This window comes from Helianthus annuus, chromosome 8 (assembly GCF_002127325.2).
Source record: "Helianthus annuus cultivar XRQ/B chromosome 8, HanXRQr2.0-SUNRISE, whole genome shotgun sequence".
In the NCBI taxonomy this organism is placed as follows: domain Eukaryota; kingdom Viridiplantae; phylum Streptophyta; class Magnoliopsida; order Asterales; family Asteraceae; genus Helianthus; species Helianthus annuus.
In genome coordinates this window covers 76356441-76500619 of record NC_035440.2, presented here as the reverse complement: position 1 = coordinate 76500619, position 144179 = coordinate 76356441, and the positions used below count along the sequence as shown (strand labels likewise).

Here is a 144179-nt window from a genome sequence, read left to right as displayed (position 1 = left end):
CATGTTCTTGGTCCAATGGTTCCTATGTCACCTTGATATCCAACATAAACCAATTTAATATTCAACTTTGTACTCTCCTAGTTACAAGGAGATGGAACCGGCCCAAGGGGGGGGGGGTCCTATGGTTCGATTTCAATGGTGTAGTTAGAGTTCAGTTACATCTAATAAGTTAACTTTAGGGGTTAACTCCGTTAGTTGTATGATACGTTATAATACGGGTGTTAGGGTAATCAGGGACCCTAACTGGCTCAGAAAAAGGCCAATAATACTTCTGGCAATATTTTCATGTTCCGGGTATAGTCCGGTTGTTCGGTTGGATAGTAATCCGTTAAAGTGCTTAAGTAATCTTTTAAGCGTCGTAAGTAATATTTTTAGCGACACAATTTATTCTGCAAAGTGTCAGGAATATTTCCTCATGTTTTGGCACTTTATTAGTTAGCTAGAAGCTAGTGTGTTGATAAAAGTGCTGTGTTTCGTGCTTAGAGTACGTTTTAGGCACATCCTATCATTACATCTTATTCCTAGAGACGCAGTTATACAACCCTTGTATCCCTACACACACTATGGGTGTAGTAAAATATTTCTGGCTCATAAAGGCCTTTAGAGGCAGTGTCTGCCTGATGCTGGCTATATCAGCATGTTCAATAGGTTATCCGTTCAAATGCTACTGTGCTTTTGTGCATCATGTTTGTCACTAGAGTTCAGTAAATAAATAATGTAGTGACGGAAATCAAAGTATGATGCAGATATGTACAAGTATCAACAGTTAAGTAGCAGTTTATCAGCAATCTCAGTTAAGCACAGTAATTAAGCAACAATTAATAGTTAATTAAATCGTACGGATACCTGGTTTAGTGAGGGTTGTCACATTCTCCCCCCGTTAGAAAAATTTCGTCCCGAAATTTTAAGTTCTGCTTGTAGAAGCAGGGTTCTCAGGAAATAAGTGGGGGTATTTCTCTTTCATTCGGTCCTCACGCTCCCAGGTGAATTCAGGACCATGTCTAGCATTCCAACGAACTTTAACGAGTTTGACACTGCTCTGGCGGGTCTTGTTAACTTTCCAATCCGTGACCTCAACAGGTTCTTCAACGAAGTGGAGCGTGTCATCAACATGAATTTCGTCGGTAGGAATGGCAACGTTATCTTGAGTTGGACTTCTTTTCAGATTGGATACATGAAATGTATCGTGAACACCATTTAGTTCGGCAGGTAGGTCCAACTTGTAAGCTACTAACCCGATTCTCTCCAAGATCTTGAACGGTCCAATATACCTCGGGTTCAACTTTCCACGTTTCCCAAATTGTGCCACACCCTTCCAGGGTGATACCTTCAACAAAACCATCTCACCAACTTCAAACTCTAGAGGTTTCCTGCTTCGATCCGCGTAGGCTTTCTGCTTGTCACGAGCCGCACTGATGCGGTCCCGTATCTGTGCGATCTTATCTGTGGTTTCCTGTACCATTTCAGGACCAACCAATTGTCTATCACCTGCGTCAGCCCAACAAAGCGGCGATCTGCACTTGCGCCCATATAAAGCTTCAAACGGCACGGCACCAATACTGGTGTGGTAGCTGTTGTTGTATGAAAACTCAACCAGGGGTAAATGCTTATCCCAGCTACCGCCCAAATCCATCACACATGCTCTCAGCATGTCTTCTAACGTCTGAATCGTCCGCTCGCTTTGACCGTCGGTCTGCGGGTGAAAAGCTGTGCTCAGATTCAACTTGGAGCCAAAAGCTTCCTGGAAAGATTGCCATATCCTTGACACGAACCTTCCGTCTCTATCAGAGATAATCGAGAGAGGTACTCCATGGCGTGTAACAATCTCTCTCATGTAAATTTCAGCCAATTTGCTCGTATTATCCTTCTCTCGGATAGGTAGGAAGTGTGCTGACTTCGTTAAACGGTCCACTATTACCCAAATAGTGTCATGGCCTCTGGGCGTTCTTGGCAACTTTGTAATAAAATCCATAGAGATTTGTTCCCACTTCCACTTGGGAATCTCTGGTTGTTGCAGAAGTCCTGAAGGCTTCTGGTATTCTGCCTTAACCTTGGCGCATGTTAAACATTTGCTCACATAAACAGCAACATCACCTTTCATCCTAGGCCACCAATAGTAATCTTTAAGATCCTGGTACATCTTATCCGCTCCAGGGTGGATAGAGTACCGCGATTTGTGAGCTTCATCGCAAATAACCTTCCTTAACCCCCCAAACAGAGGAACCCAAATCCTGTTCTCAAAACACAACGTTCCTTCCCTGTTTGGTACCAATAACTTCTCCATCCCACGGAGATACTCTTCTTCCAGGTTTCTTTCCTTGAGAGCTTCTTTCTGCGCGGCACGAATGCGCAAAGAAAGATTGGTCTGAATAATCATTTCCAAAGCTCTAACCCTTATGGGTTTGATCCTCTCCTTACGACTTAGGGCATCGACGACCACATTTGCCTTCCCTGGGTGATACTTTATCTCGCAGTCGTAGTCATTCAACAGCTCGACCCATCGTCTTTGCCTCATGTTCAACTCTTTCTGGTTGAATATGTGCTGGAGGCTCTTGTGATCTGTGAAGATTGTGCACTTCGTACCATAAAGGTAGTGTCTCCAGATCTTCAAAGCGAAAACCACTGCGCCAAGCTCCAAATCGTGCGTGGTATAGTTCTTTTCATGCACTTTCAGTTGGCATGACGCGTAAGCAATAACCTTCTGGCGTTGCATCAACACGCAACCCAATCCTTGACGTGAAGCGTCGCAGTATACCACGAAATCATCTGTACCTTCTGGCAGAGCTAAGATTGGCGCGTTACAAAGCTTATCCTTCAATATTTGGAATGCTTCATCCTGTTTGATTCCCCAATCAAACTTCTTATCCTTCTGCGTGAGGAGTGTCAATGGTTGAGCGATCTTTGAAAAGTTCTCGATGAACCTTCGATAATAGCTAGCCAAACCCAAGAATTGCCGAATCTCGGTTGGCGTCTTTGGCGTTTCCCAATCTTTGATCGCCTCGATCTTGGTTGGGTCCATGTGGATTCCATCTCCGTTCACCACGTGCCCAAGGAATTGCACTTCCCTTAGCCAAAACTCGCACTTAGAGAATTTGGCGTATAGCTGTTCCTTCTTCAGCAAGTCCAGAATGGCTCTAAGATGATGTTCGTGCTCAGCCTTCGTCTTTGAATAAATCAAAATATCATCGATGAATACAATCACGAACTTATCCAAGTACGGCTTGCAAACCCGATTCATCAAATCCATGAACACTGCAGGTGCGTTTGTCAAACCAAACGGCATAACGAGAAACTCGTAGTGTCCATATCGAGTTCTGAAGGCTGTCTTCGGGATACTTTCCTCCTGTATCCGTAGCTGATGGTATCCAGATCGAAGATCGATCTTTGAATAGAAGCTTGAACCTTGAAGTTGGTCAAACAGATCATCGATTCTTGGCAGGGGATACCTATTCTTGATCGTCAGCTTGTTCAACTCCCTGTAGTCAATACACATACGGAAACTACCGTCCTTCTTCTTCACAAACAAAACTGGAGCTCCCCAAGGCGAGAAGCTTGGTCGGATAAATCCCTTATCTAACAACTCTTGAAGTTGTGTCGACAGTTCCTGCATCTCAGACGGAGCAAGTCTATAAGGTGCCTTAGCCACAGGCGCGGCGCCTGGAACTAAGTCTATGCGAAACTCCACTTGCCTCTGAGGTGGCAATCCAGGCAAGTCTTCAGGAAAGACTTCTGGGTATTCCCTCACGACAGGGATGTCTTCAATCCTCGGCTCAGCAGCCTTTTTATCTACAATGTGTGCCAGAAAAGCAACACATCCTTTCTGCAAACACTTTCTCGCTTTCAGGCAGCTAATCATCCTTAACGGCGTCTCACGCTTCTCCCCATGAACAACAATGGTCTCACCATCATTGGTCGGGATACGAATAATCTTCTCATGACAAACTATCTCGGCCTTGTTACTCGATAACCAATCCATCCCTACTACCACGTCGAAGCTTCCCAACTGGACTGGTAGTAGATCCAGAGCGAACTCACGCTCTCCCAATTCAATTGCGCAACCTCGAATCACCTCGTTAGCCTCTACTAACTTCCCATTTGCTAATTCGATCGAGTATGGAATATCTAATTTACTAGCGGCTACACCAAGCATATTCTTAAATTCTAACGATACGAAGCTGTAATCGGCACCAGTATCAAACAAAACGGATGCATAGCGTTGGTTTACAGGGAACGTACCAGTGACAACATTGGGATCCTGGCGCGCTTCCCTTGCTTCTATGTTGAAAACTCTTCCGCGTGCTTGGTTTAATTCTGGGCAATTCCTTTTGTAATGCCCAACATCACCGCAGTTAAAACATCCGGGCCTCTGCCCGTTCCCACCATTGTTTCCCGCTTGGTTGTTTCCCTGATTTCGATTCATGGCGCCCGCTTGGTTAGCATGATTGGTACGGTTTCCATCACCTCCCTGGTTTCCTTGTGGGCGGTTCCCAGCACCACCACGGTTGTTCCTATTCCCATATCCTCCTTGGCCTCCCCGGCTAGCAGTGGCCCAACAAGTCTCCTTTAGGTGGCTAGCCTTCCCACATGCTTCACAAACCTTTATCCCACAACGACCAGAGTGATGTCATTGGCATGAGTTGCACTTGGTTTGTGCACCCATATATCCCTTACTTTTCTTTCTCCCACCAGCTGTATCTTGAGCTGGCGCATTCGATTCCCCTTTCTTAACCACCATCCCGGTGCCCTGCTTGAAATTTGAAAACATTCGTTTATTCCCACCTGACGACTCCACATGAGTCTCCTTTTTCTTGGGCTCAGTTTCATCAAACTTGTTCAACCGAATTGCCTCTTCGGTGAGAGCCACACTCAAATCAATGGCTTCTGTGATAGTTGCAGGTTTGGAGGAGGTCACCATGCTGATTATTTGAGGAGCCAATCCCCAAATGAAGCGTTCAATTCTCTTGAAATCAGGTGTAACCATGTAGGGTACCACATGCGACAAGTCGTGGAACCTCTGAACATACTCAGCTATCTTAGGACCTTCCATTTTTAGATGCCAGAACTCGGTCTCCAATCTCTGAATTTCAGCGCGAGAACAGTACTTCTTGCGCATGAGTTCTTTCAACTCGGTCCAAGCCAGTGCGTAAGCAGCAGCTTCGCCAAGTGTTTGGACTTGTAGATTCCACCATGATAGGGCTCCATCTAAAAATAGCCCTAAGATGTAAGTGACTTGTTGATCCAGCGCGCATTTGCTCATGCGAAGTACGGACTCGATTTTCTCAGCCCAGCGGACGAAAGCAACATCACCACCTGTGCCATCGAAGTTTACGGGCTTGCAGTCCAAGAATTGTTTGTAAGTGCACCCATGCGGTGGATTGTTGTTGTTGCCCGTGTTGCCGGAGTTGCTTCCACTCATTCCTCCTTGCGAGGCAGCATATTGAGCAATAGCGGCAGCAATGACTTGCTGTAGTTCGTCCTGAGTCGTAGGCATTGGCTGAGGTTGACGTCTTGGCGGCATCTTCTAAAGATGTATACGTCGGTCAGGCCATAATAAGCATACGTATATAGTAATAGTAATAGCACATAACATCTCATGTTATCAATATATCACACACAACATCCCATGTTTCGATCATTATACACACAACATCCCATGTCCCAACATCCCATGTCACAAAAATATAAATAAGCAATCAAGTGAATCAGATATGGTGAGAATACTGCGATTGCCATATATATCGAGACCACAATGTAGTAAGTGTATCAGTACATCACTGTGTCATACAATCATCAATCAATTAGGGGCTACATCACCCCTATCCAAAAACTATATCATGTCAGTGTCAAATACATCAAATACATCAAACAAGTATCAACAAAAGTCAGTATCATCAGCTGGTCTCCAAAATGCTGTGCAGTCACAATCGCTGTCGTCTCACCAACGTCTACCTATATAGCACTGATGAGCTCTAAGCGGATGGCGGGGGAGGAGGGGGAAAGTGAGGGTAAAGCAAGCGGCGTAACAGAAGCCAATCCTCCTCCATAGCCTGCTGAGTGCGAATAACAGAAGCAACCTGCTGCTCTAGGGTAAAGAGACGAGTAGCAAAATCTGGGGGTAAAGATCGACCTGGCTGAAGAGGGGAGTGTATCTGACCATGGCATGAACATGGTGGCAGCTGAGCTCTCTCGAGCTCCTGGAGACGCTGCGTGTGCGACTCATGCTGATGAACGAAGGACATCAAAACGTCCTCTATAGTGGGTCCAACATGAAACGAATGATATGGATCAGTAGGTGGCATGGCTGATGGCGTCGGCCAAGGCAAGGGCTCACTGGTGGGGTCAAATGGTGCCACATGAAATGGTGAAGTAGAGGGTGGAACAGATGACATCTGGGGCACGAAGGGAATAGACATCGGTACGTGCCCAAAAGGATGGGCTGAGGAACCCTCTCCAGGCCTCGCTGGAGGTACAAACTGAGGAACCTGAAGAGTGAAATCAACAGATCGTGTAACAGGGATCTGAGGGGGCAAAGGTGGGACGTCCTCGTCAGCAGGTATCCAACCGTGCTGAGCATCCTCATCGGGTGGATCCATGTGCTCTGCAAACAGTGCGTGCTCTGGCTCGAGTGGAATGGGATCAAATGGAGGAGCAACGACAGGGTCAACTGGTGCAATAGGATGGTCGACCGGTATATCAGCAACTAAAGGTGGATCAACAACAGGATCGATAGCAACAACATGATCACCAACTAACAAAGGAACACCATCAACAGGAAGATCGCCAACAGGTGGGTCAGCTATAATGGGCTCAACAGGAACACCAGCATGTACCAGGTCATGCTCATGCATAGGATCTAGAGCAGCTGCCTGCTCAGGAGCCAAGGCAGGCTCATGGTCATCAAAAGCCATATCAAAGTCGAACTCAGGATCAATAGGGTCAACTGGATCAGCGGGGTCCTCCACGAGCTGGTCCATCGGGATAAACTCAATGTCGTGATTCGGGTCGAATCCCGGAGGAAAAATGGGATCAGAATCCTCTATGTCGTCATGCTCAAATGCAAAGCTCGGGATAGGTGCTGCTGAGGAAGCCTGGTCAGGATCCGAGTCGTGTGCAAAGTGCTGTGCGCTCACCTCGTGAGAAGGTGCGGATGCCACAGACTCAAAGGAGTCTGGGATCGGTGAATGTGCGGGTGAGTCCTCAGCAGGGGCGTCAGCGATCATCAGAAGATCGCCAGCGGGAAGAAGGGCTGCATCCGGAATCTCATCCTCAAAAGGCTCGTCCTCAAACAAATCGATATCGCCGTCAGCCTCGGCGTCGAGTAGCAAGTCATATGCGGGATAGACAGCTAAAGGAATAGGAGCTGGTATCACAACTAAGGGTAAGTACTCAGCAGGAGGGTCATCAATAGGCTCATCAGCGCCGTCGGGCAGAGCGAAGGGCTGGAAGTCATCGTCATCAGTGCTCGTGTAATCGGAGGTATGCACCTCGTGCTCTGAGGATATAATGTCATCAGATACTATGGGTAAAGGTCCGGTGGTATCCGAATCACCCGTGCCTGGTGAATCCATGTGTCTGTAACAAACACAAATATGCACAAATAATCAGTAAATCAGGTAATCACATAAGCTACCAAATAATAATCACATAATCCTCCTAGTCCCACTAGCCTCCCAGCCTCCCAGACTGTCTTTCCTAGTCCCACTACCCAATTTTTCCCAGCCTCCCAGACTGACTCCCTAGTCCCACTAGCAAATTCTCCCAGCCTCCCAGACTGACTCCCTAGTCCCACTAGTCAATTCTCCCAGCCTCCCAGACTGACTCCCTAGTCCCACTAGTTAATTCTCCCAGCCTCCCAGACTGACTCCCTAGTCCCACTAGACAACTACCTCAATCCATTAGATCGAGCCTCGGCCTCCCAGACCGAGCCTCAGCCTCCCAGACTGAGCCTAAAAATAATAAATAAAATGCGCTCAACATTTGTTTATAAAAAGGTTTTGGATCTGGACTTAAGTGGTATGCAGTAAAAATGTTTTCGTGAGAGCCCTAGTGATCATAGTCTAGACTCAAGAAGGGATCCTAGTTCGCTATGATCAGAGCTCTGATACCAAGCTGTCACACCCTGGCTTTGCGGAAGCGTGGTTAATTTGGTGTGACTTCTTAATACCATAGCTTAATCATAACAAAGCTATATGAATTAAAAATATGCAAGATCATCCATTTAAAATAAAAATATCAAAACATTGTCTTAACGGGTTAACACCCTATCCACCACAAACTTGTCCCACAAATATTACAACTCTAAACATAACATAACATAACATGATTTGAGGACTGTGACTTGTCCAGGAAAGAGTCACATTCCCCAAACCCTGGATGACCTCGGTGACTAATGCAGCGGAAAACATGCCATACCGTGCCAGATCTTTAATTCCCTGAAATACATGTAAGTTGAAAAATCAACAATAATGTTGAGCGAGTTCATGTGAAAGTGAGTAAATAAACCTTTGTATTTATCAAAAACCCTGGTATGTAGCAAATAAGGAAAAAGAGATCACCAATGGTTTGCAAGGCCATTGATATGTGTGAAATGCAAGTAGGAAGGCTCAAACCTAGCAAATTTATGCGTCGGGAACAAAGTCATCCCAAGGTCCGTTATGCTGGACCTGGGACTGGGCTCGCTACACCCAAATAGATCTACCGCTCCTGCCCCTCGGTCCTACCCTGAGGATTAATGACCTCAAGTTTCCGCCTACCCATTCACATGATCTAAAAGTAACCCTCCTTACGCTAACCATACCATGTATAAAGTAATCATAATCAAAGTAACATGTATTTCTCCCCCGCAGTTTAGAAAACTGAAAATAGTTAAGAGAAAAGGGGGACATGAACTCACAGTCAGTGGGTCGCTATACCAAGTACTCCAAATATCAGGCAGCTGTGCAACGACCTACATGTGCTAATACTATTAGACGGATGGCCGTGCCTTAGCTTTATAGTTTAAGTTTTGGGAAACAGTTAGACAACCGTTCCTTTTATATACTTGGTAATTAATTTCCTTCCCAAGGATGGGGGATTTAATACATGTGTATTTGTATCATCTCATTAAGTCCCACTTAATATATTTTTACTTCTCATTCCAAAATATAAATATTTTTCTCAAAAATATTATATTTTCTCTTCACTTAATACTTTCCGAAATAATACGTTGACAAAATACGTGTTTATGAATATTTCCGTATAAAGCGTAAGTTACGTTTTAACGATTAAGTGGTAATAGTAATTACCGTTGTAACTTATACGTTTGTCGTGTAAGCGTTTGTATTATTTTGGGTTCGTCAACGTTTGTAAATATTATTTTTACTCTAAAAATAATATTTATATATTTTCACAAAATAATCATAAACAGTGTGGTGAAAAATATATTTATCGAATAAGTATTTATCATGTTTAGCTTTTGTGAAAATCCCACCTCCGATTATTTAATCAATAAAGTCATGGCGAAATATATTTTGAAATCTTATCAAAAATAGTTCTAACACTTGTAAATAATTCTAAGTGTTAGGTTTTAGAAAAATTTCGCCAGAGTTTCCCCTGTAACTGGAAGTGGCCACGCTTTCAAGTGTATCATTTTCTTTTACAAAATCACTTCAACAATTTCTTGATTCAATCAAACAATTTCCGACACATTAAACTAGTTTCAACACATCAAACTAGTTGATTGGTATGTAAACCGCATTATTACATGAACTTGTAGTTTTTCCGAAAACTAAAGTGTAGATCTCCTTATATTTGGTGGATCTATGTGTGAAATAGTTTAATCTTGTAAAAACCCCGTTTTTAGAATAAATCATTCTTTACAACTTCCCGACAACTTTTATAAAAATTGTTACCTTGTCGGATCTTTTGTTTCACAAGTGTTTACACACTTGTAGTTTGTAAAAATCATATTTGTTAGTGTGTCATCCGACTTTTATAAAACATGATTTTCTCGACACTTGGTTCTACGAATATACCACTTGTACATGCGTAGATCCGCTAGTTTTAAATACTATTTTACAAGTCAAAATACTTTTACACAAGTTCATGTCTTTCGTGTGGTAGAGTTTCACCTTTTAACCCTTGTACCGATAGAAACAAGCTTATGTCAAGATCTATGATCTTAACAAAGTCGGGTTAAACGATGATCAGAGCCACCACAACGTAGATCGGGCCTCAATAATCAACATATTCAAACACTACAACTTTTACACAAGTTATGAACTTTTATCCAACAAAAATCAAGTTTTAGTAAACTTTATAGATTCAAAAGATGGGTTTCCGCATTTTAACCGTTGTAAATCATATTAACCACTTTAGATACGTTCGAGAGTGAGTTTTAAACATTATACCTCTAGCTCGGGGCTAGGGAAGAATCTAGGCGAAAAGGTGGTGGATAAAAGCTAAGTAACGAGGTCCTTCCACTTCCGCTTGCTTCAAAGCTCCTAATATGTGACCCGTAAGGCTTGTAGATACTTGGAATGGAGAGACCAAGAGCCGACAATGGATGTGTGGGGGTGGGGATTCTCGGCCGAGAGTTGGGAGACAAGAGAGAGGAGAGTGTGTTGGGTTGTGAAGTGTGAGAAACTCTAATGTGAAGTGATGGTATTTATCGGAAAATTCATGTTCTTGGTCCAATGGTTCCTATGTCACCTTGATATCCAACATAAACCAATTTAATATTCAACTTTGTACTCTCCTAGTGACAAGGAGATGGAACCGGCCCAAGGGGGGGGGTCCTATGGTTCGATTTCAATGGTGTAGTTAGAGTTCAGTTACATCTAATAAGTTAACTTTAGGGGTTAACTCCGTTAGTTGTATGATACGTTATAAAACGGGTGTTAGGGTAATCAGGGACCCTAACTGGCTCAGAAAAAGGCCAATAATACTTCTGGCAATATTTTCATGTTCCGGGTATAGTCCGGTTGTTCGGTTGGATAGTAATCCGTTAAAGTGCTTAAGTAATCTTTTAAGCGTCGTAAGTAATATTTTTAGCGACACAATTTATTCTGCAAAGTGTCAGGAATATTTCCTCATGTTTTGGCACTTTATTAGTTAGCTAGAAGCTAGTGTGTTGATAAAAGTGATGTGTTTCGTGCTTAGAGTACGTTTTAGGCACATCCTATCATTACATCTTATTCCTAGAGACGCAGTTATACAACCCTTGTATCCCTACACACACTATGGGTGTAGTAAAATATTTCTGGCTCATAAAGGCCTTTAGAGGCAGTGTCTGCCTGATGCTGGCTATATCAGCATGTTCAATAGGTTATCCGTTCAAATGCTACTGTGCTTTTGTGCATCATGTTTGTCACTAGAGTTCAGTAAATAAATAATGTAGTGACGGAAATCAAAGTATGATGCAGATATGTACAAGTATCAACAGTTAAGTAGCAGTTTATCAGCAATCTCAGTTAAGCACAGTAATTAAGCAACAATTAATAGTTAATTAAATCGTACGGATACCTGGTTTAGTGAGGGTTGTCACAATATAAATAAAGAGTGTGATTTAAGTGAAGATCTAGCAGTTTCTACGTTGGTTACTTGTTTTCCACACCTGTAACTGATCGAAACTCCCCTGATAGACTCGTTCGGGTTAGAATACGATCCTACATAAATAAAGGAATCTCTCATGACTTTTCTGCTCCCAGAACCCCTCAACAAAATGGGGTTGTTGAAAGAAAAAATAGAACCTTAGTAGAAGCTGCCAGAACAATGCTTGCATATGCCAAAATGCCCTCTCACTTTTGGGCAGAAGCAATTGCAAATGCATGTTTTACTCAAAACAGAACTCTCATCAACAAAAGGCTAAACAAAACACCCTACAACATTATAAATAATAGAATTCCAAGTGTAAAATTTTTACACACATTTGGTTGTGGATGTTTTGTTTTCAATGATTTTGAAAGCTTTGAAAAATTTGACAGAAAAGCAGAGAAAGGTATTTTTCTTGGATATTCATGGTCCTCAAAAGCTTATAGAATTTTTATTCTTAATACAAGGACAATCAGAGAAAGTTTATATGTCTCATTTGATGACTCATCAGAGACTGAAGTTTCTGATGAATACATGAAAGAAATAAACTTTTCTGACAAACAAGAAAATTATGAGCATCTCTTTGAAATGATATCAGAAGATCTTTTAGAACATGATAAAGCTAGTACATTTAAATCATCAGAAATATCATGTACTAACCCTGAAGAACAAGTAAATAGCACAACAGAAAATCAAAATTCTGGTGCTTTACATGAAACAGAGATAACTGAACAGGGGGAAACTTCAAATCCCTCAGAACCAACAATTATTCAAAACAGGTTAAGATGGATCAAAGGGCATGTTCATTCTGATATCATTGGCAATCTAGCTGATGGTGTGAGAAAAGATCTGCAACTTCACATGAATGTGCATATGCTGGGTTCTTAAGTACAATAGAACCCAAATCTGCCAAAGAAGCTCTGAATGATCCAGATTGGATACAAGCTATGCAAGAAGAGCTGGATCAATTCGAAAAGAGCAAGGTATGGGATCTGGTACCCAAGCCCAAAGACAAATCTGTCATAAGCTCAAAATGGGTATACATGAATAAATCTGATGAAAATGGCATAATCACAAGGAACAAAGCAAGGTTAGTAGTCAAAGGTTACTGTCAACAAGAAGGTATTGATTATGATGAAACCTTTGCACCAGTGGCTAGATTAGAAGCTGTAAGAAATTTTCTTGCTTATGCTGCATCCAAGGATTTCAAAGTTTATCAAATGGATGTAAAATCAGCTTTCCTAAATGGTAAAATTGAAGAAGAAGTTTATGTGCAACAACCTGAAGGCTTTGTTGATCCAAAATTTCAAAATCATGTTTATAGATTAACCAAAGCCTTGTATGGATTGAAGCAAGCTCCAAGAGCCTGGTATGAAACATTATCAAACTTCTTACTCAATTCTGGATTTACCAAAGGTACTATTGACACCACACTGTTTCTCAAAACACACAAAAACTATACCTTGTTGGTTCAGATATATGTTGATGACATTATATTTGGATCAACAAATGAAAAATTTTGCAAAAAGTTTCAAAAATTAATGACCAGCCATTTTGAAATGAGCATGATGGGTGAATTAACCTTTTTCTTAGGGTTACAAGTCAAACAAAGAATTGATGGAATATTTTTGAGTCAATCAAAATATGTCAAAACAATTCTACAAAAATATTCACTTGAAAACTGCTCAGTTTCAAAAACTCCCATGGCAACAGGGAACAAATTGGATTCTGATAAAGATGGAATAAGTGTAGATATTAAAACCTATAGGGGGATGATAGGGTCGCTGTTATACTTAACTGCAAGTAGACCAGACATCATGTTTGCTACATGTTTTCTGGCCAGATATCAATGTGACCCTAAGGAATCTCATTTAAAAGCTGTAAAAAGGGTTTTCAAATATCTAAAAGGCACTTCAGAACTTGGTCTCTTGTATCCAAAGGATACAAACCTTGAATTAATTGCATACACAGATGCAGATTATGCAGGGTGTAAGATTGACAGAAAAAGCACATCTGGTGCTTGTCAAATCTTGGGGGAAAAATTGGTATGTTGGGCAAGCAAGAAGCAAAACTATGTTGCCACATCAACAGCAGAGTCAGAATATGTTGCAGCAGTAAGCTGTTGTTCACAAGTGCTGTGGATGCAAACTCAACTGAAGGACTATGGAGTAAATCTGACAAAAATACCAATTTTGTGTGATTCAAAGAGTGCAATTGCAATAACAGAAAATCCAGTTCATCACTCAAGAACCAAACACATAGATGTCAGATATCACTTCATAAAAGATCATGTGGAGAAAGGTAACATTGAAATGTATTTTGTTCCAACTGAAAACCAAATTGCTGATATATTTACAAAACCTCTTGATGAAAAGAGACATAATTTTTTGATCAGCAAACTTGGCATGGTCAACATAAGAGATGAAAATGTTTCAGAAATAAAAACAAAACAAAATGAAAACCAAGTTGATAATCATCAAGTTACTGCGAATGAAAGGACAATTAAATAAAATTCTGATGCAGAAATTCATCTATCTGATGAAAAATCAGAAGATTTAATAAATCATCAATAAAATGTGATGATTTACCAGAAATTCTGATTTACATCAGGAACTTTTGTTTAATTGTGCATAATAATCAGTAATCATCAAAAGTCCATATCTTCATACATATTCCATTTGTATAAATTTTTTTTGTTGTTTAAAAAAGAGGGGGGGGGGGAACATGACATGCATGAAGATAAAATTAAATCCAAAGAATTCAATCGTCACAAATATTTTTTTTTTAAAAAAAAGGATTTTTTTGAACATGCAACGTCATTCGGTTATAAGGAGTTTAACAGAAACACGTAAGCACCAATATCATTAGGAGCTATGAAAGTAGCCGCCCACCTATTGAATGCTTACTCACATAAAATGCTCAGTAGACTGTCATATTCACTGCAATAGATATCGTCTTAAATGAAGAGAAGAAATTTTTTTTGTTAATATGAAACTATCACTTTCACCTATAAATATTAACAATCTGAAAAAGACATTCTTCACAACAAAATCTTCTCTTCAAAAGCCTACCATCAGAAAAACTTCTTATTTCAAAATGAACCACCCAAAATCAATGGAATCCAACCAATTCCCTATCAAACTTTACGAACATCATAATCTCAGATTAAGATCCAACTTAGAAGGACCTGCATGGGAGGAATGCAGGTTTGTATACAATATGATCATGAGAAGTCCTTTGGGCTTTGCCATGTCTACACATGTCACCATATATCCAGAACTTCTTCGGGAGTTCTAGTGGAATGCTCAAGTTGTTATGAGTGGCACTTCTATGTGGATAAGAAGTGAGGTTATGGGGGTAGAGATCACCCTAAAAGAGGAAACACTCAGAGATGTCCTCAAATTGGGTGACTATCGAAGGATCAGTATATTGGAAAAGGCAGAAGTGCAAAGGACCTTGACTGAAATGGGCTACAATTCAAGCAATGTGTCAAGGCAAATTTGCAAATCTGGGTTCATACCACCTTTTCAATATTTGGTAACACAGCTGAGTGTCTGCTTTTCGAAAAAGACAGGACACTTTAATGAGCTGTCTTACAGGGTGATCGAAGTGGCACATGCTATTGTACAGGAAAAACCTTACAATTATGCTAAGTTTCTCATGAGAGACTTAGAAGGAAACGTCCATGACCGTAATCCTTTTCTGATCTACCCTCGTTTCGTAACCAAAGTAATCACAAGTCAACTTGACTTTGGTGGTGTGAGAAGTTGTTATACAAGAGCTGAACTAGCACTTCAAGAAAACTTAAGAGTTGCTTCCCTGGTTCCATCAACCTTTCATACAGGAAGAATAACCAGTCTCTGGTTATATGTGAAGTGCATGTATAACGTGTTGGATGAAGATGATGAGTAGTTAGGTCTATCTGTGTTTGTTTTAGCTTGTTAAATTTTTTTTGTGTGTGTTCTAACCCACTTTTGGTCAGTAATATATTCAGTTTTTCTTAATTGAATGTTAATTAAATATGTCAATAGGTCCAGGGGGAACTAAGAAATCTTGTCTGATGATAACAAGGAAAATCTGGTAAGAATCAAATGAAATCTGATAGGATATGATAAATCATCAGACTCTGATAAAATTTATCAGAAATTTCATTAAAACATCACAAATCAGATGCAAAGAAACAAAAAAAATCTAGATTATTTTTAGATATGTTTCTTTCAATTTTTTTCTGAGGACTGGAACAAGCTATATGAAAGAGACTTCCTGATACATCAGAACAAAATTGTGGAGTTCACAAGATCAAGGTAAGAAATTTTATTAGACTCCACTCATTCCCTCTCATCTTAAAAAAAAAATTGATTCAGACTCCTATAAATGAATCAAATATCTTCTGATGATATATATATGGGAAAATTCAACTCTTTATGAAACATATAGAGATCTTTCAATATATATATCATTAAAAGAACAACATGGGAAAGCACTCAATTGACGAAAAGGCTTTTGATTGGACCAATTCTGAAATCAAAAAGGGTCCCACATAAAAATGTGCAAGTTGGATACTAGTGTTTATCTTTTAAACATCGTTGGAATCTCTAAGTTGTCTTGAATGAGATATACATTAAATTAGAGATAAACCAAGGGTTTTTCAAAAAACGGTTGCGTCTTTAAAAGATTAAAACATCATTAAGGTGTCATAAAACACCTTGATTACAAACAACCCACGAAAAACACTCAAAAATCTCTGTCTCAGCTCACTATAAATATCCCCTCCAACAACAGAGACGTCCATCTTCAATCTCAATTCTCAAAACCCTAAAAACCCTTTTCAAAAGCAAAAACCCAAATCCTAAATGGCTGCCTCAAACAACAGTCCACCTCCAGCTGAACACTCTGTTCCCCTAACCACTGAAGCTGAATATCTTCCTTTGAAGAACAACAATGAAGCAATGAACACCAATATCGAACAATATGATGTGAAGTGTCAAATTCTCATTGAGTTTCTGATCAGAAGCCCAATAGCTCATGCTCTTACAAAGACCAGAGAGGTACCAGAAAGATTGCTACAACAGGTTGTAAACACTCTCAAAGCTCATAGTACAAATATGGAGCTAACAACACATGTATGGGAAGATATCTTCATCAAAATCACACCAGAGAAAATAAGGGAATGTTTGGAACTACCCTTAAATCAAGAGTATGAAGATGCACCACCAAAAGAAGACATGTTTGAATAACTTGATGCTGTAATGGGATGCAAGGCGAAGATTTCAAAAATCAACGAGTTCAAGAGGAACAAGCTACCTGCCTTTTGGCAAGTATTGATGGAAATATTGAATAAATGTTTATCATCCAAGATCGGAGGTACGGATCAGATAAATATGAATATTCTAACAATCATGTTCAGCCTTATAACTGGGTTGAATATTGATTTTGGAACAGAAATATTTAATCTGGTCAAAAGATCAATTCTGACCAAAACTAGAAAGATAGATTCACATCTACCATTTCCCAGATTTTTATCCATCATAATTTCTGATGTTTTTTTCTGAAAGAAATCTGCAAACTCCAAAATCAAAATATATGTGGAGATCAGAAATTATGAGACCTTGGAGTGCTGCAGGGTCATGGAAGTCAGACTTTGATGTACCTGTTCTACCAGAAAATATGATGGATCTTGTACCAAAAAATTCATCATACAGAGCAGAATACATGAGAATGTTAAGTAGGCAAGCAGAAACAAAAGAAGGATTTGAAAAGGTGTCACCCATGGAGCATGATGCAGAAGAATCAAGCACACCAAGAATAGAGCAGCAGGATGAATCTGATCCACATCTGGCTGATAAAGATGTGCATCTGACTCATGCAACAGAAGAACATCATGCTGAAGGCTCACATATTGGAGAAACATGTGCAACACAATCTAAACTCAATATATTTTATACTTCTGAAAGTGATTCTGATGAATCAATTCAACCAAGATATGAAATATTACAAAGAAGCACTGTTTTTACAAAACAAAATGTGAGTGAAACAAAAGACCCATTTTCTGAGTCAGACACTGAGGAGGAAAATGTGGTAACAACAGGTGGAGATCAGTTCACTGATCAAGGAAACCTGGATGAGAAAAATAAAAGTTTCTCAACAACTCATGGAGAATCTGAAAAGGTTCAAGGATGTGAGGAAAACCAGGACTTGAATTTGTTTCAAATTTCTGGTGAGGAAACAGAGAATTTGGATACTTCCACCTCTTAACCTCAGAACATCAGAAAATGTGTTTTCTGGTGGTGTTAGAAGAGAAACATCTGTTGTTTCTCCTATTTCCCAAGAACAACTATCTATGTCTCCAAAACAACTTCATAAAGAACTTGAAGATGAAGCTGCTGCTGAGAAAACAGTCATGAACGAAAAACTTGATCTGATACTGGAAGAAATCAGAAATCAATAATCAGAAGTCAAAGCTCTATCAGAGACTGTCAAAGCTGTGCAGAAACAAACTGAAGAAAATAGTGCGGCTCTCAAAGAAATACAAAAGTCATCAGCAAACAAAGGAACTTCTTCAGAAATGGAAAAGGCTCTTAAAGAACTGCATGATATCAAGAAAAAGATGACAGAGATTGCAACTGCAGGAGAAAGTTCAAGTTCAGGAAGGCTTCTTGAAGAAATACAACTTCTCAGAGCCAACAACAGCAGTCTTACTGAGGCTTTTGAAAAGTTGGTACTGGAATTAAGTGAACAAAGAAATAAAGAAAATCAGGAGTTTCAGAAGATAAAGAAGCAAGAAGAAACAAACAGTCAATCTCTTACTAACATTCACTTGCTAATAAAAAGATTGCAATACAATGTTGCCACACTGGAAAAAGTTGATCTTCATAAACTAAAGACTCCAATTCCACAAGAAAGACAAGCAAAAGAATCAGAAAGTCCCCAACATCAACCAGAAACCATCCAACAAGAACAAATGAAGCAAACAGAAGCTATAACAGTTCAAAAAGAAAAGCAGACCATGGGTCCACCACCAGATAAACAAAAGTTACCCATGGGTCCTCCACCAAGCATATCAAAGCCAGACACTTCAAGTTTCCAACATAAAGAATACACTTCAGCTCAACCATCAACTACAACCATCACTGGAGAAACAGATTTTCGCATAAGGATGGACACAAAAGAGAAGCGAAGAATGGAACATGAAGTGACCTCTTCAAAAAGGCCAAGAAAAATAATGAGAGAAGACTAAGAAGGAAACATCAAAGAATCAGAAGTGCTGGAAGGTGATCTACACACCATGTATCCAGAAGAACATCTAAAGCACTACTATTGGAAAGGTCCAGAAGACAACCCAACAAGGCCACTCTCACCAATGAGTAAAGGTATTTATGAACAAAGAAAAAATGGCAGCTGGGTGATATTGCACAACAAATTGATCAATCCAATAGTATCAATTGAAAGAGTTGATACTTTGACTACTGGAGGAGGCTTACTAGGGAATGAAAGTCAAAACAAGTACACCCTAGTCAGAAAAGAGAAAGATGTTCAAAAAGTTACTGATGTAGACCTGGCTGATGAAATTCATCCAATGGACATAGTCAAGATGAAGAACATCATTGATGAATGGAAAGGTGGTTCAGTAGTGATCAGGAGAGCCCTTGACAGTGTTAAAAATGCAGGAGCGAAATTATACAAAAGAGCAGCATTAGCAGACTTTGATCTGTGTATCAATTTCGAGTATAGCACTAAGGTGTTAATACCTCCACCCAACACAATTATTCCAGCTGAAATCCCTTCAAAATTAGCTAGAACTGGTGCAATCTTTGACACACCAGAAATCTGTGCAGTCTTCAAAGATGCTCATAATGAGAAAGCTCTATTCAGAATCAGTGAAATTTGCAGGTACTCAAACCAAACTTTAAAGTATATAAGAAACTGCATAAATGAGAAATAAGAGAAGCTCAAGATGAAAGGAAAGAACAATGAGCAGCTGAGAAAGAAAATTGAAGATTGCATTGAAGATTGGATGGAAGCAAGAGAATGGTACAAATCGATGTACAAGGCAACTCAAAAGATAATTGATCACAAGAAGAAGCTGAAACCAGGAGACAAACACAGAGGTGGAGTGAAGATCAATTGAATGAATTGATGAGATAGAAATTTTTTTTGAACAATGTTTAGAATTTGTTTTTTTGTTTCTTTTACAATGGTTGGATGGTCTATGCTTTAACTTTTATGTTTTATGCTTTATGTCTGTGGGACATAGTCACTTGATCTTTCTTTTTCAAGAATTAGTTAAAAGTTGTTTACATTTGGACATAGAGATAGTTCATTTTCTTACAATACTTAGGGGGAAACTGTTAGGAAACTTTATTTGTAAGTATTGAAGAAAATCTCAATCAACTGGATCTCTGAAGAAGATAACAGTCCTGAAGAACACAGCAAGATGAAGAAAAATAGTTGGGACAACTAAAAAGCAAAGTATCTATTACAAAGAATCTCATGTTGATAAAGAGTTGATTTGGATTATCAAAGAAGGTCGTTTCTGATGGATCTGATGATATTTCTGATGAAATATCATCAGTTTCTGACAAATTCTGATCATCAAACTTTCTGATGATTTGTTCACCAGAATTTCTGATGAAGTGGCTTATCAGAAATTCTGATAACAGACCCACTTGTCTAAAATCACAACTCTATCCTGCCACCCATGACCGAAGCATGACATTATTGGTTTTCATGATTACAAATGCAACTTGAACGATGGATTCAATGAATATGTCAAATTGCTACTTTATGCAGGACTTATTGCATGAATAAACAATTGTTTATTCATGTCCACAGCCGTCTATAAATAGAAGGCTCGAGAGGCAGAAGATACTTGAGTTTGAAGCTTAGCATTCACATACAAACACTCAAACTCCAACTGCTCTTCTCACCCACAGAAATCAAGATTCATTTGTATTAGATAATAATCTTACAATCACCTTGTTAAACTAATTTGTTTCAAAGTGATATAAACTTGATAATTCTGTAGGTCTTGTTTCTTGAAAGTCTGATTTCCATTTCCGCACATCTTTTTCACATATACTGAAATCACTTGCCATATTACGTAAAAAGAAGTTGTTAAGGCCATACTGGGTCCAACAAGTTCAAAACCCAAAACGTAAGTTTAAAAGTCCATAAGCTTAACATGGAACTCAACAGTCCATGTCCCACAACGATCTCGTCCTTCAGTGCAAGCTCCATCTAAGCACCTAACGACCTGCAAGGCATATAGTAACGAATCAACAACAAAGTTGAGCGAGTTCACAGATGGGTGTTCGTTTTAAGTTGTTTCAAAACATAAGTTTCTTTTAGCTGGCTTACTTGTCGTGGGGGTTACCCCATAGTTTAAAAACATAGTCATCCCTTTCCTTTTTCTCTGGCTCCCAGCCGTGGGGGCTACCCCATGAATATCCCACTAGACCTGTTACTATATCGACTACTGACTGAAGTAAGTTGGGCGCCCTAAGTCAATGTCTATCATCGTTGACGTGCCCAGATCCATTAGTTCACTCCCGTCCTCTGCGGCACGGTGTGAGGCTTGTCAAACCTAATAGCGCTATTTAACTAATGACCCGTTCACCATTGGCCCGGCGATTAAGTCGATATAAAAATGAGGGACTTAATGATAGAGTTTTTGTCTAGTGTCAATGTTGTCACCGTTCAGTTAAGAGGGTGGAGGTACGTGTCCCGTACAAGGAGATCACGCAGGTTCCAATGTTGTCACCCTTCAATTAAGAGGGTGGAGGTACGTATTCTACCCAAGAAGAATACGCAGGTTTCCTTTCAATCAATTACCCATTCCCAACCACCGGGAATCCCATGCCTTGTAGAAAGTGTGAACTCACCTTAGGTTAGCTCGGAAGATAGGCAAAAATGTCAATCGAGCTATTTGTGTTCAACCACGTCCTAACATGGTTACCATACAAGTCAGGTCTAGGTTCAAGTAGTGCACGTAAGTTTACACATAAACTAACAAGTTACGAACACATAACAATCATGGCATACACGTAGAACACGTTAACAATAACAGTCAAGTACACATAAGGCTCAAACTTGTGCGATTCAGATGATTGGGCGGGTGAGCTTGTGCGAGCCCAATAATCTTGTGCGATTCGGTAATTAAAGCCCAATCAATAACCGGCCCAACCTGTTGTGCGATCAGCACAAACTTGTGCGATCCGCAACGGGTTGTGCGATCCAAAGCTTGCCCCGACCTATTAACGTGCAACCCAACATCTTGTGCGGCCCAAAAGACATTAACAGTTTTATATTTGTGTGGCCCAACATGTTGTGTGATCAGCACAACCTTGTGCGACTCACAACATGTTGTGCGATCCTGCAATAATGAGTTGTACAGTGTGCTATAACAGTTGTACCCTAAAATATCCTAGCTTGTGCGACTGGCCTTGTGCGACTGGCCTTGTGCGATCGGTTACATGATTTCCTTGATTCATGCAATCAGTTCCAAATCATTCAAACAGTTTCCTACTTTGATTTAATCGATTAAGTCAAGCATTTTCCAATTAATTTTCATGAACCCTTATACATCCAAATCATGAACAAACGTCATTCAATCGAATCATCAACTAATGGGTTCATGTGTTAACATGAAACCTATCATGTCAAACAATTAAACATCCAAATACAATCACATAACAACCGATTTACATGTATTCGATTCTTGATCAATATCAACATCTTACAATCAAGAATCCCCATATACCACACATGTGAGCCGATTTATATGAACACCAAATCCCATCAATTTACATTATAATTGATCATCTATTTTAATCTTGCCAACCCATATCATCAACGACTCTATTAACAGGAACCTTAAGTCATTATGCGAGATCAAAACTATCACAACATCAATTAGCATACAATCAAGCAATAACCAAAATACTAACCGGATTGAATACTTGAAACGAAGAGGGCTTCGGGTGATTGGGGGGGGGGGCTGCCGTCGGGTTCTAAAGAGAGGGAGAGAGCTTTAGGGTTTTTTGTGTGTTAAGTGTTTGCAAATAATCGGAAACAAACCCCACACATGGGTGTTTGTATGCGTATAAAAGGAGTGGGCCGAACCCTTCCTTGGGCTGCCTTTGGTTTCGAGTTCAAGGAGAGTTGGCCGAGAGTGGTGTGCCCAAAAGGGCTTATGCGATTGGACTAGTGTTGTGCGATCGAGATTTATTATACACTTATACTTATAACACAATCACACATAACATGTAACATTCAACTCACAATCATTCCATTAAAATCAACATATCAATTAGTCACATAATGTTCATACAAATTACATCAAGCACCAAGATAGGTTCTGAAATACGAGTTGTCACATCATCCCCAAGTTGAAAGAAATTTCGTCCCGAAATTTAGCACGTAGTCACTTAGGAAGCTAGTTGAGTGGCGTGGTTTCCTGGTTTTCCTGGGGTGTCACATCATCCCCCCTTTGGTTTGGAATTTCGTCCCGAAATTCCGCAGTAGCTTCAGCCTCAGTAGTGGTTTCACTTTTCTCGAACAACTGGGAATACTTGTGTTTCATTTGGTCTTCTCGTTCCCAGGTAAACTCTAGGCCACGACAGGAGTTCCAACGAACTCGAACAATGGGTATCCTGGTACGTTTGAGAACCTTAACTTCTCGGTCCGTAATTTCTACTGGTTCCTCGACAACTCGCAATTGATCGTCGATCGTGAGTTCCTTGAAAGGAACTATGAGGGTCTCATCTGATAGGAACTTCTTCAGATTTGACACATGGAATACATTGTGAACTCCACTGAGTTCTTTAGGTAGATTCAATCTATATGCCACTTTGCCAATTTTCTCAGTGATTTCAAAAGGTCCGACATAACATGGATTTAGCTTGCCTCGTTTACCAAAACGAACCACACCTTTCCAAGGTGAGACTTTAAGTAGCACTCGATCCCCAACCTGGAACTCGAGCGGTTTCCTGCGCTGATCAACGTAGCCTTTCTGACAGTCACGAGCTGCCGCTATTCGTTGTCGTATCTGGGCAATCTTTTCCGTCGTGTCGATGACGAGTTCTGGGCCAGTGATTTGGCTGTCACCAACTTCTACCCAGCATAAGGGTGATTGGCATTTTCGTCCATACAGAGCCTCGAACGGAGCAGCCTGGATGATAGAGTGGTAAATATTGTTATAAGAAAACTCCACCAAAGGTAGATGCTTTTCCCAACCGTTACCAAAGTCGATTACACATGCTCGAAGCATGTCTTCAAGAGTTTGGATGGTGCGTTCAGTCTGCCCCTCCGTCTGTGGATGATATGCTGTGCTCATGTCTAGACGCGAGCCAAAGGATTTGTGCATCGCCTGCCACAAATCAGATGTAAAATGTGGATCACGATCAGAAATGATGGAAGTTGGCACCCCGTGCCTCGAGACTACTTCCTTCAAGTAGATGTCTGCTAGAGTAGAAAATTTATCTGTTTCCTTGATAGCCAGGAAATGTGCAGATTTGGTTAGCCGATCCACTATCACCCAAATGGTATCGTTTCCTCGTTGAGATCTGGGTAAGCCAGTAACAAAGTCCATGAAAATTTGCTCCCATTTCCATGTCGGGATTTCTGGTTACTGAAGTAGGCCTGATGGCTTCTGGTATTCAACCTTGACCCTAGCACAGGTCAGACATTTACTAACATTGGTCGCTATGTTAGCCTTCATGTGGGGCCACCACTACGTAGTTTTGAGATCGTGGTACATCTTATCAGAGCCAGGGTGTACCGAGTAACGAGACTTGTGTGCTTTATCCATCACAAGCTCACGCAGATTACCATAAAATGGGACCCAGATACGCCCCGCTAAGTAGTAAGCACCATCTTCTTTTAGTTCCAACCGTTTCTCCAATCCCCACAGGGACTCAGCCTTGATGTTCTCTTCTTTCAATGCTGCAATCTGAACATCACGAATTTGGGTGGGAAGACGAGAGTGAATAGTAAGCTGCAACGCACGTACACGCTTAGGTTTGGTTTCTTTACGGTTGAGGGCGTCAGCCACCACACTGGCTTTACCTGGATGGTACTTGATTGCGCATTCGTAGTCGCTAAGGAGTTCGACCCATCGACGCTGTCGCATGTTCAGCTCCTTCTGATCGAAGATATGCTGGAGACTCTTGTGATCGGTGTAAAGAGCAAACACCACTGCTCCCAAATCCAAGTCGTTAGTAGTGTAATTCTTTTCATGAACTTTAAGTTGGCGTGATGCGTAAGCAATGACTTTCTCATGTTGCATCAACACACAACCAAGTACTTGGATTGACGCGTCACAATAGACCACAAAATCGCATGTGCCTTCAGGTAACGAGAGAATAGGTGCGCTACAAAGCTTCAACTTCAGCTGCTGAAATGCGGATTCCTGAGCATCACCCCAACAGTAGGTGATATCCTTCTGAGTTAGAACAGTAAGAGGTTGCGTAATCTTCGAGAAATCCTTGATAAACCTTCTGTAGTAACCCGCCAAACCCAAGAATTGGCGGATTTCAGTTGGAGTTCGAGGTGCAGGCCAGTTCTTGATTGAGTCAACCTTGGATGGATCAACATGAATCCCATCCTCATTAACCATGTGGCCTAAGAAATGGACTTCACGAAGCCAGAAGTCACATTTTGAAAACATAGCGTAAAGCTGTTCTGCTCGAAGAAGTTCTAGAATGAGTCGTAGATGACGCTCGTGCTCCTCCTGACTCTTAGAATAGATCAGGATGTCGTCGATGAAACCAATAACGAACTTGTCCAAGTAAGGTTTGCACACTCGGTTCATAAGATCCATGAAGACCGCAGGTGCGTTTTTCAACCCGAAGGGCATAACCAGAAACTCGTAATGTCCGTAACGAGTCGTGAATGCTGTCTTGGAGATGTCCTCGTCTCGGACTCTCAGCTGATGATAGCCCGATCTCAGATCAATCTTTGAGTAGAAGCTCGACCCTTGCAACTGGTCGAACAGGTCATCTATACGAGGAAGAGGATAAAGATCCTTCACTGTCACCTTGTTGAGTTCGCGATAGTCTATACACATTCGGAAGGTACCGTCTTTCTTCTTCACAAACAGAACTGGGGCTCCCCAGGGCGAAGAGCTAGGATGAATGAATCCCTTGTCCAAAAGCTCTTGTAGTTGTGCTGACAATTCTCCTAGTTCAGCTGGGGCTAAGCGATAGGGTGCATGAGCTATAGGCTCTGCTCCAGGAGCTAGCTCGATTTGAAACTCGACCTGACGATGAGGCGGAAGACCAGGTAATTCCTCAGGGAATACCTCAGGAAAGTCACGTACGATCGGAATGTCTTCTATCTTCTTACTCTTTCATTGAGGTGTCAGTAACGAGAGCTAGAATAGAAGTGTGGCCCTTTCGCAAGCACTTCTGGGCCTTAAGGAAGGAGATGATGCCCACAACAACACCACTCTTATCACCACGAATCACGAGGGGTTCCTTACCTGATCGAGGGATGCAGATAATTTTCTCCTTGCAAAGAATCTCCGCTCGATGTTGAGATAACCAATCCATCCCAATAACAACGTCGAAGCTACCAAGTACGATAGGGATAAGATCGATAGAGAAGATCTGACCAGCTAAAGCGAGATTACAACCCTTAACTATGTGTGTGGCTTCAAGATGTTTACCGTTCGCTAGTTCTACCACATGCTTGGTGTTTAAGGGAATTGGGGTACGCTTAAGCATCTGACTAACCTTTAAGGACACATGACTAGTATCGGCACCCGAATCAAATAAAACAGAAACAAAGAAATCATCCAGTAGGAACTTACCCGTCACGACGTTGGGATCGTTCCTCGCATCACCCTGACCAATCACAAAAGCACGTCCCCTGGCACCATTGCCATCATTGTTATCCCTGTTGTTTCTATTCCCCTGGTTGTTGTTGTTGTTGTTGTTCTGATTCTGGTTCAGCTGTGTCACACCCCGAAATTATCAGAGCATTGGCGTCACTGGACCGGTATCTTCATTGCACAGCGGAAGCAAATAAGCTAAGTCTTTTAGAAAATGAATGCTGCTAAGTACTCGACTCTTCATGGTTCTCCTATTCCAACCGTGCCTTGTCTTATAAATGCAACCTGAGAAAGAAACATGCGAAAAAGTCAACATAAAGTCGAGCGAGTTCATAGTTTGTTTGTAAAAGATTTGAAATAAATCTTTTTGAATAACCGGTTTTTGAAGTATGGTTAAGAAAACGAATTTAAAATCATTTTCTTGTCAAGTTATATGGAAACCTGTATAAATCAAGTATTCTTGTATGTATCATGTTTTCTTGTTTGTATCATGTTTTCTTGTCTAGATTATGTATTCTTGTATGTATCAAGTTGTTAATGGGTTGCAAGGCCATTAACATGTGACACGACATAGGAAGTCACCATACCATAGGCATTTTTCTGTAGTCGATTCACGACTGAGACACAAAAACACTACTCGGTTCTAGTTATCACCAAGAGTGGGGCTGCCCTGACACCCGTTAGATCTAACCTTTTCTTCTGCGGTCTTAGTATGTACACGATTAATGGTGCTTATGGTACCCTAATCGTGACACGATTTCTCGTATCATTCCTCAATTTCTGTATCATTTCTCAATTCTTGTATCATTTCTCAATTCTTGTATCTCTTTGCACTTGTATTTTCCCGTAGTTTAGAAAACTAGAATTCATGTGTATGCATATTTCGAAAAATACGCTTGTTTGAAAAACCGGTATAAAACATAAGCTTTTCGTAAACCATTTGTGTCAGTTAAAACTTGCTTGTAAAATGGTTTAGTAATATGTAATTCTTGTATGCTTTGCAAAAAGTGCATGTCTTTCCGCCCCGAAAACATTTAGAAAAATGTAAAACCGTAAAAGGTGGGGTTATGAACTCACCTGAATTGCCTTGTGCGAAGCTAGCTAATTATGACTTCGTGATGTCGTTTCCAAGATGAGACTCGCTAGCGTGCATTCTACAATATTCCTAACATGGAATATCTTATAAGTTTCTAATTTATGTGGTAACAAATCTACGTGTTACCGAGCTCTACCGAATCGTTAACTGAACGATTCAAAGGTTTGTTGATAACTTAATAGTAATGACTAAGTTATACTCGTTAAGTCTCGTATACTATATGTCGAATGTATATGCCGCTTAGGCGTTTGAAATAAATATAAAAAGTTATATTTATATTATAGAATTATAAAAGAATCGTCGTTGGAAGTTTGAAATAAATATATAACCTATATTTATTTTATAAACGAATACTAGTCGTTTGATGTTTACAATATTTTGCAAAAGAATCGTTGTGAAACAAATACGTAAACTGTATTTATTTTTATAAAAGCATCCGTATTGTTTAATACTTGAAATAAATATACAAACTATATTTATTTTGTAAAAACGAATTCATGTTGTTTGACAGTCGAAATAAATATATAAAACTATATTTATTTTATAAAACGAATCCGAGTCGTTTGGTATTTGAAATAAGCATGCAATTTTATTTATCTTATAAAAAAAGACGTTGTGTAGTTTGATATTCGAAATAAATATATATATATACTATATTTATTTTGATGAAACGAATTCGTGTTACGCGATGTTTGAAATAAATATATATATACTATATTTATTTATAAAAGGATTCGAGTTTTACGTTTGAAATAAATATAATAATAGCTATATTTATTTTGTATAGTAGTTTGCGTTGTCACACCCCAACCGATGGCGGAATCATGGGGGCATGGCACTGAGCGAAACAGATTGTCCAGGAGTGTCCATAACAATTATCATCACTATTCAGTTTTAATAACACGTCCCATACCGTGTCCCAAATAACAAACAAATTATTACAGATAACAACCAGTAAAATATTCTGTTTCGACAACTCAGATTTAAATAAGACAAATAAATATTGTTCGAATGCTCCTAAAGACCCAGCCTGACAAGATCTACAGACAACTATGCTCTAGTTGCTTTTTCCTGACAGACAACTATTTGTTGGGGGCCTCTAGAGCTTTATTCTAGCCTCGCTTTCCTAGCAAGCAAACATCTTAAACACCTGTCACATACGTTAAAATAAAGTCAATACATATAATGTAAAGGTAAGCATACAAGTTTGATAATAGCATATAGAGTTCGAATAGTTTACGCATAACCAGCACGTACACAAAGGAAAACGAAGCATGTTAATTATCGACATGGACCTATCGATACCAATGACTGCGGGTTGACCGTCCGAGACGGTTCGCAATACATGATTACCACCGTAATCCATGCAAGTAATTGTCCTTAACAACCCCCGTGTGAACGGGTGCTGAGTCCAAACTATAGTACTACGTCGTTAAGGCAGGTAGACAGCATTCCACGTGTAAACACAATCAACAAGCATTCATTTAGTCACGTAATACATGCATATTGGTTAGCGTTCAAATAATTGAGTAGTGTGTTCGATAATGATTTTGATAAGTAACGTATGTAACACCCAAAAGTGCTAAAAGCAAAAAGGGATCGATTATACTCACAGCAATTGATTGATGGATTGAAGGGAGCGCTTGAGAGTAGGGTTAGCTTGAACAGTTCGATAGCGTAACGATGAATAACACGTAGAATGGAAATGAGTGGAAGTGGTTCGAACAGCCTAGTCGATCGAACAGTTGGTTCGATCGAACGGGTTGTTCGCTCGGCTAGACAATCCGTTCAGACAGTCCGTTCGATCGGCCGGTAGGCTCGATCGGCTGGACTGTTCGAGTGGATTGTTTCTTCCTTTGAGTGAGATGTGTTTGTGTGTGAGGATTTGAACTTTTGAAGTTTTCATTGTAGTATTTGAGAACACTGAAGTATTCTTACCTTTCAGGTCGATCGATCGAACGGTCTGTTCGATCGGCCGGCTTAACCGATCGGTTAGGAACTTCAGTAGTAGTCCTCAGCAGGATGTCACTCAATCGAACAGCATACTCAATCGAACAGCATGCTCGATCGGGTGGCATTCCTATACGTCCAACGAATTGAAAATCGACTAAGTGTTGAAGCATAGTATCTCATGATCCGGTGAGTAATGTTGACAAACGGCTGTTCGATCGAACATCATCTCGTTCAATACTATACTTTATGAAGTTGTCAAAGTGTGGCGCCACATGCTAGCCGATCGGCTGGCCTGGTCGATCGGTTGGCATGTCCGATCGGTTGGGCTGTTCGTTCGAACAGCCTAACCGTTCGGCCAGCATCCTGACCTGGTCGGCCTGTTCGTCTAACACTTGGTTGTTCTGATTATTTGACGTTATGTTGAGGTAGCTTGATAACGAGCTGAGACATGGGACCTTCGTTCTTACTTGTTTCTCCGGCTCGGACAGGAATCACCCAAATCCGGCCAGTGAACGGTTCGGAACGGCGGTTTAGCGTTTAACCCGAAGTCGGTGAACCTCGTGGATAGAATCCGAATCTTGAACCACTCAACCATTGGAATGATTACTGAGTCGGTTCAGGCTCCGTTTCTACCGGTTTGAAGGCATTGAGTGTAAAAGAGTTGAAGGAAAGTCGGAATTCCTTCTTCCAATCCTTCACATCATGTAAATGTTTAGATCTTTGATAGATCTTAGCTTGTTTATGTGGAAATCGGTTAGATCCGAGCTATTCATGGTGGATTGAAGTCAAAACATGGTGTTCTTGAAGAACACCATGATGACATCACCCAAGAATGCCTAGATCTTGGTGATTTCACGGTTAGAAATCAAAAATTGAAAGATAGAAAGGTGTAGGAGCATGTTTTGATCAAGAAAGTACAAGATTTAGGATGAAAACTTACCGGAATCGGAAGAAATCTGAGAAAAGGTGAGGAGCACGAGCTGGTCGGTCAGAGAGTTTCCAAAAGGAAAGAATGACAATGACAACCCTATTTAAAGGCCCCAAAAGAGGAGAGGGCTGGTCGATCGGCCAGGCATCCCGATCGGACAGCCTACTCGATTGGACAGTCTGTCCGATCGGGTGGGCTATTCGATCGGCTGGCAGCCTGATCGATCAACAGCCTGGTTCGAGTGTTCGGCGCGACGATTTTCGATATTTCGATTTCGATTGAAGACGATACGAGTACGATAGAGTTCCCTATTCAAATTACTTTCAGTCCCAACTACTATATCTAACATACAATCATCTATATTTCGCCCTATCCTTTCGTTACCATTCGTCGTAATTCGATTTTGTTTGCATTCGATTTGAGATTCGAGTTTCGATTAGAGTTTCGATTGAATACCACACAAACATAAAATAAGCATGCACAGGCAACACATAGGGCACACACACACAAGTAATATAACACTGAATTCACATAGTTCGAGTCTCGAGTTCGATTGATGATTTGATCAGCTTGATTACGATTACTGATTGATTAACTTTATCGCATTGTTACTTCCTACTATTCACAGTCGTAAGTTGGTTCACGTCGATCAAACATTCGATTACTTCGATTCTTTCTTGATTACAACACTTACCCCACATAATACAAATAAAACATAAAATAGACTAACTATAGTCAAAGAAAGTCAAAGTTGACTTGGACTTTGACTTTGACTTTGACATTTGAAAACACGGATGTTACAGCCTCCCCTTGTTTAGAGAATTTCGTCTCGAAATTAGGCTCGAAGCTGCACAGCACCGTGAATTATCAATTTGACGCTTTAGATTTTTATTTGAACAACTGCGGGTACTTCGCCTTCATATCGCTTTTGAGTTCCCAAGTGAACTCCGCGCCCCGTTTGCCCTCCCATCGGACTTTCACGATAGGGATGCGCGAGCGTCTGAGTTGCTTGGTTTGGCGATCCATGATTTCGACAGGCTTTTCCACGAAGTGTAGCATTTCGTTGACCTGAAGATCGTCGAGTGGTACAATCAGATCATGGTCAGCTAGGCATTTTCGGAGGTTCGACACATGGAAAGTCGGGTGGACGTTACTGAGTTCCTCCAGTAGTTCGAGTCTGTAGTCGACTTTTCCGATCCTTTCCAGAATCTCAATAGGTCCAACATATCGAGGCGCTAGTTTCCCTTTCTTGCCGAATCTGACTACACCCTTCCAAGGTGATACCTTTAGGAGTACGTAGTCGCCAACGTCAAATTCAAGGGGCTTGCATCTTCTATCGGTGTAACTTTTCTGTCTATCCCTGGCCTTTGCCAAGTTGTCTCGAATCTGGAGGATTTTGTCAGTCGTTTCTTGTAGTAACTCGGGACCGGTTAATTGCGAATGACCGATCTCGTGCCATACAATAGGCGAACGACATCTTCTTCCATATAAAGCCTCGAATGGTGCCATTTGTATGCTGGCATGATAGCTGTTGTTGTACAAGAATTCGACTAACGGTAGGAATTTGTTCCAACTACCACCGAAGTCTATGACACACGCGCGGAGCATGTCTTCAAGAGTACGGATCATTCTTTCAGTCTGTCCGTCAGTTTGAGGATGGAATGCGGTACTTAGGTTAAGCGACGTACCAAGGGCCGCTTGAAACGTTTCCCACAATCGTGAAGTAAACCGAGCGTCACAGTCTGAAATAATGTCACGAGGCGTACCATGATTACAAATGATCTCGTCGGTGTAGATTCGGGCTAGTCGTTCTACCTTGTAGTCTTCCCATATTGGCAAAATGTGGGCTGATTTGGTCAGACGATCAACTATAACCCAAATGTTGTCGTGACCTGATGGCGTGGGCGGAAGTTTGGTTATGAAATCCATAGCTATACTCTCCCACTTCCATATGGGAATTGGAGGTTGTTCGAGTAAGCCAGAAGGTCGTTGATGTTCAGCCTTAACTCTCGCACAAGTCAGGCAACTTCCAACATAGAGAGCGATATCCCGTTTCATACCCGGCCACCAGTACTTGTAACGAAGATCCTGGTACATTTTATCGGCACCGGGATGAATAGAGTATCGGGACTTGTGGGCTTCGTTCATTATAATCTTTCGCAAATCAGTCCGCTTAGGGATCCAAACTCGGTCCAGATAATAGAAAATCCCATCTGACTTGCTTACAAGCTGAGCTCCGTCGTGATAGATTCTCTCCTTCTTCAAGGTGCGTTCATTAAAACAAGCATGCTGGGCTTCGCGGATGAGAGCTTCGAGATTGTGCTGGGCTTGGGTATTACGAATACTGAGCAAATAACTCCATCTGGTGAGTGCGTCGGCTACAACATTTGCCTTGCCTGGGTGATAACGAATCTCACAGTCGTAATTGTTAAGAAGTTCTACCCATCGGCGTTGACGCATGTTAAGTTCTTTCTGATTAAAGATGTGTTGTAAACTCCTGTGATCGGTGAAGATCGTACTCTTGGTACCATACAGGTAGTGTCGCCAAATCTTCAATGCAAAAACAACTGCGCCTAGCTCGAGATCGTGGGTTGTATAGTTCTTCTCATGGATTTTGAGCTGACGAGATGCGTAAGCTATAACCTTGTCTCGTTGCATGAGAACACAGCCAAGACCAAGGTTGGAAGCATCACAGTAGACAATGAAATCGTCGTTTCCGTCTGGCAACGTGAGAACAGGAGCATTGCAGAGCTTGCGCTTAAGGGTTTGAAAAGCAGACTCTTTTTCAGTTCCCCAAACAAAAGACCTGTCTTTATGGGTAAGAGCGGTAAGCGGCACAACGATCTTAGAGAATCCTTCGATGAATCGTCGATAATAGCCCGCTAGTCCGAGAAAAGAACGAACTTCAGACGGGTTCTTTGGCGTAATCCAGCTTTTGACTGCTTCAATCTTCGCGGGATCGACATGAATACCCTGACTATTCACGATGTGACCCAGAAATTGAACCTCCTCCAGCCAGAATTCACACTTGGAGAACTTGGCATAGAGTTGATTCCCCTGGAGTAGCTCGAGAACCAAACGTAGATGTTGCGCGTGTTCGGCTTTCGATTTGGAATAAATCAAGACATCGTCGATGAACACGATGACGAAACGGTCAAGATAAGGCTTACACACGCGATTCATCAGATCCATAAAAACCGCGGGTTCGTTGGTTAGACCAAAAGGAATAACAACGAACTCATCGTGGTCGTATCGAGTGCGAAAGGCTGTTTTGGGTATATCTTCCTCTTGTATGCGCAACTGATGATATCCTGAACGTAGATCGATCTTCGAGAAACACTTGGCACCTTGCAGCTGATCAAATAAGTCATCTATTCGAGGCAAAGGGTAACGGTTCTTGATGATCAGCTTATTCAATTCCCGATAGTCGATGCACATCCTGAACGACCCATCCTTCTTTTTGACGAAAAGGACTGGCGCGCCCCAAGGAGAGGTGCTCGGGCGAATAAAGCCTTTTTCAAGTAACTCCTGGAGTTGGTTTGAGAGTTCCCTCATTTCGGATGGCGCGAGTCGATAAGGGGCTTTAGCAACAGGGTTTGCTCCAGGAATAAGGTCAATACGAAAGTCGATATCACGACTTGGCGGTAGTCCGGGAAGATCATCAGGGAACACCTGAGGAAATTCACGAACCACTGGGACGTCTTTAACCTCAACCTTCTTTTTCTTTTCATTCTCCGCTACTACAATGTTGGCCAAGAAAGCGCTGTATTCCTTGCGGAGATACTTGCTAGCTTGGACGCACGACATGAGTTTGAGACCTTTCGAAGCCGTTTCACCATACACACATAATAGATCACCATTCGCGAGCGAGAATCGAATCATCTTTTCGAAGCACACAACTTCAGCATGGTTTTCGCGAAGAAAGTCCATGCCTACTATGATGTCAAAACTTCTGAGTTGCATCAGAATAAGGTCGATTGGGAAGATGTGATTGTTGAGCTCGAGGGTACAACCACGAAGAACAGAGTTAACAGCGACGGTTCTTCCAGTAGCAACTTCGACTTCGAAGGACGAGGGGAGATAAGAACGCTTACGACTAAGGAGCTTCTCGAATTCGAATGACACAAAGCAGTTATCGGCTCCAGTATCAAACAAACATGATGCATAAATACCATTCACAAGGAATGTACCATTAACCACGTTGTTGTCAGCCTGGGCTTGACGGGCATTGATGTTAAAGGTTCTGGCACGGGCTGCTTGCTGTTGCTGCTGAGGCTGCTGCTGTTGCTGCTGCTGCTGGGGTTCTTGTTTCACAACCCAGTTCGGGCACATGTTTGCAAAGTGGTTAGGATCACCACATGCAAAGCAGACTCAAGCATTGACCGCGGGTGCTTGAGCTGCAGGTTGGCCTTGGGGGGCTGGAAGTAGAGCTTGATGAGCGGCGGCTTGAACTGGGGCTTGACGGGGTCTGTAGCGACAGTTCGCAGTGAAATGCCCGTAGAGGTTGCAGTGGGCGCAGAAACGACAGGCGATTCCCACCGGGTGATGGTATGAGCATGTTGGGCAGAGCGGGTGGGGACCTGTGTAAGCGCGTTTAGCTGGCGGCGCATTGATCACTGGAGCTTGTCGGTGGTGAGACTGCTGTTGAGCCGGTACGGCTTGCAGAGGAGCAGCAATCGTTGTCACAGCACAGTTCTTGTTGCTGGAGCTGTTGTTGTTGTTGTGCTTCTTCTTTCTTCTCGATGACTTGGAGGGTTGAGCAATGGTGGTGTCGACGGTTGATGTGGCGGTGGCTTGGTGCAGAGACTTGGTGTGCTTATCCCAAAAACCAGACTTTACCCGCTTGTCATTGATCTCAGCGGCAAGCAGGTAGGTTTCTTCAATCGATGATGGCTTGGCAGCATGAACGAAATCGGCAACACAATCGGGTAGAGCTCGAATGTACTTCTTGATGGCCATGTCTGACGTCTTGACCTGATCGGGACAGATGATGCTGAGCTGTTTAAAGCGTGCAGTTAAAGCAGCATTGTCTCCATCCTTCTACTTTATGTTCCAAAACTCGTCCTCTAGCTTTTGGCGTTCATGGGGAGGGCAAAATTCGTCCATCATAATAGCCTTTAACTCCTCCCAAGTCAGCTCATAAGCTGCATCATTTCCGCGCTTGTTTCGTTCGGCCGTCCACCAGTCTAGAGCTCGGGACTGGAAGACGCCTGTAGCATTAAGGGTGCGGAGATTTTCAAGACAGCCGCTTTGGCGCAGAGTGACTTCAACCGAATCGAACCATTGAAACATGGCGGTAGGGCCATCTTCTCCGGTGAATTCCTTGGGTCCGCATGCTTTAAACTGTTTGAAGCTGAAACCAGTCTTGTTGGCATCCTTAGGAGCATCGATTCGCGACTCCTCAGATGACTTGCTGGCGTTTTCAAAGACATCGCTCACAGCTTTTGCCACACTCTTGGCAATGATAGTAGCGAGACGCCTGTCTCTTTTCTCTTGGCGAGTAAGTGGGGTTCGGTGTTCAGATGACGACATGGTCTGCAACAGACATCGTCGTATGTCTCAGACACAACAAATCGAATCTCGCCTCACACGTCTACTACTTACTAAAGCTTAGAAACACATCGAAACATGCATCACGTAATTTTTTAAACACAAATTCACAGATTCACATAATCACAGAAGCACATAAGCACGTAGGCACGTAGAGCACAGAGACACCTAAGCATAGAAGCACACACACATTTAAACACAGAAGCAGTCAGAATACAGAAACCTATTGTTCAAAGCTCGCGCGTCGTTCGTATATAGCATATCGAGTAGTATCGCATAATCGTATAGCATGTCGAGTACAGTATAGCGTATATCGTATCATAGTATTGTCTAGAATTTCAACGACTTGTTAGCGTTTTGAGATAGGATAGCAATACGAGTCGTGTGTGTTGATCGAAGTAATAGCAAAAATCGGGCGAACATCAAAATTAAACACATAAACAGGTAAATACACATAAAACACATAAAAATCGACGAATTATCAGAGTCGGCAGTTGCGGGCTCAGAATCGAAACACATAAAATCGGGGAAATGGACTATCTACGGCTACTAGACATTGACTACCCAAAGCGATTCGACTATTCACAATAGACTTGTCGTCACCTTTCGACCTTCGGGGTCGCGTTTCTGCCTCGATTCTTGGGCATTCAACACGTATTCCCTAGGTCATACTCGTGAGTTCAGGTCGTTGGAGTCCGTCGAGGCTTTGGTGAGATGGGTAAAAGTTGGAATAAGTTGCCAAGGTTCGGGTTTCACCCCTGACTTAGCAATTTCTTCCTTGTTTTAGTAAAGTTTGAGGAGATTGAGCAGATAATTCTGTCGAGAGTTTGCGGTTTTCACACCTATTCTCGATGAATAATCTCCTCCCACTTGTGAACAAATTGCAGACTGAACAAATAATTTAGTCGAGAGTTTGAGGCTTTCACACCTAATCTCGACCAAATTACTTGTTCGGTGTCAGATGATTAGGCGATAGCAGTGTAGTGCAAAGCAAAAATAATGAGGCATATAAGCTTGGTCTGTTGGTTCCTGACTATAGTCTAGGTCTCTAAGACAGCGACCCGGACTAGGTCGTGTCTAGCCTAATTCCCTATAGTTATGGCTCTGATACCAATCTGTCACACCCCAACCGATAGCGGAATCATCGGGGTATGGCACTGAGCGAAACAGATTGTCCAGGAGTGTCCATAACAATTATCATCACTATTCAGTTTTAATAACACGTCCCATACCGTGTCCCAAATAACAAACAAATTATTACAGATAACAACCAGTCAAGTATTCTGTTCTGACAACTCAGATTTAAATAAGACAAATAAATATTGTTCGAATGCTCCTAAAGACCCAGCCTGACAAGATCTACAGACAACTATGCTCTAGTTGCTTTTTTCCTGACAGACAACTATTTGTTGGGGGCCTCTAGAGCTTTATTCTAGCCTCGCTTTCCTAGCAAGCAAACATCTTAAACACCTGTCACATACGTTAAAATAAAGTCAATACATATAATGTAAAGGTGAGCATACAAGTTTGATAATAGCATATAGAGTTCGAATAGTTTACGCATAACCAGCACGTACACAAAGGAAAACGAAGCATGTTAATTGTCGACATGGACCTATCGATACCAATGACTGCGGGTTGACCGTCCGAGACGGTTCGCAATACATGATTACCACCGTAATCCATGCAAGTAATTGTCCATAACAACCCCCGTGTGAACGGGTGCTGAGTCCAGACTATAGTACTACGTCGTTAAGGCAGGTAGACAGCATTCCACGTGTAAACATAATCAACAAGCATTCATTTAGTCACGTAATACATGCATATTGGTTAGCGTTCAAATAATTGAGTAGTGTGTTCGATAGTGATTTTGATAAGTAACGTATGTAACACCCAAAAGTGCTAAAAGCAAAAAGGAATTGAGTATACTCACAGCGGTTGATTGATGGATTGAAGGGAGCGCTTGAGAATAGGGTTAGCCTGAACAGTTCGATAGCATAACGATGAATAACACGTAGAATGGAAATGAGTGGAAGTGGTTCGAACAGCCTGGTCGGTCGAACAGTTGGTTCGATTGAACGGGTTGTTCGCTCGGCTAGACAATCCGTTCAGACAGTCCGTTCGATCGGCCGGTAGGCTCGATCGGCTGGACTGTTCGAGTGGATTGTTTCTTCCTTTGAGTGAGATGTGTTTGTGTGTGAGGATTTGAACTTTTGAAGTTTTCGTTGTAGTATTTGAGAACACTGAAGTATTCTTACCTTTCAGGTCGATCGATCGAACGGTCTGTTCGATCGGCCGGCTTAACCGATCGGTTAGGAACTTCAGTAGTAGTCCTCAGCAGGATGTCACTCAATCGAACAGCATACTCGATCGAACAGCATGCTCGATCGGGTGGCATTCCTATACGTCCAACGAATTGAAAATCGACTAAGTGTTGAAGCATAGTATCTCATGATCCGAGGAGTAATGTTGACAAACGACTGTTCGATCGAACATCATCTCGTTCAATACTATACTTTATGAAGTTGTCAAAGTGTGGGGCCACATTCTAGCCGATCGGCTGGCCTGGTTGATCGGTTGGCATGTCCGATCGGTTGGGCTGTTCGTTCGAACAGCCTAACCGTTCAGCCAGCATCCTGACCTGGTCGGCCTGTTCGTCTAGCACTTGGCTGTTCTGATTATTTGACGTTATGTTGAGGTAGCTTGACAACGAGCTAAGACATGGGACCTTCGTTCTTACTTGTTTCTCCGGCTCGGACAGGAATCACCCAAATCCGGCCAGTGAACGGTTCGGAACGGCGGTTTAGCGTTTAACCCGAAGTCGGTGAACCTTGTGGATAGAATCCGAATCTTGAACCACTCAACCATTGGAATGATTAGTGAGTTGGTTCAGGCTCCGTTTCTACCTGTTTGAAGGCCTTGAGTGTTAAAGAGTTGAAGGAAAGTCGGAATTCCTTCTTCCAATCCTTCACATCATGTAAATGTTTAGATCTTTGATAGATCTTAGCTTGTTTATGTGGAAATTGGTTAGATCCGAGCTATTCATGGTGAATTGAAGTCAAAACATGGTGTTCTTGAAGAACACCATGATGACATCACCCAAGAATGCCTAGATCTTGGTGATTTCACAGTTAGAAATGAAAAATTGAAAGATAGAAAGGTGTAGGAGCATGTTTTGATCAAGAAAGTACAAGATTTAGGATGAAAACTTACCGGAATCAGAAGAAATCTGAGAAAAGGTGAGGAGCACGAGCTGGTTGGTCAGAGAGTTTCCAAAAGTGGAAAGAATGACAATGACAGCCCTATTTATAGGCTCCAAAAGAGGAAAGGGCTGGCCGATCGACCAGGCATCCCGATCGGACAGCCTGCTCGATCGGCTGGCAGCCTGATCGATCAACAGCCTGGTTCGAGTGTTCGGCACGACGATTTTCGATATTTCGATTTCGATTGAAAACGATACGAGTATGATAGAGTTCCCTATTCAAATTACTTTCAGTCCCAACTACTATATCTAACATACAATCATCTATATTTCGCCCTATCCTTTCGTTACCATTCGTCATAATTCGATTGCATTCGATTTGAGATTCGAGTTTCGATTAGAGTTTCGATTGATTCGATTGAATACCACACAAACATAAAATAAGCATGCACAGGCAACACATAGGGCACACACAACACAAGTAATATAACACCGAATTCACATAGTTCGAGTCTCGAGTTCGATTGATGATTTGATCAGCTTGATTACTGATTGATTAACTTTATCGCATTGTTACTTCCTACTATTCACAGTCGTAAGTTGGTTCGATTGCGTCGATTACTTTGATTCTTTCTTGATTACAACACTTACCCCACATAATACAAATAAAACATAAAATAGACTAATTATAGTCAAAGAAAGTCAAAGTTGACTTGGACTTTGACTTTGACTTTGACATTCGAAAACACGGGGTGTTACATGCGTCGTCGTCGTTTTTGTAAGTTATAAAGTGTCGGCGTAAATACTCATTTGTAGTTATAAAAGTTACTTGATCCGTTTGCTTAAAATGTTTTATTTTATGGATTTTCTCAAAAAACGGGCAGAGTTTCCTCTGTTTTTGGACGCCCCTGACGACACAAGTCGTCGTTATTTTATCGAAATTCAATCAACAATATACTCAATATTAATATCAATATGTTAATTTTCATCATATGTATAAAATGTAAACCATAATCAATACGAATCAGTTCGAGCTCGTTCACGACATTAATAAAAATCTTAAAATTAGTGTAAATAATATTCGTTCTAAACTTTTACCGAGTCTTTCGCGTCGAGTCGTCGAACCGCCTAACTGAGTTGACCGGGTCAACTGAGTTGACCGAGTCAGCTCTTGTTGACTGAGTTGTGGCGAGATGAACCGAGTCGAGCCGAGTTGGACCGAGTCAAGCTGATTCGGACCGAGTTAAGCCGTATGGAACCGAGTCGAGCCGAGTTGGGCTGAGTCGAGCCGTATGGAACCGAGTCGAACCGAGTTGGACTTGTTGACCAGAGGCGAGTCTTGACTGAGTCGACTCGCTGACTGAGTCAATCGAACCGAGCTGCCTAACCGAACCGTGTGACTCGAACCGAACTCGAGCTCCCCAACCGAGTCTGACCTGAATAGATTCGAACCAAAAAATCAAACCAAAACTAAACCCTGAACCAAAACATGAACTTTACTAACCCGAGTCACCACCATCATCACCGCCGCTGTTCGACCGGTCCAAGGCCGTCGACGGCGACTGTCGCTGCAAGTATTCCATCGCCGCCTCTCGTTCTTCCTTGTAACTCTGCTTATTCACACCCAAATAAGTCGGAACCCGAGAGAAGAAAAGATAAAAGTAGGAACAAAGTCGGATTCGACTTACCGGAAAGTCACCGGAAAAATAAAAGACTTGAAAATGTGCAGAAATGCTCCTAGAGTACCGATCTAAGAATCCGCAAAGCCAAAAGTTCAAAACGGACTCGCCGGAATTTGACCGGAATGTCGCCGGAGTTGCCATAAAGCTCAAACTGCTAAGAATTAGCTAAAACTAACATCACCACGCGATCCGGAACGTTGAATATAGTCGAAAATGAGTACTCTTGGCCGGAAAACGGCCGCCGGAAAAGTCGCCGGTCGCCGGAACTACGCCGGAAGTCGGCCGGAATTCTCGCCGGACTTGTTTCTAGAGAGTGAGTTGAGAGGATTTGTGAGGAGCAGAGGGAGTGTGGGGGTGAGTTATGAAGAAAAAAATGAAAGAATTGGGTTTATATATGTGGATTTTTGTGGGCTTGGACTTTTATGTGGACTGGGCCCAAGACCTGTTTCTTGTGTTTTTAAGCGGCCCGATCACGTCTCTAATGCCCGTTTTCTCACCCGAACTTCGTACAATGTTGTAGAATATAATATTAGGGTCGTAAGCATGTAAAATAACGTCGGTGTTCGGTAGTAGTCGCGTATATTCGTCAGTTGCGTTAAAATCGCGCAAAATGCTTCGGTTGTTGTTTCTAATGCGTTTTCCGATCCGATTTCGACTACGGATGTAAAAATTTAATTATGAAGCTAGAATATATCGAAATAAAATTAATATTTGTCGGCATTGTCAGTATTCTGTTCGGTATCAGCATGTTGTTGCGTAGTACTCAGCAGGTTTCTCTGTAAACCACCGTCCGCGCACTGTATAGTCGAATGAACGTTCCTGGGCACTCCAAGGGCCTACTTAAGTAAATTTACGCTGTAAACACTATTTATTGTCGCATTAATCGCTTGTTAATCATGTAATTAAGAGCGTAAATTACCGGTTGTCACAAGCTGGGGGCAGTCTCTTTTAAAGTGGCCCTCAGCACCACACTGGAAACATCCTTTGTTGTTACCCTGATGTTGCTGCTGCGGCCGGCGCTGGTTCTGCGGAGTCTGCTGTTGTTGTTGTCGCCTCTGATTCGCATGATAAGGACTCCTACAATCTTTGGTTGCATGACCTGGTTTGTTACATCTCTAACAGTTGTCCCTGCTACACGGTCCGCTGTGGTGCAGGTTACATCGATTGCACTTAGGGTGGTTTCCCTTGTACCCACTCTGACCATGATTACCAAAAGACTGTTAACTAGGGCTCTTGTAGTCGTCAGTCCTTCGCTGCTGTGACTGAGACTGAACAGTACTTGAACCTTTGCTTGAATTACCATCCCATTTGCGCTTGTTGTCGCTAGGAGCATCAGAAGTGGTGGTAGCACTAATACGCTTTGGCAGTCTGTTCTGCTCGACTGCCTAATCGGTGAGGCGGTGGGATAGTCGTATAACCCGCTGAATTGTAGGGAGGTTAGCTGAAGTCACCATGCTCTGAATTTCTAGAACCAAACCTTTGATGTAAAGCTCGATACGCTTGAAGGGAGGATCTACCATGGTGGGACACAAAGCAGCTAATTCGTTCGATCTCTTGGTATACGCTTCAATTTCAGATCCCGTCATCTTCAGATTGTAAAACTCCACTTCCAGCTTGTGAATATCATCATGATGACAATACTCTTCTTTGATCAGATCCTTAAAGTCATTCCATGGGGTGGCATTAGCAGCTGCCAACCCTAGCATTTGCACCTGTGCGTTCCACCAAGTGAGCGCACCACCTTCAAGAGTTCCAGTAGCGAATTTCACCCTACTAGCAACAAGGCATTCACACATTTCGAAAACGGATTCGATCTTCTCGAACCAGTGGAGGAGACCTACGGTTCCTTCTGTGCCGTCGAAGGTACTTGGTCGACAGTCCATGAAGGTCTTGAGCGTACACACTCGAGGCTGAGCATTCTGACCTGTCACGCGAGAAATAAAGGACAATGTTAAGCACGAGAGTAGGTTCACGAGGGTAGGATCTAAACATCCTAGGATAAGTCAAAATAGCAAGGTATACTTCCTGCTTGAGCTGCTGCGAGAGCTCAGCAACTCGTTCGTTGATTAGAGCCGTTAGCTGTGCTTAAGTTAAGTTCAGGCGTCCACTCCTGATCTTCACATCGAAAGAAACTCAAGTAAAAATGGCGATGTAGAGCTGTAGAAGATATGAGATGACAGAAGAGAGTAAGCACACAGGGTTTCAAGCAACAATTGTTACGTTAACAAAGCATACCATGATCAATGCACTGTTTAAACTAACAGGCAGGCATTACAAACACAAACCATATTACCTATAGTGTTGAGTCTTGCATGTGGAGCGAAGTGTCGTTGTGGATCATTGAGCACTGAACAGGTTATAGTCTGTTTTTTTTTTTCAAAAAGCTTTTCCCTTTTTTAAAAAAAAAACAAGTTCACTATAACCAATGGCTCTGATACCAATATGTCACACCCCCAAATTCCACAAGCGGAGTATCACCGCAGGAGGCATGACTGACCAGGATGCAGCCACCAATCATATTGAACTATAAATAATTAAGTAAATAAAAGTCCAAACCAAACAATATAGTTGGTGTCAAACAATTCAACAAGTTCAAGTTATTAGCGAAAGCATAAACTTCAAAACCCAAAACGTAAGTTTAAAAGTCCATAAGTTTAACATGGAACTCAACAGTCCATATCCCGTAACGACCTCGTCCTCCTATGCAAGCTCCATCTAAGCACCTAGCGACCTGCAAGGCATATAGTAACGAATCAACAACAAAGTTGAGCGAGTTCACAGATGAGTGTTCGTTTTAAGTTGTTTCAAAACATAAGTTTCTTTTAGCTGGCTAACTTTCCATGGGGGTTACCCCATAGTTTAAAAACATAGTCATTCCTTTCCTTTTTCTCTGGCTCCCAGCCGTGGGGGCTACCCCATGAATATCCCACTAGACCCGTTACCATATCGACTACTGACTGAAGTAAGTTGGGTGCCCTAAGTCAATGTCTATCATCATTGACGTGCCCAGATCCATTAGTTCACTCCTGTCCTCTACGGCACGGTGTGAGGCTTGTCAAACCTAATAGCGCTATTTAACTAATGACCCGTTCTCCATTGGCCCGGCGATTAAGTCGATATAAAAATGAAGGACTTAATGATAGAGTTTTTGTCAAGTGTCAATGTTGTCACCCTTCAATTAAGATGGTGGAGGTACGTGTCCCGTACAAGGAGATCACGCAGGTTCCAATGTTGTCACCCTTTAATTAAGAGGGTGGAGGTACGTATTCTACCCAATAAGAATACGCAGGTTTCCTTTCAATCAATTACCCATTCCCAACCACCGGGAATCCCATGCCTTGTAGAAAGTGTGAACTCACCTTAGGTTAGCTCAGCAGATAGGCAAAAAGGTCAATCGAGCTGTTTGTGGTCAACCACGTCCTAACATGGTTACCATACAAGTCAGGTCTAGGTTCAAGTAGTGCACGTAAGTTTACACATAAACTAACAAGTTACGAACACATAACGATCATGGCATACACGTAGAACACGTTAACAATAGCAGTCAAGTACACATAAGGCTCAAACATGTGCGATTCAGATGATTAGGCTGGTGAGCTTGTGCGAGACCAATAATCTTGTGCGATCTGGTAATTAAAGCCCAATAAATAACCGGCCCAACCTGTTGTGTGATCAGCACAAACTTGTGCGATCCGCAACAGGTTGTGCGATCCAAAACTTGCCCCGGTCCATTAACGTGCAACCCAACATCTTGTGCGGCCCAAAAGACATTAACAGTTTTATATTTGTGTGGCCCAACATGTTGTGCGATCAGCACAACCTTGTGCGACTCACAACATGTTGTGCGATCCTGCAATAATGAGTTGTACAGTGTGCTATAACAGTTGTACCCTAAAATATCCTAGCTTGTGTGACTGGCCTTGTGCGATAGGTTACATGATTTCCTTGATTCATGTAATCAGTTCCAAATCATTCAAACAGTTTCCTACTATGCATTTAATTGATTTAGTTAAGCATTTTCCAATTAATTTTCATGAACCCTTATACATCCAAATCATGAACAAACGTCATTCAATCGGATCATCAACTAACGGGTTCATGCTTTAACATGCAACCTATTCGATTCTTGATCAATATCAACATCTTACAATAAACAATCCCTATATACTACACATGTGAGCCGATTTATATGAACACCAAATCCCATCAATTTACATTATAATCGATCATCTATTTTAATCTTGCCAACCCATATCATCAACGATTCTATTAACAGGAACCTTAAGTCATTATGTGAGATCAAAACTATCACAACATCAATTAGCATACAATCAAGCAATAACCAAAATACTAACCGAATTGAATACTTGGAACGAAAAGGGCTTCGGGTGATGAAGGGGGGGCTGCCGTCGGGTTCCAAAGAGAGGGAAAGAGCTTTAGGGTTTTGTGTGTGTTAAGTGTTTGCATATAATCAGAAACAAACCCCACACATGGGTGTTTGTATCCGTATAAAAGGAGTGGGCCGAACCCTTCCTTGGGCTGCCTTTGGTTTCGAGTTCAAGGAGAGTGGGCCGAGAGTGGTGTGCCCAAAAGGGCCTGTGCGATTGGACTAGTGTTGTGCGATCGAGATTTATTATACACATACTTATAACACAATCACACATAACATGTAACATTCAACTCACAATCATTCCATTAAAATCAACATATCAATTAGTCACATAATGTTCATACAAATTACATCAAGCACCAAGATAGGTTCCGAAATACGAGTTGTCACATCATCCCCAAGTTGAAAGAAATTTCGTCCCGAAATTTAACACTTAGTCACTGAGGAGGCTAGTTGAGTTGCGTGGTTTCCTAGTTTTCCTGGGGTGTCACATATGTGCTGAATGGTGATTTTGCAAGGTTATTCGTAGTGTTTTTATAGAGATCTTTAAAATGGTGTTATATACTTACTGAATGGTGTTGTATAATTATTGAATGGTGTTATATAATTATTGAATGGTGTTATATACGTGCTGATGGTGGTTGCAGTGTTATTCGTAGTGTTTTTATATAGATCTTTAAAATGGTGTTATATACTTATTTAATGGTGTTATATACGTATTGAATGGTGTTATATAATTATTGAATGGTGTTATATACGTGCTGAATGGTGGTTGAAGTGTTATTCGTAGTGTTTTTGTAGAGATCTTTTAAAAAAAATCATGTTCCTATAAATAAGGTGGCGGTTATGGTAGGTTTTGAATTAATTGAATCAATGATAAAATTACTTATTTACACTTTTGAATTAATTTAGATTGAGGACACATGTCATCTCCATAATATTTCTCACACTTCTCACACTTTTAACCGTTTTTTACAATAACCTTACCCTAAATATATATATATATATATATATATATATATATATATATATATATATATATATATATATATATATATATATATATATATATATATATATATATATATAGGGGAAGGATGTATAGAAAACCCACTTTAATTTAGAAAACCCGGGAAACTCAAAGCTCCCGATGTTTTTTTTTTTTTTGAAAAAATTTACACATTTTATATACATGTTTTTAAGGGTTTTGGGCAAAAAAAATCAAAAAAGCGCCAAGTAGATATTTTTAAAAAAAATAAACAAGTTTGGTGTAACATATGTTACATTCATCTGACATATTTGTAACACGTGTTACACCAAAACTTGTTTATTTTTTTTTTAAATATCTACTCAGCGCTTTTTTGATTTTTTTTTGCCCAAAACCCTTAAAAACATGTATATAACATGTGTAAATTTTTTCAAAAAAAAAAACATCGGGAGCTTTGAGTTTCCCGGGTTTTCTAAATTAAAGTGGGTTTTCTATAGATACTTACATTATATATATATATGTATATATATATATATATATTATAGCGTGAGGTTCATTGGGGAACACTAAAAAAGTGGGGAACAGCGGGGAACCGACTCAAACGAGCTCCGATTGGACTCATTCCAGCGGCGTTGGAACCGGCTCGTCGAACCCTAACTAGGATCTTTTAACCCTAAACCCTAAATCATAACCCCTAAACCCTAAATATATTAGGGTTTGGCTTTTAGGGTTTAGCTTTTGGGTTTAGTTTTAGGGTTTAGCTTTAGGGTTTAGCTTTAGGGTTTAGCTTTAGGGTTTAGCTTTAGGTTTAGTCTTTAGGGTTTAGCTTTTAGGGTTTATAGTTTAGATTTTACGGTTTAGCTTATATTTTAGCATTTTTTTAGCTTTAGGGTTTAGAGTTTAGGAGTTAGGATTTAGGGTTTAGGGTTAAGAGATCTTAGTTAGGGTTCGACGAGCCGGTTTCAACGCCGCTGGAATGAGTCCAATCGGAGTTCGTTTGAGTCGGTTCCCCGCTGTTCCCCACTTTTTTAGTGTCCCCAATGTACCTTACCATATATATATATATATATATATATATATATATATATATATATATATATATATATATATAGGGTTGGGTTCATTTCAGAACTCTAAATAACTACAGAACTTTTAGAACTCCTGATAAACAATCATTTTATATATAGATTTTTGTATTTAGGATCTTTTTATCATCTATTATATGTATTTCTTTGATTACATACGTGTTAAAAGTAGTTTACATGTGTGTAATAGCCAAATTATATATATATATATATATATATATATATATATATATATATGTGTGTGTGTGTGTGTGTGTGTGTGTGTGTCATAACTAATTACATATATGTAAAAAAACTAGTTTACATATGTGTAAATATAAAACAACATATAAAAAATGATAAAGTTCTTCTTAACATGTATGTAACCATAAAAATACACATAATAAATGATAAAATTATCATAAACATAAAAATGTATAAATAAAATTATACTTACCCTATATTTGATTCCACATCGAGTCCACAAGTAGAGAACGAATCATAGTAAGAAACCGAACAATACATGTTAATACAATACAATATTTTTAAAAAGTAATTTAGTGTCTGGTCGGTGATTAGAAACAAAAAATCCATTTTTGGTACACAAAGCCGACCTCTTATAGCTGGCCTGTGTGTATACGAGTTTTTTAAATATAACATATTGCTTTTGATATTAGATAACTATTGCATGAGCTCAACAGATTTCATATATTTGAAGCAAAGAACAACACTCACTTTGGCATATTAATAACTAGGTTATGTCCATCGAGAAATAATACAACAATTCATTTCCATGCCCATATTTTATCCCTAAATTCCACAAAATCAAGGACATTGCATGGAAAAGATGAAAGAGAACAAAAATTGAAACCTGTAGATTATAAAGAAAATTACATCTCAAAAATTGAACAAAAATTGAAAACTGAAGAACAATACTTGCAGATTTAAGAAGGAAATCGATGAAGATAAGTGTTTGAAGAAACACGGAACTAATGTTAGGCTTTATTAGTTGGGTTTATGTTTCAAACATGAGGGTTAATCTTCTTGATTCTTCCTGAGCTTGTGTGTGATGATCCTTCCTGCAAAACAGCAACGCCGTTAGCTCGTTAATAGGGGAATATGGGGGTATCCCTCTTAACCAGACTCCGGCGTGAGAATAACTAACTGTTTTGAGGAAAATAAGTTTGTGTTAAGAGTGAGATTAGAGAGAGCAGAATGTTTAACCTGAGTATGGAGGTCCCTATTTATAGCCGGAGTGGTGTAGGAGGAGATGGGCTGATGGGCCTTGGGCCGGGAGGCGACAACAAGGAATATCCTCTTTGTCTCACTGGTATCGACCGTTAGTGGCTTCTAGAAGATCTTCGGTGCTGGCGCGCCTTGATTGGAGCCACGTGTCTAGGTTGTCGTCCCTGTCGCCCTTCTGACATCAGCAGTTGAGTGGAGATCATGGGGTAGTTGTCACCGCCTCTTGATTGGTGCCACGTGGGCTCCTTGTGTACCTTTGGTCTCCTGCACGATTGTTAATCGTGGAGCACGATATAGTACAGCCTGTTGGACGCTGTTGGCTCGCTCTTCTGCCACTCGTACCTTCGGTACTTCCTGAAGTGGCCCTGCGCCGTAACTCTCGCGCGACCCTTGTTGTGTGCACAAATAACCGGCGCGAGGTTGTAGGAGTTGAGGGCTCTTATTCAAGATAGTAAGTGTAAAACTGATATTATCTCTTGTTTTGGCCTCGCACGAAGGTCGGGTTTTACCTATTTAACCCGTGCGGGGCTGTAGATTATTCAGCTTATTGAGTAAGGAGTATGGTCCAGCGCGCGACCTGGATGGTCTGCACGGCTTTTTGAGACCATACCCCTTCAGTGTGTGAATCTAAAATCAATTAAACAATAATTATTGAAGAATGGTACGAGAGATGGCATGCATATGAATGATTGACTAAATCTACTATACGTGATGAAGATAGTGGGTAATAGTAGAAACTGGAAACGGGAGAGAAAATAATAAATTGTTAAATTACCAATTTAACCTTTTAATTAAAACATCAAGAACAAAATTGATTGACTAAGATTTGTTGTCACTATTCGGTGTTCTCATTTAAACTCTCCCCTATATAAATATATATATATATATATATATATATATATATATATATAAGAGGGTTTAAATGAGAACACCTATCTTTTTTGGGTGGGGGTGGGTGTTTAGGTTTTTGGTGGTGTTGGGGTGAGTTTATTTTGTTGTATTCACATTGGTTCTCGCAATAAGAGTTGTTCTTAAATGAACTCTGCTCTCTCTCTCTCTCTCCCTCTCTCTCTCTCTCTCTCTCTATATATATATATATATATACTAGCCTATATCCCGTGTGACACACGGGTTAAAAAAATATAATTAATAACCTATTATTTAATATGATGTTTTATATTTTAACAATCAAAGTAACATCTAAGAGCATTCACATTGATGCCTTCATCTTCATCTATATAATTGAATAAAAATACTCATTTTTCTCTAAATTATGTTTAGTTTTCTAAAACCTCTCACATCCATCTCTCTATCTATATCTTTATCCTACTCACAAACACTAATTTTATTATTTATTTATCTTTCATACACACTCACAACAAAAATATAGTGGATGGATGAGCCTCTAAATATACAGGTTTACTTTAACATCTATAAAAAATTCTCTATTATAGAGATATCAATGTAGTGGTTTTTTTGTTGTTTTCTGTATTTCTTCCTCTACATTATATAGAATTTATTAATAAAGAGGCTTCAATGTGAATGCTCTAACCAAGTAATTTAAAAAAATAATGTTTTGACACATTTTAATTCAATATAATTTCCCTCTTTCGTACACAGGTTAGATAAATATATTAATAAAGCATATAATATTATAAAATGAACATCAACAATATACGAAAAAAAAGTTGTTGATTATGATATAGTTAATTTAAAACTTCCCACATAAGTAGAACTTTTTGTTTACATATAATTTCCGACCTTATACATTATGAATAAATTATAATAACCTTTCATAACTAAAGAGGTAAAAAAATGACATTAAATCAAATATAAGTTCGAGTTCACAAATGTTACCTATGATTAATTATCGTTTGAATCCTTCTATACTTTGATTATCTAAATTATTATTAGCATATTTAACAAATTAAAAATTGAAATGTATAAGAGGTCTTTAAACTTAAATTGATGGAAAGTAATTATTTTGATATACCACAATTATAAATAAATAAATAAATATGTATATATGAGTAAATTAAGTTATATATATAAAAATACATAACTTATACAATGTTAATACATATCATATAAATAGACTGTTACTTTAAAATGAAATTACATCTGAATATTTATATAAAATACTAAAGTTATCATTATATTACATTTTAATATATTTATATAACCTATCTATTTTCATGATTTATAAAAATTCACTTTATGCACATAATACAAAAAATTACTTTCTGTACACAATATCTTCACACTCCCCTAGGTTATAATGGGTGAAAGAAAAGCGATAAAATTACTTCAACATTCAGTTAATAAATGATGGGTCTAAGTTTAACATTTTTAAATTCCAAGTGTGATTAATTGACTTGTGGTCATTTAACGGATGGGCTTGAAGAAGTTTCGGTAATGGGCTGTCTGGTTAATGGGCAGGCTGGACAGTGGGCCTATGGGCATCCTACCTTTCAATTCAATCGCCCACTATTATGATAAGCCAACTAAATGTTTTTTTGTTTACAAAATTGTAGCGTCTACCAGCAGAGGTATCTAGAAGAGCACGGCTGACCAACAAACTCCATCCACTGACAATTGAAAACATGCAAGGTCAAGTGGTTACGAAGAAAACAAAAACCGAAAGCAATGGTAAAGCATTACGGTACGCAATTGAAGATTGGGGAGGTTTCATGAATGCTAATGGTTTGAAACATGGTGACATGCTTCACTTTACTTTTATAACCTCGCTGAAGAAAATTATCTTAACGAAAGTGGATGCAGTTGAAGGAAATGCGTAAGTAGGTTTGGAAGTTGATTTGATGCGGTCTTTTGAAAGTCAGTTAGTACTTATGATGTTTCGGATATGGATTTTGAAGCTTTAGATTGGTGTCTTAGTTAATGATTATGAATGGTTTTATTTTGGAACTTAACATATATGGTATGGCTTGTTAAGGTTGATGGGAATGTTTGTGTAATATTTAAAACTTTTCTTTGGTTGACTATGGTTTATGTAAATATTGGTGTTATGGTACAAAAGGAATTCATATCTAAATAAATACACACGTATTCAAGTAAATAAAACTAAATCACATTTGACAAGTTAAATTTGAAACAATCGCAATAAATGAAAATACGGAGAATATAACTAATACAATATACTATCGTCTCTGCCTTTAACTCAAGATAAAGCGACGTACACTTCACTGTGAGTGAACACATGATACTTTAAATATACATTACAAATTTCTAAAAACTTCTTTGTATACCACATTTGAGGTTGTATCTGAAAGATTTCCATCACTATCTAGAATAACAATTTTAAGGCCATCTCGTCGGGTAACTCTTGATAATGCAACATACAATTGACCATGTGTAAAAACTGGGTTTTTCAAAAACAAACCAACTCTAGAGAGTGATTGTCCTTGACTTTTGTTTATGGTCATTGCAAAAGATACGGCGAGTAGAAATTGTCTTCTTTGTAACTTAATGTGAAGTTTTTTGTCTGTAGGTATCAACGTAACTCTAGGAATGTAATGACGATCTCCAATGTGACTTCCGGAGATAATCTCTACCTGTATAACACGCTTACTCAAAGAGACCACCTTTAATCGTGTTCCGTTACACAAACCACTTTTTTGATCAATATTTCTAAGAAGCATGACCGGAACACCTACCTTCAACACTAACCTATGATTGGGCAAACCAGAAGCTTTAATTCCATTAAGAATATCCGGGGAGCATAATCTATCATCTAAATTCTCATTAACCATTTCTGTTGGACATATACTATCTGAACTTAGATATTCCTTCTCAACTCCCGGAAAAACTGACAACAACCGGTCGTTAATTTCTTGAACCACATCATTTGTTGGAGCAAGAATTGCTCTTTGATGGAAGTAATTTTGTTCATTGAAATGATATATAAGAGAAGGATATACAAACTCGATTAACTCAGAAATGGGATCTGACGAATGTTTGATGAGAAGATCTTCGGGTATTTGTAAATTTGCATCGCCGTTATTCATACCACCAACATTACCTTCCCCTATATCCAAAAGCCAGTTTGCAAAAATGGTAGTTTTCTGTATTTCAGATGGATCATTTGAGGTACTCAACCGCAAATTTTTTGTCAATTTTAGGACCTTGCAAGTTCTCCAAAGATAAGAAGAACTTAAAGAAGCATTTACAATTTGTTGTCTGCTTCCTCCTGGCACCACAGGTAGTATTTGTCGGAAGTCTTCTCCAAAAACTATAACTTTCCCACCAAATGGTAATTCTGATGATGCTCCAGATACAGATCTAAAAAGGTCTTTTAACGATCTGTCCAAAGCTTCAAATCCATGTTTATGTACCATTGGTGCTTCATCCCAAATAATAAGTGATGTTTCTTGTAATAAACGTGCAAGATCGCTGTCTGGCTTAATGAAGCAAAAAGAATCCTCATCTAAATTGATAGGAATGTGGAACCGGGAGTGAGCAGTCCTCCCTCCTGATAGCAAAAGAGATGCAATTCCACTGGAAGCCACACTTAAAACAATTTTCCCTTCAGATCTTATAGATGCACATAAAGTCTTCCAAAGATATGTTTTTCCAGTTCCACCGTAACCATAAACAAAAACAACCCCTCCTTTGTTGTTATCCACCGTTGTGATGATTTCTTCATATATAACCCGTTGTTCATGAGTTAATGAAGAGAAAAGGTTACGAAACTCTTCAGCTAATATCTCCTTGTCGTAAGCCAACTCTTCACTAAGTAAAAGATTGTTTGCGGACGATATACAATCATGATTAGGAAAAGGCATACTGGAATACCTTTTAAGAGTCGAATTATTTCGAAGTAAAAACGTTTGGATCTCAAACAATGTTAGGTTCTTAATTTGATCTTTGTTAAGTACTAAACCTGTCAAATAATTAAATTAACATCTAAATTATATATTACATTAACTTAAACATTTATATAAAATTTATTATAATGGAAAATACCTGGATGTTTTAAAATACGACGTTGTTTGTAGAGAATGTCATCTGACAAGTAAGTGAAAGTTTTTTCCCACACAAATTCAGGTCTAGACATACTCTCGGACATTAACAATGTACAAAACAAACTTCTTAAATAATAACCCGATCCGGTGAAACTTGCTTCTACAATTGCTTTAACATATTCATTGTCATCATCCAAAAGGCCATACGCATAATATGCATCTCTAAAAGTAGGATACTCAACATCATTTACGGTTCTAATATCCTCAAAATTTCTTGGACCTTTCACCTTGTTCAACAAAATCCTCAAATAATAAGCTTCACCGACTGAAGGAGAAACCGAATGAATTCTGCCAATTGAAAACCCTCTTTTCCTTGGTTTTCACTTATGTTTGTTGCTCTTCCAGACAAATTGTGTTGGGAATTCAACATAAGTAAGTTGACGTGCGGCTGGGTATTTTTTATTACAAAGAAACCACTGTAAAAACATTGAAGCATTCACTGACGGTTTATCTAACACATCTTATATTTCTTCAAATTCTTCATAGATAACATGTTGTTGTCCTGGAAGATGAAAAGGAAGCCTAATGACAGAAGGATTCCTATAATGTATATCATAAGAAAAAATCCGCCAAGACACTTCACAAGCAGATATGTATCTACAACTATAGTAGTCTTTGATTTCATCAACCGTCTTTTCTTGATCATTTGCTTCTTTACTTGGTACAAAACAAATTGATGCCCTATCATGACCTTTGTTTATATATTTAAACAAATATTTTATTGATCTGGCCTGATTGCACCACTCAACATTGATGTGTGCTTGATATCTTTGTAACAGAATTTTGTTGTATGGCACAACACTGCGGTTATCTAACTTGACATCTGACTTCTCAATAAAAACACCATTGTTACGTCTTCTATAAACGGGAAAACCATCACCATCTATGCATATAGATTCACGGAATTTTTTGGGAAATTTTTTTGAACACTTTCTGTCAATCATGCAGGGACAATTCATATTTTCAACAACACAAGGACCATGAATCATGAACTCACTTACAAGAAAATATAACTCTGGTTCTTTGTCTTTGTCAGGTATTTCGGCAGAAATGAATGGATCGATATAATCAACGGTTGGAAGTTTGTGGTCGGCATGCATAAATAAGCACAAATGAGCATGAGGCAAGCCGCGCTTTTGAAACTCCACCGTATATACAACTAAATAAAGCAAAAAAAACAAATTTTAAATTGTGTAATATATTTACTTTTTAATGTTTCCTACCGTTTACTAACTAAATAGGCATATATAACATAGTTTATAGTTTATTTATTATAAATGTCGAAAAAATATAGAAACGTTTGAAGACAAAAACAAAAAAAAATTAAAATACCAGCTTGAACCTTTCCCAGAATTGCATTATCCCTTAAGTCTTTAATGATGGAATCCAACTTGATTTTAAATAACCTACATAAAATATCAGGCCTATCTTCCGGGTTAAGAGTCGTGTCCTTATGAAACCTCTTCACTTCAGGACATTTTGGGTTACATGTGATTGTTATGAAAAAATCAGGATATCCATACTGTCACACCCCCAAAATCCACCTGCGGATAACACCCGCTTCGGGGGCGTGACTGACCAGGATCCAGCCACCAATTATACCGAATACTTAAGTTGTTAACAAAAGTAATACTTACTATTCATAAGCTTAGCAAATATTAAGTTCAGAGTTTAAAGTTTTAAGTTCAAAACAGTAATAAGTAGCGGAAGCATAAGTAAGGTAGTTTAGAACAAAGTTCATGTTTCAAAATAAGGTAACACCCAACACAAGGGTGAATAGACACTACACGTTCCCAAGCTGCAAGCTCCATCGTCACTGGTTACCTGCAAAGCATGCAGTAAGGGGTCAACAATAATGCTGAGTGAGTCCACTAGTTGTCCAGTTTTAATTACCAAAAACTTTGTTTCGCCGGTTAATTTATCCGTTTATACATGCCCTGGGGAGCTACCCCAAAAGTTAGCTACTAAACTGTTTTTCCAATACCGAACACTAGGTAACCGTTGCGTATCCGCAGGATGCCCCGATGTCAATGTTCTATCATCATTGACGGATTTCTGAGTACATTAGTTCACGACCGTCCCAAACCAGGGCACGGTGTGAGGCTGGTAAACACCTAAATAGCGCTATCAACTAATAACCCGCTCGCCTAACCCGGCGACTAATCGGTATTTGTAGTAGGGACTTGAGTGATAGAGTTTCGTTTAGTGCCGTTAGTTGCAATCCGTATAAACAGTAATTAACCAAAAGGTTTCCCAATACCCGGGAAGGAAAAGTAAGTTTTGTTCCCAATTACTAGGGAAGGTATGTAAATGGTATCCCCTTTTACCAGGGGATAGGATTGTTTTAGTCTCGTGTCCCAAACCACCGGGACGCATGCTTTTAAGTGGTGAACTCACCTTGGGTTGCTCGGTAGGTTTAGGTTACTTGTCAATCACGCTGGTCACCACGTCCTAACATGGTTACCGGTATAGGTCAGGTTCGGTGTACAAACATTCACGTAAAACACATACTGGCACGTAACATACATACAGGTAAACAGAACACAGCATCACAAAGTCCATTTAACAGATAGTCCAACACAGAATGGCCCAATAACTAAAATGAACAGCCCACTCGCAACCAGCTTGTCTCGAGTCGCAACCAGGTGGTCTCGGCTTGTCACGCGGTGGTTGCGAGTCGCAACCGTGGTCTCGAGTTGTCACGTGTTGGTTGCGAGTCGCAACCGTCGTAGTCTCGAGTCGAAATCTCGTAGTTTCGACTTGTCATGCTTTGGTTGCGAGTCGCAACCGTGTGGTTTCGAGTCGTAATGCCGTCGTTGCGAGTCGGAATGCTGTCGTTGCGAGTCGTAATCTGTCACTTTCATATACACGTGATGATGCAGAAAAGACAGTCCAAATTGTACATATGAAATCAGACCCATATCCGGAAACTACCAATAAGGTTTCTACAAACACTTTTCCTCATTTGACCATTAAACCATATAGATCAAACTTTGCCATTTTAAATCTTCAAACCATCTTCAACTAGTTCATCAAATGTTCATAGTTTTCTAGGGTTTTCTCCTTAACAAAATCATACATTTATGAACCAAAAATCACATATTTCTAGCAAGATTATCATGCAAGAACAAGTAAAACATACACTTTATAATCTTGAACATAGTTTTGGTTGGCATAATCATTCCTAAATCACTATACTTTAGCCATCTTTAAACATGTTATATGAGGGTTTTCACATATGACCAATCTTCACAAATCCTCCTAAAAATCATGTAAAATACTACTAACCAAGCATTTTTCTAGTTCATATACATATCATTCAAGCAAGAATACAAGGCATTTCTAGTTCATAATATTTCACAAATCTTATACACCAAGGAGATAACACTAACCGGTTATGAAAGGAGGGCCGAAAACAAAGAGAAGGGAACCGAGAAGATGGAGTATACGAGTGATAGTCTTGACCGAGTCCTTGTCCGATATCCTTGCTTGAACCGAGATCAAGGAGAAGGAAAGTGGTGTTTGTAGAGGGTTTCTAGTGAGAGAGATTAGAAGAAGTGTTGGTGTGTAAAATGAAGCAAGTGGGGAAAAAGGGTGGGATTTATACAAGGGGTCACGAGTTGGGCTTGGGGGTTTCGGCCCAACCGGTTTCGGCTCACTAGGCCCACTCGAGACCGAGTGGCCCACTCGCAACCGCCCGGTTGCGAGTCATGGTCTCGGGTCGTGGTCTCGACTCTTATATATACATATAATACATACATACATCACATGTCATGCAAAAATCACGTTTCCATTTAATAATATTTATATACACACAAAATATTACAAGGTGATCGTTCGGAAAAACCTCGAGTGTCACACATACCATTTACAAAGGGACATGGCATCTAAATAATTTTGAAACATGTACCGTGCACTACCAGTAAAAGACGAAGGTAATATAACACGCTGACCGATTTTGGAGACATCACTTTTGCCTTGTTTTTAACGGAACATAAATTCTCAAAAGTCTCGCATCTTAATTTCTTTTGTTGAGTACGTATGTATAAGAGCCTTTCGCTTTCAATCATAGTATACGCATCAACCACAAATTGTTGAAAAAGCCTTATGGAATTAAGAACCAAAGAAAACGTATTCAATTTGTCTTGGATTCTATAGCAAAAGTATTCTCTCATTGTGCACGTATGTCTTTTACTGGTGGTTGAAGTAGAAACATCACTGGTGGTTGAAGTAGAAACATCACGATGAAGGATATCCATTCTATAACCATCATCACCGTACACAAAAAGTAGGGGATATTGAAGAGCTAAATAAGAAGGATGTAGTTCAGTAATACGCTCGAGATAACCTTGTTTACTCTTCACAATAATATCTCTAGGTTCAAACAAAGTGTCAATATCTCCAACTATTAAAGCAGCAACTTCAGAAGCAGTTGTCAAGTTATATGTCCTACCATCTTGATTCCTTTTTGCAATAAGGCGTATCTTTAGATTCTCACGAGGATTTCTTTGAAAACAATCTCGCGCCATTCTGTAAGACTTAACCAATTGATTGTGTGAATCTAACATTGCCTTCAATTCTTTAATAATTTCAAAATCCAAATTTCCGGTACTTGATGTGGAGTCTTTTTTAGTTTGCCTAATTAAAAAAAGTAAAATATAAAGTAAATAAGGATTGATAAAAAAAAGGTATTTCTGGAATATGAAATTTTGAAAAATTACATAAAAAACATACCCTAAAACAAATTGTCTGTTTGCAACCTCATTCTCAGTATCATATATATATAACTGAGAAAATTTAGGCTTGGATCCGTTCGTTAGTATAAGACTTCCAATACTATGATAATTTTCACAACTAAGTCTGAATACATACGGAGATTAACCATTGTTAACGGAGTTATCTACTTTTCCACCCATGGAAGTAAAAGAAAACATTGAGTTGTAACGACGAATGTTTTTCAAAAAATGATTGCTTTTTGAGTCCGAAGAAGTATAAAGACTTTTATAATCAGAGGGGGGGCTTGAAATCGGGAAGTTTGACTTTGCTGTAACCACAACATAGAGAAAAACTTGATTTAGTCTTTCTTTGATAACTTCTTAAGACTTCATCTTTCCATAATTTTGCATGACATGTTTCACATATATGACTCTAATCACCATGATCCAAGTAATCTGTTAATGGTAAAGTTTAATTCTGTTGGTGCAGTTGTCTGTCGACTACATCTTAGTTCGAGTCTTAGGTTAGGGCAGATTGTATCATACACGGAAATCGAGAAATCATGTTTTAGACATAGTTTCGCTCATATGATATTAGGATTAGTTTCGCTTATGTGTCATAGAGATAGGTTTCGCTCTTATGTCATTATATAGTTTCTCTTATATGACAGGTACGTATAAGCGAAACCATAGGTCCTATATATAGGGGTCATTTGAGCGAAACTAGATAGCAGTTAGGTTGTGGTCTTGTATGGTACGACGAAGCCCTGCCGGTTTGTCTCCAGCGCTTGTACAGTGTTAGCAGATCAATAAAAGAGACGTTAAATAGTGAAATCAAGCTAAACAAAGACTGAATCAATGAATTCCGCCTCTGATTCAGTCTAAGCACTCTTCTGATCGACTCGTCAGGTTGTCTAACGTTCCTACAAGTGGTATCAGAGCTCAGGAGGAAGAGTTCTTACCGTTTAGCTCGTTTTCGCTAAAAAATTCTGATTTCTACACCTTCTTTCATCAATTCAGAAAAATTTCACGGTCAAAATTCACTCAAAATTTCACAGAATGTGTGTTATTGGACATTAACAAACCCTGGAAAGTTTGAGACCTAAATACGAACTAAAAATGGACCAAATTGACCTTCGAATAGGTTTCGCTTATTCGGACATTGTATAGTTTCGCTTATTTGATCATCAAGTTTCGCTTGTGTGACATACAATTGAGAGGTTTCGCTCTGAAGTGCTTGATAGTTTCGCTCTTGTGTCAACTAAATTGAGAGGTTTCGCTTTTAAGACACAGAAGGTTTCGCTCCAAGTGCATCGTTGAGGTTTCGCTCATTTGTATATCAGTAGTTCCGCTCGTAAGGTTCCACTCTTAGATACATCACAAGTTTCGCTCCAAGGGTATATCAGTGTTTCGCTTAAACGGACAAACCCTAGTTTCGCTCTTAAGAACAAAACTAGTTTCGCTCTTGTGATGAATACAGGTTTCGCTCATTTGAACAAGGGGAAGGTTTCGCTTTTGTGACATTTTGAGAGAAAACGTGTCGGGATTGTTAGAAAAATGGAAATGGTATTTGATGAACAAGAAAACAATGATCTTAAAAGGTTAAATGATTGGTATTGAGGATATCTCAGTAGTTCTTATCAGAAATTGCCCAAAGAGGTTTGGAGTAAACGTTTCGAATGTTTTCTGAGTAAGAAAGATGAAAAATTGGATGATTTGGAAAAACGTTTTGATCGTTTGATTGACTATTTGAAAGAAAATCAAATATTAATAACAGAAGCTGATATGGTATCAAAGTTTGCTAATGGATTATCAGCTGAATGGGATGATTGTCTGAAAAATTTGAGAGAAGATTATAGTTTTTCAAAATTATCTCTGAATAAATTCATTAGAAAACTTAAAAATCATGATTATGAAAATTATCAAAAGAAGAGAGATGTGTTGGATAAGATAAAAATGAATTTGGATTATTTGAATTTAGATGTGATAATTGAAATAAACAAAAGAATTAATGTTTGTTGGGTAGCAAAAAGAAATTTGATATATGATATGAAAAGGGGTTGTTATATTGATGATAATGGAAATCCTCTTGATCTTATTACAATCTTTGTTGCAGGTACATATAAGATAAAGAAAGAAAAAGATCCAAAGAATCAAGAATCTGTGAAGAATGAAGTTTCAAATTCTGCATCAGTGTGCTTTACATGTGATAGCTTAAAGACGGAAAATGACAAACTCGTGAAAGATGCGGAAAGTTTGACTTTGGAAGTCAAAGAGCTGAAAGATAAGAAGCAAGCTCATGATAATCAGATTCTTGTTTTGCAGGAAAATTGTGAGAAGTTGAAAACTGAAAATGACAAACTGTTGGGTAGTTTGAACAGTTTGACATCAGAAAACAAAAGCGAGAAAGAAAAGGCAAAAGTTTTTGAAGAAAAACTTAATAGTTTTGAAATTGAAAAATCAAGAATTGAAAAAGATTTTCAAAATCAAATAAAAATTCTTGAAGATGGGAGAAATGTTTTTAGTCAAAACAATTTTAAAAGCAAAAAATATTCAATTCCCATCTTCAGAAAATTATTAAACTTGAAAAAGAAGGTGAATGTGCTCGAAAGAAAATCAAAGAGTTAGAAGAAAAGAAGTCAAATCAGAAAATGATGATTTCTGGATAAAGCTTGAGAACAAGAATCTGAAAGCTAATGAGACAAAATTTCAAGAACAGATAAAAGTTTTGGAAAATGAAAAATCTGTTCTTGAAAATATGAAAAATGAGAATGAAAAATCAATCAAGTCTCATCTTGAAAGGATATCTCAGCTTGAAAATGAAGCTGAGAATTCAAGAAACAAGATTGATGATCTTGAGAAAAAATTGAAAGGTTTTGTGACTTCATCAGACAGTTTGAATTTTCCCTGTCCAAAACCGATCAATTCAGTTCCAATAAGTGACGATGTCACAAACTTTGACAATGTCAAAGTTGAAGATTGTGATGAGAAATCTGATGATGAAAATGAAAAAATTGAAAAACAAAAATTGTTTTTGAAATTAAAAGAAAAATTTCAGAAAACTGTTCTACAATCAACTGAAAAAGGTGAATGCTCTAAGCAAAAACCTTTGAAGAAGAAAGTGGAACAGAAACAAAAAATTAAAAAGGAGAAAATTGTTCAAAAAGAAAATAACAGCTCATCAGATCGATCATCCAATAAAAATAAAAAATTAAAAAAAGTAAAAAATGATAATTCAAAAATTGTTGGCAATAAGTGGTGCAGGTTGAACCACAGTGCTCAAAAGTTAAATCCAGCAAACATGAGGAAGGAATATCACCAAGCCAAACAGTGCTTTGATCTGAGTATTTGGGCTGAAAATGGTGATTGGTACGATAACAGAGTGTGTTACAGATGCGGTTATCAAGGACACATTGTTGTTAACTGCCAGAGTTGGAGTTATGAGACAAGAAGATGCTATAACTGTCAAATTAGAGGTCACATTGCCAAAGATTGCCCAAGGAGATCGAATGACAGATTGAGGGCTAAGTCTCAAAAATTGGCAAAGATTCCAGTCAATGTCAAGCCCCATGAACAGAAGGTTCTAAAACCTAAAGTTCAAGAACAGACAATTCAAGAAAAGAAAGTTAACTTTCACAGGGGCAGAAAGACAGACTGAGAAAAAAGAGGAAGAAGGTGAGAGAGTATCTCGAGAAGATTTTGTCCTCGGGTTCATCTGGTGGATCAAATAAGAGTTCTGATGAATCGACTCTCTCGATTGCAAAGTCAAGCAAGACGAATTCATCGGATACAAATCTGAGGACGAAAGAAGAAAAGAAGAAGAAGAAAATGGTCGGCAATGAATCTGACGTGTCAAAGTCAGACAAGCCATCTTCAGGCGATGAATCTGACAGATCAAAGTCAGACAAGCCATGTGCAGGCAATGATTCTGGTTCGTCAAAGCCAGAGAAGCCATTGGTTGAGGTAAAAATGGAGAATTCAGGTTTAACAATGGATGATGCAAACTTTCCACCATTGTTGAACAAGAATTCGAAATCACCCAAGGACCGTCAGGCTTGGGTGAATCTGTTTATATAGAAAAACCTGACTTGCCGGAGTTCCCAGGTTGGTAAGAGTGGAACATGAATCGGCACATTTCTTGAGAAATTTCACTTAGGTGATTTTTCGCTTTACATGTGGCAAATCAGGGACATTAAGTTGTACTTGATTTTCTACAAATGGTTTATGGTAAAACTGGAAATGATAAATCTTTCAAATGTTTGAAGAAAACAAAGTGATGAAGTAACCCCGAACCTACAAATGATTGGTAAACAAACTAATTTTTCCCGAAAAACCATTTTCATTAAAACAAACTTAAGTGTTTTGAGGTCATAATGGGAAAATAGTTTGTTTTAAGGGGGAGTTCTGATTGTTTACGCCAGGTGGATGGTGAATTGAAGTGATTCTCATCAAGTTGTCAACTTTGTACAGTTTATTTCAAATTTTCCCAAAAAATCAAAATTGAAACATATTTTGATTTTAGGGGGAGAAAAATTTTAAAAATTTGAAAATTTGAAAATGTCAAAAACATTGAAAAAATTAAAAAATGAGTTTTGGTGCGAATAAGAGGAAATGATAGTACATCAGCTAGACTGGCACAGTATGCTAAAGAATTGTATTGTATAAATGCAATTAAGCAGTCTCACTAAAGATGGGCTGGTAGGTTTTCACAAAATTAGTAGATCAGCTTGGGATATAAACATAAAATTAACTTGCGTCTACGTGAGGAACACCTCCAGGATATATAGGTAACCCCTGAAATCCTGTTTAAAGGGTGCCGTATTCTGAGATACTAGGTCTTTATACTCAAGTGTTATATGGGGTATTATCCCGGGACTTCTGCTGTATGGAAGTACTGACCTAGTCCCCGGATAATACTTTCTGCAAAATGCTTTGAAATATAAGCTCGCCCTCAGCATGCTGATGAAACAATAAAATTGATAGTCGCTGCTGTTGAAAACAAAAGATCCTCTAAAGGGGACACACCTTAAAGTCGAAGCCGTCATCTCTCTGTGTATACGGAAGTATCGACCTGAGCTCTCACGGCCCTCGCACTTACCCCTTAACAGATATCAGCTGTGGTATACTCACCTGTAAGCATGGTTGCAGAAATCGGTCTAGGCGGCCGATTAATTGGCGCCTAGGCGCTAGGCGGTCATCTACTGCCTAATTTTGAGCTAGGCGGTCAATTAATCGGTCATGGTCAAAAATCGGTCAAAATCGGTCCTAGGCGGTCAAAATCGGGCCTAGGCGGTCAAAAATCGGATTAATCGGACAATATTAGTCGGTCAAAATCGATCAAAATTGGTCCTAGGCGGTTCTAGGCGGTCCTAGGCGGTCAAAATTGGTCAAAATCGGTCAAAATCGAACCATACTATCTGAAACTTGAAGTATTTATGTGAATTTTGATGTATTATTTTTATATTATTGGGTATATATATATAATTTTGAAAAAATACATATAAAAATCCCATTCCGATTAATCCCGATTAATCCTTAGGCTGTACCTCACCGCCCGACTAGCGCCTAGCGCCTTCTACAACATTGCCTGTAAGACTGAATATTGGGGTCTGGATACGGGAGTATATACTGAGGTGGGACACATGTAGATGTTTAAGGTCTAAAACACTAATTCTGTATCCCGAACAGGTTGAACATTTTGTGAGAATTTAAGTGGATCAATATATCGGCAATCAACGCGAACTGTTTAAAAGCTTAAAATGAAATAACAGCTTAACGGTGCTAGTGTTTAGTCGGTAGCTGATATGATCCTCTTGCACGAACTCACAAAAATATGTTTGTATATATTTCATTTCTGCATTTAACTTTTGTTATTGCATTTATGTTGCTTATTTTGGAAATCCAAAAAGATTTTCGACAACTGATGTTGGAGAGCTGATATTCAAAATCTCAAAGGATAAACATAATGAACAGATGGTTTGGTTAATTTGGTTTGAAATGTTTAAATCAGATTTTGGAAAGTTTGATAAGTTTTAAATGTGAAAAATTCTCGAATATTCTTGAATGTCTAGTTGATTCATTAAGTTGAATCATAACTTTGTTGGTTTGTAATAGAATGTTTGAGTTGTGTAGGTTTCTGATCCTGCTGCTACAGAAAGCCAGGAAATACATCAGAACCTGAGAAAAGCTTTGACTGAAAAAGCCAGGATTTGATTTCAATGGTAATAACAAATTCCAGACAGCGATCCCAGCTTGATGATAGGGGGAGTCTGATGAGAGTGAGAGCCAGAGAAAGATCCAGGTACATGATTCCAGGAAGAGTTCCTGAAGAAGACCGATCAAGATTGAAGAGCTGTCATGTTTGAAGACTCTCACTGAAGATTCCGTCAACATTCAAGGGGGAGTCTGTTGGTGCAGTTGTCTGTCGACTACATCTTAGTTCGAGTCTTAGGTTAGGGCAGATTGTATCATACACGGAAATCGAGAAATCATGTTTTAGACATAGTTTCGCTCATATGATATTAGGATTAGTTTCGCTTATGTGTCATAGAGATAGGTTTCGCTCTTATGTCATTATATAGTTTTGCTTATATGACAGGTACGTATAAGCGAAACCATATGTCCTATATATAGGGGTCATTTGAGCGAAACTAGATAGCAGTTAAGTTGTGGTCTTGTATGGTACGGCGAAGCCCTGCCGGTTTGTCTCCAGCGCTTGTACAGTGTTAGCAAATCAATAAAAGAGACGTTAAATAGTGAAATCAAGCTAAACAAAGACTGAATCAATGAATTCCGCCTCTGATTCAGTCTGAGCACTCTTCTGATCGACTCTTCAGGTCGTCTAACGATCCTACAAATTTTAGTAGTATAAAATTATAACATAGTATTGTTAAATTGAAAAGTGTTGGTGCACTACGTCTGTCGACTACGTCTTGTATCGAGTCTAGTATGGTATAGGTTAGAATATGACACGAAATCCAAGAAACATGTGATAGAGATGATTTCGCTCATATGTCATCTTCTAGGTTTCGCTCTTGTGTCAATAGCCAGGTTTCGCTTATATGGCATGTGGAGGTTTCGCTCATACGTACATGTCCATATGAGCGAAATATGTGCACCTATATATGGGGTCGTAAAAGCGAAACCTTAAGAATAGTTGTAGGTGTTGTCTTCAGGTTAGCCACGAAGTTTTGTCAGGGCTTGTAAACGCATTCGTGATTAATACAACAACAATTTAAAGTGAATCCAGCTGTAATCGCACCAAAGCATTAGTTTTCGCCTCTTGTTTTGGATAGGAATTCTTCTGATCGACTCGTTAAGGCTCGAAAACGATCCTACAAGTGGTATCAGAGCTCAGGAGGAAGAGTTCTTGCCATTTCAGCTGCATTTATTCTGATTTTCTACACTTTCTTCAAAACTTTAAAATTTTTCACGGTAAAACCAGCTCAATTTCACAGACAGCACTCGGAATCATGCATTAATAAACCCTTGAAAGTTTCAAATCTAAAATCGATCTAGAACTTAGGATTTTAGAGGTTTCGCTTTTACGGACTCGTGCAATAAGTGATGTCATCAGCAGGTTTCGCTCATCTGATCATTTGATTTCACTCATAGGAAACTTGATTTCGCTCTTGTGAACCAGTAATTCAAGATTCTGCTCATTGTGACACTCAGCAGTTTCGCTCATTGTGACATTTCGAGGTTCCGCTCATTGTTACATTCAGTGGTTTCGCTCCAAGGAACACTTGAGGTTTCGCTCTTTTGACAACTTAGGGGTTTCGCTCTTAAGGCACTTCAGTGTTTTCGCTCATAGTGACAAATCAGGGTTTCGCTTTTCTGAACCAATCAAGGTTTCGCTCAAAGAAACAATTTGCCTAAGCTTGGAAATTTGTGAACTTGTGAACTTTAAACAATGGACAACGAATTCTATAACGCATTTGCTAGCCCAATCACAATCACTCAGAATGCTTTGCTTGAGAATGAAACCGGGACGTCTCAGAAACCACCTAAACTCATGGATATTGACGATTATAATGCGTGGTCTGAACGGTTTGGGAATTGGGTTGAAGCTTATCATTTGGATGCGTGGGAACACACTGAGGAACCATATGTTAAACCCACAACAAATGGTGTACAGCAAACAATCAGAGAAATGAGTACTGAAGATAAAAAGAAATATCGAGATGAAAAATTGATGGTGAGTCTGCTTCAGCAAGCAATAAAAGAAGATATCTTGATACTGCTTCAACATGATGGAACTGCTTATTCAATCTAGACAGAATTGGAAGCAAAATTTGTTGGAAGTGATGATATGCTCAAAAACAAAATGTCTCTCATGAAGAAAGAGTTTGATCTGTTTCGGGGATTAAAATCTGAAAACACCAAGCAAATAATTGATAGATATTGTAACTTGGTGAGAAATATGACAAAACTTAGAATTAAAAAAGATACTTATGAATTGATTGAAAAACTTGCAGATGCGCTACCACATGAAACATGGGGAACATTTCTGACGATGCTGAGATCCAACAGAAAAGATTACAAAAATATGACACTGGGAGATTTCATCAAACACCTGGAAGCTCAAGAGATGGAGTAAAGGAAGATTGCCAGGATGAAGAATTACGATGGAGAACAAGACATCAGCTTGTACTACAAGAGTGGTGTTACTGGAACGACAAATCATTCTCCGAAAATTGAAACTGCTTTCAGTGTGAAAGATTCTTCTGAAAGAAATCATCCCAGGGATCAAGTAGCACAAGATTTTCATCATTCGATCCAAACATTTCAGTAACAAAGAATGGAAGAAAACTTCAGTGCAATATTGTTCTAAGTCTTGAAAATGATCAAGATTACACTAAAGAGGTTGCTAAAAATCAAATGTCTTTGTTAGGAATGATTTTAGAATCCTATAGTATTTTTGTGGCCAGAAAGATCGGTAATCCAATGCTTACGAAAGAGGATTACGATCAAATTGATGCTAAGGAGATGGAATTAATGGACATAAAATGGTGGATGGCTAGCGTGTTGAAACGCGCTGAGAAGTTTAAACAAATTACGGGAAGAGATGATTTTCGTGATGCAAATGTTTCAACTTTAGGCTTTGATAAATCTAAAGTTACATGTTTTCGTTGCAGGGAAAAGGGGCATTTTAAGAGGGAGTGCAAAAATTGTGAAGCTACTAGAGCCCAGAATCGTTTTGGAAACAACGATTATCACAAAAAGGCGATTTATCATCAAATCACACCACAAGCACCGCATCAGGCACAAACTGCTCACGAGAGAGATGTGATTGAAGGTTCAAAAAGAGCATGTCTAGTTAATCAGGGAAAATATGATAATTTTACCTGGGATAAATATCTTCCAACAAACAGCAAAGTGTGTTTGGGAGAACAAGATGATGAAAAGTTGGCTGAAGGTTTTTGTTGGGACAATTTTTGCCCAGATCAAGAATTCATGGCCAAAGAGATGTCCAAAAACACTTCAAATGTTAACGCTTTCAATGCAAATGCTTACGATTTGAAATATGCTGAAAAATGCAGAAAAGTCATGGAAGCTGCTGAAGCAAGACGGAGAAAGCTCGAAGAAGAGGAAGAAGAAGAAGAGAGGTTAAAAGCTGAAGCAGAAGCTGAGAAAAAGAGAAGAGCTGAATTTTTACGTTCAAACAGAACAGTCAAAGAGGTTCCTGAATTTGAAGTTAAAGTTGATGCAGAACCTGTCAAAGTTCCTGAAAAGTGCATGAATTGTGATTCTTTAATCAAGTAGAACAATGAGTTGCTACACAACATAAACAGATTAAAAGAATCATATGATACAATGAACAGAGAAATCAACAAATATACTGATTCAAACGGTGAACAAGTTGTGGCAATGAATACACTAAAGATAGCGTACCTGAGACAGCTTGATGATGCCAATTTTCATATAAAGAAGTGTGCTGATCTGGAGTTGAAGTTAGCAACACAAAAGATAGAAACTGAGAAAGTTAAAAAGTTATTAGAAAGTTACTCATGTTCTACTTTTGTTGTTGACAGGATTTATCCGGTTGTGGAGAATTTGAAGACTTTTGAAGAAGTAAAGACTTCAGAGGAAAAGAAATCCGTGACAAAAGATGAAGAAAAAGTGAAGACTTCTGGTAAGAAACCAAGTGTGGTTTACAATAGATGTCCGCCCCCGGTTGAAAATGGATATTCACCTCGAAATCCAAATTCGGAAAGAGTCGAAAAAGCAATAAACTTACAATGGGAGTCTGGGCCATCGGATAACTTGCCAGAAAATATTGATGTCACATACACGTCATCCGACACTGATCATGAGTCAAAATTGATAAAAAGTGTGGTCGAACAGGTGTTAGATAAAGATGACAGTGAGGAGTCAAACATGGAGTCCAAACCCGAGTCAAAATCTGAGTTTGATGCGTCAAAGCCAACAATCAAAAAGGACAAACGAGTTTATGACAAACAATTTTTGCTATCAAAATCTAATTTGAATGATGAATCATTCAAAGTGGCATATACTTTGAAAGATTCTGACAAATTATATTCTGATGATACTTTTCCAATAAGAAGTGTCAGATTTGAAATGATTCAAAAGGTTTTCAAAATAACAGAAATTAATATTTCGGAAATAAAAGATTTAAATCTTATCGGAAAACCTAAACAATACACTCCAAGAGAACAACAAAGAATTAACAAGAAAATGGGTTACAATTGTGGTTATAGTTTCCAAAAGAAACCAAACCATAATCGTAATTTCAAAAAGAAAGGTTTAGGATTAATCAACCGAAAAACTATAAAAATCAAAAAGTTTATAAACCAAAAACTGTATTTGTTTCAGGGAAAACGTCAGAGGCTGAGAAAGAACAATCATTCAGAAAGCAGACAAATCAGGAATTCCTTGCCAAGAAGCAAGAAGAGTTAAAGAAGAAGGTTGTTCAGGAGAAGATTGAAAAGAGAACATGTTTTCAGTGTAAAACTGTTGGTTATGTTGCTAGGAATTGTCCGAAAACATTCAAGCCAAAATAGGAAGTCTCTGGTAAAATGAAAGAAAAAGTTGTCGAGAAGACTGAACTTTCAACCCGAAAGTTTACAGGATTTGAAAATTCAACTTTTGAAAAAGGAGAATGTTCAAATAGTGCTTTAAAAAGAAAAGAAAATGTAAAAAATCAAAAATGGGTTGTGAAAGGTTCAGGTAACAATTCTGGTGATGAATCTGATTCCACAAAATCAGAGGAGCCACGTGTTGAGAAAAAGGTTGAAAGAAAAGTTCCAACTATGAACGATGAAAATTTTCCACCGTTGCGTGCTGAAAATTCTATGAAGAAAGTTGGAAAAGTAGAAATTTCAAATCAATTTTATTCTGACAATAAGAAATTTGATGTTGAAAAGACTTTCAATGGAAATGTGAAACACATTTTTGGCAAAATGGTCAATGGTAAGGCCAAAAGTGTCAAAGATTTTTATGCTTCTAAACGACGTGTTCACAAGTCTGTTGAAAGAAAAGATAATGAGATTGTTACACCCAAGGAAGGTCAGGCTTGGGTGGATATATTTTTCAAAGAATAAAAACCTGACTTGCAGGAGATCCCAAGTTGGTAATCGTGGATCATGAATCGGCATCAGTATTTATCATGTTTGTATAATGTGTTTGAGAAGTTTTGCAGGAATTGCCGGAACTCCCAGGTTTGTAAGCGAGGAGTAGGAATCGGCACCTTGAGAATTCAACCAACAGATGGTAATTGGTTGAAAAACAGGTTTGAAATACTTTATTGTTAATCCTTCAAGCGGTATGAATGATTGTTGTTGTTACAAGTGGTTCAGGTTAATCTTACAAGTGGTTAATCAAGGTCATTAAATTGAACTTGAGTTAACTATCATTCATAGAATTGGCAAACAATGTGATAATTTTATCCCTAGTTTTACAAGTGGTAAAATCAACAAAACTTATTTTCCAGAAAAAACCATTCTGATTAAAACAAACTTAAGTGTTTTGAAATCATTATGGGAAAATAGTTTGTTGTGAGGGGGAGTTCTGATTGTTTAATCCAAACGGATGGAGAATTGAGGCGATTCGATATCAGTTGTCATGTTCTGTACAGTTTGTGTTAAATTTACTTTAGATGTTTTTGAATTTTAGGGGGAGTAAGAAATTTTAGAAAATCCAAAAACATCAGAAAATTTGAAAAAGCCAAAAACATGATAAAACTGAAAAATGAGTTTTTGTTGGATAAAAGAGGAAATGATAGTACATCAGTGGACTATCACGACATGCTAAAGAAATGTAAAGTCAAAATGTGATAAACAATCTTACTGTGGATGTGTCAGTAGGTTTTCGTACATTTAGTAAACTGAGACGAGATATAAACCTAAATTCAAACTTGCTTATTCTGTGGGTTAACAACTTCTTGGATATATAGGTAACCCTTGAAATCTTGTTTGAAAGGTCCCTTATTCTGAGATACTAGGTCTTTATACTCAGTGATATCTGGGGTATTATCCCGGGACTTCTGCTGTATGGAAATACTTACCTAGTTCCCGGATAATGCTTTCCGCAAATGCTTGAAACACAGCATAGCCCTCAGCAAGCTGATGAAACAATAAAATTGATAGTCGCTGCTGTTGTAATCAAAAGATCCTCTAAATGGGACACGCCAAAAGTCGAATCCGTCATCTCTCTGCGTATATGGAAGTATCGACCTGAGCTCTCATGGCCCTCGCACATAACCCCTTTACAGATATCATCTGTGGTATACTCACCTGTAAGACTGAATATTGGGATCTGGATACGGGAGTATATTCAAGTAGTGGGACACACGGATAAGTTTAAGTAATTAATACACTAATTACGTATCTCGAAACAGTTGAACTTTGTGTGAAAATTTAAGTGGACAAACATACTGACAATCTAGGTGAATTGTTTAAAACTTAAAATGAAATCAAGCTTAACGGTGTTGGTGATATGTCTTAACAACTGATATGATCCTCTTGCACGAACTCACAAAAATATTGTCTGTAAATATTTCATTTCTGCATTTTCGTGTTTTTACAAGTGGTGTCAGTTACTTTCTTTCAGAAAATCCAAAAAGATTTTAGTGTGTTTTAGCATAAATTTTTTGAAAAATACTAAAAGATTTTCGACAACTGATACTGAGAAGCTGATTTTCGAAGTTCAAATTGCTAAACATGAAGAACAGGTTTGGGAGAGAGTATGTCAAGTTGTTAAAATTGATTGATAAGAGCTAGGGAAAGATCCTGAATGTAAAATCATTTATGTAATTTCTTGCAAAAAGTTTCTAAACGTTTGAAGATTTAATCTTTTAAGAAACTTATGTGTGGGTAGAGATTGTGCAGGTAAATGTGTGCCAGGTGTCGATCCTGAACCAGATGAGAGCCTGATCAAGATCTCAGAGTGAATGAAAGAATTCCAGACTACGATCCCAGCAGATTGAGAGGGGGAGTCTGAAGACACCATGTCAACATTCGAGAGAGAGGTGTTTGTTGATGATGAAGATAGAGATTGAGGTTTCTTGCAATGACAAATACTTTAGTGGAAGATTGAAGATTGATAAAGACTGTAGGTTGATAATCGAAGACTCGACACTGAAGACTCCGTCAACATCCGAGGGGGAGTTTGTTGGTGCACTACGTCTGTCGACTACGTCTTGTATCGAGTCTAGTATGGTATAGGTTAGAATATGACACGAAATCCAAGAAACATATGATAGAGATGATTTCGCTCATATGTCATCTTCTAAGTTTCGCTCTTATGTCAATAGCCAGGTTTCGCTTATATGGCATGTGGAGGTTTCGCTCATACGTACATGTCCGTATGAGCGAAATATGTGCATCTATATATAGGGTCGTAAAAGTGAAACCTTAAGAATAGTTGTAGGTGTTGTCTTCCGGTTAGCCACGAAGTGCTGCCGAAGTGTTGTCAGGGCTTGTAAACGCATTCGTGATCAATACAACAACAATTTAAAGTGAATCCAGCTGTAATCGCACCAAAGCATTAGTTTCCGCCTCTTGTTTTGGATAGGAATTCTTCTGATCGACTCGTTAAGGCTCGAAAACGATCCTACAAAAAGGATAAATTTAAAAAGCTTTGTAAATGGAATATTACCTTTTGATATGCCACAAAATATATTGGTTATAAATTCTCCGGCAAGATGGAGTTTTTCTCGATAATTGTTCAAGGAAGATAATTGAATATTCTTATTTGACGTACAAGTACCTGAAAAAGGAATTCGTATTTAACAATTGTGAATATATATATGTTAACTACTGATAATAATTTGAATTTAGAGTTTGAAAAAAAAAATAAGTAAGTAACATACATTGTGGTAATTTGATAGATGCTTGTGTACTTGATCTTTGAAACTTTACTGATGGAGATTTAATTGCTTGTTTTTGCCTATCACGATATTGTTTCCTGATGCTCCGACAAAACTTTGGGCTAGTATAATCATCATTGGTGATTGAAGCTGTGAAAGATAGAATGTTGTATACAAAGAGAAAAAGTAAATGGAAATATGTACTTTTTTATTAAATGCAAAACAGGAAAATTAATCATTTATATACCATTAGTAATATCTGATAGCATAGGTGTAAAATAGATATTGGAAGAAGTAACAGTGGTATGTTGATTTGGATTTGATTGATAAGGAATAACAACTTCCTTCACATAAGGGAGAGTTCTATTAATTGGTGAATTGTTATAACTGAACTGGATATTTGATGAAGAAGTACCTGCCAAATATATGAGAACTATTAATAATAATTTGAGTTAGTATTTTGTAATTAGAAAAATGAGACTACCATACTTTGACAAAATGTGAGACATGGTTGTGTACTTGAAATTGGAATGTTTGGTGATGTAGAATTCATGACTTGTTTTTTGCTATCCAGATATTGTTTCCGGATGCGTCGATTAAACTTCGGGCTAGTATAATCATTATTGGGGATTGAAGCTGTGAAACAAAAAAATGTGGTATACAAAGACAAAAACATAATGGAAATATGTAGTTTTTAAAGAATTGATTAAAAATAAATATGTACCATTTGTAACATCTGATAGCAATGGTGTATAATAGATATTTGAAGCAGTGTCAGTGGTATGTGTGTTTGGAATTGATTGATAAGTATTGACGACTTCCTTCCCATAATCGGCACTTCTGTTAGTTGGTGATTGGTTAGAAGTAAGTGGGATATTTTTCAAACCTGCTTTATGAAAACAAATATTTAGTATTGTAATAATAGTATACAGTTAATATTTGCATAAAATGAAATACTTAAATTAAAAAAGATGTGAGTAATGAAGATTAACTTTAAAATATAGCTTATTCATAAAAAAATTAATGGTAAACATATAAATTACCTTTAGATTTGTTGTGGGAATTCCTTTTATCGATCTCTTCTTTTCGCATAACTATTCTTTCTTCACAATCTAGAATGAATACAGATATTTCAGCTATAATCAAATAGGTGAAAAGTAAATAAAGTAAATACATACCATTTGTAATGTTAGAAAGTGGACTTCGCATTTGAAAGTCTAAATAAATATAAAAAACTTTCATTAGTTTCAAATTATTGTTTTATAAGCAGGCAAAAATTAATATTGAATGGCATATATTATTGACAAATAGGAGAAGGTATTGAAAACATGACCTTTGCATGTGCAAGTAAAATCACAAGCTTTCGTTTTTTTAACTGCCATATGTAATTTCCTTTTTTGTCGCATAACCTTTGCTTCAAAAATTCCCTCGTTTTGATCTGTGGATAATATATGGTATAAGTAAGGAAAAAAATATTTTACATAGACTCAAACATAAAGCATATTTCGAGAGGTATTTGAAAACTTAAAATTTTGACATTTGAGTTTTAAAAGTACATAATAAGGAGTGGAATACTTTGACATTCAAGGATTTGAATGTTTAAAGGGTATAAACTTTTAAAAATGATGTTTTTTGAAAAACTATGTAGTACAATCGCAATATAAAGATTAAAGTTAAGTTTAGAATAAAAAATATTGTTTATCGTGTATTGTGAATGTCGATATTTACAAAATATTTGAGGGTTTCTTGTAACTACTATCAACTGAAGATGATAATGTATATTCTAAAAAAAAGTTGTTGAGAAAGGACCGAGGTTTAAAAAGTGATCAACCTTATCTTTACATGATAATGACATAAAATATGATGTTGTAAAAAATAAAAACAGAAATGTAACAAAACATTAATACATTAAAAACCAAAACATAATAGTTGCTTTGGAATATTGTCTTGAACCATTCAGTACAACAAAAGGAAATTAAACTTCTTAAACATAAAAGCTGGAATGATCCCAAGCTTTTGAAGTAGTTCTTAAACGATAAACATAAGTTAAAACACACTAAAATAACATAGGAAAACAACACTTAGAACATAAAGACGGTAAAGTCTTCATTTTTCAATTTTCGGAATTAGGAGAGTTGGTTTCCCAGGTTTAACTGGTTTGGTGGTTGACATTTCTCCATTTTCATCAACATCATAACTCTCAACCAAGTTTTTCTTGAAAGCAGGTTTTTTGGTTTTCCTCGTAAAGATCACAGGCTCACCAAATGGCTTACTTGCCATGGCAGTGTCATCCAAATTTTTGACCAAAGGGTTGATGACATTATCATCCATGGACTCAGTAGCAATATAAAAATGATATACAAAATTGGTGTCAACAAAAATACTGAAAATTGGTCTTAATTATATAAATTAAATTGTAAAAAATTAAAAGTATATAATTAATTTTACATACCTTCGATTTGACGTCTTCGTTTGATTTGGTACCAACAGTGACTCCATAATAACATCAGTGGAGTTATCATCCTGCATTTTTTGTATAGTACAATTTTTATATCAAATAACTAAAATACTACATAAACATATAATTGAAGATAAAGTTTAATAATGAGTAACTTTAAAGAGTACAGAATGCATACATTCAGGTTAACAGTATCTTCTGAATCCATATCAGTGAACCTGTTGTTCAAAGAAGCGGACTTTTCCACCTACAATGTTTTTCAGAAATTGAGTATGTCAAATATGTTTCAATAGTAAATGAACCGGTAATTAAGTACTGAATCTTAATATTACCTCAATGTTGTTTGCTTTCTTCTCAAGCTCAAATATGATATCCTCATCATCAGTCAATTTAGAAACACCAAAAAACCAAAAGTTGTTTTCAATGTTGAACTCACTTATATCAATCTTAAATGCAATTTTTTTCCCCAAAAGAGCTTCAAACTCGTCAGGATAGAGAACCTTATCACCACCCTGTAGTATATATACAAATATATTATTGACATATTAGATGGGACAAAAATAAGAATGTACAAAATTAATAAATACAAACTTACAGCAACATGTTTCTCAATTAAGTTAGCTGCAATTGTTTTTAGAATTCGGCAAGCATCTCTGTCAAACAATGTCAATGACACAGTTCCACTTGAATCTTTAACAGTCAATGGAATTTTAAGCCTAAATAATAAAGTGTCAAAATGTAAGGTATGAAATATAAACAGCTAAGAGAAACAATAACTTTCAAACAATTTAAATTTGTTTAGACCTTTGAGTATATTGAATCACAGTGTCCTTGCAAGTTGCCGTTTTGCACTCATAAACCTCTTCTTCATCAACCAAGACACCAACCGTAGGTGTATCATTATTAACTTTTTGGAAAACCTTCTTGTTACAAGCTTTACAAGCAAAATAATACCATGGCAAATCTTCGGATATCATTTGAACAGTACCAACAACAACAACAGGCTTGGCCTATAAAATAAGTAGTTTAGTTATAACGACAGAAATAATGTTAATATAAAAACATAGTCATGTACTTTACCTGATTGAGATTTACTTCAGCTATGTTGTTGAATTCAGATCTAACAACATACTCATCATACAATGATAAAAATATTCCAGAAAGCCGAAAAGATTGACTCGAACATGAAGAAGCAGCAGAGTTTGTAATAAGCCTGTTACAAATAATTAGATTACATTAATATTTGTGTATTTATAATAAATTACCGAAAAAAATTAATAAATGAATTCTGGGTTTTTTTAATTGAAATGATTAACCTGTTACGAAAAGAAGTCATTTCATCAACATCAGAATTGATGAAAAGCTTTGAAACATTGAAACAGCTGTTAACATAACCAAAACGACCAAAGTACTTCAGTGTAGCAAACTGCAGAATGAAAACAATAACACCATGTTGTTCGCTGTTTTCCCAGTGCTCTAAAATCCGATCAGTATAAGAATCCCACAAAGACAGGTATATTGAATCCATCCTTCACAAAAAATGTTGTAAAATCAGGCTTAAACAAAAGGGGTAAACATTATAAATTATGAATTTATAATTAATATATTGAATACGAATTAAAATACATACTCTAGATCTTGAATGATGACATTAAGTTTCTTGGTGTCTTTACCCCTTGCTGTCTTAAACTTCTTAAGGTCTTTAACATCAGCAACAAAACCAATAACATCTAGAAAATGACAACCGGGTTAAATGTGAAAACATATTACAGTATTTAACAATTTAACTAAAAAACATGTATGAGGTTTTTAGTTACCTATAGATTTGTTTTCAGGAACAGTTTTGTCGATGATATCCTTAAAGGATGTGAATGAGAAGCCATAGATGGGACCATTGAAATCCTTACATAGGTATACATCGGTATCACAGTAGATTCCCAGCTTGTTTTTGTTGTCCACATACTTGTACTTGGACTCATTTAACCCAATAGTGGGTTTGACAATGAAATAGCAATCTGTTAGAAAATTTGGAAAATAAACATAAAAGAATTTAAAAAACAGTAAAAAGTGAACATGTAAGGTACGTGTAAAAAAGTTGGTATGTAAAACTTAAAAGTTAAAAAATATTTAGAAACTAAAAATACTTAAGTTACAATGCAATGTTGTATTATTAAGTTAAAATTAAAACCACCAAACAGTGTACAAATATATTATGCAGTTGCTTATTTATATAGGTTATAAGTTATTGCATATACCTAAGTTATAGGTACCTTTTAGTTCTACACTATGTGGATGTCAACAATTTATTTTTAATAAATTTAAGGATAAGGTAAATGTAAGTATAAAAATATTATATGATGTTTAAAATATAAGCATATAAGGTACTTCAATGAGAATATGGTCAAAACTTGTGGTTGTTACATTTGGAACTACTCATAACTTATTAGGGATAAGATGATAATACAATTCCTAAATTAATGACATGTGAATAAAAATACATGTATAAAACACATAAAGAAACTACTTCAATAATACACAATTATACAAATAAAAACAAACAGTTATATTGCATAAATACATTTTCTTAAAACTAATGCAGTTGTAAATAAGTAGATATGTAACAGTTAAAAGATATTTAGAAACTAAAAAAACTTAAGTTACAATGCATTGTCGTATTATTAAGTTAAAATTACAACCACCAAACAGTGTACAAATATATTATGCATTTGCTTATTTATCGAATCATACGTTATTGAATATACCTAACTTATAAGTACCATTTAGTTCTACACTATGTGGATGTAAATAATTTCTTTTAAATAAATTTAAGGATACGGAAAATGTAAGTATACAAATAATTTATGATGTATAAAATAGAAACATGTAAGGGACTTAAATGAGAATATGGTCAAAAGTTGACGTTTTAACATTTGGAACTACTCATAACTTTCTAGGGGTAACATGATATTAGAAGTCCTAAATTAATGACATGTGACTAAAAATAATTTAAAAAAACACATAAAGAACCAACCTCCATAATACACAATTATACAGATAAATACAAAAACTAAAATTTCATAACTACATTTAATTAAAACTAATCCAGCTGTGAATAAGTCTTTATGTAACAATTAAACATGCAAGTTTATGCATAACCAAACATTGTTAAAATATACATGGCAGTTGCTTATTTCAACGGTTATAAGTTATTGAATATACCTAAGTTATAGCCACCTTTTAGTTTTACAATATGTGGATGTAAAAAATAACATTTTATTATAACTAAGGCAGCTAGCTGTAAATAAGTTAATATGAAACAGTTAAACAGGCAAGTTGTTGCATTAAATATAACTTTAACAACTTTAAAAGGTTTTAAATAATATACCCGATTCATTCAAAAGATGTTCAAATTTGGGAAACCATCTTCATTGGCTTGCATGGTGGTTGCCTGTCAAATAAAACATGAAAAATAAATATAAAAAGGTTAAAAACCACAAAAAATAAATATACTTTACGGAGATTACAGAGGAAAGAGACAGGAAACTTCATTTTGGCATGTTACAGTCAGATGTTCATAAGCAGAAGGATAACACTTTAAATTAAACAGATAAGTAATTAGATAACCAAAACTTTAACAAAGTGACTGGATGCAAAGGTTATATGTTTGTTTGAGATGTAAAATAATTCAATTTGTTCGTTATTTCAAAAAACAGTGAACTTAATATGAGAAATATATACCTCTTATCAACAACGATCATTTCGATTGAGTAAAACTGCTCTGGATTGTTATACATGGGTTGCTTCCATAAACGGAGTACACGAACCTTCACAGTGTAATCACGCCTAGCCAAATCCAAATCCTTCAAATAGGTGATGTTACTGTATCAAAGAAATATGGGGTTAATATTAGTATGTATAAAATAGGATATGAATCAGTAAATGGAAAAAAATAAGAGAACTACCCGTGCTCCATTAGTTCACTAATTTGCTTCACAGATGAAATGGAAGAAGGAGAGTTCTAGTTGGTGAAAAAAGAGGAAGGGGGAGTGGATATAAATAATGGGGGATGGAAGAAAAAAACAAAACTATATAAGTTGTATGAAAGTAAACAGATTCAGTTATCTTCCTTGGATAGGTAGTAGAATAACTAAAAGGTGAAACAATTTGAAATGGTTTATTTGTCCTTATAGTTGACCGAAAAAAAAGTTAGACCCTACATAACCTGCCAATTTAAAAGCATGAACCCTTGAAAGTCCATTAGTTAAAGGAACAAAGAATTCAGTCCCATTTTAGGCTTTCAGTTTTGTTTGTATTAATCTGTTTTTTTAACTGCTGTCTTTTCAGGGCCTTAATAGGCTGTATGAATATCAATTGGGTATGTATAGTTTTTTAGTGAATACTTGTTCTTAAAATTATTTAAATACATACGTATATGAAATATCCTTTACTATTGTTAAGGACTACTGTTGTAAAGGTTTAAATTAATGATCTTTATAAAAAAGAAACACGTTTCCAGTCTTTAAAATGTTTACAAAAGTATGGTTATGAGTAGAAATCAAAGTGTCTTTGTGAAATGTCCTTGAAAAATTTGATTTACTTTCAAAAAAAGAAATATTGTTAGTATATTATTCAAATAGAATTAATCTATAGTTAACAATTTAAAAACTGTGAAAACCATAATGTACTGCAATGACAAAAGGGCTTCACCGTTAATAAACTGAATGGTGAAAAGTGGAACAAAGATTATGGGTAAGGTCAACTAAAAGGAAAAGGTCTTTCAGAAAGTCAAAATAAAAGGTTTATGAAAATAGGAAAAGTTTGTCTTTGTATTTTTGTGCTTTTCCTGGGTTTTTAAAGCTAGTAATCTGAAAAGTAAAGGAGGTGAACAATGTTTTTGGGGAAGAGTTTGATTACCTTGTTGATACAAAGACAAACTTGTATACTTTAGGAATTCTTAGAAGTGTAAAGTGTAAAAAGTTATAAAATAGGTTAAAAGAAATACCAAAATTGATTTAGATCTGTTTGGAATATTTTGTTTTCAAATACAGAATGGTGACATAATGGTTTACCAAGATCAAAATCATATGAACCAAGATTCAGTTTAAATTTTACAATCATTCATCCTAAACATGTTAGTAATCAATTTGTGAGTACATTTACAACAATAAGATAAAATGAGACTTAAAAACTTATATACCTTTGGACCCTTTCAAACTCAGCTGAGTGAGATTTCGGATTCAGGTATGCATCCATCCAATGCTGAAAACTGATGATTCCATAGAAACTTATTTGTATCACCTACAACAAAAAACAGTTGTTGAAAATCAAAACTCTATTATGTATCTGATATGAACTGAAAGAAACATGTTATCCCTTCTTAAAAACAAAAACTAATATCATGCTAAAAACAGAGGTGACATTATTTCTTGCAAACATCTAGAACACAAATTGGACATTTAACACAATATTTGATTATCAAATATCAAATCATATTCAGATTCTAAATAATTGGTTTTCCAAATCCATAACGGTAAAAAGAAACCCCAATGTTAGTGAAATTAGTTCAACATTAGAAATATCAAGCCAAACAATTACTTTCAGTATTCAACTACCGAGTTAGGATTCGTCAATTATGTATAAACTGGTTATTAAGATTTCCAATTAACATTTAAAAATTAGAATTCTTAATTCGACTTATCTGATTATGGATTTCCAACAATCGTGCAAAGAAGTGTCAATCACATGAAGCCGACCAAGTTGTTTGACTTCGAATCTTAGAATAAACCCTAATATGTTCAACCAAAAACAAAATGTTAGAATAACAAAATGGAATCACAACTCATAAAACTGCTATAAAAGAGAAGAATGATGAAAAAGATGAAGAAACCCTAACCTGTAATACGCGTGATTCAGATCTACAATAATCACTAACAAAATCAACTCAACAAACGCCTAGAATCAAGAACAGTGATCAGAAACATGACGAAACCATAACCTATTAAACGCGTTGTTCAAATCTTCATAAAAGTTTTAAAAAAACAAAAGATTCTTTAGGGAGAATAAAACCTGAGACAGAAAAGGATGCAAAATTGGGAAAATGAAAACAGCCGCCGGTACGGATAGCTTGAACAAACCGTAATATGATCAATGGGTGGTTCAGATCTACAATAATAAGTAACAAAATCAAGTTAAAAACCACCTAGAATGAAGAACAATTAACAAAAAAAGGAGGAATCCCATACATGTTAATCGCGTGGTTAAGATCTTCAACCATGGATGAATGATGGAGATGAATGATGGAGATGAACAATGGAAGAATAAACCCTAATATGAAATACGGGGGGTTCAGATCTAGAATAATCAGTAACAAAATCAACTCAACAAACTGCTAAAATCAAGAACAATGAACAAAAATAGAATAAAACCATACCTGTTAATTGCGTGGTTAAGATCCGGAACCATGGATGAGTGATGGAGAAGAAGAATGGTTGCGCGAGTGTTGAGGAGAGAAGAAGGAATCGGAGCGGCTGTGGGGAAGTATTAGGGTTTGTTCGAAAATGAAACAAAAAACCCGTTTCAGCAGCGTGTAGACGTGGACACCTTAATTGTTGAACACGGTAGTAAATTGAAGGAGGGGCTGACATGTGTTTAGGGGGAATGTGGGGGTGCCAAGTGGAAGAACCTAGTTCTTTTATTAGAGATAGAGATGTGTGTGTATGTATATATATATATATATTGTATTTGATTCCACGTCGAGTCCACAAGTAGAGAACGAATCATAGTAAGAAACCGAACAATACATGTTAATACAGCATTTTTAAAAAGTAAATTAGTGCCTGGTCGGTGATTAGAACAAAAAATCCCTTTTGGTACACAAAGCCGACCTCTATACGTAAATATATTAAAAATACATTTGAAAAATATAACAGGTTATTAGTTCGGTACAAAGGAATCAAATTGTTGTGTAATAAAGATTGGTTTGTATTAAAAATCTAGCTCTACGTGTATTCTTGAAATAGTTATATCTGTGTGTATACGAGTTTTTTAAATATAATATATTGCTTTTTCTACGTGTATTCTTGAAATAGTTATATCTGTGTGTTTACGAGTTTTTTAAATATAACTAGTAATTAGACCCGCGCGTTTTACGGCGCGGGTACATTGAAATTTTCAAAGTTGAGAAGGTGTAAAAGGGAGTAATAGTGCAAAGCATAAAAAACGCAAAGTCTAAAACTTAAGCGGTTGGTCACGATGACAATGAAGTAATAGTGCAAGGGGTAAAATAGGAAGTTTAAAACTTGACTACAAACAACAACAACAACAACAACCATACCCAGTAAATCCCACAAATAGCAAAGCTACTTATAGGGTCTGGGGAGGGTGGGATGTAGACAGACCTTGCCTCTATCCATAGGGATAGAAAGGCTGCTTCCAGAGAGACCCTCGGCTCGAAAACGAACAACAAACCAACAAACCAGCACATCAAGTCAAAGAATATAGAAATAAGAAGTCCTCCATACCAAAAAATTGATCCGAGTGACACAATATAATGTAAATCATGTATAATAGCATGCATACATCATTTGGGCATAAACACAAGAAGGCAATCACCGGAAAAGTCCCTTAAAGAGTAAGAAAAACCTACCTCCTTAAAATACACCTAAGACCTTACTGCAATATCTCCTAGAAGTCTTTAACCCTAATCCTACGCCTCCACGAAGCCCTATCTTGGACCATGTCCTCAGAAAGATGTAACTCTACTAAATCATGCCTAATCTGCTCATCCCATGTCAGTTTGGGTCTGCCTCTTCCTCTCCTCCCCTCGACAGTAAGAGTTTCCACTACTCTAACCGGTGCCGTCATTTCCCTCCACTTCACATGCCCAAACCATCTCAATCTCCCCTCCTTAATCTTCTCTGATATACTAGCCACTCCTAATCTTTCCCTAAAAACCTTATTTCTTATCCGATCTAACCTCGTGTGTCCACACATCCACCACAGCATCCTCATCTCTGCTACCTCCATCTTGCGCGCTTGTGTCTTCTTGATAGCCCAACAGTCTGTTCCATATAGCATAGCGGGCCTGACTACTACCCTGTAAAATTTCCCCTTTAATTTAGTTGGGAACCTCCTATCGCACAATACCCCACTGGCTGCCCTCCATCTACACCAGCCAGCCTGTATGCGATGGGTTACATCACTATCTATGTCACCATCTCTTTGTACAAACGACCCCAGATACTTAAATCTAGTTACCTGCGGGACCAGTTGATCCTCAATGGTGATTTGGGTGTCATCGTCATCAGCTATACCACTGAAATCACAGTGTAGATACTCAGTCTTAGATCGACTAATCCGTAGGCCCTTGCCCTCTAAGGCTACTCGCCTCGCCACTCCTTAGGCCCTTGCCCTCTAAAGCAACTCGCCACTCCACTCCTAAAACCGTAAATTGCAAAAAGGAGTTAGTATTTAAGAAACAACACACAAAGCAGGGGGTATTCTGCCACCTTCTTCCCAGAGGGAAACGGACTCAGCTCGGGATGGGGTATTCACCGCCAGGCAGCATTGGGACGTTGCTAGCTTGTGGAGTGGGATCACTCCAGCGGCCGGGAGGTCCGTGCAATAACCCCCCCCCCCCCCAACAACACACAAAGCATAAGGGCCAAAACCATAAATTTCAAAAAAAAAAAAAAAAAAAAAAGAGAAAAAAAAAGAAACCCAAAAGTTGATGGGTTGGTGGTGGAAATACCACCGACATACCCTTTTGATATATAGCTAGGTTGTTGCTATATGCCACGCGTTGCGGCAGCGTCACTTAAGTTGTTTATAGCCGGCAACAGTCTTGAGACTGCTACAAACTTCATGTTTTATGTTGACAGGGGTTATATTGGCACAAAAATTGTCACAAAAGGTCATCTTGTTTTCCCCATAAGAGCCAGGACTTGCATTCCTATAAGCAAAAGCCCTTTGTTGGTCTTCCTATTATACACATACACCAGAGGCATAGGCTTTGTAGTTTTCCAAAAGGTGGTCATAGCATTCCTAAACGTTATGCAGTTTTCGAAAAGTTGTTAGATGTCTTCTTACATCTCTTGGTTACGTTGGGTGCTTTGCTTTCTTGTCCGAATTTGTTTATGAAATGGTATCTTTTTGGTTAGTAACAGTTAAAACAAAAATACAGGTACAATTAGTTTTAGACTTGGTACCATTTGGGTGATCAACTAAAAGATTCAATTCAGACAAACCCACCCACGATCAGCACATTACTCATAAGTATATATATGTGAGTAATTTTAATTTTAAAGCATGTATCTTCAAATCATTAAGATCTGTTCATCTACCAGGTGAATAAAATGCTAGGCGATTCAAATGGACTTAATTAAGACGTAGAAAAAAAGCATTAAGCAGAAGCACATAGCAATGAAATGTGTACTGCGTCATAAAATAAATGCTGGAATATAGCCTTTTCAAAGGTCTAAAATCCAGACTTGGATAAGAAATCACTGTTTAGGGTTTTTTAATAAGAAGTTCTTTTTCATTGCAATATGATAGGGGTATTTAGATATCAAATAATAGATATCAAATAATAGACAACCTTTCATGCCACTCAGAAGTTGCATTTATATCGAAATGAAGCGAGTAAAAACTGATACACTACTTTTAATCATTTCATTTTAGCCCTTACATTGTAATTGACACTATTGCAGCATAATAGAAAAACAAAATAACTAAATTTGTTGCATTACGATATTTTCAAAATGTGGGTTCCTTGGTTTAAAAAAGCGCGAGGCGCTCCGAAGCGTTTTGGTTCCAAAAGCTTTAAGCGAAGCTTCAAGCGCGAAGCGAGAGCTTCAGTATACGAAGCGCTCAAAATAAAAAAATATTTGTACACATCAATATGACATATTCTACTTGTTAATCAATAATAAACACAAAAACATGATTAAAAACATACTTAACACATAAAAAACATAGTTAAAACATAAATTAAAGTCGATTATTGGAGAAAGTATGAAGAATCCATGGAGAAGAGGGAGGGAGCGGCTAAAGATGTTTACTAACGTTCTTTTTTTAGGGTAAAGAAGTAGCGGGCCTCAATTAAACCCTATTAGAGACTATTGAGCCTAAAAAAAACCCAAATCTGACATGATTGGGCTGAAGCGTCACTTTAAACCAATGGTGCTTCGGGCTTAAAGCGTGCTTTAAAACTCTTCACGTGATTTGCCGCCTCAAAGCAAAAAAAAAGACAACCCTAGCGCTTCATCGCCTCACGCTTTAAGCTCGCTTTTTTAAACCAAGGTGGGTTCATTGATAATTGTATTTACAGCTATATCAATGTTCATGTTGAAAATATTAACAAATTAATGGTATATTTTTGCATTAGTTTTAAAATATTGATGTAGAACAGTAGATTATTATCTTTTATTTGATCTATTTAGTTGATTTAAAAGTAATATGTGTAAGCATCTTAAAATCATCAAAAAAAAGTTTTAAATCTTACTATTGTGGTTCAAACCACCCAGTCACGCCATAAACGACCAAACCGTCGAATATTTTTTCCTTATGTTATGACCAGGTATGTATTCAAGTCTTTACAACTGAAAAGTTAAGATATTACCACATAACTGAGTAAACCAACAACCAACCGTATACAGAGGGAGTGAACGAACGAAGGAGACACTTACCTCAAGGCTGAACGACAGAGACTCGCTTAGGTATCGTAGATCCAGGAAAAGAAGCAAAGAACGGCCTTGACCAATTCTGGAACCCACCATCCTCCATTCTCCTTCAATAAGCAGTGGGCCTAGCTAAACTCCTTGAAGATAAATCATCTTCTAATTTGCCATCTCCTGCAACTTCTTCACCCCTTGTTGCCAATGCTCAGACAAGTGCCACCCTATTCTAAATCCGCCCCCTGCCGCCTGCACCAGTTTCCGTCCCATAGCCTCTTCCATCTGCCAGGTTGTCCCCCAAGTAGTTGCAATAATTCGGTGCTGCTAGATTGTGTTTTCGATGGCCCGAAAAATTTCAACCGGGTCATAAGTGCAAACCCCCTCAATTTTTGCTCATTGTGGACAACTCATTCAATGCACCAAATCCTCCACTAAGACCAAGCGTAATGGGGCGTTTTTTTTTTAAATTTTTGCTTTATAACGCCTTATAACGCCCCGCCTACCATTACGGTAGGCGTTATAGGGCGTGTTTTTTGAAACCCCCCCCCCCCCCCCGGCGTTTAAATTAAAACGCTCCTCAACATTGAACCAACCAATCAACGGCTAGTTCTCCAACGGCTAGTTGATTTAATTTTTTTTTAAACCTATTAATATATATATATATATATATATAAACCACCAAAACTCATCCATTTTCAACAAAAACAATCTCAAAACCTCTCTAAAAAATCCCACAATTTTTTAAAAAAACTTGATGGATTCTCCTAGTTCTTCATCCATGATAAATTTTTACTACAACGAGTATTTTGCGGATGGCGATGGTTCGACCGATGAGGAACTTGAGCAAGAGGCGGTTACGAGTGCATGTCAATTAGCGGTGCGATATGTCCAGCATTCTCGTCGGCCCCAAGCACAAAAAAATAAAAGAGGCTATGTTGAACGAGACCGACGCGCGGCACACGATCGTTTGATGAAAGACTATTTTGACGAGGCGCCGACATTTTCAAACGATTTTTTTAGGCGTCGTTTCCGAATGAGTAAGCGGTTGTTTCTACGCATAGTCAACGACTTGGAAGCCAACTACGATTATTTTAAACAAAAACCGGATGCGAGAGGGGCACTTGGATTTACCGGTATCCAAAAGTGTACGTCGGCATTACGAATCCTTGCTTATGGTAACACTACCGACATCAACGACGAGTATCTAAAAATGGCGGAGAAAACAACACGAGATAGCTTGGAACATTTTTGTCACGGTACAATTCTTATACTTTACTTTTATTTTTTTTAAACGACGAGTATGCTTAGAATTTTTTTTTTTTTGAATCTTATGTTTATCTATATTTTTTATAAAGGTATAATTGATGTGTACGGTGCGCGTTATCTTAGAACGCCTACATGGGAGGACCTTCAAAAGATCTATGAGGTACATAATGCCGAGCATGGTTTGCCTGGTATGATCGGGAGCATAGATTGCATGCATTGGCGTTGGGATAACTGCCCGACTGCATGGCGAGGCCAACACACACGTGGTGACCAAAAAGGACCCATATTATTCTTCAGGCGGTTGCTTCACAGGACCTTTGGGTTTGGTCGGCTTACTTTGGCGTGGTCGGGTCATGTAATGATATCAATGTTTTTGAACAATCGTCGTTGTTAGATGAGTGGATTTCTGGCAAAGCTCCAAAAGCGTCGTTTTACGCAAATGGAAACTACTACCCCCATGGATATTATTTGAGCGACGGAATTTATCCTAGGTATTCGATTTTCATGAAGACGTTTAGTGATCCTATTGATGACAAAAGAGCATACTATAAAAGGTTCAAGAGTCTTCACGAAAAGACATTGAGAGATGCTTTGGGGTTCTTAAACAACGCTGGCAATACTTGAGAAATCCTTGTCGTGCATGGAGCAAGCAAAAAATGAGAGATGCTATGTACGCTTGTATAATCATGCACAACATGATTTTGGAATACGAAGGAAAGGCGATATGCCAGAATTATGTGCCAGAAGCCGTTGAACAGGAGCATCCGCAGGCGTCAATGGAAGAAAGAGTGAATAATGCGCAAGAGTTGCGTTACGAACCGTACCATTCCCAGTTAATGGTTGATTTGGTACACCACGCATGGTCGGTTCGGTACGTACCACCTGAGGGAGAGGAAGAAACGGAGGACGAGGAAGACGAAGTTGGCGAGGGTGAAGAAAGCGAAGACGAAAACTAGTGTTTTTTTTTAATTTAATCGGATATTTTTTTTACTTCTAGTATTGTATTTTTTTTTATTTAATGAAGTATTAAAGTTTAAAAAAATTGAGAAATGCTTGAATGGGGGTTGTTGGCATAATGCCCCACTATGCCACTTTTGCTATAATGCCCCCTTGCTGACTAGGACGCCACGTGTCGGATAATGCCCCATGGTGGGGGCATTATAGGTTGTTACCACTACACATGGTCTAAGGGTGTAAGGGGCACTCACCTAAGAGGTGAGTCCCCTCTCTTACGCCCAACCAATCAACTAGTGCCACGTCAACTCCCCTCTTAAACTCCCCTACACCCCATTTTGATGGCGGCACTCCCCTCTTAGGGGAGTTGGGTTTTTTTTTTTTTTTTGTAAAATTATGCATGTTTACAAATTAAAAAAATATTAATAAAAATAAAAATTAAATAAAAGACATTTCATTAAATTAAAAAAAAAATACATTCAAACTAGAAAAAAAAATTACATTCAAACTAGAAAAATAAAAGTTACATTCAAACTAGAAAAATATAAAAACAAACTACTCGTCGTCCGAATGAACTTCAAGGTGAGGCAGATCTAAACTTCCGAGATGCTCAACGAGATCGTGTTTTAGTCTCCAATGCGTGTCTTCGTCAATGAGCTCCGTATAAGCTGTATCATCGAAGACGGGTTCGACTGGAGGATCTTGAATATGTACCGGTGCTATCGCCCTTCCGTCGTCTTTTATAATCATGTTGTGTAAAATAAGGCACGTATACACGATGGACCTTATCTTTCTCACCGTTTTCGAACGCATTGGACGATTTAGTATTCCCCACTTCGCCTTTAACACACCAAACGCCCGTTCCACATCTTTTCTTGCGGCCTCGTGTTGCCTCTTGAACTTTTTTTCATTCGGGTCGTGTGGATATGGAAAAGACTTCACAAACATGGACCAGGTAGGGTAGATCCCATCAGTAAGATAATACCCGCGTTTGTATAAGTGGTTGTTCACTTGAAATGGACAATTTGGGCCGTTCCGTTTCGTTGAGCAAGAAATAATGGAGATTGTTGCAGCACATTGATGTTGTTTTGTAAACCCGCCGGGCCACAAAAAGCATGCCAAATCCACAAATCTTGAGACGCCACCGCTTCTAACATAACCGTCGGGTATTGATGATCGCCTCTCATGTATTGTCCACGCAATTCTGTGGGGCACATTCTCCAGACGAAGTGTGTACAATCCAGACTACCCAACATACCAGGTAGGTGATGCCTCTCCTCATGAGCCTGATACAATAGCGCAACGTCGTGGCTCGTTGGTCTACGTAGGAATTCACCGGCATACCTTTTACAGACCGTCTCGCAGAAATATTCAAGGCACTCACGAGAGGTCCTTTCAGACATATTTAAATACTCATCCCCCTCGTCTGGTGGGTTACCGGTTGCAAGTTGTTTAATCGCCGAAGTAACCTTTTGCAACGGCGTGAAACTTTTCTTCATTCTCCCGTCTAAGCCTTCTTTAAACCACTCGTCATACGCTTCCACGTCACTAACAATTTTTTGGAACAAAGACTTGGACATACGAAATCTGTGACGAAAAGTATCGTCATTAAATTTTGGATTTTCAACAAAATAATCGGCCATGAGTGTCTCATGGCCTCCCTCACGATCTCGACGGACAACTTTTTTTTACTAGACGATGCCGTGTCTAGTAGCTCTGCTTGTTGGATGAGACTTTGGAAGAAAATTAAGCTAGTATCGCTTGACGATGCATCTCCATCGTCGGGAAAGTCGGGTAGGGTAGAAAGAAACGGATACTTGGAATCCATTTTGTGTTGTATTTGAAAGATTTGTGAGTTTGAGAGTGATGGTGTGAGTTTGAGAGTGGTGAGTGTGGTAAAAAAAAATTGATTTAGGTTGGTTTATATTTATATTATTAAAGAAAATTGATTTTTTTTTAAATTTCAACCGTTTGACAACGGTCCTTTTTCGACAATCGTGCCAAACTCAAGCGGTGACTCCACACCGAAACCTATCACCGATTCGGGTCCCCGCTTGGATGGCGGCGGTGTTCCCGATCGGTGACTAGGCTCACCGAACCACTCCCCGAAGAACGCCCCGTGCACCCTAACCATGATCGAAGACAACCTTATACTTCCCCATGTAGAATTAGGAACACCCAATCTCATTGTGTGTTCACTTGCACGTTCCACCACACCCACGTAGTTAGTCTTACATAAACAAAGTTGGGCGGGCAGCTCTATGATGTTTATGACATTGTTAGCTTCTTTCCTGTTCAATAAATTACGAACAATTTGAGTGAATATACATAATGAAATGTGAAATTGTTTCCAGCTATTGTGTATATTAATAAGATTTATGATGATTGATTTCATCATGCAGTTGTGTTTCTTGAATTGTTTTGTACTTTTTCACTAATGAGTGGGGGAGGTCGCTCTAGTACAAACAATAGACCATCCATCAATTATAAATATAGGCAAAAGATCAAATACAAATAATTTTAACATACTAAACATACAAATTCAAGGAAAACTCAAAAAGACAAGGTGACATTTTTGTAATTACCACCAACTATCAAAGTAACTATACAAATGTGAACTCAACCAAAAATACCTAAAAAACACAATTTTTTTAACATTTTTTATTAAAAAATCGCTACATTTTGTTAACCAAAAAAAAAAAATTTTTTTGCTGCTACTAAAAGCAGCGATTTTTTAATAAAAATGTTAAAAAAATAAAATAAAATAATTTGTGTGTTTTTTTTATTTTTTTTAGATTTTTTAGGGGTTTAGTTTTTAGCATTTTAGCTTGGGTGGGGAGGGGGGGTGTTAGGTTTTTGGGGGGTGGGGGGTTTAGGTTTTTTTTTTTTTTTTTTGGGGGGGGGGGGGGGAAGGGGGGGTTAGGTTTTTTTTTTAGGTTTTTTAGGTATATTTGTAGAGTAACTTTGATAGTTATTGATAATTACAAAAATGTCACTTTGTCTTTTTGAGTTTTCCTTCAATTTGTATTTTTAGTATGTTAAGATTATTTGTACCAGAATTTTACCCTATAAATATAACCCTCATGGAGAAGCTAGTTTTTACGTTATGGATGTTACGCTCTCAGTTCCCATAACATCTCAAAAAACCCCGCCAATCAAGCTGAAGCTAGATCGTTTGTACTAAGCACCTCTTATGTCATATCGAGAGTCGGCCTGTTATGGAATTTTGCAACCTCAACAATTTCCGTACGCCGTCAGCACAAAACACTGAAATCCTTTAGAAAGAAAATACGTTATACTTTCCAAGCTGAAGAAGAAGGAAATATAGTTGCATCAATTTCTTCCGAGGGTCAAAATTTGTTCAACACACATAGAGGACAAACTTTCAAACCCACATCTTGAAGTTAAAACAACATAATATTCAAACATATTTTATTATCAAAAGTTTATTTCAAATTAACCCTATATGAAACAAAACCCCACATATTCAATTTTATTTCCATTAAGCCAAATCCGTCAAAATCAGAACAAAATCAAATAAACCCATAGTAACGTACTATCTCGGGAATTCTTAATAAAATTACACAAACCCATATCGTATCTAGACCAGAATCGTGTAAAAAGGGAAAAAGTTAAGCGGCAATCTTACCTGGCCAGAAGGCGTTTGGCAGAAGAAAAAATGCAAGATTATGAGCGGTTGTGGCGGTGGAAGACGGAGGGATGATGCCATGGCGGTGGAAAGCGGAGCGGTGGTAGAGGAAATCCCAAACTGAAGAAGTCGGGTTTCAAGGGAATGTGATCTGATATGGAAGGGTAATTTCGTAATTTGTTGGTAAATGTAGCACCGACTTTGTGTTTTAAGATGTAGTATAATATAATATAATATAATATAATATAATATAATATAATATAATATAATATAATATAATATAATATAATATAATATAATATAATATAATATAATATATTGCTTTTGATACTAGAGAACTGTGGCTCTATTTTAATATGATCATTTTTATTTTTATATTTCGCTTTACAACCCAACCCAACAACCCCCCCCCCCCCCCCACATGGCACTCAAGTCCCAACAAAACTTTCAAAAGCTTAAGAGTCCTCTTTAGGGTTCTACTACCATATTCGGCTTTTTAAATCGCTTTATTTTGCTCCATCTAAAAGGAAGAAGAATCAAGTGCATCTTTCGAAACTTTTTATAAGAGGCCACAAGTATATGTATTATTATATACTAGTGGGAAACTTGCGCGTTGCCGCGGTAGGGCGTGAACATATCACCAACTTACCATTTACTATACCCGTAATGTAGATTACCGTATTGTTCCATCACCAACTTAAATATTAAATTCACATCTAGCAATTTTGAAGATATAATAAGTGAATTCCATTTGTGCTCTTAACATGACAATTGATCGAATCCATACAATATTAATTTTGTTTTTTTTTATTTTTACCGGTCTCCTCAAAATAGAACTATTGGGAATGTCCGCTGCAACCCGCGGGTATGTATGTTGTTTGGCTCAAAGCAACATACCATATTGAGCATTTCCTTCTTTTTGTTTAGGAACTGGAGAGTATACAATCAAGCATACTTCGCATGTAAGAAGGAAAAAAGTAACAGATTTGCAAACCAAAAGGAAAGAATACCTATTCCATATATTTTTATAAAACAAAGAAAGTTGTAATTGACTTTTAAGATAAAACTCTTTCAAGTTTTTTTTAAGAGCAAATATTTTCTCATTCATCTCACCAAACTTTTTATACAATGATTAACAAGCTGCTAAAACAAAGTATACATCTCCCCTATTACAGTTTACATTTACCACCCAGTTCAACAATATTTAGCTCGAATCGAGCCGAGCCTTATCAAGCCTGAGCCGAGCGAGCTTGAGCCTAAAATAAAGCTCGTTGTTTTTCTCCCATGGAAATTGTAACACTTTCTTTATTGGGATTTTCACAAAAATTACAACGTTTTTTGGTAACGATTTAAATCCACATGATATGTTTGTATGTCTTTGTTGAAGGGTATTTTATACATTCAAAACTTATGTTCAAAAACATGCCTTGAGGTAGATCATAACCCATAACCTTTGAAGATTCAATCTTTTTGCTTCTGTTGACTTCTTTGACTATGAATGTCAAGTTAATGATATTCTTTTGCCATAAAGACGAAACTTTTGCCTTTTTTTCATGAGATGTGGTATTTGACTTCAGAAGTCAACCTCTTCACTTTCTTGTGGCATAAAGATGAAGCCTTTTCACTTTCTCATGGGATGGAACTTGGAAGGAAGTATCTGACTACGAAAATCAAACTATCATATAGATTGTACATTACAGTTTTTTTATGCTACATATTCACACAAAGATAAACAATCTAACCTATCCAGAATAAATCTGAGCATCATACGCAAATCAATTTGTTGGCAAATTCTCGTCTTGAACGCTTATTGGTGTTTCCCGGCATCACATGCAAATGAGATGGTTAAAACCTAAACCTTAATCAATTTAAATTCAACTTGCTAAAAAGGATCATTCAAAAAAAATATCAATGGCACATTATAAAATTCAAGATGTGGATAGAACCCGGTGCGAGCAGCAAGAGACGGAACCAGCATCATAGACAGTGGCGTCATTAAGGCATTTCATCAAATACTTGATACACATGTGACTTATCTAACATGATTATCACTTTTATAACCTTAACATAACCCATCAAAATTCACATGGACCGCCACACTAATACACAATAGTTAAAAAATGGTGATAATTTTCAACCGATAATCATTTATCTAAACTTCAAGCATGCATATTCAAGCCATATAACTAAGAATTCAGTTTCTTTAACATTATCATTATCATCAAAGTTCCATGCCCAGTTACCCAATCATGTTTTTAATACATAAATTATCAACAAGGAGGTGTTTTTCAACACTTCTAATCATCAGATCAAAGATTATAGCAACAGAACTCAAGAACCCAGATTACGTTATCATCCCTTCGAAAGTTAGGTTTCAAAATACATACCTAGATTTCTTTTCAAATCATAGCATCCTTTCGGGTTCTAACTCGTGCAACAGTAGACGTAGGATTTGATGTTGGGTGAAATTGTGATTACTGATATAGCACTGATGTCATGATTAATTCTCCCACCAACTTTCATTTGCGTGGTGCCTCATACTCTTTCAATCCAGGGGAAACAAAGAGACGCTTGTTTGATTGAATATGGATTTAGTCTTTAAACCCTTAAATCACAATTTAAGATTTAAATGGCATTGATGATTCTGTCGACTGATTTGCCTGGGGCTTTTCTGTTTAGAAGATCACATTGAATCGTTGGTTACAATTACATTAATCAAACCATCTACACATCTCCCAGAAACGTAAGAAACATTAAATGGGGGCCATATTTGGAAGCAGGGGACAAAAGTGGGGGAAATTAGCTTGGAACATCACATGGCGTCTTAAAATTATGAACGGAAATTACATCTTTATCCTACTGAAATGCTTTATATATAGATGTATAGATATGTTTATTATCAATATAAGTTACTTTCTCACATTTTCATTTCTTAATCTCTTATCAAATAGGGATTCCTATCTAGCTAATATTCTCTCATTATTCTTCTAACATAACTATTAAGTGTTTCATTTGTTTGTAACAAATGAGTCATATATTACTAGATTAATTTGAAATATAAATCATCACACATTTAGTAGAAGAAACAAAATATTCATTGGGAGTACCCGCCCCCCTTAGGGACTATATAGGCCCGCCCTCGCAAGCGACACCGTATATTTTGTAATACTACCTATGAAAAAACTGTGTGACCGTTATGTCCTTGTTGTCAGTTTGTCTTCTATATTGATGTAATTTCCCTTTGAAGTGTTTAGAAAAATTAAATGTTTAGTATCTTAGAAGCTAAATAATAAGAGGCAAAAATTAAACTTTGGGTTTTGTTTAAAAAAAAAAAAAAAGGTTACAAACTCAAATTTCATTTTTATTTCAATGACCAAAACTATTACAACCAAAAAGAATTTCTTTGGATAAAGGGTAAGCCCGAAAAATTATATAAAAAATAAAAAAGAACTTACATCCACTTAGGGGCATATCCCCGTATCATCACCTGAGTCATTCATCAGGGATCAAAAGTAAGAAAGTATACAACCAATTTTAGGCTTACACACATATCTAGGGATTCTGACTAACATAACCAAACAGAACTAACCAAGTATAGTAACATACTTTACAAGGTTGCCCAAGTCTAACTTACGAAACCCACCAAACAATATTCCCTTTACTCTTTTTGTAGCGCGGATAAGTAGTCTCCCAAAACTTGTAAACCATACCAAAGACACAACTATTTGACAATACCCTAAGATTAAACCTTTGACTAGGACACGCAAGTTGTCTGGTCATTTGGAGCTGAAAAGCTCTTTAAAGCTACCCCCCGCCCCTATAGGAAACCGAATGCTCATAAAATCCCACAATTCATAATTGGGCACACCAAAAGATCTTGAACACACCCACAGCTTGGGCTTTCAGAATAAGTATCTTGTCAAGGCTTCCAGTCCAACTTTGGGCCTTCAACCATACCCAAATCTTATGGCCTATACATAGCAGATTGGGCCCCCAAATCAAACTAGCAGCCCTGAAACACAGAAACCCAAAACTAAATGTTTATCTGGAGCCCAAAATACAATGTTTATCTGGAGCCCAAACACAGTAGCCCACTGAAAACATTATAATCTTTTTTTTGTTTGGCCTCTTTTTACCAATTAAAATCCTAGGAATTTTAAAGGCCTGGGTAACGGGAGCTAACTTTAACAAATAGAAACCCAACTTGGGCCTTCAAAGTTTATAAGGCGGTTAAACCTTATTTAGATTTTCCTACCATTGTAAACCCAAAAGCCTAATGCATTAGAAATTATTTTTTTATGGATGATTGGATAACACAATGGATGGTGATTTTTTTTTTCTTTTATATATAGTTTAGCACAAAGGTGTTTCAACCGGGCTGCAACCCGTGACAACATAAGCCTTCACATATACATATGATTTTGGGTGTCACCAGTTCCGGATTTATTTTCATAAATAGAAAAAGATGTGTCATTTCGTTAATAATACATATGGGTCTTAACTCTCCAATAGTACCTTTTATACTATTTTTGACGGTTTTAGCTTAACCGTTTCTCAAAATATGAAAACCCACAAGATTTTCTGATTTTATTAGGTGTATTAATAAACCTAAGGACCTTTCAAAGTTGGTTGGGTCTACCAGCAGATATCAAGCTAATGTGTTTTCTATCTTTTCTTTATCTCTTACATTTTATAATTTTAAAAGCCAAAATCTCAATTTTTCAATCATTTTCCATTTAATGACAAAATCTTTTTAGGACATTTTCTAAAAAAAATTCAATTTTATAGATTTTTTTTGGTTATATATATATATATATATATATATATATATATATATATATATATATATATATATATATATATATATATATATATATATATATATATATAGGACAAAGATCCGTTAGGAACCACCCTTTATTGCGAGAACCAATGTGAACACAACCAAAATGCCTAAAAAGAGCTAAAAATCACAAAAAAAAAAAAAAATTAATATTTTTTATAAAAAAAAATTGCTACTTTTAGTAGCCAAAAAAAATTTGGCTTACTAAAAGTAGCGATTTTAACATAAAAAATATTAAAAAAAATTAGATTTTTTTAGTTTTTTTTGGGGTTTAGTTTTTAGCATTTTAGCTTGGGGGTGAGGGGGGGGTTAGGTTTTTTTAAGGTGTTTTTGGGGGTTTTAGTTTTTAGCATTTAGCTTGGGGGGGGGGGGGGTTAGGTTTTTGGGGGGTGGGGAGGGGGTTTAGGTTTTGGGGGGTGGGGGGTTATGTTTTTTTTAGATTTTTTTGGGGTTTTAGTTTTTAGCAGTTAGCTTAGGGGGGGGGTTTAGGTTTTTTTTTGAGGGGGGGGGGGGGGGTGGGGGTTAAGTTTTTTTAGCTCTTTTAGGTTGTGTTCACGTTGGTTCTCGCGGTTCTCGCAATAAAGGTGGTTCTCGCATGAACCTTACCCTATATATATGCGAGAACCACCTCTTATTGCGAGAACCAATGTGAACACAACCAAAAATGCCTAAAAATCATACAAATTTTTTTTTTAATATTTCTTATATAAAAATCGCTACTTTTCGAAACCAAAAAAAAAATTCTTTAAAAAAAAAAATTTTTGCCACTAAAAGTAGTGATTTGAGCATAAAAATATTAAAAAAAAATTTAGATTTTTTTAGATTTTTTTCGGTTTTTTGTGGGTTTAGTTTTTAGCATTTTAGCTTGGGGGTGGGGGGGAGGGGGGTGGGGGGTTTAGGTTTTTGGGGGGTGGGGGGGTTAGGTCTTTTTGGGGGTTTTAGTTTTTAGCATTTAGCTTGGGGGGGGGTTAGGTTTTTTTTTTTTAGGGAGGGGGTTAGGTTTTGGGGGGGGGAGGTTAGGTTTTTTTAGCTATTTTAGGTTGTGTTCACATTGGTTCTCGCGGTTCTCGCAATAAATGAAGTTCTCGCATGAGCCCCTCCCTATATATATATATATATATATATATATATATATATTACAAAACCTAACTAAAACACTAGTTCCCCTCGCCACACTTAAAATCTAAATTGTCCCCAATGGGTATAACGCTTCGCATATTTGTACCTTCCTTATTTAGGAAGTGTGTTGTATATTCTATCTTTGGAAACTTGTAATCATGTTGTATTCTATTTCGTTTCACTTTGTCATCCGATCCTATTGATCATAATTAGAATTCAAGTATTTTATTCACGATTATGTTATACATCTTAGACTTGTTTGCATGTTTATACTCAAAATCAATGTTTTAGACACCATTATACATGTTTCACACTATTACAATACACATGTATGCTTGTTACACATAAAACAGGCCAAAACACGCGAATTAATCGAACTTGAAATTTCGAGAGGAAGGGAAGTCCCTCTCGCGCAAAGGGACCCCTACCCTTTTCATGCGAAAGGACCCTCTCGTCCAAAACCTCCCTCTCGCTCGAACTTCTCTCTCGTCCTAACTCACCTTTCAACCTATAAATAGGCGCACTACTTCACTCATTTTCCTTACTCATTCACTCAGACTTCTCTCAGAAGCTCTCAATTTCTCTCTTGCGATCAGAGACTTTTGGTATCGATTTTCTTCCGTTTTCTTATACTTTTCATTCTTTTCTTTACATTTCATGCATTTCAATTCAATTTCTCAAACTTTTCTTGCAAAACCTCTTTATTGAACACATCTCATGGATGGCTTTCATAAGTTTGCTTGGGCAAACTAATGTTGAAGCCTCACCACATATGAGATTCAACCAAGATTTACAAACTTTGATGTTTTACAACTTGTTCATACATTTCATTTTAATTTTTGTATAATCTCGGTGGAATCTGGAACCCATCAGACTCTCAACTCAGACTGTAGTTAAGGGTTTGCATTAGGGTTAACTTCCACCAAGACATGATCTGTTTCGGATAGATCAAACAAACGTTTTCGACAAAACTGACACCTTTCGCACAACAGGGCATCCCTCTCGTGCGAAAGGCATCCCTCTCGCGCGAAAGGTACTCTTCTCGCACGAAAGGGTATCTCTTTCGCGCGAAAGGGGACTCTTTCACAAGTTTCGTTTTCGATTACTTTTCTGTTCAATGTCAGTTCATCAAGGATGAACACTAAACATTTTGCTAGTCACAAAGTAAGTTAACCTCGTCCAGCCTCCGATACTTAGTTCACTCTTTCTATGTCGTGTTGGCACACCTGGGTTGTTGTTACTTGACCGTTTAGATAACTTTACTTTCTGTTTTCATTTTAATAACAATTACAGCTTCTGTGTTTAGTTAAAACAGTTTACAATTTAATCGTTACGCACAAATCCACATTTAAACAGTCATGTCGCTCGAAAGGATCCCTTTCGCACGAAAGGCTACTTTCTTTCGCACGAAAGGGTCTGTTACTTATTTATTGTGCACTTTCTCATATCTTAAAGTCTGATCCGAACCCTTTTCACATCAGAACACTCGCACCTCCGTTTACCTGTTTCAGGGTGACTTCGGTGTACCAGCTCTCGCCTAATCAACTCTCGGTTTTCGTGGAACTCTACGCAAAACTGTGAGTATACTCGATCTTTTTTTTTATTTTTAAACACTTTGGGTGCAACATGTACATATATACAAAAACACCCAGTCACAATTAAACATGTTTATCAATCACACTCTATCCACCATTAAACATGAAACTTGTTATACTTGTTAAACTCATATGCGATGTTTACAATGTGTCTATATGTTCATTAACTTTGCAAGGCTACCTTAACAATTATTGCGGTATAGGATTAACGCCCCGCTCGTATTCTTGTAGTATTGTTAAGTAAACACCATTACACCATCTTCGTCTCGACGATGTTGGGTAATCACCATTGCGTTAAACTCTGGTTTGACATATAATTTACACTAGTACAACATGTTACTAACTTGTATACATTTGTCATGTTGGATATGAGCATAGTTAAAACATTTTTCATTATTATGCTATGTATCAAACTTATATACTCGCCAACATATTTGTTGATCATATTTTAATACATGTTGCAGGTTGATAGATGACGATGTGAAGAAACAAGTTAGGGTGGACTTAGATACACACCTAAAAAAATAAACTATTCTATGTTTTATGTTATGTTTGCTACTCTTTTGATTGTATTTGTTTGAAATAATGTATTCATTTAGATCTTATGCAATTGAATTTAAATCATTGTCACATTTTGTGTTATGATGCAATGAGCAATTTTGTTTTCTCTCACTCCAATATTTCCGCCATAGGTTGGGGTATGACAGATTGGTATCAGAGCCATAACTATAGGGAATTAGGAAAAGTTGCGATGCCTTTTACCTAGTCTATAGTTTAGGAACATTTTCTTGTTTGTGCTTTAAAACTACTTGCATTCTATCTTATTTGCTCCTATCTATTCTCTTTGGTCTTTAATATACATGCCTTTCCTAAGGGTAACACAATACACACTTGAAGACTTGATGAAAACACTCTTATTCCACAATCGAAACGACTCACCAAAACAGGGGTGATTCCCACATTTGGTGGCAACTTTCAATCCGCCATACTTGATATTTTGCACGAAATTCACCATCAAGTCAGGAGTGATATCCATATCTTGATGGGAATTTCCATTTCCTAATCTAGTGGATCCTTATCAATAATCGAGATTTTATCTTGATTTGTTCGATAAGTGAACGATGCTATCAACCTAAGGGTGAAACCCACATCTTGATAACTAGTCCCACTCTTCTATTTTCAATCTCGCCAAAGTTTTGATTTCCCAATCGACTAGGGACGTGTAGTAACTGGAAGGACAAATATTGCTAATCACTTCTCGACGAGGGTATTTGTCTATTAGGGCAAAGCACGTTTCCCTAACCCGAAAGGACTTCGATTTACTTTGGAATAGTATTAGTTATGCTCTGTGACAATCCAATTTTTACGTTAAGTCCCTTTTATGTCGCATCAATGTTAATGTGTTTTACATTGGATACGTTATTTCATTTCAACGTTGGAGACACGAATCGCACTATCTTCGCAATCTAAAACAATAATAATCTCTCGTGAACAAACTAAATTTACAATGCTTTCATCATTATTTGTTATACAATGTGAACCCTTGTTATGCTATGTGAACTATGTGAAACATTTACGTGCTATGTGATGCATCATATGAAACAAACTAATTTTCCAAAACATTATGATTAAGTCTCATCCATTCCTTTGTTTTTGAATCTCTAGATGTCTTCCAGTCATCTTTCCAACTCCACCAAGAGGTCCAAGACCGGCTCCAAGAAGAAAATGCTCACTTTGGCTACTCAAATGGCTCGTGTAATCCCTGAGAACGTTAGCAAGATCAACACATCCTCTACCCCTAACTCCCCAGTTGACTCTACGGTTGACCAACCCAAGCCTGTTTCCTTCAACTTCAAGCACTTCTCAGCTTGTAACCCTAAGACCTTCACTGGCAACGATAGTGTAACTGCGATGCTCGAGTGGTTTTACAGCATTGAGGTTACATTCATCAACAGTGAATGCCCTAAAACTTGAAGACCCGCAGCGCTACTAATGTCTTCCAGGAAAGAGTCCTTGACTGGTGGACGAATGAGCGAAACATTCGTTCCAATGAAGAAGTTTATGCCCTTCCTTGGGCTGAAGTCAAGGAAATGATGATGACCGAGTTCTGCCCTCCCCATGAGCAGCAGAAGCTTGGGGAAGAATTCTGGAACCTCAAGCAAATCGGGGATGACAATCTTGGTTTTACCACCGTTTTTAAACAACTGAGCTTTATTGTGCCACATCTTGTTTCGACTCTTGAGCGTACTATCAGGAAGTACCTTCACGGTTTGCCCTCTGCCATGCGTGACACCATAGAAGCCTCTCAACCCGACACCATTGAGCTTGTTTACCGCCTTGCAGCAAGCCTGGACAACAACCGCATCAGAGATAAACAAACCACAACCCCCACCTCTACCAAGTCTGCCAACTAAACCACCACCGATACGAAAGTTTAGTCGAGTGGCAACAAAGGCAAGAAACACAAGTTTTAGAACCAAAGTTGCAACGCGATTACCCCTGCTACAACCCCAAATCCTACCACACCTGAAACCACAAGAAAGCCTTACACTGGGACACATCCCAAGTGTAATACTTGTCATTACCATCACCCTGCAAACACCGCATGCCACCATTGCACCACGTGCAATCGGTTTGGGCATACAACCGCCATATGCCGCAGTGGTCCTACACCACAGGAAATTAAGGAAAATAAGCTCCTCAAAACCCAAAGCCAGCCAACAATGTCAGAGCCTGCTACAAGTGTGGAGATACTACTCATCTTTGTCCTCAGTGCCCTCAGCTTAATCAGGAGCAGCAACAACAAGCACCTCGTGGGCGTGCTTTCAACATTAATGCAAATCAAGTTCAGAATGACAATGAAGTCGTGAATGGTACGTTTCTTGTTAATGACATTTATGCTTCTATACTATTTGATACTGGCGCAGACAAATGCTTTATGTCCGTTGAATTTGAATCTATGTTAAATTATACAAGCTCTAAACTCCCAAAGTCGTTCACAGTCGAAGTTGCCAATGGCAAATCCATCACCGTCGATTCCGTTCTTCGCAATTGTTTCCTCACCCTCAACGATCACGTTTTCTCTATCGGTCTCATACCCATGAAACTGGGTAGCTTCGATATCATAGTAGGCATGGATTGGCTTCGTAAGGACCATGCTGAAATCGCTTGTCATTTTCGTTTGCCTCTTCCTTCTGGCGATACTTTGCATGTTTATGGAGACAGACCATCAAAAGGACTGAAGCTTATGTCATGCACAGAAGCGAACACGTACTTACGTATACTTTGACTTTTTAGCCCACGTTGTGGAAGAAAACGACAAGGGAAAGAGCATAAGTGATGTTCCAGTGGTGTGTGATTTTCCTAATGTCTTTCCTGAAGATCTGCCCGGTCCTCCTCCATCTCGAACTGTTAACTTTCGCATTGACTTTATTCCTAGTTCTACCCCGTCGCTAAAGCTCCTTATCATCTTACACCCTCTGAGATGCATGAGTTGTCAAGTCAACTTCAATTGTTACTTGATAAAGGTTTCATACGCCCAAGTACTTCTCCTTGGGGCGCTCCTGTGTTGTTTATCAAGAAGAAGGATGCATCATTCCGCATGTGTATTAACTATCGTGAGCTTAACAAATTCACCGTCAAAACCATTACCCTCTTTCTCGCATTGCTGATCTTTTTGACCAACTCCAAGTCGCAACTTGTTTTTCCAAGATCGATCTTCTTTCAGGCTATCACCAACTTCGTGTTCTCAAAGATGACATCTTAAAAACCGCATTTCGCACTCGATATGGTCACTACGAGTTCGTGGTTATGCCTTTTGGCTTGACCAATGCGCCTGCGGTCTTCATGGATCTAATGAACCACGTGTGTAAACCCAATTTGGATCGTTTTGTGATCGTGTTCATTGACGACATTCTTATTTACTCGAAAACTGAAGCCGAACACGAACGTCATTTGCACCTCATTTTTGAACTCCTATGTGGCGAACGTCTATACGCAAAGTTTTCCAAGTGTGAGTTTTGGATCAAGGAAGTTCAGTTCCTTGTACACGTCATGAGTGAAAATGGAATTCATGTCGACTCCTCAAAGATCGAAGCAGTGAAGAATTGGATCGCGCCTAAATCTCCGTCCGAAATTCGTTCTTTCCTAGGATTGGCGGGTTACTACCGTCGATTCATCTCAAACTTTTCAAAAATTGTCGTTCCCCTCACATTGTTGACTCAGAAAGAGAAACATTTTGTTTGGGGGCCTGAACAAGAGGAAACTTTTCAAACGCTCAAGGTTCCTATCCTCGCTCTTCCTGATGGAAACGATGATTTCATGGTGTATTGCAATGCATCAAACCGAGGTCTTGGTTATGTTCTCATGCAACGAGACAAGGTTATCGCGTATGCTTCGAGATAGCTGAAAATACATGAGAAAAACTATACTACCCATGAACTCGAACTTGGCGCGGTTGTTTTTGCGTTAAAGATTTGGGGACACTACCTACATGGTACAAAATGTGTGGTCTTCACCGATCATAAGAGCCTACAACATATCTTTAACCAAAAAGAGCTAAACATACGTCAACGTCATTGGGTAGAATTGCTTAACGACTACGACTACGAAATTCATTACCACCTTGGCAAAGCGAATGTCGTGGCAGACGCACTCAGTCGCAAATCTCATGTTAGCAGCATTTGTTGTTCTCAAGTTATTAGCGATCTTCATGATCGTATTCAAGAAGCTCAGTTAGCAGCATTCGTGGCCGACGCACTCAGTCGCAAATCTCGTGTTACATGTAAAACCGGCCAAAACACGCGAATGAATCGAACTTGAAATTTCGAGAGGAAGGGAAGTCCCTCTCCCGCGAAAGGACCCCTCCTTCTTTCGTGTGAAAGGACCCTCTCGTCCGAAACCTCCCTCTCGCTCGAACTTCCCTCTCGTCCCAACTCACCTTTCAGCCTATAAATAGGCGCACTACTTCACTCATTTTTCTTGCTCATTCACTCAGACTTCTCTCAGAAGCTCTCAACTTCTCTCTCGCGATCAGAGACTTTTGGTATCCATTTTCTTCCATTTTCTTATACTTTTCATTCATTTCTTTACATTTCATGCATTTCAATTCAAGTTCTCAAACTTTTCTAGCAAAACCTCTTGATTGAACACATCTCATGGATGGGTTTCACGAGTTTGCTTGCGTAAACTGATGTTCAAGCCTCACCACATATGAGATTCAACCAAGATTTATAAACATTGATGTTTTACAACTTTTTCATACGTTTCATTTTAATTTCTATATAATCTCGGTGGAATCTGGAACCCATCAGTCTCTCAACTCATTCCAAAGTTAAGGGTTTGCATTAGGGTTAATTTCCACCAAGATATGATCTGTTTCGGAGAGATCAAACAAACGTTTTCGACAAAACAGACACCTTTCGCACAACAGGGCATCCCTCTCGCGCGAAAGACATTCCTCCCATGCGAAAGGAATCTCTCTCACGCGAAAGGCACCCCTCTCTCACGAAAGGGTATCCTTTTCGCTCTAAAGGGGACTCTTTCACAAGTTTCGGTTTCGATTACTTTTCTGTTCAATGTCAGTTCATCAAGAATAAACACTAAACAGTTTGCTAGTCACAAAGTAAGTTAACCCCGTCCTGCCTCCGACACTTAGTTCACTGTTTCTAAGTCGTGTTGGCACACCTGGGTTGTCCTTACTTGACTGTTTGGATAACTTTACTTTCTGTTTTCATTTTAATAATAATTACAGCTTCTGTGTTTAGTTAAAACAGTTTACAATTTAATCGTTACGCACAAATCCATGTTTAAACAGTCCTGTCGCTTGAAAGGATCCCGTTCACACGAAAGGCTACTGCCTTTCGCACGAAAGGGTCAGTTACTTATTTATTTTGCACTTTCTTGTATCATAAAGTCTGATCCGAACCCTTTTCACAACAGAACACTCACACTTCCGTTTACACATTTCAGGGTGACTTCGGTGTACCGCCCGTATTCTTGTGGCATTGTTAAGTAAACACCATTATGTAACAACCCGCGTTTCGAAAGTCAACGTACAAGTGAAAGTCAAAGTCAAAGGAAGAAAAGATTGCTAATTACGATCTGTCACTCCTTGCTTAACTAGTGATTGTACATCTTGCCTTGTAATTGAATTCTTTTATTTGTTAACTTTAGTTGTATTATGTGGAGTATCTATAATAATTACAATTTAATCGATGTTTAATCGCTAATCTATTTATCGCTAATCGCATCGCAATCGCATTCGCAACTTGAATAATAGATTCTGTATATTGTTTTACGTGCGTGTGCTATTTATGTGTTACTTGTGCATGTTTACTTTAAGTTTGTGCTAATTAATCGAAAGTGCAATCGCAACTCCATCGCAACGTAATCTAATCGCAAACGCTAAACGCAAGTTTATTTATGATGTTATATGTTAGTTATATTATTTGTGTGACTATTATTAATCTATCGCATCTCTTAATCGACACTCGCTTAAACGCATCGCAACGCTCAACGCATGAAACAAAACAACGAAACCTAACTCACAGGATCACTTCGATCGAATGGTTATCCGTGCGGATGACCATCTGATCGGTTTGCCATCCGATTCGTCACTTATGCACACCTTTCCTCTTTTGGCAACCTATAAATACCCCCTGTCACATCATGAACAGTGATGTGACAGCTCCCTCTTCCGATCAGCACGTTCCAGCCCTCTTTTCACTCGATTTCTCGCGATTCTTGTAAGTTTTCAACTCAAATCTTGTACATCTATCATCTACACACACTTCTTCATCATTTTCACCTTTGAATCTTAACTTTTAACCGTGAAACCAGCGGATTTGAGGTGTTCTAGGATGATGTCATCATGGGGTTCTTATGAACTTCAAGATTTGGCCTCATTCCACCAAGAACAACACAAATCTAAGGGATTTCAACATGTTTTAGCACTGATTTCATCTAGATCTAAACATTTTCATAGTTAGAAGGATTGAAAGATGGTTTCATAACTTTCTTTCAACTCTTTTACACTCAATGCACACAAAACCGATAGAATCGGAGCTCGTTCAGGCCTTCTACTTGTTTACTAGTGAAGTGTCGGTCTGAGATCGGAATTCTGTCAACGAGATGACCAACTTAACGGGTTGAACATGAAAAACCGTCAATAACAGTTAACTGGTCAAACGGGGTGATTGCCATCCGATCAAGATAACTTGGACTTGGTGGGTTTTCTGTTGTTCAGCCTGTTGTCATACCGTCTCGATCAAACCGCAAACTTTTCAAACTTAGTAAAACATCTAAGTTTTCAAAATGATCAGATTGTTTGGATGGATTGCCGTCCGATCGGATTGCCATCCGATCGGATTGCCATCCGATCGGATTACACTTGGTCTTCAACACTTGAACTTTCTCAACATTTTCAAATACATATCAGTTCTAATGGATTGCCATCCGATCGGATTGCCATCCGATCGAATGACCATCCTGCTATGAACTTGTTCTCAAGAAGTGTCTCGCTGGACGGATCGCCATCCGATCGAATGATCGTTCGATCGATCGACCTGAAAGGTAGAGATACTTCTCTGTTTTTAAAATGCTACAACGAAAACTTCAAAGCCATCATACACAAACACATCCATCCTAAACGAATGTCAATCCGACCGAATGGCCATCCGACCAGATGACCATTCGAATGGATTGCCATCCGATCGAATGACCATCCGTTCGGATTGTCATCCGATCGGATTGCCATTCGTCACTCAGTCACTCATCACCGTTTAAAGCGCCGTTCATCGCTTATGCTATCGTTCTGTAATTAGGCTAACTTTCTAGCGCTCCCTTCAATCCAAGACAGTGTTTATTTATTAAACGCTATCAGTGTGTATACTCGAACCCTTTTTGCTTTATGCACTTTTGGGTGTTACATACGTTACTTACTCAAATCACAATCGACACACAACGCAAACACTTTTATACGCTGACCTTTACTGCATGTTATACATGTTATTCGATGAATGCTTATATGTTATGTTTACACAGTGATTGTTGCCTGACACCTTAGCAAAGATAGTACTATAGTTTCGACTCAGCACCTGTCGTGGACAGGAGTTGTTAAGGGCTTTACATCACGTGTCCCAGTGGGGATATGTGTTGCGCATTCTACAACTCGCAGTTACGTCTGTGCATATTTCATTGTCTATAACCTACTAGCTTCACTTTGCTACATGTTACATGCTGGTTATGCAGTAAATGATTTTCGCTATCTATTATACTATTAAACTTGTATGCTCACCTTTACACTATGTGTATTGATCTCTATTTTAACGTATGTGACAGGTGTTTGAATGCTTAGGATGTTTTGCTTGCTCTGGTGGAATCGAGTAGGAGAGTCTAGAAACAAAAACAATTTATGTCATGCGTTGTCGGAACAATTTATTGTCTTTGGGATATTATGTCTGTATTAACTGATTTGCTAAGTATGTTATGGTATGGGACGTAACTTTAAATATTTGGTAAAATTAGTTGTTATGGATTTCTCTTGGACAATCTGTTTCGCTCAGTGCCTCACCTCGATGTTTCCGTCATCGGTTGGGGTGTGACACATTACACCCTCTTCGTCTCGACGATGTTGGGTTATCACCATTGCGTTAAACTCTGGTTTGACATATAGTTTACATTAGTACAACATGTTTTTTTGGGTAAAATTAGTACAACATGTTAGTAACTTGTGTACATTTATCATGTTGGATATGAGCAAAGTTAAAACATTTTTCATTATTATGCTATGTATCAAACTTGTATACTCGCCAACATATTTGTTGATCATATTTTAATACATGTTGCAGGTTGATAGATGACGATGTGAAGAAACAAGTTAGGGTTAAGTTAGATACACACCTAAACAAATAAACTATTCTATGTTTCATGTTATGTTTGCTACTCTTTTGATTTATTTGTTTGAAACAATGTATTCATTTAGAATTTATGCAATTGAATTTAAATTTTTTGTCACATTTAGTGTTATGATGCAATGAGCAATCTCGTTTTCGTATCATTCCGATGTTTCCGCCATCGGTTGGGGTGTGACAATAGGGAAGGAAACTATGACTCAAAGTAAAAACAAAAAAAATTACAAAAGACTGGAACAGACTCCCCTGATTAAAGCAACAAGATCCTTGTTAATGTTCCACAGCGACCGTGTAGCTTTTCATTCGCTGTCGCTTTCCGCAAAGACTCAGGTTGCTCTCTATCCATGTTTCGAAGAATTCACATGTACAAATGCAAACGCAAACAAGACATCCAAGCGTAATACCGAACTAAACAAAATAATTCTTTTTTGGATTTTTGTTTTTTTCAAATTTTTTATGTTTTTAGTTTTTAATAAAAACAACTAATTGACACTAAACACATGAATTCCCCAACAACGGCGCCATTTTGATGTAGGTGCCGTGGCCTAATAATAAACGTATTTTTATGACTTAAATATCTATAATAGTACAGGTAAGTAAGGTAGTCTCCACAGGGAATATGTGGTTAGTGTTTAACTAGAAAATTATTACAGATTAAAGAAAAGCAACTCTCACCCAGGATTCAGGTTATCGTTTTTACACAAAACTTCGTTTAATTACTAAAACACCACATAGACATAGCCTTGGGATTTATGAATTAAAATAACAATTAAAGACAGTTTTTAATAATAACCATACGATCTAATTGTCCCTTCAAAAATACCAGTTACCCACCTAGTTATCAACTCGCTAACGATGCAAGAAATCGCAAATATGTTTGATAAAAGACAAGGAACTCATATATAAGTAAAAATTTATTCAATTCAAACACAAGTAGTCAAGATATACTAGTTTGCAAAGTAATCAACAAAGTTAATGTGTAAAAGCGAAACAACCGTTCACCCAGGGAAAGACTATACGACCGCTGCAGGCCCCTTGGCTCTCCCAGATGCACGGAAACCCGACCTTCACCCGCCCGAAGACACGACAGTGGAATAATCGGTAAAACCTCACCTCCCATTCAAGACGAACCGGCGCCACCCGTATTTATCCTTCACTTGGATGCCGTAGAAAATAATAGGGAGGGTGAAAGTCAAACCTGAGTCACAAGGAATACCTATGTATTAACTCTTGTATTCTTTAACCTTGGCGTAAAATAATTCAAATTTCTATCATATAAAATATTATTAGCATTTAGTTTGTGTGACATAATATATGTGTTGATTTAATTAATTGTCAACCTACTCTATATGTAAATTAAAACCAAGTGTTAGTAGCTTAACAATAATAATATATCAACGTGATTATGCTTTTTAGTATTAATCGTATAACTATTCTTTTAATTACATCATTTTAACTCATATTTCATACAACCCATGAAATAAAATATCCAATTAAACTAATATAATTTGTTACTAATATTAATGCATTTATCAAGGTGTCCCTAAAATGCGTATGACCTCATTTTTCTATTTTTATTTTAGGAGTTCTGAAAGATAAGCCAAGACGAAAACGTCAAGTACTTATATTGTGTTCGCATGTAAAGAGTTCGACTTTCTCAAAAGCTACACAATTGTTTATTTCAGTTATGGTAAAAGGAAAAGTTAAGGGAAAAAAAGGTTGAAATGTCAAATACGTTTTGTACTGTGATGACGTATAATATATTTATATACTGAAAATAATTAGGATAAACGGTAACATATTTTTATTATTATTTATATATCCTGAAAATGAGGTAGTATAAGCAATAACATAATTAATTTAATTGATTATAAGAATTTTTTATATACATTTATTTTTATATATTGTTTCCGCTTATAACTTAAAATGTGATGTTTTATAAAATCTAAAGTATGTCATTACAATGTGCTTATTTTTATCTATGTCTTAATATAATTTTTTTCTCGAAACTTAATTGTAAATATGAATATACAAGTGATCAAAGTATAACTATAAATGGTTAACTAACTTTTAATGAACCATCATAATGCTTAATGAAAATATAACACATCTATTATCTATTATCTATTATCTATTATCTATTATATATAATAAACATAAAGATTTGGGCTGATGTGGCATGTTTTTAGAGGTTCTCACAATTCGTTTTGGCGGGAAACTTCTCGGGTCGTGATATGGGACGCGGAGCATGTGAATTCGGGTCACCATATGATTAAAACGGATCCACTATATAACTTTGCAAACCCTAATTTCCTTTCACGCCGTTCCCCTACTCTCTCTCCATACTCTGCTCTTCTTTGTCTTCTTTTTCATTCTTCAACTATCTAGACTCTATAATCATCCAATAGAAGTTATGTTTTTAGTTTCATTCCTCTATGATTTTTATTGTACAACGATTTAGACGCATCATTTATTCGATTCCAATTCAGATTCAACACAGGTGCCATGGATGTTAGGGTTTGATGTTAATGACATATCTGAAGATGCAAGACAAGATGCAAATGAATCCTTATTCATCGATCAGATGTAAGTGCTAATCTTAACCTTTTTCCAGTTTATCATTTGTCCGTTTTTTCAGATCTGAAGAGAAAATGATGACGGCGAAAATGGTTTCTTCGTGGAGTTAATTCATTAAACCGTTGATGTTTTTGGATTAGTAAATCATTGGTGTTCTTCGATTAGCAGTCAGGTATTTCTCTCTCTCATCTTTCTATTCTAATTGGATTTCACAAAAAGGGGGTCGTACTTCTTGGTGGGTGTTAAATCTTTAAAATTCCCATGTGTAGTTAGATACATGTTAGTGGTGGCTCGGCCATGGTGATTCTGATATATCTCATCTATCGATCTACACACTTCCACGTTTGACGATTTTTTGTGAAGAAATTTTAAGATCTGGAGGAAGGAGAACGCAAATGTCGAATCAGGGAACGAAGAGTCGCTCAAATGGGATTATAGGGTCTGGAGGACGGTTATCTTCTTTTTGTTTTCTTTTCCATATTGATTTGTATCTCGACTTTGTGAACAACTACTTTTCCTCTCTATAATATAGTCATTCTTAAGTGATATGACGAATTTTAATCATATCAGATGATACAAAACTCATTTTTCAGCTTATGCTAGGTTTTCCATGACGATAACATCCAGAACTGGAAGAATGTTGTAGGAATTGACTTTGGCCGCAAATAGGTATTTATGTGTATTTTATATCAAATTATAAGTTGACTGTTTGATTTTAAAGCAGGGTCTATGAAGAAACCTTACTTAATTAGCCTTTTTTTACATGCTAATAAAGTGTCATCACTTAATTTTTTTTATTTTTTTTATGTATAGTTTTAGGGCTAATATGTGATCCTCGACCAAGTCTTGGGGTCCTGCAGGGTGTTCATATTTTTTTTCTCTCATTTGGGTAAATAATGATCTTATTCAAGTTAACAAGAACTATTGTAGTTTGCAATAAACTAATACAAATAAAATCTACACCCTTTGCATGTCAAGCCTGCTTACTATCCTTACTGCTAGAATTTTGTGTTTTTTGTTGATTGAGTTTGTTTGATTTATAGGATCATGTAGTTGGAGGATTGATTTCGGTTCGATTTAGCCTTTAGGTCAGATTTGCTTTGTTACAGATTAGGATGCACAAAATCTCTAATCCACGCGGGATCCGTTTTTGCTTCTTTTACAGGCACGCTTTTTGAAGCTATTGCAGCTTATAAAAAGAAAATCGGATTCAATGGTAACTTTTGTTTTCATAATATATGTACAGAAATAAAATACACATGCACACACATATTAACTTTTATTTCTCTTATGTTCCAGGAACGTTTCTTATTGAGGCTAAGCCTCAAGAATCAACGAAGCACCAGTAAGCATTATCTACTTTCTAAGCAAATGACTCGTCGAATAATCTTTTAATCTTACTCATGGCTTCACATATAATGTTGTTAGATATGACTCGGATGCCGCCACTCCAGCGAATTTCTTACGCAAGTATTGACTTATAGGTAATATTTTCAATATTTATCAAGAACCCGTTCAAAATAAAATGGAATATTGTAATGTAATTGAAGTTTTGAACAACTTGCAAGAGTATTAAAAATTGATAATATAAACAAATTTAAACCTTTTTTGATTTGCATTTATCACTGCAGGAGAATTCATGAATATTGAATGTAACCATGCTACTTTATCCGAGCACAGGTATGTGCTTTATACGTGTCGTATTTTATATCAAATTATAAGTTGACTGTTTGATTTTAACGCGGCTGTTTTCTTTTAGTTGCCATCATGAGCTTGAAACAGCAAGAATCAATGGTTTGGTAGGAAATATCGATGCCAACCCTCAAGTCGGTATGATTTGGAGCCATAATTGTTAATGGCGAATAGCGACAAATAGTGATAAGGTACATATATGCTACATAGCGAATAGCGATAAATAGCGGGTGCTATTTTATAAATAGAATTACACTAGAATTTTTTTTTAAAATTTTTTTATATGTATATTATATCAAAATACACTGGTATATACACTCTATTTTAGATTTATATTTAACAGAAACCTAAAATCCAGCTTTTTTATAGCTATATTTAATTTCTATTTATATAAAAAACAAAAAAAAAAACTAAATAAAATGTCACTATTATCGCTATCTATCGCTACAACCCTAATAGCGAGCCTAGACCTATACGCTACGTAGCGCGCTATAGCGATCGCTACACTCGCTATTGACAACTATGTTTGGACTTTGGAGCTACTTATGCTTTAATTATATTTTAAACTATGTTGGTGTGGTTGTTCAAGCTTTGACAATATGTTCTTGAGTTATAACAGGTTGGGATACAAATCAATTTTTTATGGGCGTCAATGAAGCCACTTTGGTTATGCTTGATGTTATTAAAAACGTAAGAATATTTTCATCTTTCATAAATGCAATGATTTACTAAATCCTCCATTCCATGAAATTGCAGCATTTGACTTTCATATAGTTAAAGAAAATTCTTTGACTATTCGTCAAATATAGGAATACACTTCAATATAGTCAAAACATACTAACATAGGAATCTTTAGAATCTTCATCAACTTATGAGTGTAGTTGACTTATATTTTTTTTAACTATTATAGGGTGGACTTTTGCCTAAATGTAGTTGACTTCTATTTTTTTTTACTATTACAGGGTGGACTTTCGCCTGAAGGATTATTTGTCTACTAGCTGTGACAAAATGTTAATTAGTTAATTGTTGATTGTTGATTATTTATTCCAACTCCTACAAGAATATTTTACAAGCATTTAACTTTGACATGTATGTTCTATAGCTCATTTACCGAAACCAGGCTGATACCAGGTTGATGGAAAACTTTATGCTATGACCTTTTGCAGTTAGTATCAATGATGTAGATGCACTTCTCGGACAGTTGGGTTATTGAGTGAATCTTATGACAGATGTGGTAAAGTTTGTTCAAAGAATAGTCAATCTTATGATAGAAGTGGTGAAGTTTGTTCAGAGTATGCCAAGACAGAGTATGCCAAGACACTCTGTTTAGGTCGGTTAGCCTTTTTTTTTGCTCCTTAAATTTCTTGCAGAATTTACTTTTTCTTAACTTTATTTGGGTTAACTGAGTTGTTTTTAATATGATGTTATAGGAACCATGCTAATAACCACTAAGAGGCGAAAAGCTATCTGGGCGATTTATGGTGAGGATCTTCATTCATTATGTAACAAGTTTATGTATCGATATGTCTAAATGATGGGTACAAATGTAAAAATTTTCTAGATAGACTTGTGGTATAGGTTGACGCTTGAGCTTTCTTATCAATAAGTGATCATAATGAGTTTGTACTGTTGAGCTATTTTTTGGATTTGTACAAAATATTTTGATCAACAAAAGTTGTTGCTTAGACTAAGGGGGTTATTGGTAATGCTAAGCGACCCATATAATTAGTAGCCTGTCTATGTCGGGTTTGTAATATGTCAAAACGTTGTCAAGTGATGGTCATTTTGGTTCGGGCAAGGAGAAGTTGAATTAATAAATGCAGGAATATGCAATCCGTTGGGTAAAAAAAATAGATCGAAATAAGTTGTAATAGTTTTTTGGCTGTGACTTGGCGCTTTATTTTGGGTTTGTATTTTACTATGGCTAATGGATTGCCTCCATGTACTGTAATATGTTTTTTTTTTTGAGGATTCTATACAATTGGTGCTTGCTACTCGCAAGATTTCTAATGATATTATGTTGGCCTTTTAAAAAAAACCCGGCTCACGTTGAAAAAAGACTACATTTAGTAAGCGAAGTTTGAACGAGAAAGAATACACTCTTTTGGATAGATAATTGTTTAGATTGCAGAGCAACTTTATAACTCCATAGCCAACACATTAATATTTCATATATTTTGTATCATTTTAAGTATGTATTGCTTATAAATAATAAGTATATTAATAACTTTCTCCAGCCTGGGAAGCATTTCCGGGGTGATAACCTAGTTTAGTATATATATACTAGTAGGGGGCCCGCACGATGCATCGGGGGCTACACTTTGCATTATGGTACTCATTTCTGATAGTTTTCTTAGTGGTATAATATTATTTTGTAGCATCAACGTCATAAGCGTCATACATGTCTAGTAATAGATTTAGTATTTAAGTTATCAAGTACTTCAAGAAATCATTGATCCAATAAAGTAACAGACAAATAAGGAAAAATAAGTATTAAGCGTAAAAGTTGAAAATTAAAAGCTCAAGTATGAACTACTTTGCATCATGATAAGATCAATTTAGTCATATGCCTTATGCATCTCAAAGATATTACACGTCTCACCACCATTTATCATGAAGACGAATCCCCGGAATTTCTTGTATCTCTTCCAATTTGATTGTTGCATATTTTGGAGGATGAGTTTCTACTATCTTCTCCTTTTTGAATGACACATCAGTAGTTGGAGCAGGCCTAGAAACTGGAAAAAAAATAATGTTAGGTATCTTAAATTACACGTGTTTTTATCATGTATTTGTTAGATAGTAGGAAACCGTGCGATGGAGCGGCGAAAATTTACCACGCTATACTCATTTTCTATTATTTTATCAATCATATCGTGATATACTGTATAGTATTTATGTAATTTTTTATTGGTATATTATTTTACAAAAGTTTATTATGTTTATTATTTTATACATAATATACATTATGTTGAAGCATGTCTGCGATATATTATACCTGGTGTGCAAAGTCGGTTACCCATGAGTTCAGTTGATCCAACAGTGTTAATCATAACCATAACCCATCGTGGGTTAGCAATCATGGTACGGTTATTGTTATTTAATTTAAGCTAAACCGGTGGTTAAATCATAGTTAATTTATTTTAATGTGATTTAGTAATCTTTTAATTTATTTTTTCTGTTGCGTTTTAGTAGGAGGTTGAGTAAGCTCGCAACTGAATTTCGGTTACTCTTGGGTTAAGCCAACTCGAGTCAACTCGCAACTGACTTTTCGATTACTCTTAGGTTAAGCCAACTCACAACTTAATTTTTAGTTAGCCAATGGGCTAAAAAAATAACTTTTAACTTGACGACACTTCAGCCAGTGGAACAAAATTTTAACTTGATGACCCTCAAGTCAACGAGCCAAAAAATAAAATGGAATTCCATGTTATAAGGGTAGTTGTGGCTATAGTTTACACATGTTTACTACATCAACTATGTGACATTATATACTAATAAAAATCGAATGGAATGAACAGTGATCATATGGAGTATGGGGCGGGAATTGTGACGTGGGTTGGGTATAAACGCCCAAATCACCACCTCAGGTGGGCTTAGGTTTCGGCGTGGCCCCTTAGGCGGGGGTTTCAGCCCGGGCGTTGGGCGGGGCTATCAAGATGACATGGCGTGATCTCATTGGCCAAGACAAGTAGCCGTTTGGGCTAGCCGTTTGCCAACGACTATGTGTTTAAAAAAATCTATGAAATATTAGAATATGTGGTATGGGGCGGGTTGTGTCGTGGGTTGGGTACAAACGCCCAAGTCACCACCCCGGGTGAGCTTGGGTTTCGGCGTGGCCCCTTGGGCGGGGGTTTCAGCCCGAGCGTTGGGCGGGGCTATCAAAATGACATGGTTGGATCTCATTGGCCAAGACAAGTAGCCGTTTGGGCTAGCCGTTTGCCAACAGCTATGTGTTTAAAAAAAGATTCAGGAAATATTAGAATATGGGGTATGGGGTATGGGGCGGGGGTTGTGGCGTGGGTTGGGTACAAATGCCCAATTCACCACCCCGGGTGGGTTGGGTTTCGGCGTGGCCCCTTGGGCGGGGGTTTCAGCCCGGGCGTTGAGCGGGGCTATGAAGATGACATTGCGGGATCTCATTGGCCAAGACAAGTAGCCGTTTAGGCTAGCTGTTGGTCAACGGCTATGTGTTTAAAAAAAGATTTAGGAAATATTAGAATATGGGGTATGGGGCGGGGGTTGTGTCGTGGGTTGGGTACAAACGCCCAAGTCACCACCCCGGGTGGGCTTGGGTTTCGGCGTGGCCCCTTGGGCGGGGGTTGTATTTGAGGGTAAAAATCGGTGAATACCGGTGCCGAACCGGTACCGAAAATACGTGGCGTTTTAGTTTGAGTTACTTTTTGTTATTTGACATGTTTTGTCATTCTTATAAAACGATTTGGTTTAGCGCGCCGCAACGCGCGCGCATGGTAAACAACTAGTTAGAATCAAATAATCAATTAAGATAAGGAACATCTAAATATAGACCTGGGGTTGCAAACAAGCCGAGTTGAGCCACGTACGGTCAACTCAAGCTCGATTCAAATCCAAACAAAGCTGTCTTAGAGAGGTTCGAATTGAAAATCAAGCTAAACTGCTAAGTAAAGCATAGCTCGGTAAAAATCGAAGCCAGCTCAGCTCAACCGAAACCAAGAACAAGCCACTTTACTACTTAAAACAAACCTAAAATGCAACATATTTTATTTTAACTATAAAGGCAAATATGCAAATGAAGTTTTATTACTTGTTCTTGTGGATTCACCTTGGGTTTTATAGTGAAATGTTATTTGAAGTTTGTTTTTGCCCACCGATGTCGGACAACGAGAAAATGAATTCTTGACATAGCAGAATTAATTTTGTAGCCTTATCAATAGGAATAAGCTCGGTACCGTCCGGTACCCGAAAGAACCGGTACCAAAAATCTCCAAAAGTGAGTACCGGTACCGGATATACCAGGTTCGGTACGGTTCGGTACGGTTCGGTACCGGTACGGTACCCCTTGAGGGTAAAAACCGGTACCGAACCGATAGCGTACCGGACCGGTACCAAAAATGCTAAAAGTCGGTACCGATTCGGTACCGAAAAAGTACCCGGTTCGGTAAATTCGGTACCGGGAAGGATTTGCTCATCCCTACTTATCAATGTACAAAATTCATTGTCATCTCTTCTTCCCTTCTTTGACATAAATTAAAAAGTACCCAATATAAATGAATATAAATGACTGAGATTTCAGTCAAATGCGGGGGAGTAACACTTAAAAAGGTCGATCATGCCATCAAAACTTGATACATAATTATTCAACGACATCACAGGTTAACCAATTCACGTATTTAAGATGGAAATATGCTCCTATTTAAAATAACTGAGTACTAAAGAATAAACTACTTAAAATAAGCTTAATAATTTTTCTGATCAAACTCTTTTATTATATTGATCATGGTTAAAGCCTTTAAAATTAAAACCAAAAGTTCAAATATGAAAACTGAAATAACCTGGCATTTTCTTCAACTTTTCTCATTCCTCTCCCCTTTTAAGATGATCAAGATCTAAGAAAAACTTAATAAATAGCAAAGTAAACCAACCAGGTGGTAACCAAGTATAGTTTCGGCAAGAGTCAAGGTATTCCTTGCACCTTCTGCAAGCACATTAGACTATCATCATTGGTGACTTTATCCCAACCTAGGTTGTCCAAATAAATTAAAGAAAAAGGAAAATTCTATTTTTCTCCACAACATGGTTGGCCAAACAACCTAAGGTTGCACATGCTCTTTTACCACTTGTCAAAATTAGATTGGCTCCATCTTCTAATTTTCTTTTTTGTATTTTATTTTCTAACTATCAATTCCCCAATAATTTTATTACTCAAATAATTTTTAATATTTAAACTTAATAACAAAACTAAATACACCGTATTTTCTAAAATAAATTTCTGAACATTACGATATAAATTTTATTAAAAATCGAGTTCGTTTGAAAAATATATTTTTCAGTATATTATATATATTGATTGTTTAACTTTTTAATTTTTATATTAAAAATAAGTAACTTTTATTTGTTTTTAAAAAAATAATTGTTTCAATTATTATTGACATTTATTTAATAAAAATTTTGGTTGGGTTGAGTTGTGAATGTGTGTTAAAAATTGAGTTAGGTTGGGTTGTGTATGTGGAAGAGAGAGAAATTAGTTTTTTTATTAAAGGTTGGGTTGAGTTGGGTTGAGAATGTTGATAGTCATAATCCCAACATAAACTAAAGAGTAAATTATGATTTTAGCCCCTATGGTTATATCACTTTTACTCTTTTAGCCCAAAAGGAATCTTTTAAACTCTGAGCCCCCAACGTCTTTTTTTCTAACCCTTTTGTCCCCAACCAGGGGCGGACCCACCATAGAATGGGTCGGGGTCCCCGGACCCCAATCTTTTTTAAAAACTTAGTAGATTCGGTATATTAAACTTTTCAAGTACCCCATAAAAATATTTAGTTGGACCTCATAGTATCAAAACTGAAGTTGGTGTGGTGGTTAATTCCTTATATTCTAACAGTGAGGTCACAAGTTCGATCTTGCTACAAGCCTTTCTTTAAGATTTTTTTTTTTCATCTAGTTGAAAACTAGTTTTTTCAAACAAAATTGAACATACAGAGGCATGCCATTTTTTGGATTTTATTCAATAAATCATCCTGACCCGACCCAAACGACAATTGACCCGAAAACTCTATCGTTTGCTTGCGAAAAATCTGAATATCAAAAAAATGGACCCCATTAGAAAAAAATCCTGGGTCCACCACTGGCCCCAACATCTTTTTTTCTAACTCTTTTGGCCCCTAAAAGTAAATGGATGGGGTTAGTGTTAGGGGCCAAAAGGATTAGAAAAAAAAAGACGTTAGGGCTCAGTTGTTATAAGATTCCTTTTTGGGCTAAAAGGGTAAAAGTGATATAACCACATGGGCCAAAATTGTAATTTAGTGTAAACTAAATATATTAAATCTAGTAAAGGTTGTGCTTAAGTTGTTTACTTTTCATTATTTGTAAAAAAAAACTGGAAACAATAGGAATTAAGGAAGTGCTTATGTAACCTCAGATAATGTCTCCATCACAATATAAGTGTCTTTGGCTTCGGTATAAAAATCACACTCGACATGCTTTGCTGCAAATAAATAACTATTTATCATTAACACAACAAACAATTTAAGAACACCTGACCTTGTGAAAATTGTTATTTGACTCAATTTATGATTTTTATAAAGCATTTAGCAAAATCTCCTAGAAAACCAGCACATCTTTAATGTATTCACTGGCTAGATCTTAAAGCCTCGAGCAGCAGGCAAAAGCTATAAATAAGCAACTGACAGATACTTTTAAATTGCTCTAGAAACGATACAGACAACCTGCCTATCAAAACGACTCGAATAAAAGAGCTACGACAATTTAATGCCAATCAAACAGGTATATTTTGCATAGAAGAACCTTTACCTTGGTCTAGGATTTCTGCTCCTTGATCTCCCCTTCAACTTTTCTACCGTCTCCAGTAGCCTTTCATTGTGACTAAAATCAAACAAAGAATAAAAAAATACAGACCCATAATAGTTTAAAGCAAACAATATGATAGAATGAAATACAAATTATACGCTCAAAGCACAAATCGTCGAATGAATAAGACAATAAAAGTGTACCAAGAAATTAATAGCATGACCATATTCTTTCAGCATTAGACTCGTATTTAGCAAACGAAACCATTATCTCTCTGCCATCAACAACTCTTCCTGAAAAAAAACACTAAAACATAAACACATATGGCTTTGGATCACAATGCATATTGCTGAAACAAATATAAATTCAGTACTCACCTAACAAATGCAAGCCCCCTAAAATCCCCAACCATACAAACACTGAAAGTATAGCATACAAAGTATCTATCACTTCCATTTTAGCAAAGATGAAGACTTCGGATTTGTGATATAGCAATCATGAATTCCCAATTGATCTGTGTACCTAATATTAGCTTCTTTCAAAGTTGAAAGCTCCATCTTAGCCTTCTAGTAGATAAATCCCCTCGGTCTTTATTGAAGCTTGCAGCAAGCCAATCAACAATTCTCTGCATTAATAGTATAAAAGAAACATAAATTCAGTAATTTAATAAATACATCAAAAGGATACAATAAACCAGCAAACCCTAGTCGCGATCAATCAAACTCAGCCGCCGCCACCTTCTCCCTGTTACGATCACAATTCTCACAGATTAATAACAAATTGAAATCTTGATTATACACCACACAATTAATTACATATCTAATAAAAACGGAGATATGACGTCACATACATGAAAACGAAGAACGAGCTTGCTGGGCGTTTCGGTTTTTAGGATCATTCGCCTTCTTCGCTCACACCGGAGCTTATATTTTCTTCTACGGAGCTACGTTTCAAAACCCCTAATTCCTTTTGTAAATAGTGAGTTTCTGCTCTTAAGATTTCTATTTCATATGTAATTTTGTGTTTAGGCTTTTGGTGATGAAATTTTATGAAATCTTAAGATCTGTAGAAGGAATTTGAGAGGGAGAACAGATGGAGAGAAAAACGAAGGGAGAGAAAGTTGCGTTTGACTTATGAAATGGGATTAGGGCTTCAAAGTTGCGTGTTTCAAATTAAAAAAAAAAAAAACACTTGTCGCCCAGTTTCAAACCGTTTTGAGGTTTATCCTTTTAGTATGTTTCAAATTTAAAAAACCTTGGTACTCACCGCACTTTCCGCCCAGCTTCAAACCATTTTGAGATTTATGCTTTATTTGTTGTAACTTGTGTACCCTAAGGCATTATTTGTACATTTTAATCCATACATCGATATTAACTAAAAAAAACATTAAAACGTCGACAAAAATTAGCAAGTCGTCGGGTACCTTCGGATGTATTTAAAACTTCATAGTTTAAAATATAAGATAGAAATTCGTAAAATAATTATAATTTTGTAGGAGAGGAGGGAAAAGTGTAACTAATCAATCGTCTACTTGTATATTTTAATCACTTGTACACTAAAGCATCATCTACTTGTACCTTTTAATCCGTGCGTCGATATTGAACAAGACAACTACCAAAACATCGACAAAAATCTGTAGGTCGTTATGCTATCGTTGGATTTTTTTAAACGTTATAGTTTATAAGATATGATAAGAATACGTAAAAGAATTATCTATAATTTTTTCAAAACACAAGGATTTAAGTGTAATAAGTTTAGGGGCTAAAAAATAAATAATGTTTAAAAGACCAAACTACCCTCATTTTAGGGGTCTTTCTATAAATAAAGGGGGGAAAGTTCTTATTTTTTGGGTATCTTAGAATGTCATTGCCTCATGCATTATAATATAGTATAGATATACACACCTATTTATTTTAGAAAATTATCTTATTAGACAAAAGGTGACGAATGAAAGAGGTTGATTCAACTTGCCAATTCTCATTGATCCAAAGTCAATATATAGTACAAACTAAATACAAACTAAATCTCCTATATTGGTGGAGATATCTATACATTAAATGACCAATTTAATTTACTAAATATACAAGATACTATTACACCCCCGCAGTTGAAACGTCGGGAGGACCGATGTTGAGACTGGTACGAAAATCATCAAAATAGTACGTGCGGGAGGCCCTTTGTGAATATATCGGCAATCTGAAGGCGAGATGGAACATGTAATACCCGAATGTGGCCGCGTTGAACCTGTTCACGGACAAAGTGAATGTCAAGCTCAATATGTTTAGTGTGCTGATGTTGCACAGGATTACCGGAGAGATAGACAACACTGACATTGTCACAGTAGACCAAGGTAGCACGAGAGAGAGGATGATGAAGCTCGAGAAGAAGATTACGTAACCAACAAATATCTGCAACCACATTCGCAACACCTCTATATTCGGCTTCAGCGCTGGAGCGGGAAATAGTTAACTGCCGCTTGGAAGACCAAGAAATAAGATTATCACCCAAATAAGCACAGTAACCTGACGTAGACCGACGAGTCTCAGGGCATCCTTGTCACACCCCAACCGATGGCGGAATCATCGGGGCGCGGCACTGAGCGAAACAGATTGTTCAGAAGTTTCCACAACAACTATCATACAATTCAGTTATATAACACGTCCCATACCGTGTCCCAAATAATAACAAGTTATCATAGAAATCAACTAAACAATATGGGAACTGTTCCGACAACTCAAATTCTTAATTATTACAGACCAAATGTAAATATTGTTTTAAGACCTCTAGACGGCTATCCGTAAATCTTACTGACTACAGGTGCCAGTACAAGATCTACAGATAATTATGGCCCTGGGACAGGTACGTGGACACTGTCCTAAGGTCACAGGCTCCTAGAAGCTTATTATTGCCTCGCTTCCCTAGCACGCTAGTAGCTTAAACACCTGTCACATACGTTAAAATAAAAGTCAATACATATAATGTAAAGGTGAGTACACAAGTTTGATATAGCATATAGAGTTCGAATAGTTTACGCATAACCAAGCACGTACACAAGGGCAAACGATGCATGTAAATTATCAACATGGGACCATCGATACCAACGACTTCGGGTTGACTGTCCGAGACAGTTCGCAATACATGATTACCACCGTAATCCATGCAAGTAATTGTCCTTAGCAACCCCCGTGTGAACGGGTGCTGAGTCCAAACTATAGTACTACGTTGCTAAAGCAGGTAGATAGCACTCCACGTGTAAACATAATAAACAGCAATCATTTAGACAAGAATACATGCAAGTAGGTTAGCGTTCAAATAGTTTGTGTTGTTTGTGAATTTGATAGATTACGTATGTAACACCCAAAAGTGCTGAAAGCAAAAAGGGATCGAGTATACTCACAGTGGTTGATTGTGGATTGAAGGGAGCACTGAGAATAGGTTAGCCTGAATAGTTCGATAACACAACGATGAGTAACGCGGAAAAAAGTAAACAATGTACTTGGATCGAGTAGGCCATTCGATCGGACAGCAGTTCGATCGGGTGGGCTGTTCGATTGGTTTGAAGGTCCGTTCGAACATCCATTCGATCGGCTGGCTGGCTCGATCGGCTGGTTCCTTCAAGTGGATTGTTTCTTCCTTTGATGAGAAGGATGTGTTTGTGTATGATGGTTTGTACTACCTTTCAAGTTGGCCGATCGAACAGCTGTTCGATCGGTTAGCCCAACCGATCGGCTAGCACTTTGTTGTTTTCAAATATGTCACTCGATCGGCTGGTATGTTCGATCGAATGACATTCCAATGTTTCGAAAAGTCTAAGTGTTGAAGTATAGTATTTCATGATTCGAACAGTAATGATTACAATCGAGTGGCGTAGTCGATCGAACAGTACCTCGTCAATACTACACTTCATGAGTTTGTGGGACTAAGTGCTAGTCGATCGGTTAGCCTAGCCGATCGGCTGGCATAGTCGTTCGGTTGGGCTGTTCGATCGAACAGCCTAGCCGTTCGGCCAGCTTCTCGATTCGGTTAACCTTTCACTTAACACTTAGTTATTCCCGTTAGCTGTTGGTGTTTTAGAGATATTTTGACTACGAGTCGAACCACGAAGCTGAAGTCCCTACTTAGTCTACTGACTCGAGCAGGAATCACCCAAGCTCGGCCAGAGGCGGTTTGGAACTTAAGTTTAACGTTTAACCCGAAATCGGTATATCTCTCGGTGAAACCCGAATCTTGAACCATGTGTTTGTTTAGATTGATTTGTAAATCGGTTCAAGTCTCGTTTTCACCTTTTTGAGTGTAAAAGAGTTGAAAGATAGATGAAAACCCATCTTCCAATCCTTTTCCACCGTGAAATGTTAAGATCTTTGGAAGATTTTAGGTTATTTATGTGGAAATCGGTTAGATCTAGCTTATTCATGGTTGAATGAAGTCAAGAACATGAAGTTCTTGATGAACACCAAGAACACCATGATGACATCACTCAAGAACACCTAAATCTTGGTGATTTCATGGTTGAAATTCAGATTTTGAAAGATAGAAAGATGGAGAATCGATTAATGAACAAAAACGTACAAAGATTAGAGCGAAATACTTACCGGTTTGAGAGAAATCTGAGATTTAGTGAGAAGAAGAGGCTGGTCGGTCAGAGCTTTTCCAAAAGTGGAAAGGTTGACAAAGACAGCCCTATTTATAGGCTTCCAAAAGAGGAAAGGGTCAGCTGATCGAACAGCATCCTTGATCGAACAGCCGTCTGATCGAACAGCCTGTTCGATCGGCTAGCCTGTTCGATCAGGTTGCCCTGTTCGATTGGCTAGCCTGTTCGATCAGGTTACCCTGTTCGATCGGCTAGCCTGTTCGATCAGGTTGCCCTGTTCGATCGGCTTGCCTGGTTTTGAGTGTTTCGCGACGATTTTTGATATTTCGAGTTCGATGAACGATGATTGGAGAATGATAGAATTCCTAATCAAATTACTTTTAGTCCTAACTACTATATCTAACATACAAGCATCCTTACACCACAATTTACATTCGATTTCGATTGAGTTTGATTCACCTTTGAGTCTTGATTGATTTGATTGATTCACCACACACTTTAACATAAAAAGTAAACATGCACAAGTAACACGTAAGGCACACACACGTATAAAAAGTACTAAAATCCCCACACTTGAGTTCGATGATTGATTTGATTAGTTTGATTATTGATTGACTAGCTTTATTGCATTGTTACTTCCTACCATTTACAGTCGGTCGTTGATTCACAGTTCGATTATCGGTCGATTAGTTTGATTATACAACACTTACTCCAAATAATATGAAAATCAAAATGAAACTAAAATGAAATTAATCTTTATTAATCTTTAATTCCAATAACAGTCAACTCTTGACTTTGACTTTGACTTTTGGAAAACACGGGGTGTTACAGTCTCCCCTCCTTTAGGGAATTTCGTCCCGAAATTAGGCCGAGAACCGTACATCGCCGTGTGATTTTACCAATTTGATGCTTCAGATCTAACTGAACAACTGCGGGTACTTGGCCTTCATGTCACTTTCGAGTTCCCAAGTGAACTCCGCGCCTCGTTTGCCTTCCCATCGTACTTTTACAATAGGAATGCGAGAGCGTCTGAGTTGCTTGGTCTGTCGGTCCATGATTTCGACAGGCTTTTCCACGAAGTGTAGAGTCTCATTGACCTGAAGATCGTCGAGTGGTATTATTGCGTCGTGGTCGGCTACGCATTTTCGAAGGTTTGAAATATGGAAAGTCGGGTGGACATTGCTGAGTTCCTCCGGTAATTCGAGTTTGTAGGCAACTTTACCGATTCTTTCCAGAATCTTAAAAGGTCCAACAAATCGAGGCGCAAGTTTCCCTCTTTTGCCGAATCGGACTACTCCCTTCCAAGGTGATACCTTTAGGAGCACGTAGTCGCCAACTGCAAATTCGCGGGGCCTGCGTCGTTTATCGGCGTACATCTTTTGTCTGTCCCGGGCCTTTACCAAATTTTCCCTTATCTGGTGGATCTTGTCAGTCGTTTCTTGCAGAATCTCGGGCCCAGTCAATTGTGAATGACCGACCTCGTGCCATACAATAGGCGAGCGACATCTCCTACCATACAAGGCTTCGAAAGGTGCCATTTCGATGCTGGAGTGATAGCTATTATTGTACGAAAATTCGACCAACGGTAGGTGTTTGCTCCAACTACCACCAAAATCGATAACACACGCACGGAGCATGTCTTCAATAGTACGAATCGTTCTTTCAGTCTGCCCGTCGGTTTGCGGGTGGAATGCGGTACTCAAATTCAGCGTCGTACCTAGAGCTGCTTGAAAAGTTTCCCACAATCTCGATGTAAACCGAGCATCGCGATCCGAAATGATGTCTCGAGGCGTACCATGATTCTTAATGATCTCGTCGGTGTAGATTTGGGCTAGCTTGGCCACCTTATAGTCTTCTCGTATTGGCAAAAAGTGGGCTGATTTGGTTAGACGGTCGACTATAACCCAAATACTGTCGTGACCTGATGGCGTGGTCGGAAGCTTAGTTATGAAATCCATAGCTATGCTTTCCCACTTCCATACGGGTATCGGCGGTTGTTCGAGTAAGCCTGAAGGTCTTTGGTGTTCAGCCTTGACTCTTGCACAAGTTAAACAGCTACCAACATATAGAGCAATATCCCTTTTCATCCCAGGCCACCAGTACTTGTAGCGAAGGTCCTGGTACATTTTATCCGCACCGGGATGAATGGAATATCGGGATTTGTGGGCTTCGTTCATGATAATCTTTCGCAAATCTGTCCTCCTCGGAACCCAGATTCGGTCCAGATAATAGAATATCCCGTTGGCTTTGCTCACGAGCTGAGTTCCATCGTGATAGATTCGTTCTTTCTTCAACGTACGCTCGTTAAAGCAAGCGTGTTGTGCTTCGCGGATGAGAGCTTCGAGATTATACTGAGCCTGGATGTTTCGAACACCTATCACGTAATTCTTTCTACTGAGGGCGTCTGCAACTACATTCGCCTTGCCTGGGTGATAACGGATCTCACAGTCGTAGTCGTTGAGAAGTTCTACCCATCGGCGTTGACGCATATTGAGTTCTCTCTGGTTAAAGATATGTTGTAGGCTCTTGTGATCGGTGAAGATCGTACACTTTGTACCATACAGGTAGTGTCGCCAAATCTTTAAGGCAAAGACAACTGCGCCTAGCTCGAGGTCATGGGTTGTATAGTTCTTCTCGTGGATTTTGAGCTGTCGAGATGCGTAAACTATAACCTTGTCTCGTTGCATGAGAACACAGCCAAGTCCAAGGTTTGAAGCATCACAATAGACAACGAAGTCATCGCTTCCGTCCGGCAGTGTAAGAACTGGTGCATGGCACAGCATGTGTTTGAGGGTTTGGAAAGCAGTCTCCTGCGCGGTTCCCCACACAAAAGGCTTGTCTTTATGAGTAAGGGAGGTAAGCGGTACAGCAATCTTTGAGAATCCTTCGATGAATCGTCGGTAGTAACCAGCTAATCCGAGAAAAGAGCGAACTTCTGACGGATTCTTTGGCGTAACCCATCCCTTGACTGCCTCAATCTTTGCAGGATCAACGTGTATACCCCGACTATTCACAATGTGACCCAGAAATTGAACCTCCTCCAACCAGAACTCACACTTGGAGAATTTGGCGTAGAGTTGGTTTCCCTGAAGCAACTCGAGAACCAATCGCAAATGCTGCGCATGTTCGGCCCTCGATTTGGAATAGATCAGGACATCGTCGATAAATACAATGACGAAACGGTCTAAGAACGGTTTACACACGCGATTCATCAGATCCATAAAGACCGCGGGTGCGTTGGTCAAACCAAAAGGCATGACAACAAATTCGTAGTGGCCATATCGGGTTCGAAAAGCGGTTTTGGGTATGTCTTCCTCCTGAATCCGCAACTGATGGTAGCCTGAACGTAGATCAATCTTGGAGAAACACTGAGCACCTTGTAGTTGGTCAAACAGATCATCGATTCTTGGTAAGGGGTATCGGTTCTTGATGGTCAGCTTGTTCAATTCCCGGTAGTCGATGCACATTCGGAACGACCCGTCCTTCTTTTTAACGAAAAGGACTGGCGCGCCCCATGGAGAAGTGCTCGGGCGAATGAAGCCTTTTTCAAGTAACTCTTGGAGTTGGTTTGAGAGTTCTCGCATCTCAGATGGAGCGAGTCGATACGGAGCTTTGGCCACTGGGTTGGCTCCTGGAATAAGGTCGATTCGAAAGTCGATATCACGACTTGGAGGTAATCCAGGAAGATCATCAGGGAACACCTGAGGAAATTCTCGGACAACGGGGACATCCTTGACTTCAACTTTCTTTTTCCTGTCCGTCTCAGCTACTACAATGTTGGCCAAGAAGGCTCGATATTCCTTGCGGAGATATTTGCGAGCTTGAAGACAGGACATGAGCTTGAGATCTCTTGCAGTAGTTTCACCATAAACACATAGAATATCACCACTAGCTAGCACAAAACGAATCATCTTGTCGGAACACACAACTTCAGCACGGTTTTCACGAAGAAAGTCCATGCCTACTATGACATCGAAACTTCCGAGCTGCATCGGAATGAGATTAATCGGGAATATATGATTGTTGAGCTCGAGAGTACAATCACGGAGCACAGAATTGACAGCAATGGTTCTTCCGGTAGCGACTTCTACTTCGAAGGGTGTCGAAAGATAAGAGCGCTTACGTCTAAGAAGCTTCTCAAATTCAAATGACACAAAGCAGTTATCGGCTCCAGTATCAAACAAACATGATGCATATATACCATTCACAAGGAACGTACCATTGACCACGTTGTTGTCAGCTTGAGCCTGGCGTGCATTGATGTTGAAAGTTCTGGCGTGAGCGGCTTGTTGTTGAGGCTGTGGTTGTTGCTGCTGGGGTTGTTGAGCTTCTTGTTTCACCACCCTGTTCGGGCACCGGTTTGCGAAGTGGTTAGGGTCACCACATGCAAAGCAGGTCCGAACATTGTTTGCCGGGGCCTGTGCAGCTTGAGGAGCTTGAGGAGCAGGGAGTAGAGCCTGGTTGACAGCGGCTTGAGCTTGAGCTTGACGGGGACCATAGCGACAACTCGCAGTGAAATGCCCGTAAACATTGCAGTGGGCACAGTAACGGCAAGCCACACCCACCGGGTGATGATAAGAACATGCAGCACAGAGTGGGTGGGGGCCGGTGTACGCACGCTTTGCTGGCGGCGCATTGATCACTGGCGCTGAACGCTGTGGCTGTTGCTGCTGGGCTGGTACAGACTGTAGTGGAGCAGCAGTGGTTGCGGCAGCGCAACTTTTGTTCTTCTTTCTTCTTCTTGAAGACTTGGAGGCTTGAGCAGTAGGGTTGTCGGTTGATGCGGTAGTAACTTGATGCAGGGACTTGACTTGCTTATCCCAGAAACCAGCCTTCACCCGCTTGTCATTAATCTCAGCGGCGAGCAGGTAGGTCTCCTCAATCGTTGCGGGCTTTGAAGCTAGGACAAAATCCGCTACACAGTCAGGAAGAGCGCGGATGTATTTCTTGATGGTCATGTCGGGAGTCTTGACCTGGTCTGGACAGATGATGCTTAACTGCTTGAAGCGAGCAGTGAGACCGGCGTTGTCACCCTTGTCTTGTTTAATACCCCAGAATTCATCCTCCAACTTTTGACGCTCATGGGAGGGACAGTATTCCTCGATCATGATTTCCTTCAGCTTCTTCCATGACAGAGCATAGGCTGCGTCGTTTCCGCGCTTGTTTCTTTCAGCAGTCCACCAGTCCAAAGCACGGGACTGGAAGACGCCAGTAGCATTGAGAGTCCGGAGATTATCTGGGCATCCACTTTGACGAAAGGTGACTTCTATCGAGTCAAACCAGTGAAACATAGCCGTTGGACCATCCTCACCGGTGAACTCTTTTGGTCCACATGCCTTAAATTGCTTGAAGCTAAAAGCAGTCTTGCTGGATTCTTTCGGAGCATCAGCTTGTGACATCTCAGATGATTTGCTGGCGTTCTCATAAACCTCACTCACGGCCTTCGCCACGGTCTTAGAGATGATAGCAGCCAGACGTCGATCTCTTTTCTCCTGGCGGGTAAGACGCGAGCGCGATCTGGGTTGTCCAGATGACGACATGGTCTGCAATAGACATCGTCACAGGCTCAACACAGCGAATTCGAGTCTCACACGTTCTTAGATTTCTAAAGCTTAGAATCACGTCGCATCTCTCATCACGTAACACATATAATCACATAAGCACATAATCATAGGGGCACATAAGCACAGAAGCAATTAGAGCACATAAGCAATTAAGCAAATAGAGCACTTAATTTCCTAAACACGTACGCACTTTTATCACAGAGGTAGTTAATGTCACGTAATTCCTCCTAACAGTACTTAGTAGCACATTTAGTTTCCTGACTACCTCTAAGTTTTGAATATACAACACATCGAGTAGTATAGTATGGCGTAGCGTAGCTTAGCATATTGGTTTCGTTTAGATCACATCAACAGGGATTCGGATCGAGATAGGATAGCAATAGAAGTTACGCAGATCGATAAACATTGGAGTAACCAACAAATCTTAAAAAAACACATAAACAGGTAAATCATATAAAATCAACGAAGCAACACTCAAAATCGGAAAATGGATTGTCTGCGGCTACTAGACTTTGACTAACCATGGCAATTTAACTATTCACAGTTGACTTGTCGTCACTTTCGACTCTAGGGGACATGTTTCTGCCTCGATTCTTGGGCATTATGCATGCGCATTCTAGGCCATACTCGTGAGTTCAGGTCGTTGGAGTCCGTCAATTGCCTTGGCGAGATAAAATAAAGTTATTCCAACTTTATTTTAAGAAAATTTAGAGGAAAGTTTTCATCAAATTATGGGTTTCAGCCCTGATTTGGTATAATTCTCCCCCGTTTATTGATAGACATTCACACAAAATAATGGGCAAAAATTCGTAATTTAGGCAGGAATTTGCGGGTTTCACTCCTAATCCCGTCCAAATTACAAAATTTGGCTCGGAGTTCGGATGTAATGATAGAATAGAAGGAAACAACATAAAATAAACACATAAACTTGGTCTCTTGGTTCCTAACTATAGTCTAGGTCTCTAAGACAGCGATCCGGACTAGATCGTGTCTAACCTAATTCCCTATAGTTATGGCTCTGATACCAATCTGTCACACCCCAACCGATGGCGGAATCATCGGGGCGCGGCACTGAGCGAAACAGATTGTTCAGAAGTTTCCACAACAACTATCATACAATTCAGTTATATAACACGTCCCATACCGTGTCCCAAATAATAACAAGTTATCATAGAAATCAACTAAACAATATGGGAACTGTTCCGACAACTCAAATTCTTAATTATTACAGACCAAATGTAAATATTGTTTTAAGACCTCTAGACGGCTATCCGTAAATCTTACTGACTACAGGTGCCAGTACAAGATCTACAGATAATTATGGCCCTGGGACAGGTACGTGGACACTGTCCTAAGGTCACAGGCTCCTAGAAGCTTATTATTGCCTCGCTTCCCTAGCACGCTAGTAGCTTAAACACCTGTCACATACGTTAAAATAAAAGTCAATACATATAATGTAAAGGTGAGTACACAAGTTTGATATAGCATATAGAGTTCGAATAGTTTACGCATAACCAAGCACGTACACAAGGGCAAACGATGCATGTAAATTATCAACATGGGACCATCGATACCAACGACTTCGGGTTGACTGTCCGAGACAGTTCGCAATACATGATTACCACCGTAATCCATGCAAGTAATTGTCCTTAGCAACCCCCGTGTGAACGGGTGCTGAGTCCAAACTATAGTACTACGTTGCTAAAGCAGGTAGATAGCACTCCACGTGTAAACATAATAAACAGCAATCATTTAGACAAGAATACATGCAAGTAGGTTAGCGTTCAAATAGTTTGTGTTGTTTGTGAATTTGATAGATTACGTATGTAACACCCAAAAGTGCTGAAAGCAAAAAGGGATCGAGTATACTCACAGTGGTTGATTGTGGATTGAAGGGAGCACTGAGAATAGGTTAGCCTGAATAGTTCGATAACACAACGATGAGTAACGCGGAAAAAAGTAAACAATGTACTTGGATCGAGTAGGCCATTCGATCGGACAGCAGTTCGATCGGGTGGGCTGTTCGATTGGTTTGAAGGTCCGTTCGAACATCCATTCGATCGGCTGGCTGGCTCGATCGGCTGGTTCCTTCAAGTGGATTGTTTCTTCCTTTGATGAGAAGGATGTGTTTGTGTATGATGGTTTGTACTACCTTTCAAGTTGGCCGATCGAACAGCTGTTCGATCGGTTAGCCCAACCGATCGGCTAGCACTTTGTTGTTTTCAAATATGTCACTCGATCGGCTGGTATGTTCGATCGAATGACATTCCAATGTTTCGAAAAGTCTAAGTGTTGAAGTATAGTATTTCATGATTCGAACAGTAATGATTACAATCGAGTGGCGTAGTCGATCGAACAGTACCTCGTCAATACTACACTTCATGAGTTTGTGGGACTAAGTGCTAGTCGATCGGTTAGCCTAGCCGATCGGCTGGCATAGTCGTTCGGTTGGGCTGTTCGATCGAACAGCCTAGCCGTTCGGCCAGCTTCTCGATTCGGTTAACCTTTCACTTAACACTTAGTTATTCCCGTTAGCTGTTGGTGTTTTAGAGATATTTTGACTACGAGTCGAACCACGAAGCTGAAGTCCCTACTTAGTCTACTGACTCGAGCAGGAATCACCCAAGCTCGGCCAGAGGCGGTTTGGAACTTAAGTTTAACGTTTAACCCGAAATCGGTATATCTCTCGGTGAAACCCGAATCTTGAACCATGTGTTTGTTTAGATTGATTTGTAAATCGGTTCAAGTCTCGTTTTCACCTTTTTGAGTGTAAAAGAGTTGAAAGATAGATGAAAACCCATCTTCCAATCCTTTTCCACCGTGAAATGTTAAGATCTTTGGAAGATTTTAGGTTATTTATGTGGAAATCGGTTAGATCTAGCTTATTCATGGTTGAATGAAGTCAAGAACATGAAGTTCTTGATGAACACCAAGAACACCATGATGACATCACTCAAGAACACCTAAATCTTGGTGATTTCATGGTTGAAATTCAGATTTTGAAAGATAGAAAGATGGAGAATCGATTAATGAACAAAAACGTACAAAGATTAGAGCGAAATACTTACCGGTTTGAGAGAAATCTGAGATTTAGTGAGAAGAAGAGGCTGGTCGGTCAGAGCTTTTCCAAAAGTGGAAAGGTTGACAAAGACAGCCCTATTTATAGGCTTCCAAAAGAGGAAAGGGTCAGCTGATCGAACAGCATCCTTGATCGAACAGCCGTCTGATCGAACAGCCTGTTCGATCGGCTAGCCTGTTCGATCAGGTTGCCCTGTTCGATTGGCTAGCCTGTTCGATCAGGTTACCCTGTTCGATCGGCTAGCCTGTTCGATCAGGTTACCCTGTTCGATCGGCTAGCCTGTTCGATCAGGTTGCCCTGTTCGATCGGCTTGCCTGGTTTTGAGTGTTTCGCGACGATTTTTGATATTTCGAGTTCGATGAACGATGATTGGAGAATGATAGAATTCCTAATCAAATTACTTTTAGTCCTAACTACTATATCTAACATACAAGCATCCTTACACCACAATTTAGATTCGATTTCGATTGAGTTTGATTCACCTTTGAGTCTTGATTGATTTGATTGATTCACCACACACTTTAACATAAAAAGTAAACATGCACAAGTAACACGTAAGGCACACACACGTATAAAAAGTACTAAAATCCCCACACTTGAGTTCGATGATTGATTTGATTAGTTTGATTATTGATTGACTAGCTTTATTGCATTGTTACTTCCTACCATTTACAGTCGGTCGTTGATTCACAGTTCGATTATCGGTCGATTAGTTTGATTATACAACACTTACTCCAAATAATATGAAAATCAAAATGAAACTAAAATGAAATTAATCTTTATTAATCTTTAATTCCAATAACAGTCAACTCTTGACTTTGACTTTGACTTTTGGAAAACACGGGGTGTTACAATCCTGCCCAGTCTGCATCAGTATAGGCAACCAGACGTAAGTGAGGAACCGGACCCAGATGAAGACCAAAATCTGCAGTACCCTGAAGATAGCGTATGATGCGCTTCAAGGCATTCCAATGATCGAGTCGAGGAGCGTGCATATGCATGCAAATCTGCTGAACAACATAATAGATGTCTGGTCGAGTAAAGGTGAGATATTGTAAAGATCCGACAAGACTACGATAGGTAGACGGATCATCATGAAGCGGTCCGGAGTCGGCAGATAACTTGGACTGCGTATCAACCGGTGTAGCAACCGGTTTGCAGGAGTCCATAGATGCCCGATGAAGGATGTCTTTAACATACGTATGCTGAGATAAAAACATATTATCGCCTTCCCTGGTCACCTGTATTCCCAGGAAATAAGAAAGAGGCCCCAAATCTTTCATAGCAAATTCACTGGACAACGTATGTAGCAACCGTTTACGAAGAGCCTCGGTGGACATGGTAAGAATAATGTCGTCCACATAGATGATAAGAAAAACAATGTCAGAACCATGATGGTAAATAAATAGAGAGTTGTCAGACTTGCTTTGGCGAAACCCCTGTAGAGTAACAAGGTCGGTGAACCGCTGGTACCAGGCCCGGGGAGCTTGTTTGAGACCATATAAGGACTTCCTGAGTAGACAAACATGGTCAAGAAAGTCTCTGTGACGAAACTCCATGGGTTGATGCATGTAAACCGTTTCTTCTAAATTACCATGCAAGAAAGCGCTAGTACCGTCCAACTAATGAATCTGCCAAGACTCGGACAAAGCAAGAGAAAGAACCAGACGAATAGTGGACGGTTTAACAACAGGGCTAAAAGTGTTGCCACAGTCGATGCCCGTCTGCAGCTTACGACCATCACAAACCAAACGAGCTTTGTAACACTCCAAACTGCCGTCAGACCTGAATTTATGTTTAAATAACCACAAGCTACGTATAATGTTCATGTCAGGTGTCCGGGGTACAAGCTCACAGGTCTTGTTTTTAATAAGTGCACTAAATTCATTGGACATGGCATTATACCACTCTGGAGAGGACAAGGCAACCTGTGGACTCTTAGGAATGGGGACAATATGTGAAGCATGGAGATTAAAAATTTGCTTCGGTTTGACAATACTGCTCATAGAGCGAGTGTGATGGTTCGAGTGGTGGGAGGAGGGGGTGGTGTAGGCGGATTGGGCATGTGAACGGCTGGGTTGGGAGAGGTGGTTTGGGGTGTAGCTGTGGGTTTGGATTGGGCCGAGGAGGGGGTGAAGATTGGGCAATGGGCGGGAGTGGGTGTTAGGCCTGGGGAGATTGTGATTGTGGTTGTGGGCCGAGGTAGGTGGAGGCAGGAGAGTGGGTGGGAGTTTGGATTGGGTGTATTGGGCTGGTGGGTGTGTTGGGCGGGTCTGTAGTAGGTGCGGTAGGGGGTGGGTTAGTATATTTGGGTTTGTGGGAGTTGTGTAGATAATCCCACACTAATGGGTTGATGGTCGGGTTTAAGAAATCGTAGGAGGGTGGTTTAGTTGGTGACTATATGGTGTAGGGAAAGATGGATTCCTCAAAGTGGACGTGCCTTGAAATAATTAGTTGATGAGAAGTAATATCAAGACACTTGAAGCCACGATGGTTCGAGGGATACCCGAGAAAAACGCAAGGATGTGACCGAAAGTCGAGTTTATGTATGGTTGTAGAAGGGGTGAGAGGGTAACACAGGCATCCAAAAACACGAAGATGTTTGTATTCAGGAGTACAGTTGTAAAGTAAGGTGGTGGGAGATTTAAAATGGTGAGATTTGCTTGGTAAAATGTTTAGAAGATAGGTGGCGGTTTCTAGGGCATGATGCCACATGTTAGGGGGGAGAGAGCCTTGGGCGAGAAGGGTGCGGACCATGTTGTTGACGGTGCGGATTTTGCGTTCCGCTTTGCCGTTTTGTGAAGAGGTGTAAGGACAAAAGAAGCGGAATTGCATGCCATTATGTTTGCAAAAATTGTAGAAATTTTGGTTTGCGTATTCTTTGCCATTGTCACATTGAAATTGTTTGATTTTACGCTCAAATTGGGTATGAATTAAATTGTGGAGTGTGGTAAATGTGTGAAACACTTGGGATTTTGTGGCTATGGGGAAGGTCCAAAAAAAATTGGTAAAATCATCCAAAAAGAGGATGTAATATTTGTGACCACCCGTACTGAGTACGGGTGATGTCCATAGGTCACTATGGACAATGTCAAAAGCTGAACGGGAACAATTAATAGAATCATAAAACGACAATTTAACACTTTTACCAAAAATGCAAGATTGACAAAGTGTTTTATTAAATTTTCCAAAATCAACAAAAGAAGATAGTTTCAAAGACTGTAATAAATTGTTGCCAGGATGACCCAAACGTTGATGCCAGTGATCTTGAGACACAGCAGCAAAAGCAGATGGTGGAGTAGGTTGGAGGGGAAGAGGTGTTGTCAAAGGATAAAGATCGCCTGTGCTATTGCATCGTAGGATAGGAGCCCGAGTTTTGATATCCTTCACAAAAACACCAAACGGATCAAATTCAACAGAAACTACGTTATCAGTGGTAAGGCGTCGGACGAAAATAAGGCATCCAAAAAGAGGATGTAATATTTGTGACCACCCGTACTGAGTACGGGTGATGTCCATAGGTCACTATGAACAACGTCAAAAGCTGACGGGAACAATTAATAGAATCATAAAACGGCAATTTAACACTTTTACCAAAAATGCAAGATTGACAAAGTGTTTTATTAAACTTTACAAAATTAACAAAAGAAGATAGTTTCAAAGACTGTAATAAATTGTTTCCAGGATGACCCAAACGTTGATGCCAACGATCTTAAGACTTAGCAGCAAAAGCAGATGGTGGAGTAGGTTGGAGGGGAAGAGGTGCTGTCAAAGGATAAAGATCGTCTGTGTTATTGCATCGTAGGATAGGAGCCCGAGTTTTGAGTTCCTTCACAAGAAAACCAAACGGATCAAATTCAACAGAAACTAAGTTATCGGTGGTAAGGCGTCGGACGGAAATAAGGTTTTTGATTATGTTTGGGGCAAACAATAAATTGTTAAGTTTAAGTGGTGGGTAGGGAGGAGGCAGGATTTGGTTGCCTTGTGCCAAAACAGGGATAGTCATGCCATTACCAACGACAATGTTTTTATTAGTACACTTACTAAAATTAGACGGGGAGTATATACCTTGCTCATTAGTAGAGTGAGAAGTAGCTCTTGTATCCATCAATCCATGGTCCGGCTAATTGAGTGCCAAAGAATAAAGAGCCTACTCGATGTCGGTAGGTGAGTAGCTTGCGTAATATGCCTGATTAGGTCGTGGGCCCCTGATGCCTTGAGAAGATTGATTGTTGGGTCTCGACGGGTATGGACAGGTGGGTTGGGCCGAGTTGTTAGTGTTGAGAAGACTGGCCCACTAGGAAGCAGTCCAGTTGCTCGTGAACACAATGTAGGGGTGGGCCGGGTTTTGTTGTTGGTTGGAGTACCGATTGCCGCCACGTCCAGAAAAAGAACGACCGCGGCCGCGTCTGCCTCTGTTACGACCACGTCCCATGTCGGACGGCTGGAAAAACATGGTCTGTTGGGTGTTGTTCGGCGACGAGGTTGCTGTGGTGGTGGCGAGGGCAGTGGTTGCAGCTTGTGAACCCCGGGTTACATGTCTCTTCTTCTTTTGTTCTTCCATGTTAAGACGAGATCGAACCTCGTTGAAATCCGGTAGAGGATCACGGTTTTGTAGAACGGTGGATATGCTGTCATACTGCTCGGTAAGACCAGTAAGAATCTTGATAACTAACATCCGGTCATCAACCGGAGACCCAACGCTCTTGAGTTGATCGGCGAGATGTTTTGCATGCTGGCAGTATTCGGCCATGTTGGAAAAATTTTCGAGGGATAAATTAGCAAATTCTTGACCGAGAAAAATTGCTCTAGTGTTTTTCGTTGTCGTTGAACTCACTCTCGACAGCAAGCCAAGCATTATGAGCAGTCTAACCTGGTTGCAGAATGATGTGTAGAAGAGGCGCGGAGATGGTGGCATAAATCCACTGGAGGACAACAACATTCAGTTGATTCCATAGGGTTTCGGCTGCCCGGGCATCAGCCTCGGCTTTGGCAGCAGCTGTCAAATCAGAAGTTTCAGCGGCTGGCTTGGTAGCGGCTTGTTTGGGCGATAGGTGATCGAGCACTTCATAGATTTGACAGTGCACCTTGAAGAGGGTTTTCCAAGTGGTATAGTGGGTTGAATCTTTTTCAAGAATAATGGGTACATGTGTTTTGATGTTAGAAACAGTAAGGGCAAGTTGAAGTTTGGACTCCATGAGTATAGAAGAGAAGAAAGAGATGCAGGAAGGAAGAGCCGAAGGCCGGAGAAGGAAGGGCAGCCGGCGACGATTAGGGTTTAGATAGGGGAGGATCGATGTAGGTATGATACCATAAAAGAGGTTGATTCAACTTGCCAATTCTCATTGATCCAAAGTCAATATATAGTACAAACTAAATCTCCTATATTGGTGGAGATATCTATACATTAAATGACCAATTTAATTTACTAATTATACAAGATACTATTAACGAACATATTTACATGTGAACAAATATAAATAAAAAATTAATAAAATGCTTAATTATTACTAAAATCAAACATTTTAATTCTCATTATTCACCCCCACTCTTTACTCTACAATTTCTATTTTTTTAAATACAAATAGTATAAACGATTTTAAATCAATTATCCAACAAAAAAAAAATATTTGCTAAACATAAACGTAAAAAACACATATCTATTTGCCAAAAGTAACTAATCGATGTACATGTGAAAGTCATTTATGATACAAAATCTAAAACCTGATAATTTGCTAAAAATAAATGAGAAATAAAGATATCCACTGATCATCATTATCGCGTAACTAAAGTATGTAATTATATTTCGCCTGAGTACCCAATTCAAGCACGTGCAAATGTCATTTACTATACCAAAAAACACTTTATTTTCAATAAAATCTATATCGGAATGTTGAACCAAAATTTTAAAACATAATTGTGTATTTAAAGTTTTATAAATAAATAAATAGGGAATAAAATTTAATAGTGAAAAACTAACAATGAAAAAATATTTAAAAATGAAATGCCAACGTTACAATGTATAGTGTAATATATATATATATATATATATATATATATATATATATATATATATATATAGAGAGAGAGAGAGAGAGAGAACATTAATTATTGCGAGAACAAAAAGAAAACTCTAAATCACTAGATTTTATGATTTAAAGTTCATATTTTTTAAATTTTATATTTCCTACATTTGTATGTATATTATATATGCTTGGAAAACCTTATATTTTTACCTATATTTAGCCTACAGGTAATTTAACCTACATAGAATGCACATATGTGTAGGTTATATAAAAAAATAAAAAATTGTCATATTTTGTTTTAAATTCTAGTGTGAGAAACAATAAATGTTCCATTTGTAATATTTTCCTTTACTTTTTAGGTTTTTAGGATTGAAAAATTGGGTGATTTATTTTGTTCTCGCAATATTTAGTGTTCTGCGTAGAACCTTCCCCCCATATATATATATATATATATATATATATATATAGGTATCGGGAGAAAACCCTCTTAATTGAGAAAACCTAGGAAACTCTAACCTCCCGACATTTTTTGATTTTGAAAAAAAATAACACATCTAATTAGGGCTGTAAAGGAACTGCACGTTCAGCGAATAGTTGGTGAACCGTTCGGCGGGAAGTTCATTTATGTCCGTTCGTTTAATAAACGAACGAACATGAACAAGAAATTTCGTCGATTAGTTAAATGAACGAACATGAACAGAGGTCTCGTTCGTTCGATTGTGTCCGTGAACGTTCGGTAAGGTGTTCAACGTTCATGAACGTGTTAGTGAACATTCGTTGATTTGCGTTCGTTTATGTTTATATGTTTGTGTTTTAATTGAAGATCTTTGTACTTTCTTATATTTTTATCTGTATTTTTTATATTATTAAACTTTTATTTATTTTATTTCCCTAACAATTAAACTAGGAAACCCACTTTCACGGTTTCACCTTGTTTATGCATTATTTCCCTTTCATTTCTCATTATTTACATCCATGAATACAATCGACCTCCATTCCACAATGAGGGATTCAAGTTCGAGTGCTACTCTATGGGCCATCTACCTTTATCCTTCGTCGCATTCGCCAAATTTATTTGTGTTTGTTTGCATTCGTGAACCGTTCGCGAACACGCTCATTTCCTTAATGAACGAACATGAACATAAAATCTCGTTCGGTAAGTGTTCATGAACCATTCGTGAACACATTCGTTCGGTTCGTTTACACCCCTACATCTAATATACATGTTTTTGAGAGTTTTGAGCAAAAAATACTAAAAAGCGTAGAGTGGATATTTAAAAAAAATAAACAAATTTTACGCAACGCGACTGTAATATATGTTACACATGAACGTAACATATGTTACACAAAAACTTGTTTATTTTTTTTAAAAATCTAGCCGACGCTTTTTAGATTTTTTTTGCTCAAACACTTAAAAACATGTATATTACAAGTGTATTTTTTTTTCAAAAAAAATGTCGGGAGCTTAGACTTTCCTGGGTTTTCTTAATTAAAAGGGTTTTCTATCTATCATTTCCCTATATATATATATAACGTAAGGTTCATTTGAGAATCACTCTTTTTACGAGAACCACGAGAACCAATGTGAACACACTAAAATAAACCCACCTACCATCACCTAAACCTAAACACCCACCACTACCCAACCGCACCCGACCACAACCCAAAAACCTAAACACCCCATACACCCCCTTCCCCGCTAAAAAAAACTATACCTCACCAAAAAACCTAACCCCCACACCCCAAAGACCTAAAAAAACTAACCATCCCCCCCCTCCGCAAAAATAAAAAAAAAAATCTAAAAAAAACCTAACCCCCTCCCCCTCCCCCTCCCCAAAACCTAAAAAAACTAACTCCCCTACCTCCCACCCACCAAAAACCTAAAAAAAACTTAACCACCCACCCAAAAAAAAAAATGCTAAATTTTTTAAGTGTGGAAAGGTAGCATTTTTTATAAAAAAAAAAAAAAAACATTTTTGTGTGTTTTTAAGTTTTTTAGGTATTTTTTTTGTTGTGTTCACATTAGTTCTCGCGGCTCTCGCAATAAAAGGTGTTTTCTAACGGATCCTTATCCCATATATATATATATATATATATATATATATATATATATATATATATATATATATATATATATATATATAGAGAGAGAGAGAGAGAGAGAGAGAGAGAGAGAGAAAGTGTATTGTACAATCTGGGTTAACGTACGGTGCGTACGCTGGGAAAATATAACGTGCGTGATTAGGGTTTTTCCCCATGCATGATTTCTGATTTTGTACATGCGTGATTAGGGTTTTTGAGTTTTATAACGTGCGTAATTTCCCAGCGTACACATCATACGTTAAGGAACATTGTACGTTAACCAACCCCTATATTATATATATATATATGTGGTTTGTTAGCGTACAATTTATCTTAACGTACAATGCGTACGAGACTGAGTCACAACATGCGGCTTTTTGCTCATAACATGTGGGTTTTTTTATAAACATGCGTTTTTTATTATTTTATAACTTGCGGTTTTTATATTTTACAACATGCGGGTTTTTAGTTATGGAGTTTATAACATGCGGACTCCAAATCTCATACGCTCGTACGATAAGGTATATTGTATATTATACTTTCAAAATATATATATAGGGTAAGGTTCATGCGAGAACCACCCTTCTTGCGAGAACCTCGAGAACCAATGTGAACACAAAATAAAATCTAAAAAAAATCAAAACAGCACTTTCAATTTTTTTTAAATATTTTTCTTAAAAAATTCGCTATATTTCGTTACCATAAAAAAAAACTTTTTTTTATTAACAGTTATCCATGCACATGTGCATATGTATAATTACTTCGACAAATTCGGTAATACGTTATCAGGAATAGACAATTGCACTTTAATTTACAATACCATTCGTAATACACTACTTTTTACATTACCGATATTCAAAATGCACATGTGCATCATTAGGTATAACCATGATATAACGTGTTTTGGTACAAAAAGTTTGTGATTTTGAATGGAGAAGTAGGCCCATATACATGTTTTTTGGTTAGTTATATCTAGTGGTTGATGGTTTGGTTATAGTTGTCAATTTATGATATAATATGTTGATTGGATGGTATAAATGGTGTTTAAATACATGTAATAAAGTGAAAATATTGGTAATGGTATTGTATTATGGATGGTAGGAGGTAATGGTATTGTATTATGGATGGTAGGAGGTAATGGTAGTGTATTATGGATGATATGATAGATGAAAGAAAAAGTGTATTCAAAGTAGTGTACCAAAACACCTTATTTCATGTTGATAGATATAGATGCACATGTGCATTTCTAATATTGGTAATGTAAAAAGTATTGTATTACACATGGTAGTGTAAATGAAAGTGCAATTGTCTAATAGTTGTAATGAATTACGGAATTTGTCAAAGAAATGACAAAAATGCACATGTGCATGTTTGTGTATTATGGATGGAATGATAGATGAAAGAGAAAGTAGTGTACCAAAACACCTTATTCATGTTGATACATATAGATACACATGTGCATTTATAATATTGTTAACGTAAAAAGTAGTGTATTACACGTGGTAGTGTAAATGAAAGTGCAATTGTCTAATATTTGTAATGAATTACGAAACTGTGACTCGGAATTTTTTTTTTTTTAAATTTTTTTTATTGTAAACGAAATATAGCTATTTTTACAAAAAAAATAGTAAAAAAATTTTTTTTGGGTGTTTTTTAGATTTTTTTAGGTACTACTGTTTGTGTTCACACTGGTTCTTGCGGTTCTCGCAATAAAGGGTGGTTTCGAACGGATCGTTCTCATATATATATATATATATATATATATATAGAAATGAGATAAAACACCTAAAAGTGCGAAAACGGATCCTGGCCGAACACGTGGTGTGCGATATAATCAAGGCGGAGGGGCTTTTTTGTCCTTTTATCTTCTTTTCGAATGCGTTTCTCACAACACTGTTGTCATTTTTGGCGTGTAGGATTTTTTTTTGGCGTGTAGTTAGAAAAAATAACTACCTGGCGTTTTATTTTTTTAGATCTGTCTCGATGAATTAATCGTTTTTGTGTTACATAGTAAATATTTTGTCGGGAATTTTTTGTAATAAATGTTAATAATTAACTTTCAGTTTCTGTTTGTTCCATCTATCTGCTAAATCTGCAACACGTTTTATCATTAAGGTTTGACGTTTTGTATTAATGACATTTTAGTCGTTTTGAATGGCGTTAGCTCATTAGTTTGGCATTTTGAATTACAGCAGTAAAAAGACCATTTTACCTTTAATGAAGTACGTTTCAAGTATTAAAGTTGATATTATTTACGAAAACGCCACCACGTCAATCTAGTTCATAGATTGTTTTGATCCAACGGAAGAGGGGCGTTTTCACCGTTTTCACACTTTTAGACGTTTTCCCTAAATCCTGTCCATATATATATATATATATATATATATATATATATATATATATATATATATATAGGGGGCTGCTAGAATGAAAACCACCCCGAGTTGTAAGAACCGCGAGAACCACACCATCCGGGTCGCCGTTTACCATGATTTTTTTTACAACTAGATGTGTATATTATAAACACATCCGTAAAAAAAAAACTTAAACGCCCCCCACCCCCCCGAGGGGGTAGTTTTTTACACCACAAGTTTGGTGTTTTTATTTTTTTTTTGTTTTCTTTTTTTTCCACCAAACTTGTGGTGTAAAAAACTACCCCCTCGGGGGGGGGGGGGGGGGCGTTTAAATTTTTTTTACGGATGTGTTTATAATATACACATCTAGTTGTAAAAAAAAATCATGGTAAACGGCGACCCGGATGGTGTGGTTCTCGCGGTTCTTACAACTCGGGGTGGTTTTCATTCTAGCGGCTCCCTATATATATATCATTCTAGCGGCTCCCTATATATATATATATATATATATATATATATATATATATATATATAGGGAGCCGCTAGAATGAAAACCACCTCTAGTTGTAAGAACCGCAAGAACCACTTTCAACCAATCAGATTATGCCAACTAAAGGGTATTTTAGTCTTTTCCCCCAAATGTCAAATCC

The 144179-nt window shown here is 38.2% G+C and overlaps 6 protein-coding genes and 2 long non-coding RNA genes across 28 annotated transcripts; 2 read left to right on the top strand and 6 right to left on the bottom strand.

Moving 5' to 3' along the window:
* Nucleotides 1–51672: 51672 nt before the first annotated feature.
* LOC118481273 (ATP-dependent DNA helicase PIF1-like) lies at nt 51673–55049 on the bottom strand. The gene is made up of 2 exons (XM_035976680.1): nt 53483–55049; nt 51673–53399 (listed from the first exon to the last, which is right to left on the bottom strand). The coding sequence occupies exons 1-2, from the start codon at nt 53583–53585 to the stop codon at nt 51736–51738; spliced, it is 1767 nt and encodes a 588-aa protein (XP_035832573.1). The 5' UTR covers nt 53586–55049; the 3' UTR covers nt 51673–51735.
* Nucleotides 55050–58063: 3014 nt separating this feature from the next.
* On the bottom strand, nt 58064–73889 carry LOC118481272. 2 transcript variants are annotated; one of them, XM_035976679.1, is made up of 8 exons: nt 73764–73886; nt 73629–73697; nt 73310–73471; nt 73075–73221; nt 72833–73000; nt 72589–72735; nt 72375–72485; nt 58064–58179 (listed from the first exon to the last, which is right to left on the bottom strand). In XM_035976679.1, exons 1-8 carry the CDS (start codon nt 73825–73827, stop codon nt 58115–58117), a joined length of 933 nt encoding a protein of 310 aa, XP_035832572.1. In that variant the 5' UTR covers nt 73828–73886; the 3' UTR covers nt 58064–58114. The 2 variants fall into 2 exon arrangements, with proteins under 2 accessions (XP_035832572.1, XP_035832571.1); XM_035976678.1 differs by lacking the exon at nt 58064–58179 and having other exon boundaries at nt 71388–72485; nt 73764–73889.
* Nucleotides 73890–74495: 606 nt separating this feature from the next.
* Nucleotides 74496–86738, bottom strand: LOC110908013 (replication protein A 70 kDa DNA-binding subunit B). 4 transcript variants are annotated; one of them, XM_035976676.1, is made up of 17 exons: nt 81474–84872; nt 81286–81367; nt 81110–81205; nt 80937–80995; nt 80241–80829; nt 79006–79061; nt 78782–78922; nt 78429–78491; nt 76861–77058; nt 76674–76773; nt 76360–76572; nt 76124–76256; nt 75848–76053; nt 75639–75759; nt 75376–75555; nt 75222–75290; nt 74496–75108 (listed from the first exon to the last, which is right to left on the bottom strand). In XM_035976676.1, exons 11-17 carry the CDS (start codon nt 76569–76571, stop codon nt 75010–75012), a joined length of 1020 nt encoding a protein of 339 aa, XP_035832569.1. In that variant the 5' UTR covers nt 76572; nt 76674–76773; nt 76861–77058; nt 78429–78491; nt 78782–78922; nt 79006–79061; nt 80241–80829; nt 80937–80995; nt 81110–81205; nt 81286–81367; nt 81474–84872; the 3' UTR covers nt 74496–75009. The 4 variants fall into 4 exon arrangements, with proteins under 4 accessions (XP_035832569.1, XP_035832568.1, XP_035832570.1 ...); XM_035976675.1 differs by lacking the exon at nt 79006–79061; XM_035976677.1 differs by lacking the exons at nt 80937–80995; nt 81110–81205; nt 81286–81367; nt 81474–84872 and adding an exon at nt 85729–86738 and having other exon boundaries at nt 80241–80341.
* LOC110908015 lies at nt 86738–87603 on the top strand. The gene is made up of 2 exons (XM_022152915.2): nt 86738–86972; nt 87072–87603. Exons 1-2 carry the CDS (start codon nt 86750–86752, stop codon nt 87374–87376), a joined length of 528 nt encoding a protein of 175 aa, XP_022008607.2. The 5' UTR covers nt 86738–86749; the 3' UTR covers nt 87377–87603.
* A 22752-nt stretch (nt 87604–110355) lies between these two features.
* LOC110908011 lies at nt 110356–113960 on the top strand. 17 transcript variants are annotated; one of them, XR_002574117.2, is made up of 13 exons: nt 110356–110803; nt 110901–111070; nt 111235–111300; nt 111445–111520; nt 111675–111719; nt 111797–111847; nt 111931–111976; nt 112060–112115; nt 112263–112311; nt 112391–112514; nt 112943–113013; nt 113286–113653; nt 113754–113960. It is a non-coding gene; the product is annotated as an uncharacterized LOC110908011 (long non-coding RNA). The 17 variants fall into 17 exon arrangements; XR_002574115.2 differs by lacking the exon at nt 111445–111520; XR_002574113.2 differs by lacking the exon at nt 111445–111520 and having other exon boundaries at nt 110901–111082.
* Nucleotides 113961–120261: 6301 nt separating this feature from the next.
* LOC118481271 lies at nt 120262–120956 on the bottom strand. Its single transcript, XR_004865168.1, has 3 exons — nt 120684–120956; nt 120536–120577; nt 120262–120458 (listed from the first exon to the last, which is right to left on the bottom strand). It is a non-coding gene; the product is annotated as an uncharacterized LOC118481271 (long non-coding RNA).
* Nucleotides 120957–137364: 16408 nt separating this feature from the next.
* Nucleotides 137365–137820, bottom strand: LOC110906356. The gene has a single exon (XM_022151502.1). It carries the CDS (start codon nt 137818–137820, stop codon nt 137365–137367), a length of 456 nt encoding a protein of 151 aa, XP_022007194.1.
* A 115-nt stretch (nt 137821–137935) lies between these two features.
* Nucleotides 137936–138265, bottom strand: LOC110906355. Its single transcript, XM_022151501.1, has one exon. It carries the CDS (start codon nt 138263–138265, stop codon nt 137936–137938), a length of 330 nt encoding a protein of 109 aa, XP_022007193.1.
* Between the last annotated feature and the right edge of the window lie 5914 nt (nt 138266–144179).

Excerpts from the sequence above, each read along its gene's own strand:
- LOC110906355 (XM_022151501.1), bottom strand. The coding sequence starts at position 138,265 with ATGGAGTCCAAACTTCAACTTGCCCTTACTGTTTCTAACATCAAAACA.
- LOC118481273 (XM_035976680.1), bottom strand. The coding sequence starts at position 53,585 with ATGTCCGAGAGTATGTCTAGACCTGAATTTGTGTGGGAAAAAACTTTC. Across the intron at positions 53,400-53,482 it reads TCGTATTTTAAAACATCCAG|GTTTAGTACTTAACAAAGAT; the intron begins GTATTTTCCATT and ends ATTATTTGACAG.
- LOC118481272 (XM_035976678.1), bottom strand. The coding sequence starts at position 73,827 with ATGAAAGTTTTTTATATTTATTTAGACTTTCAAATGCGAAGTCCACTT. Across the intron at positions 73,698-73,763 it reads ACTTTCTAACATTACAAATG|ATTGTGAAGAAAGAATAGTT; the intron begins GTATGTATTTAC and ends TATTCATTCTAG. Across the intron at positions 73,001-73,074 it reads ATGTCTCACATTTTGTCAAA|GTACTTCTTCATCAAATATC; the intron begins GTATGGTAGTCT and ends TATATTTGGCAG.
- LOC110908013 (XM_035976677.1), bottom strand. The coding sequence starts at position 76,571 with ATGGATTCAATATACCTGTCTTTGTGGGATTCTTATACTGATCGGATT. Across the intron at positions 75,556-75,638 it reads TAATTGAGAAACATGTTGCT|GGTGGTGATAAGGTTCTCTA; the intron begins GTAAGTTTGTAT and ends TATATACTACAG. Across the intron at positions 75,291-75,375 it reads AGAAAGCAAACAACATTGAG|GTGGAAAAGTCCGCTTCTTT; the intron begins GTAATATTAAGA and ends AAAACATTGTAG.
- LOC110908015 (XM_022152915.2), top strand. The coding sequence starts at position 86,750 with ATGAGTAAGCGGTTGTTTCTACGCATAGTCAACGACTTGGAAGCCAAC. Across the intron at positions 86,973-87,071 it reads CTTGGAACATTTTTGTCACG|GTATAATTGATGTGTACGGT; the intron begins GTACAATTCTTA and ends TTTTTTATAAAG.
- LOC110906356 (XM_022151502.1), bottom strand. The coding sequence starts at position 137,820 with ATGGCCGAATACTGCCAGCATGCAAAACATCTCGCCGATCAACTCAAG.